Here is a 121,302-nt window from a genome sequence, read left to right on the forward strand (position 1 = left end):
AGTCGATTTTAAGAGCCCTTTAAGTCGACGGAATGGGGTTGAATGTGTAAACGCATTCATTATAAAATCAGCCTAACGCAGCTAAATTCGACCTAACCCCATAGGATAAACCAGGTGCGTTGGGAATTGGAGTTGCTTAATTTGAAGGCTTGTCTTTTCAATCCCGTTTCTATCCTGTTTCACTGAGATAGATGGCCTTGGTCACAACTGTTACAGTCTGACATACCAGCTTCTCCAAAAATGGAGATGATTTGATTCAGATGAGCAGAAATAACTGACCTCTGCTTCTGAATTTGCCCCTTTTTTTCCTGGATTCCACTTCCTGTCTTTCTAATATGCTCTGAGAACCAGAACAGCAGCAGATCCATGTTTGACACTTGACATAAGTAATCTGTCTAGGGGATATTCTGGTAAATGGTTTGTTTCCCTATTTACATCCTGTAAAATGAGGATAATTCCATCAAGTCACATTTCTCTACAACTCTCTAGATGTATTAGATCAGCACCTCTGGAAGGGATGCTGCCTGCTGACTTTTATTCAGGGTGCAGATTCAAAACTGAGGGGAGACATATAGCAATAATTGGCACAGAAAGTAGGATGTGAAAGAAGCTTTAGCTCTCTTTTTTCCTGAAGAACTATCACAGGGATTTAATAAGGTCTTATCCTAAGACAATAGGGCTGCATCAGTTTAAAACAAACCAGGTGGGAATGATCCTGAGGAAGGTGCAGCCTCCATGCAATGAGCCAGATCTGTTAGGATGCAGTACATAACTGCAACTGAAGTCTTAAGTCAGACTATGCCACAACTTACACAGGAACATAAGATTTCCTGCTTTTTAAAATAAAGGGAGATGACCTTAAGAACAAAAAAGTTACATTAGATGCTCAGTCTTAGGTGGGGTAGGTTAGCTATGAAGTGTCAAGGTATTGGAGTTATTGTGGATAGTTCTCTGAAAACATCCACTGAATGTGCAGGGGCAGTCAAAAAAGCTAACAGTGACAGAAACCATTAGGAAAGGGATAGACAAGGCAGAAAATACAACTCCTCTATATAAATGTATAGTATAGCCACATCTGGAATACTGCGTGAAGATCTGGTCACTGGTGCCACATCTCAAAAAAGATATTAGAATTGAAAAATGTACAGAGAAGGACAACAAAATATATTAAGTTTACATATGAGGAGATATTAAACAGACTGGGACATTTCAGCTTGGGAGAGAGACAACTAAGAGGAGATATAATAGAGGTCTATAAAATCATAATGGTGTGAAGAAAATGAATAAGGAATGTTATTTACTCCTTCACATAACACAAGAACCAAGGATCACCCAATGAAATTAATAGGCAGCAGGTTTAAAACAAACAAAAGGAAGCACTTCTTCATACAATGTACAACCAACCTGTGGAACTTATTGCCACAGGATGTTGTGAAGGCCAAAACTGTAACTGGGTTCACAAAAGAATTACATAAGTTCATGGAGGATAGTTCCATCAATGGCTATTAGCCAAGGTGGTCAGGGATGCAACCCATGCTTTGTGTCCATAGCCTCTGACTGCCAGAACTGGGGAGTAGATGACGGGAAGGATCACTCAATGATTGCCTGTTCTGTTCATTCCCTCTTGTTGTCGTCGATCCCTTGAGGATGATCTCTTTCACAGGTTTTATTTTTTATGGGTCTTTTGGTGACTGACAAGTCAGATCCTTGAGCCGCAGGCTTATTGGCAGACATTACAGGTGGTGTTAGAAGTCAGGGTTGGGCAATGATTGCTGCGTGACAGTCATCTGTCCTCTCTTTTATGGCGTTTTTTCTATGACCAATGCAAGGCAATTTTCCTCAAAAGTGGACATTCCTTTTCTGACAAGCCTTTGCCAATTATCCCTATCTTGGGTTACTATCTCCCAGTGTGTGGTGTTGATGCCACATCTCTTGATGTTTATCTTGAGAGTGTCTTTAAAGCGTTTTTTTATTTTTTTATTTTTTTTGCCTCCCCATTTCCTTTCTCCTTTGGCGAGTTGGGTGTACAACAATTGTTTTGGTAAGCATACATCAGGCATGCTTACCCAGTGCCCACTCCACTTCAGCTGGTGATGGATAATCAGGGCCTCAACACTGAAGATGTTGGCCTCTGTGAGGACACTGACGTTAGTGCTGCAATCCTCCCATTTTATGTTGAGGATCTTCTGAAGAAAGTGCTGGTTTCCAGATTTTTCAGGTGTTTTCTGTAGGTCACCCAAGTCTCAGAGTCATAGAGGAGAGCTTGGATTACCATTGCTTTATAAACTAAAAGTCTGGTGTGTGTTCTGATGTCGTGATTGTTTAACAGCCGGCAAGACAGTCTGCCAAAGGCAAGGCTGGCACAGCGGATTCTGTGCTGAATCTTGATGTCTATGTCTGCCCTCTGTGAGAAATGGCTGCCAAGATAGACAAAGTATTCTACATTTTCCAGTTCTTCTCTGTCAAGGTAGACCTTCCCTGTTAAGAACCTAGGGTTGGCCACTGTGGGTAGACAGGATACTGGGCTACATGGAGCGCTGGTCTAACCCAGTATGATTGTTCTTATTTTCTTCAAGTCATTACAATTAAGAGGCAAATATTCCAGGCTTTTTATAAAAAAACAGCATATTAACAGCCATGGAATTGCTTTCTCAAGGACACCTATCTGATACTTGTTAGTGTTTTGCAAGGATTTAAGTGTACCTGAATACTCAGTTGGGACTTCCTGGGCACTAGGCTGATGGAATATTCTCCTCCTCAGGGATGTTAGGATAGCACTAGGCTTTTTCTTTTCCTAAACATAATCTGGTTCCAAATAAAAGCAGGTACTGAAATAGTGTACCAACAAACTTTTTCTTCTTTGTTAACTCAGAGGGATTCATGAACTTCACTCCTGCCAAATCAATTAAACTGAGTAACTTTCCTACTCTCCTGCTGGGCAGTTTTCTCAGTAAGTTGAGTCACTCCAGAAGCCTGTGAAGTTTGATATATGTTCCGAGGTTGGACCCTCCTCTGCAGTGACTGCTAGATATATATTCTGCAGTGTATACTGCAGCTCCTAGCAATGGCCAGAGTGGTGATTTTTAGAAAACAAAGCTGCAACTCTTCTGGTATCGTGACATGTCCAATCACAACAGGGTTTTGGCATCTTTGAAATACAGTGGATAGTATTAAAGGGACATATTAAATGGAGGCTTAGTTAAAAACCTGCCAAATCTAAGGCTGAGAGAAATGTTTGTTAAAGATCTGTTTGACTCTTAAAAATAAACATTCCTTTGCAACATACGCATCCCCAAAACTGCAGCAATGTGATGAGACCCTGCCAATACTAGACAAATTACAAACGAAGAAAATTGACTAAAGGTTACTTGTCCAAAATGTTGGCTGGGGAGATAGGGGGGAGGAAGAAGAGGAGGGAATCAGAGGCATAACTAAAGTTTTTGGAATATTCCTAATAATTGAAGACCCCAATTCTGCAATTGGAACTGCATAGATGGACCAGACCTGGTCAGATCCAATGGCAAAATAGGGGTCTAAATGATCACTTTGAGAGTTTTACTAACTTGTATTAATCTGTACTAATTTGACAGTGTTCCTTAATGTAGGGGGCACAGCTCATCAAATGGGCTTTTTAGAGCCATTGTCTCCAGACGTGGATTAAGGGAAAAGTTGTCAATAACACAAAACTCTCCCATGCTTGTAGAAAACTTAACTCACATCTTTCCAAAGCAGAGAAACAGCAACTAAACTTCTGGCTTTCAGTAAACCAAAGAAGTATTTCCCCATCTTTACTCTCCTTGTTGTGAATTTGTAGCCCAAGGGTATTGTTCATTTAAGGGAGGAACAAACTTCAGGATTTCAGACTTGGTAAAAGTATGATTAATATAATGTGAAACTGAAAATTTAATTTTAATAAAATGAAATGAGCTGTCTGGGAACAATCGTTACATTTTAAAACCATTCATAGCCAGGCAAATCCTTTATTCCCACAATATTTCATAACTGAGAAAGGAGACTTATTTTTTCTGATGTTAACTGTGTTACGAATTGCACCTGGTAGGACACGCACACAACTGCTGCGAATTACACCTGGTAGGACACGCACACAACTGCTGCGAATTACACCTGGTAGGACACGCACAGTTCGAATCTAGGCTGAGGCACATAAACAAAGTCCACAACTGCCAAGTTCCCAAAAAACACCAAGTTTATTATGCTCGAGCATGGTGCCCCCCTGCTAGCCAGGAGGGAACCCCAAATACAGCTTATACAAAGGTTATATACTTTTTAGCAAAGCATGTTGCCCTCGTGCATCGGAAACCTTAGCCAATAAACAAACCCTTTTCTTATCTACCACCTATCCCTGCTTGGTGCATTCCTCGTGCTAAACTAGTATGTTTAATTATACAGCATAGTCCTAAAGCGATGCATCAGTAACTTTTATTATCAGGCTGGCAGGCCTCACATCAAAGGCCAGGAGATAGGGAGTTTAGGGATTGACAAAGAACAGATACCGGGAGTCAAGGCAGGCTGGAGACAAGGAGGAGGATTTTCACAGGAATGCAGTATCTAAGGAACACTCCTCCTGGTGCATGAGGTGCTTGTTTTTAGACAATGGTGGGCCCCAAACCAAAATGGAGTCACATGTGCTAACTTTTCCTTAACAACTGCAGATTCTAAAAAAATACCCATCTGGATGGATGACCTCTTAAGTTTTAAAATGCCTTAAAATATCAATGAAGAACATTCTGCAGTTTTGGTGTTGGGCTAATTACTACTTGTCATAGGGCCCAGCTTGCTAGCGTGATGACTGGAGTAGTCCAGGAACTGCTGACTGAAAAGTGACCCAGTGCATGGACCTGTTATACCTGATGGAACCATTCACATTGGAACTTGATTTTTGAAAACTTACTAAAACCAATACACCTTTCAATCTCTTGTAGCCCTCGCTCCCTTGGAGTGATCCTACTAGTTCCCATTAAAATCTCTCCTTCTGGGCTCCATTGCTCACTACTTTTTTTTTCTTTTTGTGTCCGGCATTAATGCTACATTGAGGCCTGAAATGGGATTTGAATTCAGGATATTTAATGAATCAGTGTTCTTTGGTAGGAAGATGTCAATGAATGGGACAGCAATGCAAGTTTAATTAATCACCTTCTATCTAGATATCTTATATGGCCCTCATCACCATTGTACCTGAGTGCCTCACAATCTTTAATACATTTACCAGCACAACATCCTTGTGAGGCAGACAGTGATATTCTCCTCATTTTACAGAAGGAGGACTGAGGCAGAGCAGCAAGTGACTTGTCCAAGGTCTCAGAAGAAGTTCATGATTAGGGCCCTACCAAATTCACAGTGCATTTTGGTGAATTTCATGGTCATAGGATTTTAAAAATCATAAATTTCATGATTTCATCTATTTAAATCTGAAATGTCATGGTGTTGTAATTGTAGGGATCCTGACCCAAAAAGGAGTTGGGGGTGGGGTTCATAAGGTTATTGTTGGGGAGGTTGTGGTACTGCTACCCTTACTTCTGTGTTGTTGCTGGCGGCGGGGCTGCCTTCAGAGCTGAGCAGCTGGAGAGCGGCAGCTGCTGGTCGGGAGCCCAGCTCTGAAGGCAGAGCCGCCGCCAGCAGCAGCGCAGAAGTAAGGGTGGCCTGGGATGATATTTCTGCACTGCTGCTGGTGGGGCACTGCCTTTAGAGCTGGGTGTTTGGACAACAGCCATTGCTCTCCGGCTGCCCAGCTCTGAAGTCAGCGCAGAAGTGAGGGTGGCAGTACTGTTACTCCCCTAAAATAACCTTGTGATCCCCCTGCAACTCCTTTTTGGGTCAGGACCCCCAATTTGAGAAACACCAGTCTCCCCCATGAAACCTGTATAGTATAAGGTAAAAGCCCACAAAAGACCAGATTTCACGGTGGGGAGACCAGATTTCACGGTCTGTGACATGTTTTTCATGGCTGTGAATTTGGTAGGGCCCTATCTATGGAGGAGCAAGGGAATTGAATTTGGGTCTCATGTTCCAGGCTAGCATCCCAACCACTGAACCATTCCTTCTCTCTCCCCACTTCAAACTTTTTTTTACCATGAAACCAGAGTTTAAGAAGCCATGACATTAAGCCTGGTTTAATAAATCACAGACCTCACAATCAGCAATGGGGTTTAACTTCTTTCATGCAAAATATTAAAATGGTGGTTAAGCGAAACATCCTGGATTTAACTATTTTACTTATATGGGCGTGTCCTCTTTTACAAGAATACTCAATAGTGGAAAGAAGAAGTTACTCACCTTGTGCAGTAACAATGGTTCTTTGAGATGTGTGTCCCTGTGGGTGCTCCACTTTAGGTGTCGGTGCGTCCCTGCGCCGGAGATGGGAGATTTTAAGTAGCAGCGCTTGGTCAGAGCATGTGTGCGCAGCAGCTGTCTCACGGTGTTGTTGGCCTCTTGTAGTGCGTGCACGACCCGACTCCTCAGTTCCTTCTCTGCTGTCCTCGGCTGCAGTCAAATGATGACTTCTCTAATTATGGCAAACTGCAGGAACTCTTAGGGGATCTTCCTGAAGACAAACATCCCCAGCTCAAGGCTGTCATGACCGGGGGACAAATAATAGCCTGCACAGCTCTACAGGCCTCAATGGATGTGGCAGACACAGCCGTACGAACAATGGCCACAGCATCTCTTAAAACTGGGTGAGCCTGGCATTGTGTCTGATGACGTTTCCCGCAACTGGGAAAGGAAATGTGAAGAAAAATATAGAAATTGGTTAAAAGAAAACTCTATTTCTACTGCTAAACTAAAACTGAAGGGAAAGAGATTTTTTTTAAATAACTGGCTAAGTAAAGTCTAATCAAACTACCTAAGAGCTAAGACTAAAATTACTATGTAAACGATTTTCTTTTCTAGAGATGTTCGAAGAGGCAGCACTGCCACTAAACTCTGTCTGCAGCCGAGGAGGGCAGAGAAGGAACTGAGGGGTCGGGTCGGGTCGTACGCGTGCTACACGGGACGCCACCAACACCGTGAGACAGCTGCTGCGCGCGCGAGCCCCGACCGAGCACTGCTACCTAAAATCTCTGGCGCACCGACACCTAGAATGGAGCACGCACAGGGGCACTACTCAAAGAAGCAGCAGCATTCAGCGTCAGATGCTGGTCTTATGGCTGGAGGTATGCTGACTTTACATCAGTGTAAAACATCAGAATGTGGCCCATGGTTTTGTTGCCACAGGCCATTTTTATCTTGCAAAATGAACTGTAAAGCTTAAGGACTGCCTAGAAGCATGAGTACACTGGCTGTGTGAAATACGTGATTCTCATTAGAATTTATTTGAGCACTGGTTGATTTTAGGTATAGTAATGAGAAGGGAGAAGCACCCGTCTTGACAATGCAGTCCTCATGCTTCCTCAAAGTATGTATTATTGTACAATGACTTCATGAGCTATGTAGTTTGAGCTGTTAGCCAGGATGGGCAGGCATGGTGTCCCTAGCCTCTGTTTGCCAGAAGCTGGGAATGGGCAACAAGGGATGGAGCACTGGATGATTACCTGTTCTGTTCATTCCCTCTGAAGCACCTGGCATTGGCCACTGTCAGAAGAATGGATACTGGGCTAGATGGACCTTTGGTCTGGCCCAGTATGGGCGTTCTTATGTTTCTTGTTTTTTATGTCTTTAAGTGTATTGGGTGCTGTGTAAATGACAGTGACAACTTAAAGGAAGGGATTGCTATAGAGAAAATTCCTTCTTTCTCAGCTTAATACATAAAACCTCACTCTCACTGCTTTATAGTGTAGCTTCTAGTGTGTGGTAGATTGGCTGTACATATACAAGTGTGATGGTGACACTTCGTTTGATGTTCACAGCAGAGGATATTCTCAGACACCAAGTCAACAAGCACACTTGGAATCATCACACGTTAGTCACAAGCCAAAAGGACACCACACTCAGTAATTAAGTTACTAGCGTGTTGAATGGAAACTCCTATGAATTCCATTGTTGAAGACCTGTTCTACAGTAGTGTTCTCTAAAAGGGGTACACTGGGGAATAAAAACTTGCATTTCTCCAGAGCCTTTCATCCAAAGTGCTCATATTACTTTACAAACAAAAATTATGCCTCATGACCTTCCCTTGAGATAGATATTGCTGTATCTACATAGTTGGTACTACTACTCTACCTAATTTTGTTACTATTAAAATGTATATGCCCAAGTGTTTACTGTAATACCAAAGGTATCAACTACTGACTAACTTTACAAAAATGAATCAAGGATCTTAAGGTTTTAAAACCATTTGCATTTAAGTTTACTCCACAGACTGTACAAAACAAAGAGCCCAGTTCCACTCTGATTAAAGTTAAAGGCTGAACAACTTCTGATGTAATTGGAAGCAGAATCATGCCCAGGCACCTGGGCAGAGGAACCGTGTCCTTCACTAGTACTATATGTATTTGAGGTTCGTAGTGCGGCTACTCTTTCTGTGACTTATTACCTCTAAATGGAAGTGCCGACTGTCATCTTGAATATAAAAACATTTTCTTCTGCAATTTAATTGACATGCAAGTGGAATTCCACTCGGGTAAACTGTGGAGCTCAAACTTTTAGTGCTTTCACATCTAATTGAGACAGGAGTTTTTAATAAGACTAAACAGCTGAGTCTTTAAATATAGTAGTTGATCCACTGACACAATTTAAGTGCATTTCTGGGGTTGATTAAAAAACAAGATCCTTTATATTTAAATAAATGCAACAATCTTCTTTCATACAGAAAATGAATGCAATGGGATAACTGACATCTTAACTACTGCAGCAGAGAAGTAGATGTGAGATAACCTTTCACAATGGTAGATATGTTCATAAAGCAATACCAAAGGACATAAGACTGCCCATAACACTGTCACATTTGAAAAAATAAAAAAACAAAGACATGAACAAATATTTGAAATATGATTTATTATACTACAATCTAACAGGAATAACAGTATTTTCTAGACTGTATTGTCCTATCTCTATTTAAATGTACTTAAACAGAACACTGTCTTCTTTTTCCACAAACTTTTGCAATTGCAAAATGAATGTTTGTCTTTTGCTTGTGTTGCTGACAAGAATCCATAACAATTATGCAAAGCAAGAGGTAAAGGATTGTTTATTTATCTGTCACTGTTTAAAATATTAGGACTTGCCATGAAAATCTTCCTATTTTAAATACTGGACACAATCTATATGTTGATAAAACACAATGTTTTCTGGATTAATTTTTTTTAAGAAGTGTGAACTTAGTGTACTGGGAAGCACTAAGGTGCCTCTTCTGAGAACTGAAGTTCTTTATTCCCACAAGAACTACAGCATGAGAAGCAGCAGAGCAAGTTTACTCTATGCTGCCCCAGCCATATGCTTCAACCCTAGGCAGGAGTGGCACTTCTAGGGATGAGGATAGTGGAGTCTCCATGGCCCATTCAATTCTCAGCCATTGAATGGTAACAGCCTGTCACTACTTATGTGGAGAGGCTTCAAACAGCAGCCTAAAGACGAAAGACTCTATATTGTGGTAACAACTAGGGTCCCATGGCACTGTACAAGGACAATCCCTACCCTGAAGAGCTTACAATCAAAATAGAAGAAGAAACAATAAATGGCTAAGGCAGACAGGGAAGTACAAGGAAGCAATGAGACTGAACTGGTCAATATGTAAAGCCATGGCCACAGCACACTGTCTGCCTCACAATGTATATCGCTGTATCCGTCTCCTGAGTCAGTGAGGCTCCTCTGTAAGGTGTATAAATCTGAAGCCTTCACTGGTCTTTTCATGAGACACCAACTTGTCATGAAAGGATTGGAGGAATCCTAAAACTCTTTAATCTATGGCAGCAAAATAGCAGCTGCTTTCTATACTTGTATCATGAAATTGTGTGCTGGATCAGTTTGTTGCTTTTTAAGACACTATTATGCTCAAGCATCCCAGAGAGACTCAGCCTCCATAATTCTTGCTGAGCTGCAGCTCTTTATCCACTGAATTTTCATAGCTTGATTGGCTTTCTAAATGATCTGTTCTATCAACTCCCATGTGAGTTCTAGGCTTCTGGAAAACAAACAAAAAAGCAAATTAGTGCTACAGAATGTTAGCATTTTTAAACAATGGGACAAGCGGGCAGGTATTTGCTAAACTACAACTCTGAATTTTAGTCTGTCACTGTTCTGGTTCAATAACAATATGGAAAAACCAATGAATGTTATCACTAATGCTTAAAACAGGAGTTTGTGTGGCAGGATATGAAAGCAGCAGTGGAAATCAAATTATATATCTATAATATAAGCAAATTAACTTTAGGATAATAGTGCCTGCTGCTAATTTACAAATTACTTGAGTGTGTGTGTGTGTGTATATGTGAGAGAGATCTTAAGTATTCATCCTATCAAAGGTCATATTTACAGTAATGGGAGTAAGAAAATGCTTTTTGATACTAAACTAATCTACCTCTAAGACACAAGTAATCACAATAATTAGTAATAGTATTCAGGAACTTTATTCTTTACCCCCCTCCCACTTCCCAGATAAACGATTACTGCCATGTTTAACTTCTGTCTCTGCTTCAAAGAGCCATATATTGAATGCACAAGGCTGTGCAGTGTCAAAAAAACCAACTGCCCCCCGCCCCCCCACAAAGCCCCAAACCTCCCTATTGATATGCTCATGCTTCTACAAAGAATTTTTTGTCATTCTCCCACTCTTCAAATGACTAAATTAAGAACATCAGAATGGCCATGTTGGCTCAGACTAATGGTCCACTTAGCCCAATATCCTCTCTTCCAACAATGGCTTGTGCCAGATGCTTCAGAGGGACTGAACAGAACAGGGCAATTATTGAGTGATCCATCCTGTTGTCCAGTTCCAGCTTCTGGCAGTCACAGCCTGGGGTTGCGTTCCTGACCATCTTGGCTAATAAGTCCATCAATGGCTGTCTTCCATGAACTTGTCTAATTCTTTCTTTGAACCCAGTTATAGCCTTCACAACATACCCTGGCAATGAGTTTCATAGGTGACTGTGCATTGTGTAAAGAAGTACTTTCTTATGTTTGTTTTAAACCTGCTGCCTATTAATTTCATGGGATGGTTCCTGGTAAATGACACTTCCTTATTCACTTTCTCCACGCCATTCATGATTTTACAGACCTCTATCGTATCCCCCCTCATTTGTCTCTTTCCTAGCTGAACAGTCCCAGTCTCTTCAATCTCTCTTCATATGGAAGCCATTCCAAACCCTAATAATTTTTGTTGCACCTTTTCTGTACTACTTCCAATTCTAAGAATCTTTTTTGACATGGGGTAACCAAAACCATGTGCATTTGTTCAAGGTGTGGTTGTTCCATGGATTTATATAGTGGCATTATATTTTGTGTCTTATTATCAATGCCTTTCCTTATGGTTTATAACATTCTACTAGCTTTTTTGACAGTCACTGCACAGTGGGTGGATATTTTTAGAGAGCTATCCACAGTAACTCCAAGATCTTTCTTGAGTGGTGACAGCTAATTTAGACCCCATCATTTTGTATTCACCGTTGGGATTATGTTTTCCAATGTGCATTACTTTGCATTTATCAACACTGAATTTCTTAAGCCATTTTCTTGCCTAGTGACCCAATTTTGTGACATCCCTTTGTAACTCTTTGCAGTCATCTTTGGACTTAACTATCTTGAGTAATTTTGTGTTGTATTGTATTTGTCTGCAAAGTTTACTACCTCCTTGTTGACCCCTTTTTCCAAATCATGTACGAATATGTTGAACAGCACTGGTCCCAATACAGATCTTTGTGGGACTCCGTTATTTACGTTTCTCCACTGTGAAAACTGACTATTTATTCCTACCCTTTGTTTCCTATTTTTTAACCAGTTATTGATCCATGAGAGGACCCTTTCCCCCCCATCCCATGACTGCTTACTTTGCTTCAGAGCCTTTGGTGAGGGACCTTGTCAAAGGCTTTCTGAAAGTCCAAGTACACTACATCACTGGATCAACCTTGTTCACATTTGTTGATGCTCTCAAAGTATTCTAATATATTAGTGAGGCATGATTTCCTTTTACAAAAGCCATGTTGAATCTTTCCCAACATATTGTGTTTATCTGTGTCTGATAATTTAGTTCTTTGCTATAGTTTCAACCAATTTGCCTGATACTGAAGTCAGGCTTACCAGCATGCAGCTGCCACAATCACCTATGGAGCCTTTTTAAAAAATCAGCATCACATTAGCTATCCTCCAGTTCTCTGGTACAGAGGCAGATTTAAATGATAGGTTGCATACCACAGTTGGTACTTATGCAATTTCATATTTGAGTTCCTTCTGCACTCTTGGATAAATTACCATCTGGTCGTAGTGACTTACAACGGTTTAATTTATCAATTTGTTCCAAAGACGCCTTCTACTGACACCTCAATCTGGGACTGTTATTCAGATTTGTCTCTTAAAAAGAATGGCTCAGGAATGGGAATTTCCCTCACATCCTCTTCAGTGAAGACCAATGCAAAGTATTAATTTAGCTCAGGGGCGGGCAAGCTTTTTGGCCTGAGGGCCACATCGGATTTCCAAAATTATATGGAGGCTGTGCCTCCCCAAACAGCCAGGCGTGGCCCAGCCCGCACCCCCATCTGACCCCCCCTGCTTCTCGCCCCCTGATGGCTCCTCCGGGTCTCCTGTCCCATCCAACCCCTCTGTTCCCCGACTCTTGCCCCATCCAACCCCTCCATCCCCTGACCGCTCCCGGACCCCCCGCCCCTGACCGCCCCCGGGACCCCTGCTCCCATTCAACTCCCCTGTTCCCTGCCCTCTGACTACCCCGCCCCCTGGTCACCACCCTAAACTCCCCTGCATTCTATCCAACCCCCCGTCCCCTTACCGCACCGCCCAGAGCACCAGGAGAGGCAGCCGTGCCACCCGGCTGGAGCCAGCCATGCCACTGTGCAGCACAGAGCACCGGGTCAGGCCTTTTTACTTTTTTTTTTTTTTCTGTTAGTTTTTGTGTCTTTTGCTGGTTGCTCTTCAAATTCTTTTTTTGGCCTGCCTAATTATACTTTTACACTTGACTTGCGAGAGATTATGTTCCTTTCTAAATTCCTCAGTATGATTTGACTTTCAATTTTTAAGGATGCCTTTTTGTCTCCAACTGCCTCTTTTACTTGTTTAGCCATGGTGGCATTTTTTTGATCCTCTTACTGTGTTTTTTTTTAATTTGGGGTATACATTTAGTTTGAGCCTCTCTGATGGTGGTTTTTAAAAAGTTTCCATGCAGGTTGCAGGTATTTCACTTTTGTGACTGTTCCTTTTAATTTCCATTTAATTACCTTCCTTATTTTTGTGTAGTTTCCATTTTTTAAGTTAAATGCTACTGTGGTGGATTCTTTGCTATTTCCCTCCTACCAGGCTGTTACAGTTAATTACATTACAGTCGCTCTCACTGAGCACTTCAGCTATATTCACCTCTTGGACCAGACATTATGCACTACTTAAAACTAAATCAAGAATTGTCTCTCCCCTTGTGGATTCCAGAATTAGCTTCTCCAAGAAACAGTCATTAAGGGTATCTAGAAATTTTCTCTTTGCATCACTTCCTGAGGGGACGTACCCAGTAAATATGGGGATAGTTGAAATCTCCCATTTATTATTGAGTTTTCTCAGAATAATGATTCTCAGAGTTTTGTAGGCTCTCTACTCTCCCTGACCATTTCATAATCACTGTTGCCGCCCTGATCAGGTGGTTGGCAATATATATCCACTGCTACACTTTGATTATTCAAACATGTAATTTCTATCCATAGAGATTCTATGGTACAGTTTGATTCATTTAAGATGTTCACTAATTTTGACTCTATGCTTTCTTTCACATGTAATGCCATTACCCCACCAGCATGACCTACTCTGTCATTCCTCTATATGTTGTATCCTGTATTACGGTGTCCCATTGATTATCGTCATTCCACCAACTTTCTGTGATGCTTATTATATCAATCCTCATTTAATACCAGTCACAAATGTACTATCCAATAATGTTTAAGTGAAAGGATCATGCTTACAGTAAGTTTAACAATCACACTTCAGGAAGTGGGACAAAGGATGTACAGAGCACACAGCGAAATGCTGAAGCCACTGGACAAGTGAGCACCTGGAAAGTACAAAGCATTATGTCTTAGTGTCATCTGGAATGTGTACAGTGCTGTCTTACTTTCCCAACTTCACCCACTAAAACAGAATGACAAACACTTAAACAAGCAGAAAAACCCCAACCCACACCCACAGTGAAGCAAACTGCAAGAATCTGAATATTCAGTTGCTCAGAAGGCTCCCCTTGCTATGGCAGCTAGAAGATTCAATTTAATATCCACACATCCAACAGAGAAGAGTCTCAAATGGGTAGCTCCTACTACATTTCTGTTATAGCAATAAATGAATGAAAAGCCTGAGTAAGTAGGTGAGCTTTATGCCATGTTGGGATCATCAGGAAACTCCTGCCTCTGGTAGAACCACAGAGGGAGCAGATTGCACAGGTGAGGCAGTGGTGCTGAGAATAATTTTATTGGGTCTAAGAAGTTCAATTCCTGAGACAACAAAAGCAACCTAGCAGCTCTTACCTCCCTGCAGCGCTCATGTGAACCCCCATGCCCTGATAACAGCTACTGTTCCTCACTGGGGAGGGTGAGTAGTGGCAATAAGAGCAGTACCTGCCCTCTCTTGGGGTGACTTCCCTCAGGAGTGCAGAGATCTGGGCTGGAGATGTAATTTACACTCCACTGCACCAGCTTGTGTAAATGCAACCTACGACAAACTGAAAGATGTTTGTGAGCATTGCTAAAACTTTGATCAATTAACTTTCAATACTGAGGATTAATAATCCAGTCACTGAAGCTCATATCCTGGATGGCTTTTTCCCTATGCAGGGGACAGAAACGGGAAATGCTACTGCAATGGCCCAAACTCTCCTTGAAGGAGGGACACTAAAGCAACAGGGATCATCCCTTCCTCACTTCCAGCTCTGCAGGACAACCTTACCCAGGTGATCTCTGCACACTGGGACTCAGTGTCTTTTTAGGGGAGGCTAAGAGAGAGCAACTGTCTACAGTGCCTGGAAGGCATGCTTTGAGTTTAAATCTTTCAGGGAGGGGGTATGAGAAGGAATCAGAGAGGGAAATGACGCTGTCTGTGGACTGTATTTTACACCAGCTAGTGGTTCCCATTTGTTAGCATGGTGTGACACAGCCAGCTGAGTTTGACTGCTAACACCACCCCGTGCTGTCCCTCTATTGGCTCCTGTTGCTGGTGAAATTCATGTGTTGCATCACCCTGATTGTGTCTACAGAATCCTAGCCCACACTATTGCTCTTCAGTGATGGAGACAGGGTAAGATTTACTCTTGCAATATGAGAGAAGATGGAAATACTGCTTTCCACTCTTGTTTGTGTGAGAGCAACTGGGGACTGTAAGGGGGTGAAATAAAAAACCTGGTAATGCACATGGACCAGTTTCCCAGAGTTTAAGCCAGTGGTCACCAACCAGTAGATCGTGATCAACTGGTCGATCGCGGTCTCTGGCTACTAAAAGTCTGGCGGCGCAGCAGGGCTAAGGCAGGCTCCCTGCCTGCCCAGGCCCCATGCTGCTCCCAGAAATGGCCAGCATGCCCCCACAGCCCCAGGGGAGGGGAGATGGGGTCTCCGCACGCTGCTCCTGCCTGCAGGTACTGCCCCTGCAGCTCCCATTGGCTGGGAACAGGGAACTACAGCCAATAGGAACTACGGGGGTGGTGCCTGCAGGGAGGGGCAGCACACAGAGCCACATGCTGCCCCACTCCCTCCTGGGGTCACAGGGACTTACTACTGGCTACTTCTGGGAGCGGTGTGGGGCCAGGGCAGGCAGCCTGCTTTAGCCTCACTGCACTGCCAATCGTGGTAAGTGCTGCCCGGCAGAAGCCTGCACCCCTCACCCACTCCTGGCACCCCAACCCCCAGCCCTGAGCCCCTTCCTGGAGCCTGCACCCCAACCCCCTGCCCCAGGCTCAGCCCAGAGCCCTCTCCCACACGCTGAACCCCCCAGCCCCAGCCCAGAGGCCACATCTCATCATGCACCCCAACCCGCTGCCCCAGCCCAGTGAAAGTAAGTGAAGATGGGGGAGAGCAAACAATGGGGGCTGGAGTGAGCGGGGCGGGGCCTCAGGGAAGGGGCAGGGTAGATCCTGGGTTGCAGTTAAATTCAGAAAGTGATCTTGTGCTTAAAAAGATTGGCAACCACTTCAATACTGACAATAACTGTCATGTCTGCTTGGCTTGGTTTCTGGTAACTAAATAGAAAAGGAGTACTTGTGGCACCTTAGAGACTAACCAATTTATTTGAGCATGAGCTTTCGTGAGCTACAGCTCACTTCATCGGATGCATACCGTGGAAACTGCAGCAGACTTTATATACACACAGAGATCATAAAACAATACCTCCTCCCACCCCACTGTCCTGCTGGTAATAGCTTATCTAAAGTGATCATCAAGTTGGGCCATTTCCAACACAAATCCAGGTTTTCTCACCCTCCACCCCCCCCCCCCCCACACACAAACTCACTCTCCTGCTGGTAATAGCCCATCCAAAGTGACCTCAGCAGGAGAGTGAGTTTGTGTGGGGGGGGGGGGTGGAGGGTGAGAAAACCTGGATTTGTGTTGGAAATGGCCCAACTTGATGATCACTTTAGATAAGCTATTACCAGCAGGACAGTGGGGTGGGAGGAGGTATTGTTTTATGATCTCTGTGTGTATATAAAGTCTGCTGCAGTTTCCACGGTATGCATCCGATGAAGTGAGCTGTAGCTCACGAAAGCTCATGCTCAAATAAATTGGTTAGTCTCTAAGGTGCCACAAGTACTCCTTTTCTTTTTGCGAATACGGCTGTTACTCTGAAACCTGGTAACTAAATGCTACTCTGCCTTTTATAACTATAAAAGTGGAGGCCAATATTTCCGAATATAAGTGCATAAAGTTAAGCATCTATATGTAAACTTATAAAACTGAAGAAATGGTCCATTTCCCCTTCCGCCCCGTCCCCCAACAGCTGATTACCCAAAGCTCCCCCTCCCCCAACAGCTGATTACCCAAAGCTCCCATTTTAGTTGGCTGGAGTAGTGTGTACTTGGAATCTCGGGGTGGGGGAGAGGGAGGGGCGGGAAATCAGGCTACTTATTTAGGTGTTTGATTTTAGGCACCCATGTTCAAACATGTTGCCCAGAATTTTCATTATAGTACAACTCCAAAACAAGGGCCTGTGCCTGATGGGTGTTGAGCCTCTGCAATCCCTACTGACCTCAGTGGGATATGTTGATGCTCATTATCTCTCAGGATCAGCTCCAAAGTGTTCTACTCACAATTTGAGGCTGGTGTATGTGTTGACTGAATGGTGCTTGCATTAGTTTGTGTATCTTGGACACCTGTCCTTGCGCCATCTAGTGCCAGCTGAAGACTCTGTAGCTGTAATGCATTCAGAAGGTTTCTCTGCGATTCAGTAACCATGGCTGCATTTTCAGGGCCAAGGTTTGCTATTTGTTCTGGGGACAGCACCTTGAGGAATAAGTTAAAAAAAACAAAAAAACAAAAACCCCTGCTTTAGGATGTCCGCTGCATTACACAAGTAATGAATCAGAGGTCCAGACTGCCTTGTACTTAGAGTGAGGAAAATAGCCACACTCTGTATTGCTGGAAAAATGCTCAGTATTGTTTTATTCTTTTTAAATATCTGCATATCTGTTTACCTGACTGGCCACTCATCTAGCTTTCAGCCTTCTCCTTTGGTTGCAACAGTACCTAGGTTCTGGAGACACTTTCTGTGCTACCAGTGCATTTGTCAACCCTCTGATATTGGAGTCTCAGCTTTAGTTGCTTTTGGGGGGGATTTATGCCCTACGACTGCCAAACTATTTTTTTCTTTCCTCTTGCATCATCTTCCAAACCTGCCCCATTCTTGCCTGCCTGTGATATAGACACAGGATTCCACTATCTATACAGCAGCAAGATGAAAAGATGCCGTCGTTCCACCCCTGGATCTTTCCTTCTAGATTGAAAATCTTCCAACTGTGGTCACATTGTCTTGTTTTAAAAATGGAACAAGATAATTACTGTATGGTTATGATTATCTTTCAGTACGTGGTGATTAAACCAATTTGTAAAACAGGCATCTACAATGCATCCTGTATTGCCTTGATTATAATAACATTCAATGTTTAGCTCCACCATGGAGCAAGCTCTTTTTGCTGCAGCAGCTATGCATCCAGGTTTAATTTTAATAAAGGGCCACATTTTAGTTTAAAAGTAGGCCAGGTGACAGATCAAAATTCCATTCCATATTAATTATAATTGTCTGTCTGAGACTTTGTCTACATAAGCCAGTTGCATTTGTTTAAATAAAGGTTAAGTAGGTTTGAACCTACTTAATTAAATTGGTGCAAACCTCTGCATAGAAGTGCCAGTAAATTTTAAAATAAACCCCTCAAACGAAACTAAGTTTCCACAAAGTGATAAATCTGCATATAATCAATACCTTTAGTTAAACTGGTATTACTTTTTCATGTAGAATGCCTTAAGATAAAACTGTAGCTACACAAAGCCACAGTAAAAATAAATGCCACTTCGAATTGCTAAAGAAAAGCATTAAGCTCTTCTGGGTAAGGATTCTGTATTTTTTGTGTAAAGAACTATGTCGATCTAGAAATTTCATCACATGTTGAAATTCTCTTCTTGTGTACATCTGCTGAATTTCTGTTGAGAATCTCTAAAGGATACCTTCAACCCTCTGCTTTGTGGATTTTCCCGAGCACTGAAAAGTGTGACACAGTGAGGCTGCAGACTTATTGGAGCTGTCAAAGGTGCAGTATAGAACACTTTTTTGTAGCTTGTGGTCAAGGAGTTTCTCCTTTTATGGAAGCTGACAGTTAAGTTGTCTGGCTCATCTGTCCATCACTACATTGAGTGACTGACCTCATGAGTGTCTGAACCAGAGGTGGTTGGGCAGAATTTTAATCTTCTCTCCACGTCAAACAACGTCTGGGTCAGAGACTTCAAAATCCATGTGCTAGTCTTTGGGCCATATTCAGAGCTGACATAAGCAGGATGAATTCCAATTAAATCAGAGTGTAGCTGCTTGTACCAATTCTGAATTCAGCCTTCCCCCGTCTGTCTGTCTGTGTCTTTCAGAAATGCTACATAGGAGAATGTTATCAGAATTTAGGGTTAACAAAAAAGCCCAAATACGACCAAGGGGGTTGCTTGTAGCTGTGATAGTATGGATGAATGCGTTCACTGTCCTTAATAAAAGAGAAGAAAAGGAAGACCTCAACAGAATATCACTAGAGACACAGACCTTACTCTAAGCCATCTGCCCCTATGTAGTCAGGCTGCAATTTTAGAACACTTTCTTAATGCTTTTTCCCTTGGGACACATTTTGCACTGAGCATAAATAAAATAAACGTTTGACATTTTATGTGCATCACAAATATAGATGAGATAGCTGCGAGTTAATGCTTCATACACTTAACTGCCTCTCACTTAATAATCAAGCCAGAAAGGGTCTTGCAGAAACCCAAATTGAAGCATAAATTAGTATTGCAGTTTGTTTATAATAGAGTAAAAGTGATGGAATATGACTTCTTCAGTAACCGAGCACTTACTTTGAAAACTTCATCAGGTATGTGTCTTATGGCTGCTGGCTGGAAATATGGCATCACATCTTTGTCAAGAGCTGTAAACTCTCTCTCATTTAAACCAGCTTTTAAGACAAAATAGGAATAGAGCTTAGTTCACACATCCTTTTCATTATGTTACGTTTTGACTAATTTACATTAATACATTATTTGGCCAATATTTGTCTCTGAACTCTGTTCCAGTAAAACATGAGGAAATCAACACTCTGAAATTAAACAGAAAAAGAGACCCTTTTGTGCACTTGAATGAATGCTCAAGTTTAACAGACATAAGAGGTAATTAAGTTATAAGTAAAGACAAATACACAATTCCTTTTCCTGCTTTCTTTCATAGTAACCACCACCACCAACCAGCTTACAGACAACTGTAGCACATAAGAAACAAATATACTATGACTGAAGTCCATTAGTAGTATTCTTTGCAATACAAAATTAGACTGTAACCTCCCTCTCCCTGAAATCCTAAATACAAAACACAATGTGGACTCTGTTCACCAATAAAGGGAAGCTTCTGCTTTTGCAGAAGGCTATCCCTGGAACACACATACATCATATTAGTGCCATACAACATGTCACTATTAAACTGACCACATTCTTGGAGTAAGCAGAAGAACTTTAATATTGACTTGGCATGCCTGCTCTCTAAAAATGGGTTCCATGAACATGCAGGGAGCAGATCAAGGGCCCAGTCCTCCAGATGCTGAACACCCTCAACTCCTGCTGACTTCAGATGAGACATTCAGTCCCTTGCAGGACTGAACCCTAAGGTAGGATTCTGGGACCCTGTAAATGGAGAGACAGAGCAGCTGTGGGCAGTGCAATGCTCTGCTGGATAACTGTATGCTGGAAAGCTGGTAGGCACCTCACTTAGAAGGAAGATCAAGAACTTAACGGTGAAAGGAAGAATAGTCCCTCCAGAGGGGTGGCCCTGAAATTTCAATTTGACTCAGCCCTGCTTAGCCAGGTTAGCTCTCTGAAGTATGTACAATGCCAAATTCACTCCAGTCTGCCCCAGCAGAAGCTGGTGCAGATTCTGGCAGAGGTCCCCCAGCAGTGGAAAGTCAGAGCACCCTGTGGAGACTAACAGTGTTTTTCTTTGGTGGGGGAAGGATGTTAATGGAAATGCTGCCTGTCTTTCCCCGGAGGGGTGACTCCTGTCCTGTCCCTGCCAGTGCGGAGAAGCACAATATGGGGTGAACCTGTCCTGTAATGCTTTTAAAGATGGTGTTTCAGAAATGTAACTGATAGAACTTGGTCTCATTACCTGCTATGGTACCAATCTCATGTATAATAGAACTGTTCCACCCTGCAGCAATTCCAAATACAGATTCTGCCACCTTCTTAAACTCTTCCAGAACAGGAGTGCTACATGGCAACAAGCCAACTCTTGCAATCACAGCACTGCAAAAGGGCAATGGGGTTAGCATGACATACTGTCATTACACCCTACATTTAAAATGTTTGAAATATGCTTAATCTATGTCAACAGAGTGGTAAACACAGTTTCAGGCCCAAATATAGATGAACACAGTGCAAAGAAGTTAGAACGGTCAGCCTTAAAAAAAAAAAAAATCTACAATGCTTTAAGCAACAAATTTGAGTTTCTCACTTCAATAGCTACAGTGGAATCTGTCTTAAACAGCCACTCTAGGCTCCACTGAAAATCAGTTGCTTGATCCAGGTGTTTTCTAGCCTAAGGGCTGAACAAATTTATAATTAAATATCTGGGAGTATTTTAAAGGGTCACTGAAGGTGGCAAAGTTGCCTATTCCAAATGACCCTTCAAGCAGATTTTTCTGGGTACATGGCTTTCGTTAATGGAGGTGGCCTCAGAGAAAACGTTAACAGAGCACAGTTCAGTGGCTATGGTTTGACAGCTTCCCAAAGATTACAGAATGCCCAAAAGCTTTTGAAGTGTTGGAAAAGAGCTCTTTAGACATAGTGCTTCTGGAAATGCTTGAGGGGAGACAAATTTCACCACTAATATCGTTAGCAGAGACTTAAAAATAAAACTGTATTTAATTTTGGTAATAAAGTATTTCTACCTGAATTCTGTAGCCTTTATGGTCTTGATGTCTGTGGTGTTCAGAGCACACAGATTAGCTCCTAATCCTGCTAAATCAAAGCTTTTCAGCCCATAGACTGTCTGACCAGAGTGTTCAAGAAACCCTTGTAAAATGGATTTAGCCTGCAGAGGCAATGAGATGAAGAACAGTTATAACTGTAAAATAGGGGTCTACAACTGGAAGCTGCTACTGATATCAGCTGTTACGAACTGATCTGTAATTTTACTAAACTGAGCCTGAGCCTACTCCCACTGAAGTCAATGGGAATTTTGCCATGGTCTTCAGTGGGAGCAACGTCAGTGCCACTTATGGGCACAGTGCCTCCTGAGAAGTGCTGAGCGCCACTGCCTACCAGTACAATCAATGTGACTTGAAGGCATATAGCACCTCTTACGAAAGACTTGGCACCTCCCATGACTGGGCCACAAATGAACACTTTACCAGAATAATCAGCTATTGAAGCATCTAACACAGGGGTGGGCAAACTTTTTGGCCTGAGGGTCACATCAGGGTTCCGAAACTGTGGAGGGCCGGGTAGGGATGGCTGTGCCTCCCCAAACAGCCTGGCTCCCACCCCCTGACTGCCTCCCTCAGAACCCCCAACCCATCCAACCTCCCCCCCCCACTCCTTGTCCCCTGACCGCCTCCTCCCAGGACCCCCCACCCCAACTGCCTCCTGGAACCCTACCCCCTATCCAACTCTCCTGCTCCCTGTCCCCTGACTGCCCTGATGCCTATCCACACCACTGCCCCTGACAGGCCCCCTGGGACTCCCATGCCTATCCAACCACCCCCTGCTCCTTGTCCACTGACTGCCCCCCAGGATCCCCTGCCCCTTATCCAACCTCCCTGCTCCCCGCCCCCTTACCATGCGGCTCAGAGCACCAGGACTGGCAGCCATAAGTAAGCAGCACATTCCTAAGGGGAGCAATTTAATATACTACACCGGTGGCTCCCGTAGCCGCGCTGCCTGGGCAGAAGCTTGCAGCCCCGCTGCCCAGAGCACTGGGGGCACGGCGAGCTGAGGCTGCGGGGGTGGGGGTTGGGGCGGCTAGCCTCCACAGCCAGGAACTCAAGGGCCAGGCAGGACGGTACCTTGGGCTGGATGTGGCCCGCAGGCTGTAGTTTGCCCACCTCTGATCTAACAAAACTTCCCAATTTCAACTTAACTGAAAAGAGCTAAATCATAGATAATTTTTTCTCTTCCATAAACGGTCAGTATGAAGCATTGCAAAATTAGAGCCTTCCTGTACTGTTTAAGTGTCTTATGTAGATGCTAACCTATGCTTAATCAGTATCATTTATTAAAATACAACAGGAAATATCAAAAGTGAAGTACTGTGTTAAAACACGCCAGTTCCTTCTGTTTCCTTATAGTGCCTCTTCAGCATAAACATCTGTTACATAGATTTCTGACACTGAGCCAGTGCTAGCTACCATCAACCTAATGTCATACGCTGAAGAGAAGTGATGGCAAGACCACATGGACAGAAATTTGCTGCTAGTTGCATATGCAAATAAAGGATTTTAATCTTCTTTTATTCACTATGTAAATCCTACTGGCATTAATGGGAGTTATTCAAGCATACTGAGAGAACAGAGTGAGTACTCGAGCATCTGAATGGAATAATTTGTAAATAACAGCTCATCTGTACAAGTGTCTGGATGTATTTAATACTCCTGGGGGCATTCTGTGCCAAAAAATTAAAAATTCTGCACATAATATTTTAAAATTCTGCAAATTTTATTTGTCAAAATAACTCTACATAATCACACCTGTTTCATTTATTTCAAAATACCTGTCAGCAAGTATGTCCGTAGCAATACGGATACACAAATTCCCCCAGGAGTAGAGAGTTAAAGAAACCCATATGACAACTCAGTTCCTGTTTCTCTGCCGCATTTCCTCCTCCCCTCCACCCTGATCCCAGCTGCAGGGCCCCTCCTTGCCCAGATACCCAAACCCCCTCCCCCTCCTCAGAGCACAGCCGTGGCTGCCCCCAGCCCAGCCATCCCCATCCCCTCCCCCGAGCCCAGGGATCCAGAGGGGGAAACAGCCTGATGCTTGGTCCCAGGCTTGTATGGAGTTTCCTGTGTGTTGTCCTCTCCTTCCCTTAGGGGCCAGGGCATGCTGGGAATTGCAGCTGCCATGAACCTTCTAGCTCCCTCCCCCTCTCCCCAGCAGCATCTTCTGTGTACAAGCTGGGTTCTGCCCGGTCCATCAACCCCTAGTGGTGGCTAGCAGCACTGCAGCCCATTTCTGTGGGGGAAAGGAAATTCTGCACACGCATTAATTTCTGCAAAATTCTGCATTGCGCATTGGCACCAAATTCCCCCAGGAATAATTTAGGGTGGTGGTAGTAGCAATACAGAATCCAGCCTTGGTCAATAAGGACTAATTGTTTTTACCAGTTTGTGTCTATTCAGAGACCTGGGTGAAATGAGTTGATGGTCTCATTCTAATCCCTAATGGGCAAGTGGTCAGAGCATAGTGAACATTATCATAATTGGTACATATTGCCACCCTCCTTGGTCCTCTCACCAGAGAGGCTTAGGACCAAGTAGGCATGAACATTTAACTACCTTCTCACCCTTAGAGGTGGCACTGGAGATCCTGGCTGAGAAAAATTGGAAGGGCAGCATGGGGAGCTGTATTTGTTCTGTAGGTGATTTCAGGTCTTGGAGGGTCATTCATCCCATGCCTTTTCACCAGCAGTAAATTTAATAAAATATTTACCTGGACAAGAGTCCATTCTGTTTGTTGACTAAGTGCAGCAACGGTGTCAACAGAACTTAAATCCAGTGCTTCTATTTCACGCTCACTCAGAGCTAGGGCAATACGTCCAAGGGAAACGATATGGTAACTCTTCCAGCCCGGCAATGCACCCCAAACCTTTAAAATAAATTAACATACAGCATCTATTAGTTGATAACGAACACTCACTTACATGCTCCATTGTCTCTACTTCTGATTTTAAAGTAATAATTAACAAAATAAAACTCTATGGGCTGGATTGTGTGGTCTGCTAATCCCATTCTTCACTGTGTAAGCAGAGGTTGGACAGTGCAGAGAATTGAGCCCTTCATATTTCTAGGGTGGTGACGCTCAGTTGATCTAAAAATACTTACATTGTCACACAAGATGACTTCTGGTTAATAAGTATAAATTGGTTGAATAAGCGGGTATGATTTTCCCTTTGTTTTTTTTTGTTTGTTTGTTTGTTTTTAAATCTTTTTTCCTCAAATTCCTGGGTTTTAAAAAAGCCATTATTCTGATTTTACTGATTTTCATCCGAATTTTGGAAGTGCTGGAACTCTCCAGATGTGGCTCCCTGCTCCAGAAGGAGAGATGGTGACCTGGTCTCCCTCTCACAGAGTCTTCTGACCTGCTTGAGGACAGTTTGTGGCTGCTGCTTCACAGTAAGAGGGACAGGGAGGGAGGGAGAGAGACAGCGAGCTGGGTCCTGGCAGCTGAGACTGCTTGACTGCTGCAGCAACAGGCTCGCAAGGAGGGAAGACTTGGTCACTGCTACATTGTGGTGAGTAGCAGGCACCCCTAACCCACTTCCCCCGCCACAGATACTGGGCACTCCCTCCCACACAGAGCACCCCGCACCACCTGCCCATCACTGCCCCGCATCAGTACCAAGCATTCCCATCCCCCCATGCTAACTAGGAGTTTTGGAATTTACAGTGAAGCCCCTAATATCAAGCATAAGTCACCAATAGTAAACTAAAAAGAAAAGTTTTATTTCTTTAGGATTAGAGATAATAATAGTTTTGTAAACATTTTTGTCTCTCTTTGTTGCTTTTTTTTTCTGTCCTCCCATCCCTCAGTATTAATGCCAATATTTATTTGGAAAACTGAAGAAGTTACTCACCTTGTGCTGTAATGATGGTTCTCAAGATGTGTGTCCCTGTGCGTGCTCCACTCTAGGTGTTGGTGCGTCCCTGCTCCGGAGATCGGAGATTTCTCACAGCAGTACTCGGTCGGGGAAAGGGCACGCACCGGAGTCGTCTGGTGCAGCCGTTGGCACCTCATGTAGCACGCGCTCCCCGACCGTCCCCTCTGTTCCTTCTCTACCGCAGAGCTTGGCTGTGTGAACTCCGAAGTAGAGGGGAGGAGGGTGGGTAGTAAAGCACCCACAGGAACACACATCTCGAAGAACCATCATTACTTCACAAGGTGAGTAACTTCTTCTTCTTCGAGTGGTGTCCCTGTGGGTGCTCCACTCTTGGTGCTTGTAGAACAGTACCCCACCAGAGGTGGTAGGGGTTCGGAGTTATGTATAAGTGTGTGATGAGAGCACTGTAAGGCCAACGACAGAGTCTGAGACAAGGCCTTGGGTGATAGCATAATGCTTTGTAAAAGTGTGCTCTGATGTCCAGGTTGCAGCTCTACAAATATCTATTAAGGGGACATTGTTCAAAAATGCAATCGATGTCGCCATGGATCGCTTCGAGTGGGATCTGATGCTCACAGGGGGTTCTTTGTGATGCAGGTGGTAGCAAGTCTGAATACAGGTAGAGACCCATTTGGAGAGTCTCTGGGTCGATATTGTAGAGCCCTTGGAGTGCTCTGATGTAGAGACAAATAGTCTTGGTGACTTGCGAAATGGTTTAGTTCTGTCCAAGTAAAAGGCTACAGCCAGTCTGACATCTAGCATGTGCAACGTTGCTTCTCGAGAGTCGTTATGTGGCTTGGGATAGAAGGCAGGTAAGTGTATGGTTTGATTAATACGAAAATTTGTAGCCACTTTGGGCAAGAATTTTGGGTGAGGACGTAACGTGATTTTGTCTTTGGTAAATACAGTGTATGGTGATTCAGCTATCAATGCTCCTATTTCACTGAAACGTCTGGCAGACGTGATTGCCACTAGGAACGCAACCTTCATTGACATATGAAGGAGCGAGCAGGTTGCTAGAGGTTCGAAGGGAGGTCTTGTGAGACATTTGAGCACAAGATTGAGATCCCAGGGTGATGCAGGTTGGTGTACTTCTGGGTACATGTTCTGTATACCTGCTAGAAAGTGCCGTGTAATCAGGTGAGTGAATATTGAAGCCCCTTCTATCTGTTCGTGGAGGGCTGTGATGGCAGCCAGGGGTACTTTAATAGAGCTTATGGCTAACCCCATTTCCTTCCGTTCTAGTAGGTAGTCTAGGATCATAGAGAGAGGCGCCTTGGTCGCATCCAGCTGTTTTTGGTGACACCAAAGGGAGAATCTTCTCCACTTGTGGCAGTAAGTATTTCTAGTGTGAGGGGACGGTTATTTAGTAATACCTGTTTTACTTTCCCCAAGTTGGAGCCAGAGAAGAACCACGCTTTGAGATGGAGTTTCGCTGGGTCTGGATGGAGCGTCAGGCCCTCGTTCTGGGACAGAAGGTCCATCCAGAAAGGCAGCGGTTGTGGAGCACAGACGTAAGAGGTACGGAAACCAAGTCTGTCTGGGCCATGTGGAGACAATGAGAATGATGTATGCTCTGTTGAGTCGTATCTTGTGGATGACCCATGGGATCAGTGGTATCGGCGGGAAGGCATACATGAGTGACACGTTCCACGGGATGAGGAAAGCATCCCCTAACGATCCCAGTGCCAGGCCTGCCCTGGAGCAAAATAGTGGACATTAGTGATTTGTTGCTGAGGTGAAAAGGTCGATTACTGGGTGACCCCATTTTTGGAATATTGTGTAGAAAACACGGTCATGGATTTCCCACTCGTGTTCCTGTGAGAAGTGCCTGCTGAGGTTGTTGGCTGTAGTGTTTTAGCACCCTGGTAGGTATGATGCTGCGATGTTTATATTGTTATGGACGCAGAAGTTCCATAAATTCATGGCTTCTACACACAGCGAATGAGACCTGGCTCCTCCTTGGCAATTGATGTAAAACATGCACACCACATCGTCGGTGAGAACAGAGATTGAGGTTTCTCGTCTGAGTGGGAGGAAATGTCGGCAAGCATTGTGTACCATGCGGAGTTTCAGGAGACGGATATGTAGCCGGGTTTCCGTAGCAGACCACTTGCCTTGAACATTGTGGTGACACAAGTGGGCGCCCCAACCTATCAGGGAGGCATCTGTTGCAATAGTCACTGATGGGGGGGGTCTTGTTGAAAGGGAACCCCGGAGCATGCATTCCCTGGCTGTGTCCAACCTTGGTGGTAGTGTCACACATCTGTTGAAAGAGTGTCCCTATCCTGCCCCGACCACCCCCCAAACTCCCCAGCCCTCTATCCAAACACCCCCCCATTCCCTGCCCCCTTACCGCGCGGCCTGGAACACCAGTGGCGGGCAGCACGGCTGCACCAGGGCAGGCAGCCACGCAGCATAGAGCACCGGGTCATGCCAGGGTCTGCAGCCCTTCCACCCAGAGCATTGCGCCGTGCGGTGGCGGGGGGACAGCCTCCTGGGCCAGGAGCTCAGAGGCCGGGCAGGACGGTCCCGTGGGCCGGATGTGGCCCACAGGCCGTAGTTTGCCCACCTCTGCTCTAAAACAATGGAGCATATTATTTTATGACTAATCTTAGATTATTTCCCCAATAAGCAATGGATATTACTGCAGCAATAGAGATTATTACAGCAATGGTGGCTTTAGAAATGCACATTTTAATAATAGTAAATTAAATTATGTATTTATGTTTCTTTCACAGACATAATAGCTACCTGCTTAGCTTTCTCCTTCAAGACAATAAGCTGGGATCTGTTGAAACTCATCACAGTCCCAAGGAATTCCACATTTTTGGTAAAAGTATCTGTATCCAGGCACTGCAGTTCCTGAACTGACCAAAAGGCATTTGCTTCTGCTAATTTAATAATCTCATCTGAAGAGGGAGCTGTGATTCCTGTGCAGTCTGGGAAGAAATCAAAACACAGACTGAAAGGATGACTTCTTTCCTTGAAGAAAACTAACAAAAATGCAAAGCAGCAAAGACTTTTGCTCTCTCGTTATGATGTTGATGTATTATGTATTAACTGGAGCCAGAACAATCTTGACGTTAACTTAAGCATAAAATATTTTTGCAATGAAATAAAAATGCATTTTTTAAAAGTACAAGTGCAATTAATGTTCTTGCTACAAAATTAGTGTTTACCTAAATTTAGGTAAACATTTGCTCTGACCCTGTAAGGCAGCACATGCTGGAAAGGAAAGGAGGAGCAAACACACTTTTTAAAACTGTTACCATATAAAGGTATCTTAATAAAATGTAATTTGCATGCAGCAGCTAGAAAGAGCATCTAACTGTCCTAAGCACTGCTCAAAAAAATGGCACCCTACATTATTAAGAGTCAAATACTGAGATAAAGTCTTCCATTGACCTCAGTGGGAGTCTTGCTTGAGTCAGAACTCAATTAAGTTCCTTAGTTTGGCCTCAGTTTAAGTTTCCACATAGCTGTATTGTACTTTTGTTCACACACAAATTTCAGCTGAATAAACCTGCCTATCTTTGTTCAAACAAGACTTGGTGAAGTCCAGCTCATTAGCTATTACATACAGTAGCAGGCCTCTTCAGTTTGAAAGGCACGGTCAGAGATGTATGACTGTAAGCGTTGCCTGACATTTAAACAAGGCAAGTAGATTGGTTTCCAGAACTTAAATGTGAGAGAAATGCAATACTCATGTCAAGCATGTTGTTAAAGTGCCAAGAATTAGGAAAATGCAGAAAGGGATGCTTATTTACAATAGAAATGTTTGGTCTGCCAAATTGTATTGGTTAAATATCTGATATAAGGGCAGATTCTGCTTCTTTTTTTATTGTGCATTTTGACAAACTCAGGTCTCTATAGCAGGGGTGGCCAACCTGTGGCTCCGGAGCCACATGTGGCTTTTCAGAAGTTAATATGCGGCTCCTTGTACAGGCGCCAACTTTCCAATGTGCCCGGGGGGGGGGTGCTCATTACTCAACCCCTGGCTCTGCCACACGCCCCGCCCCCTCCCCGAGCCTGCTATGCGCCCTTGCTCCTCTCCTGGGGCCCCCCGCCCCAGAACCTCCTGCATGCCACGAAACAGCTGATCGGGAGGTGCGGAGAGGAAGCGGGAGGCGCTGATCAGCAGGGCTGCCAGAGGGTGGGAGGCACTGGGAGCGGGAGGGGCAGGGCGGAGCTGATGGGGGGGCTGCTGAAGTATTACTGTGGCTCTTTGACAATGTACATTGGTAAATTCTGGGCCCTTCTCAGGCTCAGGTTGGCCACCCCTGCTCTATAGGCTTAATATCCCCGATACTGATGCAAGGGAGAGCCTAGCATCCTAACATGGTCTCTTATTAGCCACTCTCCTGTCCCTAATTTAGCAAACGATTGTTCAGTCATTATCTAAACCAAACAATCTCTGAATGTCTTCAGTTTTGGCCATCACCAGTAAAAAGCAGAACTCCACAGATGCTGCCTCTGAGCTGAGCTTCCAGAGCTAAACAAATTAAAGCAAGGACGTACAAAATAACTTTTTACTTTAAAAGGAAGCAGAGGACAGATTTATTTGAATCAAATAAAACTGCGGCAGTGGGTAGAACCCTGAGAAGGATGAATCTGTAGGCAAACGGAAAAGCTGTTTGACTTCTGTACCAGGAGACATTACTGCTTTCCCTTTGTCCATATAGAAACTGGCCTCTTGTGAAGCTAGATTGTTTCACTTTCCTCCACTGCAAAAGGTCAGTTTTTCTTATGTAAATGTTGCCCACGCAGAGACAATACAGTTCCATGCCCTTGTCATGAAAACCTAATGTTTTTGGTTCTTGGGAAAAAAAGCCTTAAGGAGTTCATTTCTTGTAACACACCAGCTCCGCTGGCAAGTTTGCAGATGGCAGTATTCATTACAATCCTGGCAGCATTTCCTGTGTTTGATGCTGATTCATTCTTGTTGTTGCTGTAATCAGATTTCACGCTGATCAAGCATGAATGGGGCAGATATGTGAAAATGCTTAGATCTGAACATACACAATAGTATTTCATGACGCTGAGCCAGGAGACCTAGCTTTTATTCCCAGCACTGCCGTTGCTTCACTGTGAAACCTGGGGTAAATCACTTAATCTCTTTGCCTCGGCTCTCCCCTCTGTAAAAAATGTCATAGGACACTCACTTTTATTTTAAATAATATTACTGAGAAATAGAGATTGAAAAAAAACTACAGTCCTAAGCATGACTATTGTTATGAAAAATCCGCAACTGGATATTTTGAAAGGCAAACACTGGGCCAATTAGCATGAAGTTTGAGGAGCAACATTAGACCACTATTAGAAACAGATTGATAGAGCCAGAAGAGTTCCCAGAAGTTACCTACTACAGGACAGGCCTAACAAAGAAAATAACAGAACGCCACTAGCCGTCACCTTCAGCCCCCAACTAAAACCCCTCCAACGCATTATTAAGGATCTACAACCTATCCTAAAGGATGACCCAACACTCTCACAAATCTTGGGAGACAGGCCAGTCCTTGCCTACAGACAGCCCCGCAACCTGAAGCAAATACTCACCAACAACCACATACCACACAACAGAACCACTAACCCAGGAACTTATCCTTGCAACAAAGCCCGTTGCCAATTGTGCCCACATATCTATTCAGGGGACACCATCACAGGGCCTAATAACATCAGCCACACTATCAGAGGCTCGTTCACCTGCACATCCACCAATGTGATTTATGCCATCATGTGCCAGCAATGCCCCTCTGCCATGTACATTGGTCAAACTGGACAGTCTCTACGTAAAAGAATAAATGGACACAAATCAGATGTCAAGAATTATAACATTCATAAACCAGTCGGAGAACACTTCAATCTCTCTGGTCACGCAATCACAGACATGAAGGTCGCTATCTTAAAACAAAAAAACTTCAAATCCAGACTCCAGCGAGAAACTGCTGAATTGGAATTCATTTGCAAATTGGATACTATTAATTTAGGCTTAAATAGAGACTGGGAGTGGCTAAGTCATTATGCAAGGTAGCCTATTTCCTCTTGTTTTTTCCTCCCCCCCCCCCCCCCCAGATGTTCTGGTTTAACTTGGATTTAAACTTGGAGAGTGGTCAGTTTGGACGAGCTATTACCAGCAGGAGAGTGAGTCTGTGTGTGTATGGGGGTGGGTTTCTGGAGGGGGGTGAGGGAGTGAGAGAACCTGGATTTGTGCAGGAAATGGCCTAACTTCATTATCATGCACATTGTGTAAAGAGTTGTCACCTTGGATGGGCTATCACCAGCAGGAGAGTGAATTTGTGTGGGGGGGTGGAGGGTGAGAAAACCTGGATTTGTGCTGGAAATGGCCTAACCTGACGATTACTTTAGATAAGCTATTACCAGCAGGACAGTGGGGTGGGAGGAGGTATTGTTTCATATTCTCTGTGTATATATAAAGTCTGCTGCAGTTTCCACGGTATGTATCTGATGAAGTGAGCTGTAGCTCACGAAAGCTCATGCTCAAATAAATTGGTTAGTCTCTAAGGTGCCACAAGAACTCCTTTTCTTTTTGCGAGTACAGACTAACACGGCTGTTACTCTGAAACCTGTCATTAGACCACTGCAATCCTGAAGGTGTTTTCATAATAATCCTGTTTTTCAGGGATTTAGAAGTCAGTCACTGTAACAGGGTGGCTTCCCCCGTTAATGGCTAGAGGCCTGGGGCCAACCAACCCTAGTTACAAAGTAGACACACCTGAGTCCTCTAAAGAGCAGTAGGAATCTGCAAGAGGAGGGATGCTCAGAGAAAAACAAGCAGAGTCAGTTGTAGCTGGGAGCAAGAAGACTCCAGCCAGGACCGGCTCTAGGCACCAGCAAAGCAAACACGTGCTTGGGGTGGCACCATTCTAGGGGCGGCATTCCGGCCATCCGGTTTTTTTGTTGCTTGGGCAGCATTCTGTCCACGCCCCCGCCCCCACTTTTTTTTTTTGCTTGGGCAGTTGTGCTTTCGGAGTTCGGGATGGCAAAAACCCTAGAGCCGGCCCTGGCTCCAGCAAGGCACCCAGCAGGAAGATTGGAGCAAAAGCTTGATGGGGATTGGAGAACTTTTATTTTGAAATGTTATGTTAATAAATGCAGCCGCAGGAAGGAGTGTGCTGAATTTAATAGGAGTTTGTGTGTGTTTAAGAATCCTCTTGAAGGGGGAAACAGAGGCAAGGTGCCTGCAGAACAACCTCAGACCACAAGGGTACACTAGTGAGGCAGCTGACCTGATGACAGCCATAAAACTTCACTTCTGGCTGAAACTTGCTACGTGAGCTCTCTATAAATTGTGTGTGATTATGTTGCAGAACTTCATTAAAATTAATTCAGTCTTTCTTTCTTGTGTGTGTCTGATGACAGCACAAACTCTACACTTCAAGGCTCTCCCCCAGCCAAATTATTCATATTTGTTGAAGAATGAAAGGCCTCCACGGCACTGGAGCACCATGATGGTCTTCGGTGGGGAGCGTGGCAGCACTGGGGGGTTCTGCATTGGCTGCTCGTTGCCCCTGAATGCAGAGGGGGCCACTGGGGTGAGCCAGAGTGGCTTCTAGATCCATGTTACTCATAGACTTTAAGGTCAGAAGGGGGGACCATCGTGATCATCTAGTCTGAACTCCTGAACCTCGCAGGCCACAGAACATTACCCATCCACTTCTGTAATAGACGCCTAACCTCTGGCTGAGTTACGGAAGTCCTCAAATCATAGTTTAAAGACTTCAAGTTACAGAGAATTCACCATTTATACTAGTTTAAACCTGCAAATGACCTGTGCCTCATGCTGCCGAGAAAGGCGAAAACCCCCCAGGGTCTCAGCCAATCTGACCCCGGGGAAAATTCCTTCCCAGCCCCAAATACAGTGATCAGTTAGACCCTGAGCATGTGGGCAAGACCCAGCAGCCAGACACCTGGGAAAGAATTCTCTGTAGTAACTCAGAGCTTTCCCCCATCTAGTGTCCTATCACCAGCAGCTGGGGATATTTGCTACTGGCAGTCGTAGCAGTCCCATCAGACCATCCACTCCATAAACTTATCAAGCTCAGTCTTTAAGCCAGCTAGGTTTTTTGTCCTCCATTGCTCCCTTTGGAAGGCTGTTCCAGAACTTCACTCCTCTGATGGTTAAAAACCTTCAACTAATTTTGAGCCTAAACTTGTTGATGGCCAGTTTATAGCCATTTGTTCTTATGTCCACACTGGCGCTTAACTCCTCTCCCTCCCTGGTATTTATCCCTCTGATGTATTTATAGACAGCAATCATATCTTCCCTCAATCTTCTAGTTTAGGTAATCCCAAAACACTACAGATACTTCAGTACAGGTGCTGCGACCCAGTAGCCTGAAAACTATGTTCTAAATGACATAAAGGCAGGCTGCACTGCAGACTTGTGGCCACTCGCTGGGTTACTTTAAGCTCGTTTTATGCCATAAATCACTACCTGTGCAGGGAGGGGTGAATTTCATCCACACTACACAGTAGTGTTTTGGTACCTGTAGTGTTTAGACTACCTAAACTAAAATAGATTTTGCTTTGTTACGCCAGTGTAAATCTGGAGTGACTCCACTGAAGTCAGTGGAGTGGATGGGGGGAGGCAGTGTACCCTAGAGCACTGGACTCAGTTCTGCATTAGGTTCTGTTTCTGACTCTGCTACTGGCCTGCTGGGTAACCTCAGGCGAGCCACTCAACCGCTTTGTGCCTCAGTTTCCCCATCTGTAAAATGGAGATAATGATATTGACCTCTTGTAAACTTTTTTTGAGCTCTACTGATGAAAAGTGCTAAATAAGAGCTAGGTATTATTATTGTTTTGCTGAACTGAGGCAAGAATACATCACTCCAAAACTACATTTATTGTTCCTCCTTTGTATATAAATATAGTATGATAAGGGCCAAATTCTGATCTCAGATACACCATCATAAATCTGGAATCACTCCACTGGATTTGAGTGGGGGTCCATGCAGATCTAAAGGTATCGAGCACACAGCTCCATGAAAGATAGGGGCCTATACTATATTAAACAAAGAACCCAGGGTGAAGCTTTCGAAGATGCAAAAGGCAGGTAGGCATCCAACTCACAATGAAAATATTGGGTGCCTAATCCACATGTATGCCTTTGAAAATCTACCCATAGCAGGAGCAGGTATGTCTTTCAGTCCATTAGACTACATAGTTTAAATATTCTCCCTAGGTCATTGCACGTGATCTTTTAAATTGCCAGAGGTTACAATGTAGTTATAGACTCACACATAATCAAAGTATGTGAAATAAATACATGGGATAGACTTCATTTGGCACAAGAGTTTCTGATAAGCAAACAATTGTGTTTTTCCTAAAATTTATTTTAACCTGTAGCAACCAATATAGTCTGTTTAGACAGACCACAGTACACTGATGTCACATTTAGAACAGCTGAGTTAATCCTTTATCAGACATCAGTGTATGTTAACTGGACAGTATCTTTTGGCTCAACATTTTGGCTCTCTGCTGTCTTTCTATTCATGAAACTTTCACTTATACTACAAGTCAAGCAAAATAATTCTAAAATGCAAAATCTGTATGCAACCAGACATGTTTCAGCACTTGTTTAGTAGTGTATTTTTAATGAAGTAAAGCATTTCATTAGTTGATCATTAAAAAAGATAAGCATGTTAATGGTGAAAGTCTTTGCTCTAATGTTTCTAAAAGACTGAACCTCTTTAAAATACTTGGCATTTTGCTTTTTGTCACACTGCCTCTCAAAACGCATTTGACAACAAAGCAAAACAAAGAGACCATTCAGGTTGCAGCAGCATAGTCAAAAATGTCACGACTGTCAATCCAACACATTGACATTGGACAGGTACCAGTGACATACTCACCAGTTGTGGGGTCAGATGCTCTAATGCTATTAATGGAGTTGCGAATAGGTTCAAATATAGCAGATAGAAACTCTTCAGGTGGAGACGCTGGCCAAGCCATCTTTGCTATTTGTAAAATTGTATTTGGGAACTTAAAGAGGGGAGATAAAAGCAATAAGACATTTTCAGAACTCCCTCCCATTTGAAACAAAGCAGTTAGGATGTGACAAGGGGCAGGAGCACTGCCCAGGCTCCAGCGAACAAGGGGTTAACCACAACTCAGCACCCTCGTCTTTTGTTACAGGTGTTCAGGGGAAAGGACTGTAAATTGGCTCCTCGCAGATAGAGGGAGCATGATTTGCGGGAGGCTCCTGTTACATGGTCCCATGACCGGCATGAACCACAAGCTAGAAGTTTTCAGTAACACTTCTTGCTGATTTCAAACTTGTCATCTGCCTATATAACTCACAAGGTGGGTGAGGTAATATCTTTTATAGGACAAATTTCTCTCACCAACAGAAGTTGGTTCAATAAACGATATTACCTCACCCACCATGTCTCTCTTCTATCCTGGGACCGACATGGTTAATACTACACTATATATAGTTCACAGTATGTGCCCACTGTTAATAATGAGTTAGGAAGAGTTTTAATCCAAGCAAGGTGACTCTTCACATTTGGATAGCATGATGGAACACTGCACTGTCTGAAGCTTTGAAAGCATGAATGTGTACAGGCTGTGTACAGATCCATAAACATATAATCTCTTCCTATATAACAGTGTGCACTTATCTATGTACAAGTACAGATAACTCTTTACATTATGTGCTAAATCCCAGGAGTTTTGACCGAGTAAGGAATGCAGGACTGGGCAAAAATATTTACAAGGTTCCTTGCAAGTAGAATTAAACACCCACTAAGTACTAGAATGCACGTATTTTAAATTGAATTACAACATTTACTATAGCAAAGCTTTAAAATGATCTTCTAGAAATTAAAATAAGATGATACCTTTTCAGCAAGGACAGTTAATTCATCTTTTGACAAAAGAGCTACGAATGGTCCAATATCCTGTGTTGTTTGAGCCGTCCAGTTCTTTGGGGTGCTGAGAAATTTTTTTGGAAAATTATACACAAAATACCAAATGACTGCAATACCATCCTGACTCATAATAGTACTAAATCTGCATGTGTATCTTATACTGTGTACAGTCGCAAAGATAGATGCCTATTTACCAAAGTGACTTTTTGGGTTTTAACATCCGATCACATTTTCCTGGAATTCCTTGATTTATGGTGAATCTACAAAGCTGTCTCTCCCTCCTTAATCAGAGAGTGCTTTCCCCCCTCTTCATACATCTCTCTTAGTATTTATTGCATGCCTATTACCATAATATCTGATGAAGGATGAGTCTCTCTCCTTTTAAAACCTCTGTTTTTTTTCATTATAACAGTCTATCATATTACACAGCACCAAAATTGAGTTAGGAACTTTATAAAACAAAAATAGACACAGTCCCTGTCCCACAGAAATTACACTAAGGATCCAATCCTCCAAATAATTAACTACTTGAGTAACTTTACTCACATGCTTAAATATTTGCAGGATTGGCCCCTAAAGGTACACAGGCCTGATTTTAAGAGATGATGAGCACCTGCCACTTCCTTTGACTTCAGTGGCAGTTGTGGGTGCTCATCTCCTCTGAGCATCAGGCCCATATACATTACAAAAGCTAAAAAAAACCCTAGTGTTCAGTAAAACTGACATTCAACTTACATTTGAAAAATAAAGTAATTTTTAATACTTTCTTTAATATATTCAAGTTCCAAGCACTTCATTACTAGAAAAATACTGACATCTTGGAGGAAATTCAAAGAGGAGCAACAAAAAATAATCAGCAGACTCAAGTGACTGAATGTAAGGGGAAAAGACTGCAAGCACAGCTTAGCTAAGTGATGACTAAGGAGCAATGACTTTGTTTTCAGGCTCTGCCTTCAAACATGAGATTCTTCTAAAGGGAACGAGAGACAACAAGAGAGAAATTGTGTATTCCTGTAAAGTGGGGATTTGGGATAGTTTTCTTTGTATAACTGATATATGAGTTAGGTTCAAATTAGTCTTCTAGTATGACAGCTATGAATTAACATTAGTGGGGCGCACACTTTGTGGCTTCTTTAAACTGTGCTGATTGCACAAACTTGGGGCTCCCCTTGCATCCCACTACTCTCCTGCCCCAAGCTTCCTGTGTGCTACCCTCTTGATCCCCTTTTTCCTTCTATTTGGCATAAGGGACTTGCTGCAGCCTCCCCACCCCTCACTCATACCAGGAGCTCTGCATGCCCCCCCATTCTCTCCTCCCCCTATTCCAAGGTTCCCCCTTCTCCCCCAATGCCAGAGGCTGACTCTGTGCACTCTGATTCCCTCCTTCCTCCCATACTAGGGTCTTCCATTCTTTCCCTGCCAAGGAATCTGTCTGTCCCCCACTCCCGCTCCACGTCAGGGGCTCTGTGTGAAACCCCATTCCATCCATGCCAGGAGCCCTGTGCTCCCCTCCCATTCCTGGGGCTCTGTTTGCCCCCATCCTTTTCCCACCCTTCTTATTTCTCTTCTTTATGTCCAGGAGGCAAGTCATTCAGTGTCAACATGTTCAACGCTATTGGGAGGATAAGCAGAGATGAGCAGGGATATTGTGCAAGAAGACATTAACTGGTGCCATCAACCAATTGTGATCCTCACAATTCCAGAGGTGCTTGAAGCTGGGGCTCTGATGAACAGAAGGCAGGGCCTCTCTTCCATTTTCCCCCTTCCAATTTTCCACTTCCCCCAAAAATGAGTAGGGTTCTGCCCATTGGTTTCTAGAACAATCTCTGAAATGTTGGAACTGATGCATCATTCAAAAGTTATCATGTTACAGCCAAACAGAGAAATGCCATCAATTGAGTGTAGGGCCTTGCAAGGTCAGACAAGTACATAGGGTTAGGATTTTTTAAATGCAGGTTGGTTTGGACAAAGCAAATGGCGAGTTTTTATATGGATTAACCCCAGCAAAAGCAAAACTGCATGTCTAATATCTTACCCATATAACTCAGTAAATCTGTATTTAATTTCAGTCTTCTGTTCATGGCTGAGCCGTTGGCAGAATCTGAATTGGTGAAGGGCTATTGCCATGGCCCGCAGGGATATTCCATCACGTATAATTGCCGGAGGTAAATGGCAGATTAGATTTCCAAGTATGTCCACATCGTATTCATCACTGATGGAACCGTTCTGAAACAAAGAGGCCACAGTTGATGTGTTTACCTTGCTGGTAGAGTTAATATCAGGTATTGTACTGCACAGCCCAACAGTACCACAGTATGTTCAGCCTGGGAGTTTCAGTAACTGCTTGCTCACAAAACAATGGCAGATGTGCAGGTGGGTTAATCCAGTGGCTCTCAACTTTTCCAGACTACTGTATGCCTTTCAGGAGTCTGATTTGTCTTGTGTTCCGCCCAAGTTTCACCTCACTTAAAAACTACTTGCTTACAAAATCAGACATAAAAACACAAAAGTTTCACAGCATACTATTACTGAAAATTTGCTTACTCTCTCATTTTTATCATATAATTAAAAAAAATAATCAAATTGAATATAATATTGTTCTTACATTTCAGTGTATAGTATATAGAACAGTATAACCAAGTCATTGTGTGAAATTTTAGTTTGTACTGACTTTGCTAGTGCTTTTTATGTAGCTTGTTGTAAAAATAGGCAAATATCTAGATCAGTGGTCTACACACAAGATCACTTTATGAATTTAAGTGCAACCCAGGATCTACCCTGCCCCTTCCCCAAAGCCCTGCCCCGCTCACTCCATCCCCCTGTCTCTGTCGCTCACTCTCCCCAACCCTCACTCACTTTCACCGGGCTGGGGCAGGGGGTTGGGGTGCGGGAGGGGGTGCAGGCTCTGGGCTGGGGCTGAGGGGTTTGGAGTGTGGGAGGGGGCTCCAGGCTGAGCCAGGGGCAGTGGGGTGGGGTGCAGGAAGGGGTGCAGGGTGCAAGCTCTGGGAGGGAGTTTGGGTGCAGGAGGGGGCTCTGGGCTGAGCCTGAGGCAGGAGGGGGTACGGGGTGCTGGCTCCGGGAGAGGGCTCAGGGTTGGGGTGCAGGGTCCCGCTGGGTGGCACTTACCTTGGGCGGCTCCTGGTTGGCAGTGCAGTGATGCAAAGGCAGGTTTCCCTTCCTGGCCTGGCCCAGCCACACGCCACTCCCAGAAGGAGCCTGCGGCCCCCTGGGGGAGCATGTGGCTCCGTGCGCTGCTCCTCTCTGCAGGCACCACCCCCACAGCTCCCATTGGCCACAGTTCCCCGTTCCCGGCCAATGGGAGCTGCAGGGGTAATGCTTGCAGGCAGGAGCAGCATACGGAGACCCCTGGCTCCCCTCCCCTGGGGCCGTGGTGGCATGCTGGCTGCTTCCGGGAGTGGCATGGGGCCAGGGCAGGCAGGGAGCCTGCCTTAGGGGCAGCCCGACTGCACCACTGGACTTCTAACAGCCAGAGATCACAATGGAGTGGGAGAGTCTCCAGGATCGACCAGTCGATTGCAATCGACCAGTTGGTGACCACTGATCTAGATGAGTCGATGTACCTCCTGGAAGACCTCTGTGTACCACCAGGGATACACGTGCCCCTGGTTGAGAACCACTGGGTTAATCTATGGCTTCTCTCAGGGTTGCTTTGCACTCTTTTCCATTACTAACAAATGACAACAGACATCTGGCAAAGTTTAAGATGTTTTGTTGTATCTTTATGTACAATGTTGTCCTTTAAATACTGAACCAAGCAAAACAACACACACAGATCTCAATTAGAGCAAAATCCTGCCCCCTCCTCCATATCCACTGAGCACCCTCGATGCAGCAAAACTGGTGAAGCTCTGCCATGTGGAGACCAGGTGGCAGGGTTTCCTGGAGTCTGTGCAGGAATGGGTAGGCACAAACCCTGGGTGCCAAAGAGCCTTCCTCTGCAGGGTCTTTCCCTGCATGCCATTGCATTGAGGTTTATGGTGCAGAGCAGTACTGTGTGAGGGGATGAGCATCTGCTGCTATATGGATCAACCAGCCGATTTCCCCCATTCAGCTCAGATGCAATAGCAGCAGGACTGTTACAGCCTCAAGGTTTACAGCAGCAGTCACAGAACAGTGCTGATGCAACTTTGCAGCCTGGGAGAAAAGACCATCCATTTCCCTCTCCTCGGGAATGCCCTGTGCCTGGTACAGCTGCTCAGGATCAGCAAAGGTTGGAGAAACAGGATGTGTTTCTTGGTGTAAAAACTTTCCAGGTCTATGCTGTCCTCACCAACTCAATGCATGAGGCAATGGCTTCTCATGAAATCACTTTGGTCACGCGGGGGATTGAATATAGCTTTTAAGAAATGTTTACATCTTGGACGGAGAAGAATAAACATCATTGGGAAGCAGAGAACATAAGAATTCATACAGTCTAGAAGAGAACACAGCTGAATAGATACTGATATGCTTATAAGAAATACAGTACTAGCTACAACAGAAAGGAACAAGCAGGAAATATAGGCTTTATTTTGCTTTAAATCAGAGTGAAGGAATTTTATTTGTTGAGCTAAACAGCTTTAACCCATAAAAAAGCATGAGCAATAATCCCCCTGAGCTGTACCGAAAACAACTCTGCAAAAATCAGGGAGTTGCAGGAATTTTTGGCCCTTCGCAGCCATCTGACCTTTGTTCTGAACAAACTGGCAGCCTGCTAAGCCAGTATCTACAGTCTGCTATGGGGCTTGATGGTCCAGATCATCACACATATTTTGCACTAGCTTGGTCCTAAGACTAAAGTGGAGCCCTAATGCTTGGCTCGACTGGAATTTCTAAATGGCAATTTCGCTTACTCCTTAAATATAAATGCCTTTTTTTCAGCATGTGTAGACACGGACCCAATTCTGCAGTCCTTACTCATGTGTGAATCAGAAAGATCCTGACTACACTACAAAGCTAAGCATGTGTAAATGTGGTTATGGAACAGTTGTGGCCTAGCCTTATTATAACATATATCCTGTTCCTACCCATGTGGATGAAAAAAAAATAATGTTATGTTATTATTACTATTCAAAATTATTTGTATTATGGTAGGGTCTAGGAAGCCCTAGGCATGGCCCAGGACCCCATTGTGCTAGGCACTGTACAAACACAGAAAAAAAGACAGTCCCTGCACCAAACAGCTTGCAATCTAAGTATAAGACAAGAGAAAACAGGTGGATACAAACCAATGGAAGAGCACAAGGAAATAATGAGACCTTGTTATAGATAACAATGTTTAAACCCTGGTAGAAAGCCTAGGATAAGATATGGTTCTCTAACATGGTTATAACACGTATTTTCTATCCACTTAGCATCTAATGCAGAGAATTTCCAAGAAGTCTCCCACCATATGGCTAACACCAATGCAGCTCCCTAAGTGCTAGCAACGATGGGAGCACTAGCCTAGACGAGCTGCTAGTGTCTATACCACTGTATTGTCTAACTCTGAGGTCTAGAGGACCATCCCTAAGCCACCACTCTAGCTCTACCACCACTGCTACCGCAGGTAAAGCTGCACCACTGAGCGATTTCCTGAAAGATGCCAGTACAGACAAGGCCATAGACAGGAACAAGCCATACTGTAATATGGTTTGGCCATACCATGTGTCCCAGCCATGTCTCAATATGGTTATTTCTGTAGAGTCCATGGATTGTAAGATCAAGCACAATATGAAATTGCAAGTACTGTGTTACAGTGAAAACACAAATCTGACAAAGCCACAAAGCAGAACTTCCTATGCAATGTTAAAGTAGCACTTATTTTACCTTGAGGCAGAAACCATCCCAATTTATGGTAATTGCAGAAGTGGCTTTTGTTTTGTTGCACTTTTTCCCCACCCAAAAGAAAAGTATCACGCTTACCAGACACTCCTTTACTTTCTGTAGGACTGTATTCTTTTTGTGCGAGTCTAGAATCATAAGATCCAGTTCAGTCTTCCCCAGACTTATCAGGAAAGGGACACACAAAGTGCCTGAAATGGATTCCAGATACTGAGCACTGGAGAAGGAGTTACAAAAAAACAACAACACTTAGTTTGTAAAGCTGGATTTCAGCTCAACCTAGTACTGCATGTGAAGTGAGAGGGCCACATTCAGAGATGGGTAAATTGGCATAACTTACATACTGAGGAGCTAGAAAAAAGTGTAAGTTAAAGTAGTCTCCACTTACATGGAGGGAGCTGGAACAATTTTTATAGTGGGGGTGCTCAGAACCATTGAACCAAACTGTAAACCCTGTATATAATGGAAACCACTTCAAGCCAGAGGGTGCGGCAGCAACCCCAGCACCCCTACTTCCAGTACCTATGCTTACACCTTCTTCCAGCTCTTCAGCATGTAAATCAACTTATCTTCCCTTAAACAATGCCAGAGTGGGCATAAGCAGCTCTGAGGCAATCTGAGCTTAAGGGAGTTGAACTCAGGGGTTCTCAACCTTCTTCTTTCTGAAGCACCCCCACAACATGCTATAAAAACTCTATGTCCCACCTGTGCCACAACTGTTTTTCTACATATAAAAGCTAGGACTTGTGCTAGAGGGTAGTAAGCAGGGCAACTGTCTGGGACCTCATGCCATAGGGGGTCCCCGCGAAGCTAAGTTGCTCAGGCTTCAGCCCCAAGTGGCGGGGCTCAGAGCCCTGGGCTTTGACTTTCAGCGCTGGGCCCCAGCAAGTCTAATGCCAGCCCTGCTTTGCAGACTCCCTAAAACCTGCTCTCCCGGGGGGCCCGGGATCCCTGGTTGAGAACCACTAGTCTAACTTACATGTGGCTTCTGAATTTGGCCCACAATTATAAACTTATTACCACATTCAAGCAGCACTGTTCATGTCCTTCTCTGTAAAGGGGTTCTATGAAGTGGTGTTGTAGGTTCTTTGAGATATTTTGATTATATCTAGAGAGGAATTTGAACTAGAACCCTGGATAGGAGCTCTCCAGAACATTGGGGAAGTTCAGACCGCATCTGTACTTGGTGGTTGGTCCAGTTCTCTAGAATGGGCCAAACCAAACTCCTGGATTTGAGCGCTCTTGAACTCTGGGGAAGTTTGGATCCCAATTTGAACATTGTAGCTTGGACCACTCTCTCATTATAAAACTTACATTTGAGGGGTTACATCAGTAACACAGGGAAGATCACAACCGAAACGTAGGTGTGTGCATGTTCCTATATGCCAGTATCTTATCCTGAGCTGAACTTTTGCAGGTCATTATTCCAAAATGTAAATTAATCCCTGTAGGTATTTTGGAAGCCTCTCCTCAAAGTCAGACACAGGTTAAGCAGTTACTGTCTGTGAACATTAACTTTCTTTAACAAAAATCCCTCCCCAAAACTCAAATATGCCTTCTTACCTACAAGAAATGAAGTGTGTGTGTGTGTGTGGGGGGGAATAATATACTGTTAACACAAGGTGCACATCAAAGTCACCATGTGAGCTTTTCCTGGTCAGCCTTGCCCTTCCCTCTCCCTCTCTTTTCATCGGGTCTGCTTGACCCTCACTTATTGTCATGTCAAATCTAGATTGTGTGCTTTCTGGGACAGGGATTATGTCCACACTCTCATCTCTACCCATCTCAGTTCTTTACATCTTCCCCAATCCCAGGACAGAAAGAGCACACCAGATCAGAAGACTTTCTTCATGAAAGGAAGGCCAGCAGGCCTTGTTCTTGTTTTAGGAACTTTGTTTCTCATCTGAGATTCCTGAACCCAGTCCTCAGCCCATCAGTGGAGATACTTAATTACCTGCACTGCAGGGGTGCATAAAATATCCTGTTCGGTTTCCCTTCCCTTTGTGTTACTTTCTGCTCCCTTATTTTCTCCTATTATATCTCTCACTCTCTTGGCTTTTCATTAGCTCTTGAAATCAACTGCAACAAATCAGCACAGTGAGATGAAATGACCACAACACTGCCCTGTCTAAGGAAAAAAGGCCCAACCAAATGACATCTCTGACTGGAGTGTGAGCCAGGATCCAAGCACCAGGTGTTGTGGTTGACTTGCCAGCCAAAGCATCCATTCGTAACCCTGGTGTAGATGTGCGGGCTCAGGTTGGAGCACAGGCTTTAGAACCCTGCAAGGTGGGAGGGTCCCAGAGCTTCGGTTGCAAACTGAGCCCTGGAACGTTTACACTGCAATGAAACAGCCTTGAGGCCAGAGCCATGCAAGCCTGAGTCAGCTGGCATGGGCCAGCGGCAGGTGTTGCAGTGTAGACATACTGTATTGCAAGAGGAACGAGCGCTGCTGTTATCAAAGGACTTGTCTCCTCATTTTTATTTTATTTAGAAATGGGTAAGACAAATGCATGAACATAAAGGTTATAGAAGGTTTCCGCACTGGCAGCTCTCTTTACTGGTTACTCATTATATAGTGTAAAAGAATGGGTGCAGGCTCTGAAAAGACTCCTGGGTTGGCAGAGGGATTGCTGGAGAGCAATGCAAGCCTACCACTATCATCCTGTCAGGAGTAGTGCGTGACACCTCTAGAGACTCAAATTGCTGACCACTGACAGGCCACAGAGACAAGTTTGAGAACCACTAATCTGCTGTGCTCCCAGTCTCTCCCTATGCTGGAGCAAAGGACCAAACATCATCCAGTTTTGATTTCCCATATGGCAATGTGCTGTGCTATCTAGACAACTGGGCTCACTAAGAAGCTTTACTACATAACGACCATTGTGATAAAGTCAGAATACATTCCAAAGTCACCCTTTGCAAGTGAACTCCTCAAAGGTAGTTTTTAATTTATTTTATAAAATAAAATGCAAGTATGTAGCAGAGCTTGACAGCACTACCAATGCAGGCATGGCCAACACAGCTAAGTGAACAGAATATTTTATGGGGGGGCGGAAATACTCCTGTAAACTGTTAACACAAAAACAATAAATCCTCCAGCTGGCACCTTTTAGAGGACTATAAAGTAAATATAGCTTCAAAAACGTACAATGGAGGCGAGCATTTCTCATCTCTCTAATGAGTCAAGATGCAGTGGGTGGATTACTGATAAGAATTTTTGGAACATGTCACTCTTTTACAATGGTCTAAGAAGGGCTGCCAAATGAAACCAAAGTTATGTGGTTTTCCATCTGAGTGGCAGACAGCCTTTTAGAATTGAATCCAATCCCAAAGCTATACCAGCCATGCTCTCCAAATGTTTCTGTTCTCTGAATGAGCAGTCCTTTGAAGCCAAGAGCATCAGAGTATACCAGCTGTTTCTGATGGAATAGAAGAAGATGCAGCATAAGGGGGTCTCTGTCAGACATTCCTGGTACCAGAGTTTATTCAAACATTTCCATCAAAAGTTTTTTTCCCCTGATAGAAAACCCTCTTTCAATCAAAAGGAATGACTTACATTTAAGTCAGAAATTTTAGTTCTTCGTTACAAATTTCATGGGTGGGAGGAAGGAAGGGAGAAATGAACCACTGATTTTTTCACCCTGCTCTTCCCCCGCCCCCCAGAGAGAGAGAGAGAGTTTTCCCAGCAGGACAAACAGAAATGTTTTGAAAAATTAAAAAATCTTTTTTTTTTAAATTTGTCACAAAATCCCATTTCACTGAAAATTTCAAATGAAATTAAAAAATTCGTTTTTCAAATTTTTCCATGAGGCATACGAAACTCCACCACCCCCCAACAGCTCTACTTGGTAAGTTAGGCATCACAAAATGTCTGTATCTTTAAACAAAAAATAAACAAACAAATGTAAGTGAATTTAGCAATTATGAAAGGTGATGAACTGAAAGGCCTAGAGAATTAAGTCCTCTGTTCATCCATAGAGCAGGTAGAGTGCAAGCTGTCCACACAATACCCTGTCAATGTGCCTCAGTCCTGCCTGGAGAGAGACCACTTCAAAAGGGTGAGAAGGCAATTTAGTCTTTATAACAGTCCTCCATGTACCAATAAATTCCAAGTGTTATGGTTCTCATGAAGTGAATGGAACCAGGGATTAAAATTGACTTGTTTCACACAAATCCCTTAACACACATCAAATGGTAACAACTTTTGGTTGATACTGATTTGGCTGGAATCAGGACTTATGTATAAAACTATCATTTGCTTGAGTCATACACTTTTCTGGCACTAAATGGTTAAATAAAAAAAGCTGTTGAGGATTAAATGGAACATACTGCCATGCATACTACAAGAAGAACTTACGGAAGCACTGTTAAGAGGAAGGGAGGGATAGATGTGTTGGAGGTTTTCCAAAATTTCCAAGCCAAACAGTTAACCTGAAAACAAAATATTTAGAATCTTAGGCACTTATGAATTCCGAGGAAGAATGCAGATATGGTGTTTATTACATTTTTAAAATGAGCATATGTAGGATTATGCTTATCTTCAGAGAGTTTTTTCATGTACACAATTTCTGCAAAGTTGTTTGTAGCTTCCTCTTCCTGTGTGCCAGAGATGAAAAGGCCCATGTTTGGGTGCATATCAGGGTTTGTATGAGTTTTAAATAGATTATTCATGAATTAGCTCCAAATCAAGAATGAACTGAAGAAATTATTCTGCAATTAATTCTTGAACAGCAAATGAAATAGTCAAATTTGAATCTGTTAATGGACAGTTCACACAGAAGATTTGAAATTCCCTGAAAAAAAATTATGAATTCACCCTGCCCTAATCACCCTACAGTTTGTGTATTAGATTATGTATATAGAAAAATATACACACACTATTATGATTCCAATTTTACCTGATATGGAGAAAGCAACTGGAGATTCTTTTCAAAGAATCTGAAATTATTTAGAAAAGAGTCGGTGTTCATACGCTCAATCTGCTGGCATGTTACTCCTTTCACCAACTGCCCTATACTGATAGAGAGAACATTGCATGATCTCATGAATTTGTTAGCATGCTTCAGGGCAGAGGATCTTCATCTCTTTCACTCTACAGACCAAATCCCAAGAAAGAACCTCTTCTGGACACCTCTTCATTCCTCCCCACCTCCTTGTGCCCTCCTCTTCATTTTACCTCCCACTCCCGCTCCCCCCCGCCTCTTTGTGTCCTCTTCATTTCATCTCCCCTCCCCACCCCCTGCCTATTCATGACCTTCTCTGATAACGAATCATTAAAGCCATCGGAAAGCAGAGCTGAGCCTAAACTAAAAAGTGTTGATCAAGATCTTTGGGGGTCTTTTCATATATGTTTTGAGCTTAAGGGCTCCTCTTTATGAGAAAGATGAAGGGGCTTGGGGTCCCATGAGATGAAAGGTGCTATATAAAGTAAAATATTTTGAGAGTTATAGAAGACTGTTTGCTTCATTGCCACTCTGATGATAAAATGAGTCTTCAAATGCATTTAACCTGGGTGTGAAACAGTGAGACTAGTATCCATACCTTAAGAGGTCAGCAGGAGCTGTTGTTTTCTTAGACAATAATTCATACAGAAACAAGGCCTGAAATTAAAAATACATGACAGTGCATCCTGGGTAATTTGTATGATAGCTCAATGAAATACTGTAGTATCTTTCTTATGAATTTTAAAGGCATTAAACATGATTGTGAGGCCCCAGCCCTGCAACCCCTATTCACAGGAATAGTCATTATCACTGACTTAAGTGATGGCATGTAGGTTAGACAGTGATCATGATACCTCTATGTATAGACCACAGGATTGATTTCAAATGCAAGTGGCAATTACACAACGTGCAGAAAGAAGAAATATGTGGCAGAATCTTGACAAGCTGTGTGCCTATTATATTAAAAAACAGTTTATCCTTATATAAAAATTCCTTATAATGCTGACCAGGTCAGTGAGACCTTTGGTTGTGAGTGTCCTCAAAGCATATTTGGATTGATTCTTTCCTTCTACCCATATTCTCCAATCTCATTCTGAATATATGCTTTTCCATCTCTACCCTCTTCCCATTCTCCAGTAAGCATCAGAACACACCTCTGAAAATGGAGTAGGAAGGGAAAACAACAGTAATGACAACTTTTTTGGTATTGGGGAAACGTGGCCTGGGATCCTAATCAAGAGAGGAGCCCCTTTAAAAATTAAAAAAATTGCCTTTGAAGTGTTTCACTGTGTTTTAGAGGAAATCTGTTTTTTGTATTTATAAAGGCATCAATCACAGCTGAAATGGAAATACGATAACTACTTAATACCTGGCTCTTTCGTAATTCTTTTTCTTTTACTATTGAAGAGTTAAAACCGGTTTCCTTCCATAAATCAGAAAGACATATTTCTTTAAAAAATGCTCCTTGTATATCTGTGACTGCTGAAGAAAGCTCTCTAGATGCAAGCATCTAATAAAGAGGGAAAAAGACATGGGACTTAGAGTTTATTTCCAGATTCATAGGATTTGACTAAATTCTTTCAATTCAATGTAATATTCCTTAAGAGACTGCAGGTAAAGAGTTACTTCATTACTCAAAATTAACATGTACTGAATGACAGAGAGTAAAGTACATAACTTTTTAAGTGTGTTTGGCATTTGAGAGGAAAACAGAATACAAATAGGAGGTAATTATTTCAGCCAACAATTAAGCCAAAATCCACATGTAACTGACAGTATTTAGAAAAAATCATGTTCTGCATACAAGGTCATTGTGCTTTGGTGTAGATGGAGAAGGGGATTAAGAATTTATTATTACCTTAGTGAGGATACCTTGTTGTTGTGCAGGTGATAAATCAGAAGCATACTGGGATAAGGTGCCTCTAATAACTTGAGAGAGCTCCTTTGGATTCATGTTGTAGAATGATGGAGTACTAATTCCAATCACCAAAGAACCCATTTGACTAATATTATAAAATGATAAAACCTATCCAGAGAGCAGAGGAAACAAAAGGGGGAGTTTACAAATCCACATATAGCAGAAATCTTTAAAGTAAAATTTCAGAACCATTAATACTAGATGTGCAATATACGTTTCTTGGCTAAAATTCATCTTTCAACATCCTACTCTTTGGAATGGAGAGCCTCCAGTAATAGTTTTAACATTTCTTAAAGTTCAGCTAATTGTGGCAGCAACTCAGAACTGAAAGTAAAATTGTGTACTAAAAATGCACATTCTTCCTATATCAAGTGATATCTTAGGCACTATATTTTCCTATTGTGTGTTAAAACACTGTTTAAACAGAATTTTCTCATCAGCTCCGTCAATGACAGAATTACAGAAATCTTGCACTGAAAATAAATTACAGAGTAAAACTCTGGATTCCAAACTTTTCAAAATCAACAGTTGCAGTTGAAAAAAAGGTTGCTGCACTTTATTTTTATCAAATGTGATAAAGTTATATCAGAAAAACCCAAATGTACCTTTTCGTAAGTGAGGTATTTGCTGGATAAAATCATAATTTGGCTTTTTGCCCATCCAGAGACTTGGTTTAATGTTGAAATAGCATTATGCACGGCTTCAGGTGACAAAGAGTCCAGCTGACTTGAAGTCAATCCAATCACCGCGTCTGACAGAGACCCAAGGGTATCATTCAAGGTCTGGTTTTGCATGGCAATGTCTAGGAGTTGAGCTTTGAGCTACACCAAGAAAAGGCAGATGCAGAGCATGACTTGTATTTAAGACCAGGGAAGCTTGCCAACAATTAATTTCCATTGTTACCTAAACATTATCAGGGGTTGTTTGACTAACCATCAGCACCAGAAGCAAGCATTTAGCAAGAACCCACTTCACAAAAATCCTGAAGTAGACCCACAGATGGCAAATAAATATGAAGAGTGAGGAAACAGGCTAAGAGGACTAAATGCTGTTAAAAGCGTCAGTGGGCTTTTATCTTTTGCATTACTTATTCAAGTACTTTTCTATGTATTTCTTGGAGGTCAGTGATTTGTCACTCTTTTCTTGTTGGATTCTAAAGATGAAATTTATCCTAGCTAGGGGAGGGTGGGAAACATATTAGCTGGGATAGTTCATGCAAGAGTGAACAAATACGCACCTTATAAACATCAGCCTGGAAGCCTCTCAGTTGATTGCATTTCATCATTTGATGAAGTAAAACCTGTGCCACAATGGCATCCATTTGTTCCATATTATCATAAAAACAAACCAACAAGCCTAACCTGTATGGGAGACCAGAAATGAGTTAGCTAACTGCAAATACATGAATGCAGCTCCTGTCTCAAAGTCTTTAACTAGCTTTCTGATCACTTCTAGTTGTCACCAACACCTTGAATTACAATCTTTATAGCTCTGAATGGTCTGAGACCTACACTCTCTTGTACTCTGTTAAAATCAGTTGGGAAACACTTGCTGTCAGAACTTAGGTTAATGACTCAATAAGTTGTAGCAGGATTCTCTCAGTTGAAGGACTCCAGTTTTGGAATCTGCTCCCTTTGGAAGGATTTTGGGTATAATCCCCACTTTAGAAAGGATGAAGGGGTGAATAGGAGTCTCTGTAGGTGTCTGATAGGCCGAGTTCCTGTTGGAATTATTAATTTAATGCTGCTGGGATTTCACTGTATTGTATAATTAATTAATGTGCTGGGCATCTAGAGTCTTGGATAGGTTTTATTTTATAATTTTAAATCTAAATAAATAAAAATCTACCATGTTTCACATCTAGCATAGCTCCCTATCCACCACACAGCCAGAGTTATGTGGCTGCCCCACTGGACGTAGATTTGTTCAACAGCAGTTGTAAGAAAATCCAATTGATACCCAACAGAATGACTGTAGCCATTTACAATGCTCTGTTGTACTATTTACCCTCACAAGACAACCATTTTCAGAGGCAGGGGAGGCGGAGGATATTTGACATGGTATGTCAAACGTGCCTTTGTTTCCTAGCACGGGCAGAGCACACAATTGTGTGTATGGCTGAGGATTACATGCCTAATATCCTTCTGTCTTAGTCGACCCGGTAACTGAAACTATGTTAAGAACACAATAAAGTTCAAACACAGTTACTACAAGCAGGGATGTGGTATGTTTTCTGTAACTGTGATAAAGAGGGATATTTTTCTTAACTGTTTTACAAAGCTTCCCTACAGACTATTTCACTCAGCATCCTTCTGATTAAGTTTATAGCAGAGTTTCATAATATAGAAGGAAAAAAGCTGTCCACACTGGTTAGGAAAAACATGCTATGAACAGCCTTTTCCAGTGGCATTTGTTGAATGCATGATTTCAGCTGTCAGGTTGACAGGACCGTTGTGCATCAGCCACATGAACACAGTTGACCTGATGGTCATATCATAGTAATGGTAAAATATCAGCTCTCTCTGATGAGCATTTTCTACTTCTACTGCACTTATAATCAATGATTAGACATCAAATGAACAAAAAAGGCTATAATACTGGCCTTGCCCCTATATTTAATCTTCCAACCTGTTAGCAAGCCCATTTACATAGGGCTGGAACCACAGGAGAGTTCAGTTACAGCTTGATATTCATGCTACAGCCCTGCTCACAGACAGGATCAATACGCAGAACATGAGCCCACCAGGATTGGTGTCTAAACTATGTGGTTTATGGACATGAACTGAACCAGCTGCTACCTATGCTGCACCCTAGTCACAAACTTGGTAAAAGTCTGTAGTGTAGATGGGTTCAGACGGTTTTTACTTCCTCTAGTCCCTCAACAGCAAATTGTTTAGCAATGTAACAACCCACTGTTTTAGTGGCCCAACAGAAGTCATGGGACATCATCATCAGATTAACAGGAAAATCGACAAAGTATCTATAACTGCATTTGTATAACAGTTACCATCTGATGCATTACTGCATAGCCACCAAAGGCTCCTAATCTCCCTTGGGATTAGCAGCAATAAATAATGCTACTTCTTAAAAGAGCATTTTAAATTATTAATAGAGTTAAAATGTGTAAAATAAAATAAGGGTGTTGTAAAAATGGAATATATTAAGGACTTTGGAGTGTGACATTCCTCCAGTTTGTAAGAAGTTGGCACCTTGTATGGGTAGTAAAACTATTTGTGAGGTTTCTTTTCCTCATTCTTGACACAGAAATATACATGGTGGGCCTGGTTCTCCTCTCACTTACCACCAGTGTAATTCAGGATAACTCCACTGAAGTGAATAGAGCCCCACTGGTGTAAGGAGAAAAGAATTGGAGCCATAAAGCCTATTCTTTATAAATTTGAAAAGTCCAAGGAAATGCCTCAGGGTGCTGCAAACAATGCCAGATAGTGGTGTTTTGGGACTAACTAGGATCATTTATGTGACAAAATGTAATATAAATGTAAAGGAACAAAATGTTCTTGCAGGTGGTTCACACTGAGTATTCAAGAGAAAGGTTCGTTTTTTTTCGTATTGCTATTATTGTTAAAGTGAGTTTAGTGCTGGTTTGACAGCCCTGAAGATGGAGGTCCTCTGTTTACCAACAAAACAGCCACAAGACGGTCAACAAGGCATGCAAATGTGACTCTCTGCTATACTGAGGGCACAGGCTGTCTTTATGAGTTGCTGTGGGGTGCTCAACCCCTGCTCCACCTCTCCACTACCCCCTCCCCCAAGTGCGCCCCACCCTCACTCCTCCCCTGCACCTCCTGTATGCCGCTAATCCAAGGCAGGCAGGAGGTGCTAGGGGGCGTGGGGGAGAAGCTGGTCTGCAGGGCTGCCGGTGGGTGCTGAGCACCCACTATTTTTTTGGAGCACCCACAGAGTCAGCACCTATGCCTCTGAGGGCTCACTAAAGTGGGGAGGCTAGAGCATTCTTTTAACCTATTTCCTCCTTGGCCTCTCTGCTGCAACTGGTAATGTGGGTATCAATTAATGACACTTGTGGTGGTGGTGTGGTGGTGGCTAGTGTCGTGTGATTCCCTCCTCAAAGTCTATTCTGCCATAATGCCTACAGATTGATATCATCAGGCAATGGTTAGGCAGGTGGCTAGCTGAGTCTTCTTTTCTGGTAAAAACTAATTTGTTTTATTGTAACTTCATCCTCGTAACCTACCCCCCCACACCACACACACACACTTTTTTAACCACCCTGTGAAATTATGCCTGACATATAGGTTGCAAACTCTCTCAGGCAGGGAATATCTTATGTTATTTGTCTATATGATGCCTAGCACAATGGAACCCCGATTCTTGGGTGCTACTAATAACATGGACACCTGTCCACAAGGAAGCTGGAGTAAGACCATCAGGTTATTTTAGAAGCACCTTCAAAAATTCATCAGAGGGCAACAACTCTTGGTTATTACTAACCAGTGGCAGTTTTCAACCAGCAACCTAGAAGCAAAAGACTATGATGTTCTAACAATCCCATGCGGCATCCAGTCTCTCCCTTCCCTTCGCTCCACTTTGCTCCAGAAAAGCATTTTCAAAGACAGCTAAAAATGAAAGTAAGTCTTGCTTGCCTGTAGATAGTTGAAGTGTTTCTCAGATCAAATCCCGATGAGTTTATTCTTTCTAGAAAAGCTTGCGCGAGTTCTGGTGTGATGTCATACACTGTATCCAGCTGCTTTGTTGCATTATCATAGCTTATGAATAGTCTCATCTAATTAGCACAAACAAAAGCATATTATCAGGAATCTATACAAACTAAAGACATTAATATACATGTTGGATACTATAAACAATCATCTGCCTCCATTCAGATTACACAGATGGCACAAAGAGCAATTTGGATAATACAAAGTTTAAGAAGGCAAAGACCAGTAGTTCTGTATCACACCTAAATAATTTGCAATCTAATATGGGCCTGATCCTGCCTCATCTGAAGAGCTCCCGGTGCAGCTCATGGAAGTTTTGATGCAGATAGATTGTGGGAAAGAGACAACGACAAGAATACGCATCTTATTAAGTACTTATGAATGTTGTACATTTTTCAGTTTTAAAAGAGGCAGTGGAGTGGTTCATTAACAAATGATCAACTGAACATTCGGATTTAGTTTGCAACTAAGTAATTTTAATACACATTAAGCTTTCATTTTTAAGTTTGTGCTTGTGATCATTCTAGCTGTGCATCACATCATTGGATAACTGATACATCCAAACACATTTTTCTACTTACCTCATTCAGACTAATTTTCATAATTTCTTCTAATGGAAGATGGACCATATATCTTCCCAAAATCCACAGATTTTCTGCACTGACCCAGGAGGATGAATCATTTAACTCTGTTTTATACAAAAATACTCATTCAAATGTAAAGAATGTCATTGTGATTACACAAACATTATACTCTATACATCTTCATTGCTGGATAATCAAAGGATCTCTAAAATCATAACACTACTAGGTCCTGCTTTTAAAAATGGACGATGTCAGATAGTTTAAATCCATAAATGGTGGAGAGGAGATGAGTTATAACCAACATTTTACAAACACTATAATAGAAGTATATTCATTAATATTTTAAATGTCAATAAATCAGCTTTGTTGCTTTTAAAACTTTCCACTGAGGTTTGTGCACCCATCTATTGCAGCTTCGTGCTAATAATGAGAATCAGAAAGTGAAAATGACTCATCTGTCTGTACTGCCTAAACTCAACAAAATGGAAAAGTAAAAAGCAGTCTGAAGTAGCAGTTTTTCTGAAATTCAGTTTCATAATCAGATGTGTTATTTGGTAACATAGGTAAAGCACTTTATAGCTGTATATTATTAACCTGACAAGGTCCCTTTAAATGACTGATTATACGCTATGACTATACAGAACACTCTCATTGTTAACTGAACTGATATTAACCTCAGAGAAAGTAAAAAATATTTAGTACAGCCATAAATTAGGATAAAGGCTGAAGAAATACAATACTGTATTATAAGAAGAACAATCATTTGCATTTATATAGCATAATCCAAGGACCTCAAAATGTTTTACAAATAAACAATCACCACAGCCCTGGGAAATAATTATCCCCATTTAACAACTGGAAAAACTGAGGCACAGAGTAGCTAAGGCTTAAATTTTCTAAAAGTGGCTATGAATTTTGGGTGTCTCAATATTTGCGTGCTCAGCTTGACACTTCTGGGGCCTGATCTGCAGAGATACTGATCACCCACAACCCTAGTTGATTTCTATTAATAGTAATGAATACACTTGAGGAAGTTTTCAACATCTCTGAAAAATCAGGCCACAGGTTTCTCAAACTGAGGCATCCAAAATTAGTGGGCATTTTTGAAAACACAGCTCTTAAGTGACTGCCTTATGATGGCTGACATGGTGAAAGAGTTCAGAATAGACTCCGAAAGTCCTTGTGTCCAGTCACTTGCTTTCATCATTAAACCATACTATCTCCCACGACCAAGCACATTAAGAGACAGGAAGGGAGAGAGAGAAGAGGAAAGAGAGGGGGAAGGAATTTTCACAATGTTAAGATCCTGACTGCACCGTTTAATAGAAGAGGAAATTTGCTTTTGGCAACACTGGAGTTTAGGGTCCCTGGAACCTTTTTTTGTTCTTTAAAAAGCAGGCAGAAAATATAAAACACATCAGCACCTGTTTTTGTAAAAGCCACCAGAGTTTTTCATCTTTTGAGAGGTTGGTATTTTTAATAGGAAAGAAATGAGAATTAGCTGAGTTACTTAGAAACAAATCTCTAGTCTAGAGAGACGTTTTTGAAACATTAAAACAATGCATCATCTCATGTTGATCCTATGACCTTGGCACAATTGGGCAGGAAGACATGCTGTTATGAAATAGCTCTCTGCCCTTCCACAGGCACAACAAATATACAAATGAGGAAATATCTGTAACAAAAACTAGCAAAAATGTTGGGAAGGCAGCCTACTACATAACATAGATATGTGGTATGTTTCAAGATTCTTGCATTGCTGAGTTGCAGTGGAAGGAGGGGACACTGCAGATGGGTGTGAAAGCTCCCTGCTTCCTGTTGTCTTCATACTGTTCCTAATCCATAATGGTCACGGGAGCAAGCAAGAGACCATGACAACCAAGACCATTTGCCAATGCTAGAACTCTTAGGTGGGGCACTGTAACTTTCAGTTACTTCTTGGCTGTATAGTCACTTGTTAATTAAGGGAGGATGTGTTTGTATTTAACGCACAAATCTGGAAGTCAGAAGATCTAGACTCTTTACAACTCTGGCTCAGACTTGCTGTGGGCAAGTAATATACCTCTGTTTCTCAATCTGTAAAATGGTGCTAATCAGAGGTGAAAGTAAGCCAGTACGGCGTGCCGGTAAGAAAGAGGCCGCCGGTACAGGCTGGTACACAGCTGACGTTAAAGCGCTGCCATGGCAGTGCTATTAGCACTGTACTGGCAGGGCCACCAACTGATGGGCGGGGGGGGGGCAGTTACCCCAGGGCCTGGCGGTTTAAAAGGGCCCAGGGCTCCTGGCAGCGGCCGGAGCCTTGGGCCCTTTAAATTTCTCCCAGCCACCACTGCCGCTACCATGGCAGCCGAAAGAGCCCTGAGCAGCGCAGGCTGGGCAGCGCTGAAGGGCTGGCTGGGTGAGTCTGGCCCCAGCCCCGCCCCTTCCGCCCGAGGCTCTGCTCCTTCCGAGGGCCCAGAGCCACCACCCCACCTTCCCCAGGAGCCCAGCCGCCTTGCATACCAGTAAGTCCTTTAAGGTACTTTCACCCCTGGTGTTAATACCTACCTATTTCTCATGGGTGTCTGAGGCTCATTCATTGTCAATATTTACAGATTACTCTGATATCTTTAGATGGAAGATTGCACAGGAGCTTGATCCTACTCCACTGAAGTCACTGGGCATTTTGCCATTGATTTCAATGGGAAGAGGATCAAACCCTGGAAGAGCAAATTGCTACTATTACTCGGGTGACCAGACAGCAAATGTGAAAAATTGAGACGGAGCTTGGGGGAAATAGGAGCCTATATAAGAAAAAGACCCAAAAATCAGGACTGTCCCTTTAAAATCGGGACATCTGGTCACCCCAACTATTACTACTAAAGGGCTGCTAATGTGGTTAATGAAGTGTAAGCGCCTTCCTGATGTCTTGTTGCTGTTGCTTTGGTGCCCCCTAGTGGAATGTGTGTTGTACTGTTGGGCCCTGGAATAAGCACCTCATCCACAGGAGATAAACAGCTGCGAAAGGCATATAAAATTGGGAAGGAGGTACATTTATTTCACTTTGCTTTCAATTTTGTAATTTCTCTGAATGAGCCAGTGCCCCAATGGTAGAACCCTCATAGCCTCCTGTTGTGTTTAAAAACATGGTAGCTAACATTTTCAAAGATCACCTATTTTCCTAGTCTAAACAGGGTACCACAGTGAACTTCACCTCTGTGCAGAGAGCCTGCACTAGGATAATACACCACTTAAATCCCATATAAGCCTTAGAAACAGGATCAAAGGGGCACACAGTCCTTGTGTATGGCCCTCTGCACAAGGGTGGAGTTCACCTTTAAGAATAAGCATATTTTATAATTTTATCTGCAGTGCAGTTCTAGCAAAGGACATATGTTTACTGTATGCTGGAGAGATGTACAGTATTTAAGAGGGCTACCCTTAACACAGCACTATTCATAATGAGGAAAAAAGTTCACTAGGAAAGATTAACCCTTTCCTGGCCATGTTTTTAGAGAGATAAGCAAGTCCTCCTTTTAATGTTCAACATACCATTGGTGATACAGGATTTTTGCAGAATCTGCTTCATCCAGTCATACACAGTACTTTGTGCATTTGCCGTTGTCTTGTCATAGAGGTCCTTGAATACTGCTGATCTAAATGATAAAATGGCACATGCAAATAAACTGATAAGTGGAATTTCTTTTAATGGTATAGATTAGCAAACATGCATTTATAGCATCAGAATGAATGAAAACTAAATAGAAAATTGTATCTTGATGCCAGTATAGAGCCCCTATATCAAACTCTTTTTTAAAAAAAGTATATTTAATCAGAAGACAATAGAAATGATTGTTTTCATTGGGAAATAAATGGCTTACAAGTTTCTGAAAGTGTCTTGTGGAAGATCTTTAGGGAGGCTTCTAATGACATCAGGTTGGAGATAGCTCACTGACGACACCCGCAGAACTTGGCTTAGTATATCCACACATTCCATAGAGCTCAAAGCTGGAAAGCATTTCTCCAATGTAACAAGGAACAAAGTCCTATTTCCTCCTGGGCTTTGGAAAATTCTCTCCCTAATCCTGTCCAGATCAATAACAATATTTCCCAATTCCTGCAGGTATCCAAGAGTTAAGAGAATATATTTACTTTCATCATTAATTTAATATATATTTTAATTTGAGGCCTGAGAAAAAGAAGCATTGACACAATATTCCACTATTTCGAAATAGAGCAGCAATAAAATACTGTGGCTGATTGCATAACTGGAGATTATTCTTTTCTCCTATGGGCCAAAAATCAGCTTGAATATCTCAAGCAAAGTGAAAAGCAGAAAAAGGCTACTAATGGCTGGAGATTACCGAGTATTTGCCTGGATATGAGGGAAAATGTGAAGATTTGTGGCAACCTGTGCATAAAGTATGTATGTATGCAGATAGATAATCACCTTACCCTTCCTGCCCCCCAGAATGGATCTTTTCCACATGCCATATTTCTTGCAATGCCTACCCAAACATACGTCCTTCAGAAGACTGGACAAACACTTAAAAATATATTGATAGAGGGATGGACTAGAGCTAATAGGTCATTTTCCAGCTTAAATGTCTGTGGTTCAAAGACAGCACTTTCAGGACTGATGTTTCAGTGCTAGTTCTAGGGAGGGTGATTTGGCATCAGGATCAGTCCTGGAGGTACCTGTGAATACCATGTGAGAAAATGCCATTTGCAGCTCTGATTAATATTACTTACATAGCTCCCAAAGTGTTCTAGGCACTTACCTGTGCGCTCTGACAATGCAATCTGAATCACAACTGTCTCTGTCTGAATAAAACAGACTCTACAATACACTGATGTCTTATAGATTCGTAGATATTTAGGTCAGAAGGGACCATTATGATCATCTAGTCTGACCTCCTGCAGAACGCAGGCCACAGAATTTCACCCACCACTCCTGCAAAAAACCTCACACCTATATCTGTGCTATTGAAGTCCTCAAATCATAGTTTAAAGACTTCAAGGAGCAGAGAATCCTCCAGCAAGTGACCCGTGCCACATGCTACAGAGGAAGGCGAAAAACCTTGAGGGCCTCTTCCAATCTGCCCTGGAGGAAAATTCCTTCCCGACCCCAAATATGGCGATCAGCTAAACCCTGAGCATATGGGCAAGGTTCATCAGCCAGATACTACAGAAAATTCTTTCCTGGATAACTGGGATCCCACCCCATCTAATATCCCATCACAGGCCATTGGGCCTATTTACCATGAATATTTAATTACCAAAATCATGTTATCCAATCATACCATCTCCTCCATAAACTTATCGAGTTTAATCTTAAAGCCAGATAGATCTTTTGCCCCCACTGCTTCCCTTGGAAGGCTATCCAAAACTTCACTCCTCTGATGGTTAAAAACCTTCATCTAATTTCTAGTCTAAATTTCCTGGTGGCCAGTTTATATCCATTTGTTCTTGTGTCCACATTGGTACTGAGCTTAAATAATTCCTCTCCCTCTCCTGTATTTATCCCTCTGATATATTTATAGAGAGCAATCATATCTCCCCTCACCCTTCTTTTAGTTAGACTAAACAAGCCAAGCTCCTTGAGTCTCCTTTCATAAGACAAGTTTTCCATTCCTCGGATCATCCTAGTAGCCCTTTTCTGTACTTGTTCCAGTTTGAATTCATCCTTCTTAAACATGGGACACCAGAACTGCACACAGTATTCCAGGTGAGGTCTCACCAGTGCCTTGTATAACGGTACTAAAACCTCCTTATCCCTACTGGAAATACCTCTCCTGATGCACCCCAAGACCGCATTAGCTTTTTTCACGGCCATATCACATTGGCAGCTCATAGTCATCCTATGATCAACCAATACTCCAAGGTCCTTTTCCTCCTCCGTTACTTCTAATTGATGTGTCCCTAGCTTATAACTAAAATTCTTGTTATTAATCCCTAAATGCATGACCTTACACTTCTCACTATTAAATTTCATCCTATTACTATTACTCTTGTATTATTCGGGCACTCATCACATGTCTCCAGGGGAGTATCCTCCATTTTTCCTGGTTTGCTCTCCCCCATGTCCATGTCCTCCTATGTTGCAGGCCTTTCCTCCCATCACGGAAGACCCTCTCTTCCCTATCCATAAACACCATGTAATGGCCCTAGTCCTGCAAAATGATACATGTGGGTGGACCCCAAATGCCCATGTAAAACCCCACTGATTTCAACAAGACTCTGTGTGGGCGTAAGGGTCTCTTGCATGGATCAAATTACAGTATCAGGTCCTATATTGGTAGAACAGAGTGCTCTGTCCCCTACACAATTGTTTAGTGCACTGTTCTCATATTCCCACACCCAATCAACAAGGGATGTCAAACACCACCCCTGGGAATCTAATCCATGTCTGCTGTGTTACAGCGTGAAACATTCACAAAAACCTCCACAGTCTGGCCTTCTTTCCATTTCTATTTAAACATCAAAAGGCAGCTCTTACTTTTCATACAGTGAGTGCAAAGTGACTTACAAAATGGTTCTTTTTGCTCCTGAAGAGATATTTCGCTGCAGTTTGAAACTGCTGATGATTAATCTGTTGAAAATCTGACAGCAGCTGTTTGGGCTGGTATAAAAGGTTCTCCAGGTAGTTTTTTATAGACATCTGCAGACAGGAGGGGAATAATAATATACATATACACACCCCCACACCCTCTCCCTTAATCTTTTACTCCCGGAAACTCTCTATTTAAACGCTCCAGGCTGAAAGGATAGGAACTCACAAATTCTAACCCTGGGTCCGATGATGACTCCCTCTGTGCCAGAGTGTAAGTCATTTTACATCTACGCCTCAGTTTCTCCATTTGTAAAAAAAGGGCAATAATAATACTTATCTACTTTACAGTGGGCTGAGATGATTAATCCCTTAAATCATTTTGAAGATTAAGAATACTGAGCACTATTAATAATAATAATGCAAAACCAAAAGAAACATGCAACTGGATGGGAGGGAAAGTACATGCCAGGTCCTCAGTCAATGAGGCACATCACACCCCACCATTAGTGTACAAAGTCCTATGTGTTTTGGAACTCAGAGGGAACAGATAACATTAAGAGAAACCATTATAAGTGTGATTAGCACTGGCATCTCACCTTTACTCTTCCCTGGACTGGAGTAAGAATTAATACTACACTGAATTCCAACAAGACTATTTCAAAACTAGTTTGAAGTTGTAATTTTTTTGTTGTTTTCTTTGCTTAGGGTGGAAAACGATCCACATTTCAAACAAAATACATTTTACCATGCTTAGACTTCCTGGAGCAGAAGGTATTTGCAATCTCTAAGGCTGACTACACTGCTTGGAAGTGTTAATGAAGCTAATCAGTATAAATTGATTTTAAAATAATTAGAAACAGATGGGAGAAGCCTTCCTTATAAACAGAGCAATATGAGTGACATGATTATCTTTTCAGTTGCTAATGATATATTATGACTGAATATTACTAAAGCCATTTTTCCTGTACCTGTTACTGGAATACAGCTGGCTCTGTGTGCAATATAAATCCTTAAAATACTGTATCCTTCATACCCAATATGTACAAACTGCTTCACAGTTAGCCAATTGATTTACTAATAATTCCTAGAACAGATTCCTAAATATTTAATATCAATATAATCAGCTGAAGGCCTAACTCCAGATACAACTTTAACCAGAACTTCATCTGATGTAGATCTACATAGCTCTATTGACATCAGCTCAGGATCTCTAAATGCTCCCTACACTGATGATTACCTTACGCATTAAATCTTTTTTGTAACTTTTATTTCTACTTTAATTCATATCCTTTTATTTCTACTTAAAATCAATAACCCTTATGCCTGTGACTTTTCACAGTCATCTAAGACTACTTCAAACTTATATCATAGCTCTCCATGAAAGCCTAAAAAAATAAAATTAAAAGCAAAACCTTAATGTAACTCTCTATAGTTTTGGAAGAGCTATGATGATGAAATGGAGTCATGGGACACTGATTCATGTGCTTCTGAATGGCCATGGGCTTTTTGAGAAGGTTAAGAATGCAAATTGGACATTAGATGTTTTTTTATTATACAGGGGGGCCAAATTCAGATCCGGTGTAAATGGTGCAGCTCCACTGATGCTGATGACATTGCTCCAAGTCTGAACTTGGCCACCATCATTTGTAATGACTGTGGATAACGAATGGTGTGAACTTCCTGCACTACTTATGCTGCCACAAGAAGTTTTTTTTTTTCTAAACAAAACAGAGTTCGGTGAAGTCTTGAAAGGAGAGAGAGTTTTGTAGGAAATCTAGCATCCCACATTCCGTAGAAGTAATGCAAAGCACAGCCAGGCCTGAAGTATGGGTAGGGAAATCTTCTGTTTTATGGAGAAACATGGTGTGGCTAAGTTACTTGGCTAGCAGTTACCATACCAAACAGCGCATGCAAGCCCACAGTGCAAACATTCAGGCCCTGCCTTGCCTCCAAAAGAGGAGCAAAAGGACCCTTTTCTTTATTATTCGTGTCTTAGTTCTTTGCAAACTTCTGAAGGCTATAAAGCAAAGTACTCTATCCTCAATTTAATACTGACCTGCAGTATTATGCAGACTTATTGGTCAACTCTATAATTTAAGGTTTCAACTTAGACAACAGACGCTAGTTTTCTTAATATTTTCTCCCTCTCTCTTTAGTAAGAAAGTTTGGGCTCTTAAAAGGGTACTAACCTGTAGGCTGCTAATAGTAAATATAACATTCTGAGCATGGAAATATGCCATGATTTTTTTAGGCATATCTGTTGTCCATACATTAGTGCTACAGCAGAAAAAAAAAAGTAAAATACAGGTAAAATAATAAACTACTTTTGCTTACAAGAGAAAATAAATACGACAAACAAGTACTATTACCAATAAGATAGTGATGCAAGGATTTAGTTAATCTTTTTGCCAAAACAGATTTACACTTAAACCCATGATTACAGTGGAAAAAAAAGAACAAAGATAACTACCAAAAAGGTTTTGAAATACAGTAATGTAGCATGTATTTATTCCCAGCCTCATTCCATGTATATTTCTGTTTTGGTATGAGAAATTGTTTTATACTTGTTAAGAGGAATTAACAATTTTAATTGTATTTCTGAATCATAACAACTAGATGCACCTATTCAATGATTTGGTGGTTTAGAATTCTGTACGCAGAGCCTGTAATAATGCAGGTCACAGAGCTAATAGTGTATTTTCTGTACATAATATGTTAATGTTCGTGAACACTAAATATATATCCTTTGATTACACTTTTTTTTCCATAATGTTCTATTCTAGTGCATACACATATACTATCTACAGTACAGGATGTCATACATTACCCCTGAAAATGGAGTATATCAAGGAAAGCTAAACAAGAAAATAAAGCAAAAACAATTAATATGTTGCATGATATTTGAAAATGTTTTCAACACATAGGTAGGGACAGTTCTATACATTACCATGCAGATATTTTCCTGCTATTACTTCCTCCTAAAGGGCATAAACAACAAATACATGTAATAACACAAACATTTTTAGATTATATTACAGAATTTTGGAAGATGGATAAAATAAAAATACTCACCGCAGCTTTTTGTAATAATGGAGGCAAATCTGTAAGAGATTATCCAATTACTAAAATTTGATTCAACAGCCTTTTAAAATAAGAAAGTATAAACATAAAATAAATGCATCATAAGTAAGCTAATTTAAAGAAAAGCTGCTTTGATCAAATGTACCTACAGCGGATGTATAGTGCTAATAAAAGTTGCTTAATGAAAGGTCTTTGCTTTTAAACAAAACTTTTATTTATTTATTTATTTGGCCAAATTCTCAGCTAGTATAACTCATGGAGTTATGCCAGCAGAGAAACAGACCCCATATTTCTCAATTGTACTTAATCTATTTTACTACATATAGCATTTTCAATACACAAAACACTCTTTCCTCTACACAAAATTTCTGATCTTACCTTTATCAGACTTCTGACCACTTGTAGTCCCTGCATGATTCATTAATATCAATAAGAAACATATCTTCAGATTTTTGGACATTTCTTCTACTGTTTATTAGAGTCAGAAGATATTTGGATTGCAAAAGAAAATAAAAAGACAATGTCAAAAGACAATATTTATCCTAAAGATTCAGCTATAAATTAAAGATGGCTCTGCGATGCAAAATTCAGATTGAGATCATAACTTCTGTGAGATTCAGGACTGTTTGGACCATGGATTTTAGTTTAGACTTCTCTACAGCATAATAATAAATAAAATAAAAATAATAATAATATCCCCCAAACTTGATGTGTGCACAGTCCGTCTTACTTCCCTTGTATTCGGCAGTTCTTTTAATTTTACTCTCTGTGGTATACATTATAAACAATATTCCAGCTAAAGGATTAACCCAGTTTAGTAAAAAGGAAATATGCATCTTTCTTTGAAATTATGTAATATTTTTATTTATTCTTTTTAAAGCTATGGAAAAGTAAAGAGAGGCATATTGATGTAATTAGGCTCCCAAATAAAAATGAGAATGTATCAGTCCTATAACACTTCCCTAGAACAAAATGAGCAATAAAAATGTGTAAAAAGAGCCTAAGCCTGTTGCTAGCATTAGAAAGTTGGACTGTCCTGATGGTTACTCCAATATCCCCACAGGATCTTTGTATTCACACAATCCCCCAGTATGGAAGCCCTTCACAGCACTTGCTGATCCCATTCCAGTGAGAGATGCTCCAGGCAGGGCAGGGCGCGGTTCATGGATCACAGGGAGACCGTTGCTGCAAGTATGAGGAGGCAGGTGCTTTCCTTTCCTCAGACATCCAATGTCATCAGTCTTCTAGCAGGAGGGTTAGCTTGCATCATAACTAGGGGAACATCTTAGCTACCACAGGGCTCTGCTTGACAGGTAAGTTAGGTAACAACTTCTGGAAATGGTGTCTATGCAAACGGAAACATGCAACTTCACTGTCACACACTGATTCTGAGTCTCTGGATAATGATGATGATTTGTATTATGCTAGTGCCTAGGAGCCCTAGGTACGGGCCAGGACCCCTTGTGGGGGAAGGGTGGGAACCCATTTATTCACCACCAGTTGGGATACACTGAGCAAAATGTACATACTTTGCTATGCGTACACTATCCCTAAGGCACAGGGCTCCATGACACAAAGATTATTTGAAAGACCAAGTGGCTCAGGGGCCAGGTAATGGAAAATAGACTTTCCCTGCTATAGCACTGGTTCCTAATGCAGCCAAGACTGATAGTGACCCAAAAATCATCCTATGTGAAATTGGTTTGCTGATCTTAGTCCAGTTCCCAAGGGACATTTATCCACATCACAACCATTAGCACCCTCATCAGCAATCTCAACACCAAGACCAAGGAGTGAAAGGGAACAGTGACTGAACTATCCTCTCGCCTACACACATAGTACCTCCAGATCAAAGTAGGAACATATTCATTGAGCAATGTGGGGAAGCCTGTTCTCTGGAGAATCAGAGGATTTTCTTCTCCAGGACTCTCAATCTGGCACCTAGCCCAAGCACTAACTTGACCTTCCCAATAGCTAAAAGAAAAGAATGAATGAAAAACATAACTCTGTTTGAGATGTTAAACGGTGCCCTCTCCTATAGACTGAATCTTAAAATAAAGATCCGTTTATTATTTTAAAAGTAATAATACAGATGATCATGCACACTGGACCATCTGGCACCTAACTTTGCGAGAGATCATTGTGTGGGTTTGCCTGCCTTGTTTCTGGTTAATGCTATAGGGTGACATTTTAGCTGCATGCACGTTCAATCACCCTGTCCATTTTTATTATAACAGAATTTGGACACATTGTCTTTTCTTCTGCGTTAAATTCACTGTTGCAAATGGTATTCGGATTCTGAAATTAGATGTTTATCTCTTTACTAAATTGCATGCTTCTACATTTTCATTTCTTTACATAGTGTGTATGTGCAAAGATTTATAATATTCTGTTACCATAACAAGTTTCCAGTTGCCTTCTACAAATGCCTCTATTAACTCTGTAACATGGATTATAAAATTAACAATGAACCAAACTTTTGGATGATGAAAGATTTTAAACATTTGGTTTTGAGAAGTTGCAGTCTCATGAGTCCTGTTCATTCTGGACAGACTAAAAAGCTCTGTGCACTTCCCTTTCAGCTATTCCATTCGGAGTTCTACAGGGCACCTGTCTCATTCAAACGTATCCAATTTCCCAGACAATGAACTTTCTTGTGTTAGTTTCTGCATTTGCCCTATTAATTTGGCAGTAAGGTTTAGAATTACACTGCACAGTTTAACAAATCATTCCACCACCTTTCTCAATCCTGATTTAGTCGTTCAAACTAACTTGATCTGATGTGTATGATTTTGTTTTAATTAAAGCATATTCAGTAAACCTATAACGTGATGAAGTGCTTAGGAGGCTGAACTGAACTGGACAACTAACAGTTGCATGAGAAAACACTGCCATTAAATGGCCTTATTTAATAACAGTTTGTAGTGTTCTGCTAAACACTGAAACTATCAAACAAAAATCAGTCAAAAAGAGTTCATCTTAAATTGTAAGCAGTTTTTTTATTTTATGGCTATGCCATTCCCGCCTTCCAAGTGATGACATGCAAGAAAGCTGCAGAATGTGTTTTGTCTTCAGATCTAGAATGCTTCCTTTTCATGATTTTGTTACAGGGACCTGCCATTGTCTTTATTTGCCCTTTTTATTCCAAATGGCAGTGTTGAGACATTCCTGACTTTTTATCACAGTATTATTTGACTCAGTGCCCTACTGAAGCCTAATTGCTTTGTGTTAGGTCAGTGTTACCTCAGATAGCTATTCTCAATACTCACAGGCATGATTACTGATACAGAAACACAATGATAACACCTTTCATCCAAATTCTCCAAACCAGCGGCTCTGAATCTTTTCAGACTAGTCCTTTAACACTTAAAAACTACTTGCTTCCAAAATCAAACATCAAAATACAAGTGTCACAGCACATTACTGAAAAATTGCTTACTTTCTCATTTTTACCATATAATTATAAACTAAATCAATTGGAATACAAATATTGCACTTACATTTCAGTGTACAGTATATAGAGCAGTGTAAACAAGTCATTGTCAGTATGAAATTTTAGTTTGTACTGACTTTGCTAGTGCTTTTTATGTAGCTTGTAAAACTAGGCAAACATCTAGATGTGCTGATGGACCCCCAGAAGACCTCCGCTGCAAGCCCGCAGTGGTACACCTACCCCTACTTGAGACTCACTCATCCAAACGGTTCAGCAATCTTTGCAAACTATTACCAGCGGCAGCTACTATATAGAGGGGTCACTACAGGACCCAGCCGGGAACACAGCGGCATCTAAACAGTGCATGGCCGCACCACCCAGCAGGGTGGGGATGAAACTGAAGAAACACCTTGCTTATCTGACTGATCTGAGAGGGGATGATTATTAATTATCATTAAGGACGGCCGAATACGGTTACCCAACTGGACTTTAGCCAGAATCCCAGCCTGAACACAACCGGAGACAGGTGCCCCAAACCTGGGCATGTTCCCGTATGTGAAGACGCTCCCTCACCCCTCAACGCGTCGCTACGAACTTTCCCCACCTCCCCCACCAGAGGATCCCAGTAGCACCGGGTCGCCGTCGCCAGCCGAGGAACTTCCAACGTCCTGGCTTCCCTCCCGCGCTGAGGGCCCCAGTGCCAGCCCCGGCTGACCGGCCCCTCTGGCGGGGGCGCCTCGGAAAGGAGCGTGGGGCGAGGGCGGGACGTGGGCTGGACGGCGGAGGAGGGTGGAGACGGGAGGCTGAGTGGGGAGGGGAACGGAGAGGCGAGGGGCGGGCGGAGGAGGGAGGGAGTTGGCGCCAATGGGTCTCTCCCAGGGGATCCCCTGGCAGCCTCCGCCGGCCCCTTGACCTGCTACTGCGGCGGGCGGCTCCGCCGCACTGGGCGCCCCCCGGGGAGGACACGGACGCGGGGCTCGCCCAGGAGGGCAGGGAGGCGGCGGCCTCCCGGAGATGGCGGGAGCCAGGGCGCTCTGCTGCAGCCTGGCGGGCCGGGGGCTGGCGCCGGCTCCCTCGCAGGGAGCCCTGCCCGGCTCGCCGTGTCCGTGACCTGCACCGGGGCCCTCCGCTGTTCCTCGGAGCGGGGGACCTCGGGCTACTCAGCGGCGGCTGGGCTGCTTTTTCCCGTTCACAGCTTTTTCTCTTGTTCTAACCCGTTTTAATTTGCTCCCCAAACCATTCCATAAAAACCCTTATTTGAACACGAACCAAAAATGAAGAGGTAGACAGAATGATAATCTATTATACAGTGCCTTTTGTCCCGAAGGATCCCAAAGCAATTTAGAAGCCGAGGGCCTCCCTGTTTGTTTATTACACGTTAAGGGCGACACTTTCACATCATTAATATATATAAAAGCAGCTTGCTAGTTTTAACTTTACCAATATTCGCACCCCAAAATGTACACAACCCCCTTTACTCTGCCAAAATTTAAACAGCAGATGCTTTGCTAAAAGCTAAATACTGTGTGGTGTAGCTATAGCCTTACAAAAGACTTCATTACTGTTACAAAACATTTGCTACTCCATAGAAAAAATTAATAGCCATTAAGGTTGTATAATGAAACCTTTCCAACACGGAAGGTACAAAAGGGAAGGTAATGAACAATTACATAAAGATTACAAAGGTGGCCTGAAATGTCTAGAAACTGCTTAAGATTCCCAATCGCTAATTGAGTTTGTTTAGACTTAAAAACCAACAACAAAAGACACTAGATAAGTCAGTACAGTAGAACCTCAGCGTAATGAGCACCAGAGTTAGGAACTGATCTAACCACCCATCTCATTTGGAACGAAAGTACAAATCAGACAGCAGCAGAGAAAAGAGGGGAAAAAAGGCAAATACTGTGTAGTACTGTGTTAAAGGTAAACTAACAAAAAAGGGAAAGTTTAAAAAAAGATTTGACAAGGTAAGGAAACTATTTCTGTGCCTTTTTCATTTAAATTAAGATGGTTAACAGCAGCATTTTTCTTCTGCATAATCAAGTTTCAAAGCTGTATTAAGTCAATGTTCATTTGTCCTCTTTTGAAAGAACAACCATAACGTTTAATTCAGAGTTACGAACAACCTCCATTCTCCAGGTGTTCCTAACTCTGAGGTTCTACTTGTTCTTTTACTTACTTGCTAATATCGGAGTTCTGAGCTCTGTGTTCTCTCACAAGAGTTAGACACACCATTTGCAGCAGAAGGCATGCAGCTGCTGTATCTGTATTTGGTGTTGGGGAAGCAGCTAATGGGGAAGCAGCTAATTGCTGCAATGAAATACAAAATCCTAAATGCCTGAACTTGGCTTAGTAGATGGCTAGCCTTTTTGTTCACCTTTTATTATAGTCAAGAATTGTGCCAAGTTAGTGAGAACTTTTAATTGTCTTATTTGAGAGGTCACATTTTTCACCAATGCTGCTCTCAAAATTAGATGTTCAAGAAGTAAGATCACTATAGTTCTAGAACCATTAAATAATGACCTAGGAGGTGAAAGGCTGCTGCCTCTCATTATCCAGCCTCTGAACTGTGCAATCCTCCACTAGCTCTTTTCCTAGCACACAATATACTTTAAACTGCAATTTTTCATATTTGAAAAAAAAACAACTCTACTTAACTAGCATTTCAAACAAAGCTCAGATAATCCTCCTCTGAGGCATTCTGATGTGGCAGTTCTGGTCTCAACCAGCAATGAAAACATGGCTCTGAAAAACAGACAAATCTGTTTTTACTATATTATACTATATATACTATATTACAGTGCAGCTACCAGTCAGAGCCAGAAGTCCCATGTACCTTAGAAACAAAAGTTTCCTTTTGATACAATTACATATTTTAGGGGTATTGTATCAGGTTTATTAAAATTAGTATTATACAACTCAAACTGGATACCATCAGATTAGGCCTGAATAAAGACTGGGAGTGGTTGGGTCATTACAAAGCCTAAACCTAATTTCCCCAATAGTAATTTCTCCCTACTATTTCTCACACCTTCAAATTACCTGTCTGTAATGGGCCACTCATTACCACTTCAAAAGTTATTTTTCCTCCCTTGGTATCCTGCTGTTAATTGATTTATCTCATTAGATGGACCTCAAACTTGGTAAGGCAACCCCCATCCTTTCATGTAATTTATGCCTGCTCCTATATTTTCTACTTCATGCATCTGATGAAGTGGGTTCTAGCCCACAAAAGCTTATGCCCAAATAAATTTGTTAGTCTTTAAGGTGCCACAAGGATGCCTTGTTGTTTTTACAACTCAATATATAGTCTTCCTATATGTCAATCAGATTCCAGATGATTAGGAATATTAATGAGTACAATCTATATAGTTCATTATCCAAACTATTCTTTCCCACATAAATGATATTAGGGCAACATAATCCAGTTTCAGCAAATGGGGGCTTTCAAATCAGACGTTTGGATAAATGAGTTTCTACTGTAGGTGAGATTTTGCCTTGTGCAGTTAAGATGATCTGTGGCCACCAGGAACCAGTTTCTAGGGCCAGATTTTAAAAGGTGTTTAGGTACCTCAAGGTGCAGATAGGTGCCTAACGATGCAGAATTTTGACATGTAACTCCTACAGGTACCTAACTTCCTTAAAAAATCTGGTCCTAAATCAAATAAAACAGCTTAGTTTTTATTTCAGCTTTCTCCAGGCAGGGTGTGAAACCTGAGATGGCAGATGTTCGGTGAGTCAGTTTTAATGGCTTGAAACTTCAAAATCCTTTTATTGCTAAAGTAACTAACTTTATTTATAAATAAGTTTAATGTAAAATCAACCTGAACTGTAGAAATCCAAAACACACAATGCTTGAGAACAAAGAGGAAGCTGGCAGAATAGGCATCTTCAAACTGTGGCCTGCATTAGATCCAATAGTGACATAGGACAAGACTGTACCCAGACCCTGCCTGGCTGCAAGGAGCCACTTCTATCGTCTGCAGTGTCAGTGATGTCGGTGTCAGTCCTTGTATCCTTAGACTGAGATTTTGTGAGTTACCTGAAAAATTTAGACACCCAATTTCTGTTAATGAAAATCCCTAGGTGGTGTTGAACATCTCAGCTTTGAAGTGGAAAGACTTTATAGAGCTGGTGTCACTATCTTCTCCAGCGGGGATAGGGAGAAGAGCCATGGTCCCACCCTGGTCAGCACAAGCGGCCAGGGACTACACCTTCTTCAGGGGTGCCACACCAGCTATGCCCCTCCAGTGCTCCTTAGACTCAGGGAAGCATTATTGCTACTGCAGGTACAGTGCTTTCCAGAGCTCTTGCCAGGGTGGCTGGATATCTACACCTCCCTATCAAGAAGCTATGTCTACATGCCACGATCTAGTTCAGAGACTCTTCCAATTTATACAGCCAGCATGTCAAAGACAGCAACTGGGAAGAGCTTCTATGTAAAAAAAAAAAAAAGCTGGAGCTGATCCCTTCTTGGGCAGATTAAATTAAAATTTCAGTGAAACTCCCTGGAAGGGGAAGATTAAACTGTTTAATTTAAACTAAATGTTCAATCAAGCATGTGGAAGACTCCAAACAGACACCATAACAATGTTGCAGGGAAGGTAATTATCCTAGCATAAGTGTGTGTATATGGAAGTGGTGATGGAGGATCTCAGGTGAAAATTCCTACCTTAGTTCTTGAGTTGGAATTCTTTGGAGAAAATTTGCTCAACCTGTGGAAGTCTGTCATATCCATCAGTTTAAGGAACAGCTTTCATAAGTCCTGACTAACCCTCCTTTGCTGAAAATTGGTGTGTGCAAAAGCAAGGAGGATTTATGAGAGAGGAACATGGAAGAACCCCTCCAAAAATGATTTTTTAATATTTGATTATATTAGTCTTCTACACAATAGTTAAATGCTTTTAAAGGAATTCAGTTGTACTGCTACAAGGTTCTTTTCTCTATATACGTAACAGTTTGTGCAAACAAGCATGGCTATGTTTACATAAATGAACACAAAAATTAATGCAAAGGTCATCTCAAAAAAAGTTTATTAGCATGATTAAAAAGATGTGTTGAAGAATGACAGTCAGAGATAAAATAACTTCTTAACATGGAAGAATATCCATTCCAACTCTATATTCAACAATGTTCTGAACTGAATGGACAGCTGTATTGCCAATTTTCACTTGATATCTTAAAGAACAATCCATACTGTGTATCGGTTCATGTATCATCATAACTACTGCTTTTGTCTGGTTATGATCCCTACTGCAGTTAAGTATAAAAAATATCTTCCATTAATGTTGGAATGCAGACTGCATTGTTGGGCTAACAGTTGGTAAAAATTCTCAACTGAAGAGTCTGTTTTAAAAAAACTGTCCTTTTTAAAGATACTACAAAGAAATACATTAGTATTTTGGCCTTTAAAATTCTTACATGATATTTATTTAGAATGGCAATCCCAAAATTCCCTCCCATTAAGTAATCATAAATCAGACACCTCTATCAGAGGCTGCTTCTTGGGTTTGACTCTGGAGACTTCTACTTCGTATACGCTTACATGGGCTTGAGGACGAAGACAGCATCATCTAATACATAGTAGTCATTATACATATCACCTTCACATAAGTATGGCAGTCTGGTGAAAGCCTCTATGGCAAAACCAGCTTTTCTGAAAACTTCTGGCAGGCTATTCACCTGTTCTTCCCAAGTCTGCCCCTTGATTTCCAAAACTTCTGAGGGTTTTTCCCACTTGCCACCTACTGAGAAAACAAAACAATTGTATTTAAATTTTAAAAGGATCCTTTTCAATGTATGGCAGTCTCTTAAAGAAAGCATGCTATGCTGCTTACATTCCATTTCGGACTTTATGATCCATATTACCCAACACATGGTGGGTAGAGCATTTTCCAGGTCTACCTGAAGACCACAATATTCAGGGGTCTTGTTTGAGTATAGAGAGGGTTGCCACCCCCAAAGCTCAGATTTTTTTAAATCCTCTACTAATAGTTCTATGTGCAGGCCCACTTGACCAAATAACTATTTGACTAACAATAGTAAGATCATCTAGTGAAACTCAAATTTGGCAGATGTAGTCTGAGAAACTCTAAAATCTTGGCTAACATTAAAATGCCTTCTCATATTTATCTGTCATACTTCCGTGCTGGAACTGGCTTCAATTAGTTATAATAAATAAAGCCAGACGCTAACAACCATAATTTGTTATGAATTCTTCAGGAATACTGTGGTCATACTACTAGCTAAAAAACAAAATCAATCCCTTAGCCCCTCCCCAAAAAAATCCACCTCAAGAGACTCCACACCAAACTAGGAAAGAAATCCTAAGTGGGTCCTGTGGAACAGCATCTACAGAACTTCTGTTCATTCAACGGCCATTTTGATAAGTGAGAAGAGAAGGATTATTTGTTTAGGGTCCTCTCAGAGAGGAAATGGAGTTCTGGATAATTTTATATAATGAAAAATAAAGTTGTCATTTGTTATAGCCAATGAAATCATCAGAAGCAATCGAGCAATGTAGTAGTTTTAAAATTTAAAAAAAAACAACTCGCTGTCAAAAGAATAGATTTTTACCAATCCCATCTAACTGAAAAATGTAATTGATTATGTTTTAAATACATACTGTATCTTTAAGAAATTTACTGAACACAATGTTTAATTCCTGTAAATATATGCAAGTAGGAAGTGTCTGAGCATGAAATTTAGAGCATTATGTAACTCCTAAAGTTTCCTAATTAACTTCCTCTTTTTTTGAGCAGAAACATTTCTGGACAAACACACGAAGAAATGGCAACTTTCAATAAATGCAAAGTCGTGCTACTGTTGGAATTCAACTGGATTCTATACTATGTTGGTAAGACTTTTTTTCCCCCCCAATTTACTGTCTTCTTCACCTGTTTTAAAAGATTCATATGTATTTTCTTACAAATAAGATTGAAAATGCAGTGCTCTCATTTGGAACAAGTCTGTAAGATAAGAGGGGCAGGAAAAAATTCTGCTTTGGAGTTAGCTAATTTCTGCTGTCTTCATAAAGTTTCCTAATCAAATGAAAATTAATGAAAGATTGTTCTTCCAAAGGATTATACAAAATACCCTCATAACTTATGACCATCAGTCCAAATCCTCTCCCTCTTGTATAGCAGACCCCAGATGCAGCAAAATGGCTGCAGGTATGCTCTACGGAGTTGGTAAGAGGAAGTTTCTGGGAATCCAGCACATGGTGTCTGCATCAGCTGCAAGTCACAGAGTTCTGCTCCATAGGGGCATCCTCCAACCCAGTGAACAGTGGTCTTAGGGCAGGGACAGAGAGATTAGCCACTTGGTGGATATACTGTACCAGCCAATCAGTATCTTTCACAGAGTGGGAGTGCAGTAGCTGCTAGGGCTACTGCAGCCTCAAGGAAACAGTTGTGACCATGGGGTGGCTCTGCTGCTGCTTTGTGGCACAGAAAAAAAAGAGAATGCCCTCTCTCTGTTCCTGTGGAACCCCTATGAACTCAACCTGCCTGCATTTGGTCCACCAGGAGCTCGGACAGTACAAAGATGAAGAGTCACATAAGTATCCAGACTAGGGTGACCAGATAGCAAGTGTGAAAAAATCAGGACCAGGGGTGGGGAGTAATAGGCCCCTATATAAGAAAAAGCCCCAAATATTGTGACTGTCCCTATAAAATCAGGACATCTGGTTATCGTAATCCAGACAATATTAAGTAGTAACATTCTATGCTACCCTAACTTTACATTTTTATTGTACTGATTACATACAATACATAATTTGTAATAATCCAAATTTGATCAAAGATGAGTCCACTTCAACTTATTTTTTGTTTTGTAATTTGTTTGCTAAATACTTTCTTGAAAGTAAAACAAAATAAAAAATGTTGGTTTAGCAATCTCTCATTTCTAGAGTCTCCATTCCAATTATCTAAATTTTAGGTATTTAACCATTACTTTGATATAATTATTTTGTCATATTTAAATTTATTAAAGTTATTTATTTCTATAAGGTCTTGGTAAAAAAAATGCATTTGTCATAACAGTTATAGTAAACAAAACTTGTAATTTGCTGGTGATTCAGTTCCTTAATTGAAGTTCTTTCGTGTTTAACCTTCCCTTGCCTTCTTTTTTCTGTATATTGCTTAATTTTAAAATGTCAGTATCAGCAAGTGGCACTACTGACCTGTGAAACCCATGATCAGTTAGCAATCACATTCATATTTTCCTATGTATATGAAAAATAGTGAATAAAGTTCAAAATAGTATTTAGCCCACGAGGCAATCTTCTAAGAAGAAACTTAATGAAAACAACCGAAAGAGGTCCCACGGTGGAAATATCACCGCTTTCTCTCTCTTCCCCCCTTTCTAAATTCAAGGTCACATATTTAATTTGCAACATCCCTTACTCTTAAATCCTCTCTCAATCAAGTATGTGTTTATTCTCAACAGGTCATGTTGTAGATACCTGCAAAGTTACCGTAAAACAACACCAATTTAAGGAAGTAGACGACAGTGTCAGCACTGTGAATGTAACATGCAGTTTCTCTGCTTCCGGATGTCATGGCTCCCCTCAAATGCTATGGTTTCGCTATAATGATTTTACACATGAGGCTTTGTGTACACCTCAATGCACAGAGAAGTTCCAAGTGATTGAATCACTGTCCGACCATAATGTTTTACTTCAGATCAACAAACTGACTGTAAACGACAGTGCCATTTATATCTGTGGAATAGCATTTTCAGATTCAGATACACACACATCCAAGCAAACTGGGGGAGGAACGATATTGGTGAAAAGAGGTCAGTCACTACTTCCTATGAACAATCGTAAAAAAATACATTATGTTGTTTTCTAAATATTTCTAATTATTTACACTTGCAAAATATGGTACATTAATAGTTTACTGGGAACCTTGTTGATTTTACTATCAATCTGAACAGCAAATAAGACCCAATGTCATACTCTGGGTATGTGTGTTAAAGTCAAACTGACATGAACTGGAGTTCCAGGTGCAGAATTAAGATCAACTAGGGAGATACTTTGTTAACAAAGCTAAAAATCAGCAACTTTGTATGGTTTACTAACCAGATGCTGTACTATCATGTAATGCAAGTGACCCGTCAGAGATGTTCTATAGTAATCCAGGAGATTGGATGCTGTATTTTCAAAACTGAACATACAAATACTCCATGTCAAGCTTCATGGAGGGTTTTGGGACTGGCACACAATAAATCATACACCAACAGTAATAGTCACAAACAAGTAAATGGCTTCTGTTGAGAAACTGCCATATTCAGGAGGGACTGTGTCTAGCAGACAGAGCAGGATTCTGGGACTCTGGGCTGATTCTCTGCCACTGATTCATTGTGTGAACTTGAGCAAATCATTTTACTTTGGTGTCTTTAGTATCTCCACCTATGTAACAGGGATAAAGATATTCACAGGGATGAGGAGCTTAATTAACTAAATTTCTGGTTACATGTGCTTCAATAACAAGCTCTAGAAATATGTACAAAAGTTAAAAAAAAACAAAACCCTAACTAATGGACTCTCTCTCCCCTAACCGAGTTCCATACTCTCCCTACATTCACCCCACCACTCATACTGCTAACGTCTGAACAAACACATGAGCCTTCTTCATACTTGTTACTTAAAAGTTAGATTTTAGACCAGAAGAGGGCTATGGTGGGAAGAAAACAAAATCCCAAATCAAGGGCTCTCCAGTCCCCAGCTGTTTGAGTCTAGTGACCCTTATCAAGTGAGTTCCTCAGATGAAAGTGGTTATAATACAAATATTATTCTTACTAAGAATATGATCAAAATAGAACAGGTTCCCATTATTCTAACAATTTTTTATTATGACTAAAGGGTCTGAGAAGTACAGCACTGAAGAATACATCCCCATGATAGTCCTCTCATCTTTGCTGTTTCTATACAGCACTGCCATACTTGCAATCTTTATATTCTATAAGGTGGGTTTAATTTTGACTTTTCTTATTTGGTTGTTTTCATTCTGACTTCTCAATAGCTTTAATGTTTTCCTCAGGATCCAAGGGTCATCATGGATTTTAATTACTTTTGCATCACAGACAGCAAACGAGTTTTACAAAGGTTGTGGTTGATGATTACATCTCATATGCATCTGCAGACTCTCACACATAGATTCAGATTAGATACTCATTACATCTCACACATATCACTTACCGATTTTTTTTTTTTTTTAGAGAGAGTTTCAAGAGAAAAGCAGCAGAAACCAAACTATCCTTGGAACAATTTACAGCAAGTTTGGTATATATTGCCAGAAGTCACTTTGTAAATGAGACAGACTATCAAAAATACAAAAATATGATAAGATTCAAATATTTTGAAAGAAAAATAGTTATCAAATAAAGAGCATTACTACCAAATACACAGGTTGCAAGCTCCATGGATTAATGTCTATTGATAAACAAATAATGAAATTTATATAACACTAAATGCCAAGTGCAATGAAATTATTTCAGGCAATACTCTTACTTACATAATGAAGTCCTATTCAAAATATTGTAGGATGCATGGAAAAGGGAGTTGGAGGAGGGTTACAGGGCATCCTAAACTTGGAAAAGCTCCCCCAGAACCAGGGAGAGGAGGTGTGCATGTTTAAAATGCACCCAGTTATTGGGGACACTGACATTGGTCTTTATTAAGTAAGTGTGGTGGTTTTTTGTGTGTTTTTGTTTTTAGAACAATCATCAATATTTGGAACCCTTAAATGAACTCGATAAATAATGAGATATCCCTAAATGTTATGAGCAGGCAATACATTTTGCTACAGTACCTCTTTAGTTATTATTTGGCATGGACTATGTAAATAAAGTTGATTTTTGTTTTGCAGTCAAAATCCAAACTGGTAAAGAAAACCAGGAAAGGAGATGTGAAAGGAGAGCACCATGTATGTTAATATTCACTTAACTTGTCTTGGGTGTCTTTGATTCATAGATTTTTTTGTTTTTTAAATATAACCTTGAACACTTCCGGGGACATTAAATTGGCTAACTGAAGGCTCAGACAAAGGGGTTACCTGGGCTGGAAGTATATAGAGCTCAAACTGTAGATGTAAGTGATTAAGGGCTCCAGTGCTGAAGATTTATAGAAAACTATTTGCTGAATTTAGAGTCGGAGTTTAAAGATGAGACGGTCACCAACACCACCTAGCCACTCCCACACCAACCCCAACAACTAGAATTATATCAAAGTATTACATCCTTCAGGAGACTAGGCTGTTATGTGCCACAGGCAGAAAACAGGAGAGACCAAGGTGCACCAATGCCCAAGTCCCCTATAATGGCAGGGAACTGATTAAGTAAGATATGCCCAGATGATCTAGCAAGTGACCTCTGCCCCAAGCTTTAAAGTTTCTGTTCATTGGTCCTTTTTGGCTAATTGGACAGTGAGAACTATGCTAAGGGCCACCTCCAACAGGCAACTTCCTGTCTTAAGTGATGGCTTTTCAGTAACATCGAGATTACAAGTAAACCATGTTTGAACTATAGTTAAAAAGCCAACCTCTGCCATGCAACTGATTTTTCCTGGTCCCTTGGATGGTGGCTTTGGCTTTAGATGGGTTCCACCATACTTAAATCCTGTTTAGAATATATACTGCAACACCCTCTTGGAAAAAAAAAAAATCCACAAGTTAAAGAAGGAATTTAACTCGACAGTGAGAAATCATTACTGTTCTACAGCCAGGGCTCCCTTTGGCCACGAAACTTACAGTTTTGAAGCTGTGGTGACATCTTGATTAAATTTTAAAAAGTTAAAAAAAAAAAAAAGAAATTAGCAAAGATATATCATAGAGGCAAGTGCATTTTTCCAAATCTGTCTCTAATGTAAAATTGTAGTTAACCACATTTTAACCACTGCAGAAAAATACGAGTGGGCGAACAGTTTGTCGAGCAATTGTACAAGAACTGTACAAGAAGAGATATGCTGAAGACCATCATCAGCCTGTGAGTAATGAGTAACATGAAAAGGGGGTTTCCAAAATCTTGTGGCTATTTACTGTAGTTCATTGTATGTGGAAAAAATGGAGAAGCAAATTTCAGAACTATATTACATTTTCTACAGAACTAGACTTCTTCGCTGTCTGAGTGTCAGGATTGGCAAGATTTAGTCCTGAACCAGCAATAGCTTTTCTATACTTACAATGCTAAAAGTTTCAGAAGTCCAATACTGTGCATCCCAGCAGGGTTAAATTGGGATCTACATACTGTTGCGGAGTGGAGATACCCCTCTTTCCAAAGGGATTTTGAACTCATTTTATGTCTGAGAAGGCCTGAGGTGCCAGTCTTTAAAGCCATGACATATTTTAGGTATAGAAAAACATTGCAGTTCACTTTTGGAGGCATTTTAATTTCATTTTAATTTCTCTCCCCCTCTGAGCGCTGAATAGTTGGACCCATGGTAATGAAGGCACATGGCTTTACAAGTGGAGAGTTACAAAAAGTTACAATAAAAAGTTTTTTAAAAACCTCAAACATTCCTAAAACACTTATTGTAATATACGCAACATATACAGAATACTTCATGGTATTGTATCACAGAATGAAAGTTATTTCATCCTCCCAAATTTATAACATTTTTTAACCAAATCATAGTGTATTTTGCATATGCCATGTAAGTTACAGGAGAACTATTGTAGAAAAACTCACCACTTTCAAGTTAAGAAAACTACTCTTGAATCTACACTGCACAAGCAATACAGCTCCTTTCTTATTCTAATCAGGGAGCAGAACATACACTTCCCAGATGAAGTACAAAAATGAAACAGGCATTCAGCACTGACAGGTCAAACACTTGCCCTCCCATAAAGCCTGTATTTTAATATTCTTACCCCTGACAGTTTTCCTCTATAACTGCCCTCCATAAAGCCATCAAACCCCTACTGATGTAATCCAGGACCTGGCAGATGTGGACATACACATAATGTAAACATGACTGTCCTGCTGACTCTTTGTGCTCCCCTGGGAGCTGTATTCAGGGTAGTCAACAGTGAACGAAAAAGGTTAAGAATCCTGCAGATGCCACAGGTATGAAGGCATCTGGATAACGGACAGAAGGAAGGGGGAAGTATTCTTCAGCAGTAGCAAAGGAAAGGAAGTTTGCCCCACTGAGGAAATCTTTTTAGAAAGCCAACTATTACACAAACATTGTAACCTTTTACAATATATACTTTTTTTTTTTTTTTGCAGGAGTGTTTGGAACCAGATGACACCATCTATCAAAACAGATGATAAAATTCAAAGTACACACATACTCAAGATCCTTTATGTGAAATACAACTGAACATGTCTGAGACTTCAAAAATTAATTTTCTGAAAGTCGTACCTTGCTAAAAAAAATATGAATCCTCACTGAGCAGTGCTTTTTTTTTTCAAAAGTGTTTTGCAAATAGATCATCAGATACAAATGACAGTATTCCAGCTAAAGTGTGAATATTAATTATTACAGTCCTATGTTTAACATTACCAAGCCCTCTCCCTCTGAAAAATAAAAATATTGTAAAAGGACTTTATTTTCCATTGAAGAACTACTAATACTTTATGGAAATTTTCATATTTAGGGTTAGTTCTACACATAATTTTCTTTTTAATTTCTTTTGTGAATTTAATGCTTCTGAAAGGTTTGTGATAGGCACAAAAAGAAAATGATGCCTTGAGGTCAAATTCTGCTCTCACATTGGTGTAAATCAGCTATAACTACCACTGATGTCAATAGTAACTCAGGATTTAGACCAGAGTAAGAGGAGAATCTGGCTGGCTGTACGCAGAACAGGTACAAAAAATAGGCAATATAAAAGCATACACACTAATGTAATGTCAAAACTGATCCAGAGGGACCGTATGGCAGGTTAGGAAGGTAGCTTAGTCTACATGTCAATCCAAAGACTGCTCTTCTTTCAATGTTTATATGTATATGTGTTATGCAGACAGTATCCCCAAGTGCTAGCCAGAAGCAGTGCCTCATTCCCCATTAGAATGACACCCAGTCTCTACAAGGACATGAAGGGCATTCTATGAACCCTCTCCTCCTTCCCTTTGTGCATCTGCACAGAACTGGATATAACTTAGACTGTTGGACTACAGTCACGCTTCACCAGTTCTCACTTAGCTAATCTGCACACCTCAAGAATCTTACAAGATACCTGCTGGTCTCACCCATCCTTTCAGCAAAGAGTTAATTGTGTCCCGTAGTGAGGCCTCATCTAACATTTTGCAACTTAAGAACACTGGAACTGCCAGACTGGAGCAAAGCAGAGATCTGTCTAGTCCAGTGTCGCCTACATAGGCAAGTACCAAATATTTCACAGGAAGGTTTTAAAATGCACAAAAATCCACATTACATAATGGACAAATATAGAGCAACATGTCTAATAAACTTTCTTCCTAATCCCGAGCAATTAATGGCTAGCTGCTTCTCTCTTCAAGCATGGTATCTTATACATTTTTATTCTAGTAACTAAAGTTATTCTTATTTGTATAAATATCAAATCCTTTTTTAAACCCTAAGCTTTTTGCCTCAATGATACACATAGAAGTGAGTTTCACAGATTAATTAGATAAGAAAGCAAGATAGATAACACTCATTACAAAATACCTACTAATGAAGTATAAATATTAAAGTACAAATGAACAGAGTACGTTTTGTAATGCAGTATGATTAACTTATTAGTAAGATTTCTGCTTGTCAATTCATAAAATTTTGAACTCCACAATAACTTTGTGTTAGGGTGAATTAGTGAGGTTTTATGTACTTTGGAAAATAAAAACAAAGGTGTATTTCTCTCAAACTCTTTGGTAATAACTTGTGAATAAGCTACTTTGGACTAGATGTCATTGTAATTCCAGAAACATTTGAAAGAACAAAGTAATATTTCTTTTGTTTCTTATAGTTTTATAAGAACATTTGTTTCGGTCATTTAAAAAAGTTAAGAACAAGGAAACAGAGGCTGTGTCAAGCATAGCAGAGTATAATTCTCATTAACAGTATAGTTAAATTATTCCATTTTCAGGCTCCAATCGTGCCATTGGATCCACACATAGGCTGACCCATTTGCTTACACATATGAGGTCTGAATCAGAGCTCATATCTGTAAAATAATAAAAGACTTTTCTAAAAGGGGTTTAAAACTCTTTAGTACAGTAATTGAAATACACGCTTTCTAGGATCTTCCACATGTTCCGAGTGTTTGTTCTTGTTTACAATGTACGATAGTGAATTCATTCTTTGCTTCTTTTAACATATCTTGTAAAATAATAAAAAGCTTTGATTTCTTAACTACAACATTTAGAACACTACTTGGTCTGACACAGAGCTTTTTGCATGACATACAATGTCATCCCAGTCTTGCACTGGAGAGTAGGTTAGACGGTTCAATGGGGAGAGTTTTAGTGGAGTATCTTCTGCTGATATTGATTTAAAATTTTCTATAAAAAGTTGTGTATGGGTCCAGAGTTCTGGACAGCCAGATTTACAAAATGGAATGAAAAAATCTTTGGAATGTGGGGAACCACCACTACATATAGTGGTGACCCCAGTCTATCATAATGGCATCTCTCTTTAAACAGAATCATAGACATCTGAGTGAATCAAATGTTACAATAATGTCATTTGAAATGAAGTTAATCACATCAATTAAGGAAGTCAGATTCTTATTTTGTGTTTGACATTTTAACTCAACTAAACATGTACAATGACATGATTCAAAATATTGACCTGGCCAGGATGGGACAGGGGATCGGATTGACATTTAAGTGATTATATAGTTTATGGTTAGTTTGCCTCTTAAAATAGAGGGTTAAAATTGAAATTTAAGTCTAATTCTATTTTAAGGACCAGCTTTACATTAAAGCCATTGTTCTTTGTCTACTCTGCAAAAGTCCTAAGAATCTAGTGGTCCTGTCTGGTGCTTGCCTGATTTGATTATCTGAAACCACATATATAAGAGATTCTTCTTTCATCTGGATTTAGTAAGAGGTTTGTGGTTATTTAATTGCTGAAAAGAAGGAAGGCATTTCTTGTTAGAAGTTTGTAACAACTTGGAACAGGTTTTGTCCTAGCAGTTTGCATAATCTGAAGGTACCAAATTCAACTTTTAGAACATAAAGGTCAAAATTAATCAAATGCAATGGCTGCTTCACTATTACCATCTCCAGGCAGGTACAGCCCCAAGCAAAAAAAGTGCTCTTTACTTATTTGCTATTGGTCAATGTCTCATCAGAAATTGCTTTTAATACAATTAAAATATATTGAGAACCAGGCATGTTCAAAACTTAGAGACAGATAATTACTTCTTTAAAAATATCCAGATGTACATATACACCAATGGAGATATCCACTTTCAGATAGACAAAACTGGAATATCAAAGTTCTGCTGATAGCCAGTCTATAGCAGTGGGTAACAAACATGCTGGATGTGTTTCAAGATAAACAAAGGGTTCCCAAACTTGGATCGCGGCTTGTCCAGGGTAAACCCCTGGCGGGCCACAAGACACTTTGTTTACCTGAGCATCTGCAGGTACGGCCGCTCGCGGCTCCCAGTGGCCATGGTTTGCTGTTCCCGGCCAATGGGAGCTACAGGAAGTGGTGCGGGCCGGCCCACCGCTTCCTGCGGCTCCCATTGGCTGGGAACGGCGAACCACGGCCACTGGGAGCTGCGAGCGGCCGTACCTACAGATGCTCAGGTAAACAAAGTGTCTCGCGGCCCGCCAGGGGCTTACCTTGAACAAGCTGTGAATCAAGTTTGGGAACTTGAGATAGACACTGCATAACTGGAGCAGCCTTCACTGATAAGGGCTTACCAAAGCTATCATGACACACCACCCTGCAGGTCACACAAGACCATCAGGGAAAGCATTGTGATCTGATCTGAGATTAGAGAAAAGCAGCAACAACAAAGCAAGGGAAATGGAGCTGTCTGAAACAAAATGTCTCGTTTGCCACTGGTCACCAGCACAAGCAAAGCTTCTTTCTGGTTTACAAGATGCCATACAGAAGATTCTAACAAGAAATGTCTTGAAGTTCCATATGCAGAGAACATGTTTTCAAGTCCTAGTGGCTTATTAGTCCAATAGCCAATTCTCCTTCCACTAGATACTAGGGGATTGAACCATGAGAAAGTAAAAGTGGATTCCTCAGATTTCTCTCTCTGTTTCTCCACCATCTGTTATGCTAGAAAGTTGCATTAATTTGTTTTCAATATTGTTGTTACCTAACATGATGCAGGACTCGGAAAGAAAAAGACAGGAAAGCAGGTCCTGGATGGATCAGTGATTGCAAAACAGAGAAATTAAACTTAAGTGTATAATTATAAGGTACACAAGAAACAAGATAATATACAATCACTGCATATCACAGACTTTGCTTATATTGTTTCAATGTAGAATATAAAAGACACTGTTACACAGGCAGAACTGTATTTTACTATTACCTTGAATCTTATAGAAAATTTAGGACAGAAAGAAAATCTTTTCCATATTAAACAGAATAAGAAATTGTATCCAGATATGTTTGAAACATTGTATAGGTTCATTAAAAAAAATCCAGATTGGGACTCCTAACAGGGGCTGGATTTTTAGAAGTGCTGAACACCCATCCTCTGAAAAATCAGCCCCAGAACTAAGGCACATAAAACCACTAGTAACTTTTAAAGATTTAGGCCATGATGCTCATGATATTCATTGAGGGAAAAATCAGATATATTTGAAAAGTGCTCTCAGATTCTTCTCCAAAACTTAGACAAAGGGATAAAAGTTAATGATCAAACGTGAACTCCAAAAGAGATATGCTGGATCATTTAATACAGAGTAAAACAAACATGATCAGGTATTATATATATATCAGTAATACTGTTTTAATTACTACTCACTCCGATTAATTTCTTGATGCAACTGAAGTCACCGACACTGAAGTATAGCGCTGTAAATAGTTTGATCCTAGCTACCCAAGAGACATCTCACCCTATGCACTACTGCACAGCAAAGATCAGTTAAGGTACTCTTGTTCACAGTATCTAGATCTGGATATCTGGGATTGCTTGTACCATGAATTCAGTGGAGGTCCCTTGTCTGAAATTTGCTTCCCGCATTGCTCCAACAGAGCTCAAGTATGAGAGCCTTCAGGATATGGTATAGGACCCATACATTTGCTCAGTCTTTCACTGATGGTAGCGAAAGGGGGGGGGGGGCAGTGAACAGTTTCAGTCCAAGGGCGGCCATCTACTTACAGTATATGTTTTATGTACAATTCTAGGAATTTTGAACATGCAATTAAGAGATACTGATCAGCACATTTTAAGTCTGATAAATATAAAGTTATTTTAGACAGTATTAATTCACAACACTATAACCTAAAACACCTTTCCCCTATGATCCCAAGTATCTTTTAATCTGTATCTACTTACCATTTTCCACATATGGATGAAAAGGCAAAACTAGTGCAAGAATGACTCTGCCTCTAGTTGGCTCCAATACACTTCTAATATCTTTTAATACAGTCAGTGGCTGATCACAGCGATCAAGCAAATTCAAGCAGCTGATAACGTCATACTGGAATCCTGTGTTCTGCCATTCATTTATACCGAGCACTCTAAAGAGAGAGAAAGAGATGGAAAGTGTTACAGTTAAACAACTGCAGGCTGAGTGCAGAGTTCTCAGTACACAGCCTGCCTATAGCAATTAGGAGAAGGAGATAATTCCCTACAACTGAGGCTGACCTTACCTTTATCAGACACTCTCTTTATACTGACAGGTTTCAGAGTAGCAGCTGTGTTAGTCTGTATCCGCAAAAAGAAAAGGAGTATACTGAGAGCACATAGGGCTTGTCTGCATGGGGGACTTAGTTCGCACTGAGGGGATACACTGGTTGGTGTGCAATATGTAAGCCACACTAAGAGCATGCAGATGGGGTTGCTTTGCCCTCTTTTAATTTGCATCATTGTGTGTACACAGCAGGAGCTGGATGTGCATTAAGCATGCAGTATACTGTGTGCATTCTGGGATTTTTCTTGCTGAGCATTGTGAGATCCACAGCAGAAACCAGGGGAATTCTGGGACTTGGGGGGGGGGGTCAAACTCCAAAAATCCCATGCTTTTACTTCTTCCATTCCATACTTCCCCTCTTTCTGGATGGGCTAGCACCATTTTTGAATCACTGTCAGCCAGCATGGATTCAAGAATGCAGTGCATTACTTTGCTAGTACCTGCAATTTGCAAAACACACAGAAACTGTTTGTGCTCTATCTGAACTCTCAGAGCCAGGTAGCTTCAGTTTTGGAAGCCAACAGCAGCACCTGCAGTAACACCAGCAGGTGGAGAAGGATGATGACGATAATGACGACACTGAGGAAGAAGAGGTTACTTACCTGGTACAGTAAATGAGTTCTTCGAGATGTGTCCCACTATGGATGCTCCACTTGAGGTACTCATGTGCCTTTGATCAGTTTTTTTCAGCAGCAATGCTTGTTTGGTCCACACATGTGCCCTAGCCATCCTCATGCCCATACTGAGGATATAGGTCGGCATGGCACATTAGCAGCTGCACAGCAGAAGAGGATGCAGCCAGAAACCCAATTTAGAAAGTCTAGGTGGACACTGGTGTTACTTTAGCTCTCTGTGATAGAGAATAATAGTCTTGGAGAAATTCTAATAGGCTAGGTCCTCTCCAAATAGTAAACTAGCACCCTCTAATGTCTAAAGTATGAAGGGCAGCATCCTCCCTAGTCTGATGGGATTTAGAGTGGAAAACAGTGGATGAAAAGTCTGATATGTAAATTGGAGACTATTTTGGGTAGGAACCATGGGTGGTTGGAGGCATACGTTATCCTTGAAGACCATATAAGGCAGATCAGCCATCAAAGCCCCTAATTCACCAACTCTTTGAGTGGAGGTAATTGCCACTAGAAGGGCTGTTTTCATGGAAAGGTTTAGAAATGTACATGTAGCTAGCAGCTAAAAGGGAGTTTTCATCAGAGAATTAAGAACTAAGTTCAAATCTCAGGCTGGGATGGGCTCTCTGACATTTAGGAAGAGGTTTGATAATTCTTCGATGAATCTCAAAGTTGCAGAATGAGCAAATACCAAAAAACCTTCCACAGGAGAATGAAAAGTTGTGAAGGCCTCTAGGTGAACCTTAATGGAGCTTTAACAAAAGACCTCCTTTCTTCAGAGTGAACAGGAATTCCAGGACCTCCAAGATGGGTGAGTCGACAAGAGATAGGGCAAAGGTAGGTGTAACAGTGGTAAAATCTCTTCCATTTCTGAAGGTAAATTTTCCTGGTGGGTTCCTTTCTGCTGTTCAAAAAGACTTCTTGAATCTCTCTGAAGCAAGGGAGTTCTAATCCCGAGACCTATCTAGGTATCAAGGCTTGAGCTGGAGAGCATCCAAGTTGGGATAATGAACGTTTCCCGAATCCTGAGGGAGAAGGCTGAATGTCAGCAGGAGATTGATGGCTGGCTGGGATGAGAAGTGAATGAGGTAAGGAAACCATACTAGTTTTGGCCAGGTTGGTGCAATCAAAATTACTGTGGCTTTGTTCTGTTCTGTTTTGTTTAGAACTCTGAGGATCAGAGTTGGAGGGAAGGCATATAAGGAGACTCTTTGACCAAGAGAGGAGAAAGGCATCCCCCATTTAATGGCAACCAAGATCTCCCCTTGGCAGAATTCACACATTTCCTGTTGGCAGCAGTGGCTGAAAGATTTATGTTCAGAAGACCCATACTCTGACAGATTTTTCTTACTTGGGCTCTATTGAGTTACCACTCATGATCTTGGGTGAAGTGTCTACTGACGTAGTTGGCAATAGTGTTTTGGAGTCCAGGCAAATAAACTGCCAAGATAAGGATACATTGAGCTATGCATTAGTTCCATAACTTGATTGCCTTTGAGCAGTGGGGGGGGGGGAGGGGCGGAATCTAGCACCCCTTTGTCAATTTATGTGGTGCATACTCAACTTGTTGTCTATCATTATATGGACATTATGATTATTATGATTGACCTATCATGGAGAAGAAGTGCTAGCAAGTATATCATATTGTTCTGAGCTTCAGAATGTTGATATGTAGGGTAGACTCCTGGGCAGACCATCTTCCCTGGATAGTGTGGCCCCATAGAAGAGCTCCCCATCCCAGGAGGGATGCGTCCAAAACCATTGTGAAAATGGGAAGAGGAAGACTGAAGCGAACCCCTGAGCACATGTAGTCCAGATTCTTCAATTAGTTGAGAGAGACTAGCACACAGCTAGGAATAGAGAACAACTTGTTTAGACTGTCTCTGTTGGGAATATGAGCTGTCCTGAGCCAGGCTTGGAAGCAGCATAGATATCAGTCTGTGTGCAATGTGACAAAGGTACATGCTGCCATGTGCGAGAGGGGCTGCAGGCACAATCTGTCAGTGACCTGTGGGCTCATTTGGACTCGTGCTATTTAGTGTGTCAGAGTGAGAAACCTGTCCTCTTGGTGGTAGGCTCCGGGAGTCATGGCATTGAGAGTGGCCCCTATGAACTCTATCAACTTTAGAGGTAAGAGGGAAGACTGTGCAGTGTTGAGTTGAAGGATGAGCATGCAGAAGAGAGACATAGCTTTCTCTGCAGTGGTTCGAACTTTGATGTAGGAATGCCACTTGAGATGTTTGTTGAAATGAGGAAGATAATTACCTCCCATTGGTTAAGCTGTGTGGTGACTAATACCATAATTTTTGTAAATATTTTGGTAGTAGTAGGGAGTCTGAAAGACAAGACTCAGTACTGATAGTGGTCCTGACACTAATGGTAGGCATCTCTTCTGAGAGAGATGTATTGTGACACGAAAGTATGTGTCCTGAAGGTAAAGGGTTGCAAAATAGTCCCCCAGATTCATGGACGGAGTGATAGCTGCAAGTGTTACCATCTTTAACCTCTGTATCTTGACAAAGGATTCAGTATTGTGCGATCTAGAAATGCCTTCCCTTCTTTTTGGGAATCAGAAAGTACTTTGAATAGAATCCCCTTCCTGTGTACTGAGTGGGTACTGGTCCCATGGCCCCTATGCAGGAAGGAGAGAACCTCTTGTCTCAGGAGAGGTTTGTGAGATGTGTCCCTGAAAAAAAAAAGAGATGGAGAAGTGGGGTTCAAGGGGGCTATGGAGTGGAAGTGGATGGAGTAGCCCGATGTTATAACCTCCAAAACTCATCTGTTGGAGGTAATCTGCTCCCATGAGATGTGAAAAAGGGAGAGATGATCCCCAAAAGGTGGGAGGAAGGAAAGGGCAAGATAATTCAGCATCAAATCCAGATCATGGAGGTGTTTGAGGCTCTTGACTGAGACATCAAAACAAGCACTATGTAGATGGTGGCTGTTGCATCGATTCAAGTTCAACTGTTGAGAATTGTTCCCTCTGCCTTCTGGGTTTCTTTTTAGGCAGCTACTAGGCCTTATAGTAGATGGAAAACTGAGCTGGGTGGGATCTCAACTGTCTGAGACTAACTATCTCCTCTTGTTTGCAGGATGCAATATGCCCAGTGAATGAAGGGTCACCCTGGAATCCTTCAGAGAATGCACAGACTCACCTGTGGATTCATTAAATAATTGAAGACCATCAAAGGGGAGATCCTCTACAGTGTTTTGGATTTCACGCAGAAATCCTGATGACCGCAGCCATGAGGCTTGACACATAACTACAGCTGTGGAGATGCAGCAGTGTCAGTGTCGACAGAGACCCATAAAGCTGTTCTGGCTAGGAGCCGTCATTCCACAATAATGGCCTGAAATTGCTCTTGTGAAAGGTGTTCAATACAGGAAATAAATTTCATATAATTAAGATAGTTGTATTTTTCCAAGATCACCTGATAATTACCAATTCTGCACTGCAGGACGGCAGAGGAATAGCTCTAATGATCTAAGCACTTGTGATCCTTATGTGAAGCCTCTGAATGGCGCTGCCTCCACAACCAAGGAGTTGGGGTAGGGTAGGAAAATAACAATTCTGAACCCCTCGTCTGAACATACTACTTTCTGTCTGCCCTCTTGTTGGGGCGGGGGGAAGTGGGGTAGAGTACAGTCTGCTAAATTGTCTTGGCAGATTCGAACAATGCCTCATTTATGTGGAGAACCACATGGCCAAAGATGGTATAGAAAGAATGTTCAACAACTTAAGCTGTGTCTCTTTGAATTCTTCCAGCAATATTTGAATACTGTCTGCCACTTTCTTCATCAAGTCTTGAGACTGTTTGAAGTTGTCCACAGTAGATAGAGGGGGCATAACAGCTTCATCCAGGGAGGATGAGGAAACATTTTTCTGAGCAGTAGCAACCTCACCAGCCCTCATCTCTTGCTCTTCAAACTTCTCCTGAAGTGGGGAGAGGATATTGGGGAGTACTGACCCTGCCATTCCCCATAAGCACTGGGTATCTCGGAGAATTACTGGCAGTATAAGAAATAAGAACAGCCATACTGGGGTAGACCAAAGGTCCATCCAGCCCAGTATGCTGTCTTCCGACAGTGGCCAATGCCAGGTGCCCCAGAGCGAATGAACAGAACAGGTAAACACCAAGTGATCCATCCACCGTTGCCCATTCCCAGCTTGTGGTAAACAGAAACTAGAGACATCATATCTGCCCATCCTGGCTAATAGCCATTGACGGACCTATCCTCCATGAACTTATCTAGTTCTTTTTTTGAACCCTTTTATAGTCTTGGCCTTCACAGCATCCTCTGGCAAGGAATTCCACAGACTGACTGTGCATTGTGTGAAAAAATACTTCATTTTCATAGAATCCTAGAATCATAGAACTAGAAGGGACCTCAAGAGGTCATCTAGTCCAGTCCCCTGCATTCAAGGCAGGACTAAGTATTATCTATACCATCCTTGACAGATTTGTCCAACCTGCTCTTAAAAATCCCCAATGATGGAAATTCCACAACCTCCAAAAGGCAATTTATCCCAGTGCTTAATCACTCTGACAGTTACAAAGTTTTTCCTAATGTCCAACCTAAACCGCCCTTGCTGCAATTTAAGCCCATTGCTTCTTGTCCAATCCTCAGAGGTTAAGAAGAACAATTTTTCTCCCTCCTCCTTGTAACAACCTTTTATGTGCTTGAAAACTGTTATGTCCCCTCTCAGTCTTCTTCTCCAGATTAAACAAATCCAATTTTTTCAATCTTCCCTCATAGGTCATGTTTTCTAGACCTTTAATTATTTTTGTTGCTCTTCTCTGGACTTTCTCCAATTTGTTCACATCTTTCCTGAAATGTGGAGCCCAGAACTGGACACAATATTCCAGTTGAGGCCTAATCAGCGTGGAGTAGAGTGGAAGAATTACTTCTCAGGTCTTGCTTACAATACTCCTGCTAATACATCCCAGAATGATGTTTGCTTTTTTTTTTTTTTTTTTTTGCAACAGTATTACACTGTTAACTCATATTTAGCTTGTGATCTACTATGACCCCCAGATCCCTTTCTGCAGTACTCCTTCCTAGGCAATCATTTCCCATTTTGTATCTGTGCAACTGATTGTTCCTTCCCAAATGGAGTACTTTGCATTTGTCCTTATTGAATTTCATCCTATTTGCTTCAGACCATTTCTCCAGTTTGTCCATCATTTTGAATTTTAATCCTATCCTCCAAAGCACTCGCAACCCCTCCCAGCTTGGTATCGTCCGCAAACTTTACAAGTGTACTCTCTATGCCATTATCCAAATCATTGAAGAAGATATTGAACAGAACTGGACCCAGAACCAATCCCTGCAGGACCCCACTCGTTATGCCCTTCCAGCATGACTGTGAACCACTGATAACTACTCTCTGGGAATGGTTTTCCAACCAATTATGCACCCACCTTATAGTAGCCCCATCTACGTTGCATTTCCCTAGTTTGTTGATGAGGTCACGGAAGACAGTATCAAAACTTTACGAAAGTCTAGATATACCACATCTACCACTTCCCCCCCAGCCACAAGGCTTGTTACCCTGTCAAAGAAAGCTATGAGGCTGGTTTGACATGATTTGTTCTTGACAAATCCATGCTGACTATTATTTATCACGTTACTATCTTCTAGATGTTTGCAAATTGCTTAATTATTTGCGCCGTTATTTTTCCAGGTACAGAAATTAATCTGACTAGTATGTAATTCCTCAGGTTGTTCTTATTTCCCTTTTAATAGATTGGCACTCCTTCCTTACTTTCTCCACAACCAGTCATGATTTTATAGACCTCTATCACATCCCCCTTAGTAATCTCTTTTCAAAGCTGAAAAGTCAGTCTTATTAATCGCTCCTCATATGGAAGCCATTCCATACCCCTAATAATTTTTGTTGCCCTTTTCCAATTCCAATATATCTCTTTTCAGATGGGGCGACCACATCTGCACTCAGTATACAAGATGTGGCTGTACCATGGATTTATATAGAGGCAATATGATATTTTCGGTCTTATTATCTATCCCTTTCTTAATGATTCTCAACATTGTTTGCTTTTTTGCCTGCTGCTGCACATTGAGTGGATGTTTTCACAGAACTATCCACAATGACTCCAAGATCTCTTTCTTGAGTGATAACAGCTAATTTAGACCCCATTGTTTTATATGTATAGTTGGGATCATGTTTTCCAATGTGCATTACTTAGCATTTATCAACATGGAATTTCATCTGCCATTTTGTTGCCCAGTCACCCAAATTTATGAGATCCTTTTGTAGCTCTTCGCAGTCTGCTTGGGACTTAACTATCTTGAGTAGTTTTGTATCATCACTGTTTACCCCCTTTTTCCAGATCATTTATGAATATGTTAAATAGGACTGATTCCAGTACAGACCCCTGGGGGACACCACTATTTACCTCTCTCCATTCTGAAAACTGACCATTTATTCCTACCCTTTGTTTACTATCTTTTAACCAGTTACCAGTCCCTGAGAGGACTTTCCCCTCTTATCCCATGACAGCTTACTTTGCTTAAGAGCCTTTGGTGAGGGATCTTGTCAAAGGCTCTCTGAAAATCTACGTACACTATATCCCCCTTGTGCACATGCTTGCTGACCCCCTCAAAGAAATCTAGTAGATTGATGAGGCATAATTTCCCTTTACAAAAACCATGTTGGACTCTTCCCGAACAAATTATGTTCATCTAGGTGTCTGGCAATTTTGTTCTTTACTATAGTATGCAGCCCAGGATCCCAATGTGGTCATTTGAGAGGCCATATGGGAACAGGGGAGGGATCCAGGATTCATCATACCAAGGAGGATGCCGAGGAAGTTGGGGCCTCGTGAGCCTTGAAGTATCCCTTGATGGAGTAAGCTCAGGAGAGTCTAGTCTAGACAGATAATCATAAGAGCCCTGAACAGACATTTGAGAGTCTGAAGAGCTCTCATCTACAAAGTCTAATGGAGGAGGAGATGAAGGAGGAGTGATGGTTTGTCTCTCTGTACACATGAGTAAAACGGAATTAGGCAGTACTGGTGATAGGCAAGGTACCAAAGATTGCAGAAGTCTAACTGAGTTCAATAAAAGGACATTCAGATTTACAGGAGATTAACAAATCCCTGGAAAATCTGAACTCCTGCAGCATCAGGTGAGGTTGCACAGGAACCTGGTGAACTGTGAATGTAGAGGCCTGCAGCACCAAGGGCAGCGCATATGGTGCTAATATTTGCTGCTCTGTTGGTCAAGATATTAAACATGCTGCAGGCAGTACTGACTTCTTTGGTGCAGAGCCCATAGAACCTCGGTCATGCTTCTTTGGTACTGATCAATGGGTACCTTGTGATTTAGATGAGTTCGAGGACTTCAATTTAGTGCTCTTGGCTTGGGATCTCCAATACTGCAGATCTCTTAGAGCTGTGTTTTTTCTGAGGAGATTTAGTACTCCTCTAGATAGAAGTCTTTCCTGCATCACTTGCAGGTCTGCCAGAGGCTGACAGAGCTCTGTAGTCGCTTAGAGGCTGCTATACCGGGGGCAGGCATTGGGCTCCGTAGTGGCATGACAACTAAAAATCTTGTCCGGCTCCTCAAGAAATAGGAAGATTGAAGAGACAGCTCTGGATTTTTTGTTCTATCTTTGTAACATTTGCTTTAGCTGTTTGGTTTTTATATGGCACTGAAAGGCGTTCCAGCCGTGACCCTTTTTGGCCATCTGTTTGGAGATCTCCTTGAAGAGTTTCTTATTGCTGTGGCTTGTCACAAGAGCTACTTGCACTGTTGATTGTCCTCAAATGGTGAGGAGATCAAGGACTAGATCATGGTTACAAGCAGCTGCTTGAGGAATGTTGTACAGCTTCTGGATAATATCACATTAATACTGATACATTTGAATCCAGCAGCAAATGAGCAAATTCTGGCCCTGGTCAAGTTTCTTAAACAGGAGAGGGGACATCTGGTCAATTTGACCCCAGAGCTGCGAAGGGTACACAGGTAAACAGGCAGGTGGATCACAGATGCCCACAAAGCAGTGGGATAGCAGGTGGAGGACTGCCAAAGTACTCCACAGCAGCATGGCGTCCACACAAACAGTCCACACTAACTCAATTTGCAACAAACTTTGTACACTTTGCAAGAGGACTGCAAAATTCACACCATACAGGGGGTTAGTGCGCTTTAAGCATTTGCATCATGTGTATGCAAGCTTTTTCAATCCATACTAACTCGAGTTCATATGAACTAAAACCCAAGTGTAGCCATGCCTAGAGATATGGTCTTTCCACTCCTCTAGGCAAGAGGGAATTAACATTCTCCCAGCCAACCACTGGACAGCTTTATATACCCCACCACAGAAACATCTGAGTTTGGACCTTCTTTGGAATTACTACATAAAAATATTTACAGAAATGTGCTACCCTGGTATTAAATTTGATACAATTTGGAGAAATAGCAAAGCTCAAGTGTCACAGTAGCTACATCTTGGTCTCCTCTCAGTCTCTGAGAGTGCGACCCTTCAGGTGTTAGGCCTCTTGCATTCACCTATTCTGGGGTGGAACCTCACACTTCCCCCATTCTTTAGACTGGCTCCTGAGATATAGTCCCTTGTGCACTAACTGATTACTCAGCAGGCCTGACTGGATTCGGCTACCTGCAAGACTTCCTTTCAAGAGCTGTGATTACAGTGCCACAAACCAACACTTTCAAAACAAAACAGTGTTTAATCTCAACACTACAAACAAAGCACAACAACAAAAGCAAACACAGCACAACAGTCTTTAAAACAACAAAAAGTCTACACGCATAAACTGTCTCACCTAAAGCTTAGATGTGCCTCACTTATCCAGACACTTCCACTTCTCAGAATTGGGGTTCAGTCTGTTTCCCCGAAATCCCTGTCTCTCTCAGAACTGTCCATTTATCAGTTCCAAAGCTCTTTGCCAGTCTATATCTCTTGAACCTGTTTGTCACCCTGCATCTCTTATGTACCCCATCGTGGGGGTCAGGATAGACTTTAAAGCCGTTGTTCTCTGCACTGCATTGATAAATGGCGTTTGTCTGCATTCCTGTCTATGTGCAGGTCAGCTCATGCCTCAACTATCATCCCCTGAAATCATATAGCAAGCAAGACAATAATAAAATAGATGGAACACATAATAGTCATAAAATATTACAGGCAGTTGCTACGTCCTTCACATCAAGTATTACATCAAGTCAACCTATGTAGTACAATACCTGTATTTCTTTTTCTGAAGCTGCCATATCATAGTTTCAGACAACTCAGTGGCATAGATTTCTTCAAAGTGAGGACTCATGACTTTAGTGACCTCTCCATCTCCAGCCCCTAAATCGAGAAGTCTGTGGGATTTCCACTCTGGGTTTATTTTGAGTAGTCTCTGAAATTGTTCTGGTGAAAATACAAACATTGAGCCTCTTCCCAGCAACCTGAAATGTAAAGATGGCAGTGTCTGATTTTGTGCAAACTTAAACAGGGAAGACTTTAAATTCTTGATGCTCCTATTGCACTCTGTAAATTATTTCAAACAAGTAACAGATAAGGTCCCTGCTCAAAGGAATTTGCAATCTAATTTAGACAAATGCAATACGCAGGCTGAAAGATCAAACAACAAATGCATGCAGATAGCATTGGTGTGGGCTTTACGAAGAAATCTGATGGGCAGAGGGAAGTCATTTGGTTCCTGGAAAGAGGGACGCAGTTCTAAGAGAAGGGAGTCATACAAAAAAGGGACAAAGCCAAGAGTGGGAAGAAGAGACAAAGCCCAAATCCTGCTCTTTGTACTTGCATGAGAGGACTCTCTGGCTTCAACAGGCAACTGACCTCATGTGAGCACAGCAAGTGGGATTTGGCCCTAAAGGACCCGATAAGAGGAAATAGGAGGTGAAAGCAGAGATGTAGGTAGGCACAAAGCATGAAGAATTATGTGGAAATGGAAAGGAAGCCCGTGAAGAAATGTGAAGAGCAGGCAGGGTAACATGTTTGGAATAGTGGGAGAGAAAAAGGATTATTTTTAGAACTGTATGATGTAGTGACTCAACTTCAGTGGTTGAGGCTGCTATATGAAGCTCCTATATGTGACAGAAAAGGATGTGGAATAGAAAATGAGCAATTCATTAAGGAATTGGCTGCAGGTGACAATTGGATTCTCTACAGATCACGTCAATGACATCTCCACCTGTGACTGTTTGAAGAGTATATATTGTAAGATTACAGCTGTTGTGACAGAAGTTCAGAGGATGAAAGAGTTAGGACAGCAGATGGGGAAGAAAGAATTGGTCAGTAACAGATGCAAGGGGGAATAAAGAATATTATTTCTGTCTACCTTGAGGTATGAAGTCAAACTTAGGAAAGACAATGACTAGTACAAATAGGCCATAGCAGTATAGAGATTTATGATCAAGAGCAAGGGCAGGGAAACTAAAGAGAATAAGCAGCAAAGATGATGTAACAGGATGATGGGTGAGAAAGAAGTCACCCAGGAAAGGTAGAATTTATTAGTAATGGATACACACTGAATTAAGTGAAATAGAAGAAACCATCAGTTAAATTTCTAGCACAGAGGCTAAGGGGGGGGGGGTGTTAAATATAGAGTACAGCCCATATAAGCAGAGCCCTCTTGCAATACATTTATATCAGTCTACACTGTATAATTGGCTCATGGCTATTGTTCCTAAAGTCACTGTGAGGTGTCATTCAAAGCACTAGAAAGCGTTCGAGAAAAAGAAAGATGGGGGAGAAAGGAAAAAGGGGAGACCAAAGGGACCTATATATAAAGCTACAAGTAACTAAGAACTCCACAGGAAAGCTCACATGAACATCTGGTTGGAAAATAAGGTGAAAGATAATTTTTCTAGCCGTAGTAACCAGACACTATTCTCAGATCATACTGTGTAGCCAAACAAGGGAAGTTTAAAAAAAAAGGTCAAGCATGTAGCTATAATAAAATGCATTCTCCACAAAGCATCAGACCTGAGGTGAACTTGGACATATGCCTGATTGTGGTGGAGTGGGGTGGGGAAGGGAAGAGATTGTAATAGTAAGGGAATTTTTGTATGGTCTGCAGAAATGAGGATACCAAATGAACAGCCTTCAGAATCTAGAATTTGGGTTCACTGTGTAATTTTATGTCCATCTGAAGCCAATCAAGGAAGAGACCAACAGAATAATATTGGCCAAGCTTGCCTGTTTAATAAGCTTCTCTTCACTCACTCTCTCTCTCTCCCCCCAGTCCTAGCCAAGATACCCACCAGTCAAGCTTGACATCTTGTTTGGGATGGGTTCCTTGACTGCCCAGAAACAAAATGATACACAAATAGATTTTATATTTTAAAGCACGTGTTCCCAAACTGGGGGTTGGGATCTCTGAGGGGGGTCATGAGGTTATTACATGGGGGGTTGCGAGCTGCCAGCCCCCGCCCCAAACCCTGCTTTGCCAACAGAATTTATAATGGTGTTAAATATATTAAAAAGTGTTTAATTTATAAAGGGGGGGGGTCGCATTCAGAGGGTTGCTATGTGAAAGGGGTCACAAGTACAAAAGTTTGAAAACCACTGTTTTAAGGGTTAGAAGATAGCATTGAATATTGTGCTGACCAATTTTACAAGCTTAAGTGTACCACAAAAGCTTTAATATAGCTTTAGGCCTCCAAGCATCCCATGTGGTGTATAAAATTAAATTATCAAAACATCACTTTTTCGGTTTGAATTTGTTTCATCATCAAGTTAGTTAATAAATGTTAAATAATAAAGTTGAAATCAAAATGAATTTAAACAAAATGTTTCAATTGACTAGATCTGAAGGTTTTTGCGTGGTGGTGTTTTTTTACACTATCAATTCATAAAAGTTTGAGATTTTTACTTTTGTCCCGATTCAGGAGAGGAAAATTATTTTAAATCTCAAAAATTCTCACGGGACAAAATTTTTTTCCCCACTGAGCCCTAGTGGACACCCAAAAAAACTGATTTCCAGAGTGGGGTTTGAGTCTAAGCCCATGGCCCTGTGGTAACTGTTCCACATTGTATTATGCACGAAATCTAGGCTAGGTTTCTGTATCTTGTCTCTTGCTCCATTCCCAGGAGAACTACAAAGGCAATGCACGCAGCCTTGAAAGGAAAGTGGAAGAAGAATTTTCAAATGCTCTGCAGCAATCTCACCAATAAATGCAGGAGCTATCCTCATGGGTTGTGCTGCAGAGATGGTTTCATACAACCATCTTCAATTAGAATAGTCACCACCACATATGCTCTCTAGAGATGGGAAGGTAAGTAAAAATAGTGGGGGGAAATAACTGTTGAAGCACGAGGAGGGCACCCCCACTCCATGGTAAATTTGCGAGGAAACGGAGAAAAAGTAGCCCTTACGTTCTAATTTAGAGTCCCATGATCTTCTTTTGCCAATTTTTTTTTTAAATAGGAGGTAGGATTCTTTATAATTTAAAAAGGTACAGGCTTTTCTGATCTGCTAGATATTTACATTTTTCTTTTATCACAGCCTAACTGAAATTAGTAAAATATCACTGAATACATAGATCAAATAATTTACATAAAGGTAGTTTAGATGCATTTGACAGAATGAAGAAAATGAAGCTAAGTGTATCTTGGAAAAGACCTGATTACTCTCTGCATGGCGGGGCATCAAGTGGCAGGACGGAGCACCTGGAAATCCAAATCCAGAGTTTTCTTATCCTATCTTCGTTTACAAAAAAACTGAACTAGTACCACCTTTTCACTTACCCATTGATAGATGTCCTAGACATAAACAGGCTAAAAACTGAGGACACGAAAGAGTGATAGAGCTGGATAAAGAGCCAGCCTGATTTCTCAATGCTGTTGTTTAAGAAGATCTGTGTTCCCTGGTCAAGGTAACTCTGGACAAAGATAGGTTGAAGAGATTCACACAACTGCTCTGTGTTGCACATGTACCACTACAGAGAAAGAAAGGAACAACATTTTAAAACTTAAGCAATAAAAAACAGTAGTTCAAAAAATAATGAAAATCATATATGACCAAAATCAAGCTGTTCTATAAATAACAGGAACTCTATAGACTAATAAATTCAAGATGAATTTAGGTTTGGATTGTAATCAAATGCAGGCAGACTAATCTTGAAGAAATAATACTTTAAAACTGCATTTTACATAGTACTCTGGACAGTTATTTCACAAAGTATCTTCTATAAAAACAGCTGAATGATTAGACTCCACTGGGTAACTTCCATTTTCTAACTCAATCACTCAGCCCTTCATGGGGCCTCCTACCAAACGGAATTCAGGAATACACCTGCAATGCCTTCCCTGGAAGGAAAATAAAGTATCTAATCTATATTGCAAGCCAATACCCTTCCTCTCTCCACTGACTCTATATGTTACCTTTGAACACTCCTTGCAAAATTGACAGTTTCCTGCTATTCTGGTACCAACAAGTTGGTCCACAAATCTTGCTAAATGACTATTGCTATGCTATACAGCTTCTTCCTGACATCACTATTAAAAACACTAAATAGATAGGTAAGTTTTGCCATGCAAAGCAAACATTAGCATCAGGTAAATGGCAGCACTATCCTTTCAGCCTGGTGGACAAATGAAATCTGGATAGGAGAGCTCCTCTCATCATGTGCTATTTAACAACAATCATTTCCACACAAACTGTATAAGACATTTCTAGTTGCAACCAGGGCATTGCTTCTCTGCTTCAGTGACATCTCTGACTGTATTCTCGATTTTTGCCTTCCACTATTAAATTAACAATCACTGATTTATTTCCCCACTACTTTTGCTCATTCTTCCATGCCATTAAATATTTATCACCTACACATCCACTGACTCTTTACACCTCACCATGCAATTCCATCCTTGCTAATCACTAGCTATTTTGTATTATTCTTCTTGTCCTCCATTCCTACTTGAGTCCTCCAATGCTGTCTTTGCTCTAAACCTTATTTCTCATACTTCCCTGTTAATAATTAAGATGAATGTAGCCAAAAAAATAAAGGCCTGCTAAACAGGTCATTTGCACAGTCTAGCCAGGACCTACTATGAGCAAAGTAGAACCATTAATAAAAGACCTCAAGACAGCAGTTGTTTAGAGGTAGTGCACCACCAAACCCAGGGAACCCTGGGTTTGAATGCTGAACTAAATCCAGCTTCTTGTGCCAGCAGGAACAGGCAGCGCTACAAGACAGTGCTCTCAGATGTGAAAGTGAACCTCATTTACTGATCACCACCACCACCACCACCTTCCAGCCAATTAGGATCAGCATTATGTCTAGAGAGAGCACAGTTCAGCCTGATCATGATTCCAGTTGCACAAGCCTAGGGAAAATGGGGAGATGGGAGTGACAGAGGAAGGGAGCAGCATCAGGGAGAGATTAAATAAAGGAGGCGTGCTTTTCAGTCTCTCCTGCTCAGCTTTATCCCAGCTCTTTCTTGGGCCCCAATTTCATGGCTCAACCCTGACTGCACAGAAGAACTCCATTCTACAAGAAAGAGGATTCAGTGGGCTGGAAGGGTAGTTATACCACTGGGAAGGACAAGATGGCACACATTTACAGTTTGCACAATCTACTAATGGAATGGCCAGATGTAGAGACTCAACCCCACAACCAAAATTTCCCAAGACTGGGAGAGCTATATAGAAATCCTGAAATTTATGAGAAACAAAATGAACATTTGGTGCAACTACAGCAGAAGTCTCTAAATCCATTTTCCCCTGGCAAACATAAAACTCTACTCTTCTATGGATACAGATCCAAGCTTGAAACTCTTGTCCTGGAGGTGACAACAATCAGGAATGCATTCTAAAAGCTCAAAAGGTTGCTCCTCCATAGCTTGCAGCACCACACTTAAATCCCACACCCCTTAATATGCAGATGTTGCAAACAATTTGCCAAACTCAGAACCTTTACAATACACGGCCACTAGGACAGATTGCTCTACGTATTTTGGTCTTGTTTACTTTGATCAGGGTGACCATCTTTACCTTCCTACTGTATTAAAATCAAGGCCTGGTGATAGCCCTTAATCTAGGAACTCTAAAACCTGTGGAATCGGTGACTTTAAGTATTATTCCCTGTGACCAAACCGCTCTTCTGCTAAACTTTCCATTCAGGATGTGCCTACAAATAGATCCAAGAATGAGCAGTTTTCAGATGGAATTTTGCTTTGGTCTCTCTTTTAAAGAAGTTAAAGTCTCTGGGGGTAAAGAGCCATTTTCCTGTTAAAAATTACTGCAAACCCTCAGCAAAGCCAATTACTGGTACGAAAATCTTTGTTAAGACCCTCAGAACTGCTGATACACCAAACTGTGATGAGGGAAATTTTAAGAACCTCCTGAGGCATCAACCAATCAGAATTTGTAGGCACATATTTGCCAGATCCAAAGAAGATATCAAAGAGTTTCCATCACAAAGCTAGCAAATTTAATCGTTCAGCCTTTTCATGATCAGGGTTTGCTTTAATACTCTATTTGGGATGGGGGACAAAAAAAAAAAAGAGCACAGTATAACCCCAAGAATGTCCAGAATTAGTTCTGCTGTTCTTATCCATTATGAGCTAAATTTGAGAATGATGCAAGTCTTTCTTGCACCTACATCTACCAATTTACCAACATGTCTAAACTGATGTAATTTGCAAACTGAGGAGCTGGAATAAAGTGTAATTCACACCCTCTTACTAGTGATTTTCTTACTTCATTGTTCTCTTTTGGCCTTTCAGCACGGACGCTGCAGCCTTTTTACACATGAAAATTAATCTGGAATAAGAAAGGGTGTGAATTAAAAGTGGATTAATTATTCATTCCTCATTAACTAATGTGTGGATGCTCTTATACCAGAGTAAGAGTCTTTTTCCAAATTAGTTCAACTCACGTCCAAAGTGGATTAAACTAATTTGGAATAGGGCACTAATTCTGGAATAAGAGAATCCACACATCTCATTAATCAGGAGTACCTAATCAGAAACAGCAAACCCTGAAAACCTCCAAATGTAGATAAGCTTTTAGATTCAACTGCCCAAGTCCAAAAGTAATGTGAAAGGGGAATGCAAGTTTCATGGTAAGGTGATACAACGATAAGGTCCAAATCCTGAAATAACAATCGACAAGAGTGCAGATTTGTGCCAATGTGGTCCCCTGCAGAAGTCAACATGGCTCTGTGCAGATCTGGCTACAGGAGTGAGGCCTAAGCAAGCAAGCCAGAATTTTACGTTAGTATAAGAGACATGGGAGTAAATTACGCAAACTGAGATTCCCTGTTATCGCTCTGAATTTGCTCTGATGTTATATTGTTGATTGGCTTCTTTATTAAATTCCTTAGTGGGGGAGATTGATGGAAATATGACATGACAGAGACGATGTCTCTCAATAACATGGGTCATGAAGGTAAAATGAAGGAAACTTACTAGCAGCAGATGGCCTGTAATTAGTCCTACCAGTTTTTATTCAAAGTACAGGTCTACGTCTTTCAAAAGGGACAGTGACAATGACTCAGATATTTTGTGTGCGTGTGGAATAATTTCTGCTGATTTAATTTAATCATCAAAGTTGAGGATACTTTTCCCATCTTGTGCATCATCAAGATTGTTTACTAAGGGCACATCTACACTTGCAAAGTTACAGTGCCAGCAGTTACAGCGCCGAAGGAAAACCGCTGTTGTGTGTTCACACTGACAGCTGCCTGCGCAATGGCGTGTTCACACTTGTGGCGCTATTCTGAGTGGTGCACTCTGGGCAGCTATCCCACAGAGCACCTCCTTCTCTTTTGCCGCTAAGACTTGTGGGAAGGCGGAAGAGGCCACAGGGCATCCTGGGTACTGTCCCAATGCCCCGTGATGCATTGCTTCGCATCCCAGCAATCCCTGTGCTTCCTTCCACATTTGGCGCCATCTTTCAACGGTTTGTGTACTGTGCGCTCTGCCCTGCCTCTTTCGGGCTGCAGGAATGGATCCCGAGCTGTTGACCAATATGCTGCTCGCACTGACCAACACATCACAAGTGGCAGTGGAGTTATTCCTTAAACTACAAAGGCAAGAGGAGTGTGACATTGATCTCGCCACGCATACTAGCTACAACATGAGATTGCTTGTGGCATTCACAGAGGTGCTGACCACAGTGGAATGCTGCTCTTGGGCTCGGAAAACAAGCACTGAGTGGTGGGATCACATTGTGATGCATGTCTGGGATGACGAGCAGCGGCTGCAGAACTTTCGCATGAGGAAAGCCACATTCATGGGACAGTGCGATGAGCTCGCCTCAGCCCTGTGGCGCAAGGACATGAGAACGATAGGTGCCCTGTCGCTGGAGAAGTGTGTGACAATTGCACTGTGGAAGCTGGCTACTCCAGACTGCTACCAATCAGTCGCTAACCAGTTCGGAGTGGGAAAGTCGACTGTTGGAGTCGTGTTGACGGCAGCGTGCAGGGCCATTAATCGCATCCTGCTCTGAAAGACCGTGACTCTGGGCAACGTACATGACATTGTGGATGGTTTTGCACAAATGGGCTTCCCTAACTGCGGATGAGTGATTGATGGCATGCACATTCCAATTCTGGCACCAGACCACCTAGCCACCAAGTATATTAATCACAAGGGGTATTTCTCAATGGTTCTCCAGGAGCTTGTGGATCACCGTGGGTGTTTCACAGACATTAACACAGGCTGGTCTGGAAAGGTGCATGATGCAAGCATCTTTCAGAACACTGGCCTGTTCAAGAAGCTGCAAGCAGGAACTTTCTTCCCTGACCAGAAGATCATGGTAGGGGAAGTCAAAATGCCCACTGCGATCCTAGCAGATCCTGCCTACCCCTTAATGCCATGTCTCATGAAGTCATACACAGGGCGACTTGACAGCAGCAAGGAGCAGCTCAACAACAGGCTGAGCAAGTGCTGAATGACTATGGAGTGTGCATTTGGCCGTTTAAAAGCCCGCTGGTGATGCCTGTATGAGAAGCTGGACATGGCACATGACAATATTCCTATGCTTATGCTCCATAATATTTGTGAAGAGAAGGGTGAAAGCTTCACTCAGGGCTGGACTGCAGATGCTCAGTGCCTGGAGGCTGAGTTTGAACAGCCAGAGACCAGCCTTATTAGAGGGGCACAGTGCGGGGCCATAAGGATGAGGGATGCTTTGAGGCTGCAATTTGAAGCTGAAAGCCACTAATGTTTGTTGCTGTGCTCTGGATTGCAGTGCTTGTAATGCTAGGAGGCGATTGGTGCACTTGATGCAAGAAGGGGCCTTAACATAATTGTATGTTGCTTTGCAATGCTTTTTGCTTTCACTTAATAGAATACAGATTGCTTTCAAACAAACACAATTCCTTCATTGAACAACAATAACCAGAGGAGAGAGTCAAATGAAAAAAAATCATCAGCAGGGAGGAGGATGGGGGAAGGGAAGGTCTCTAGAGGAGGAGGGGTCCCGGGACGGCTACAGATCTGTGTATGTCCAGGGATCATACCCAACCTTCTCCTTTGGAGTACGATGCAGCAGGTGCTGTACTTCAGCATGGCCAAACTGCAGAGGGATGGGTGTTGAGTGCCGTGGGAGTCCACACTGCTGGATTATGAGGAGGGAGGAGTGGAATGCTGCGGGTAGAGAGTAGAGCCGGGAGGTTGATAAGAGTGTGTTGGCCATGGGGGTGGGGTGGGGGGGGAAGAGGAGAGAGAGGAAGAGGAGTTTTGCGACAGTAGCTGCAGGGGAGGGCGGGTGAAGAGCTGCTTGGTTTGAAGAGCTAGTATGGCCTGGAGCATGTCTGCTTGGCGCTTCATAACTGTTAAGAGTTGCTGCGTGGCTTCTTTCTGGTGTGCCACGTTCTCCTTTCGGTCTCTCTTCTCGCTGTCCTGCCACTCTGTCAATTCCTTTTTCTTGGTGGCAGAGTGCATCATAACCTCACGCATAAAGTACTCCTTAGTTCTTCTTGGACACTTTCTAATTCTGTGCAGCTGTTCTGCCACCGATAACAAAGAGGGAGGCTGTGCTCCCAATGTCATCTCTGTGAAGTTTAAATGCAACATTTTACAGAAACAGTATTGTTTGCAACACAGACAAAGATGGTTTCAGTGCTTTAAAACACAGCCAGTACTCACACACCTGTCACTAACTGGCTGACCCCAGGCAAGCATACATGAGCCACAAGACCCCCAAATAGTGAGTAGCTGCAGGGGCAGGGTAAATCACTGTTCCCGGACCCTGCTGTACACTGGGCACATGGCTCTTGAGCACTTGGGGAGAGCCAGCACCGTAGGGGGGACTTGATAGTCATTCCTGTCCCCACACTTTCCACAGGAGGTGATCATTATGGAAGATATCTCGCTGCTGAGGTAGAGCAGGGAATCAAGGGAGGGTCTTCTCCAAGCCTGTGGCTTCTGCCCTGGCGCCTATGTGGCTAGCTGTGTGCAGCAATGGTTCCCCCACCCATCACGGCAAAGTAGCGCAGGAAAGTTATCGTTAATGGAGCAAGAAACAAAGCAGCTCTGCTGAGGAACCTGTGGCAACGGATTGCCTAGTATTTCCACAAGAATTTCCTGGAGATCTCTGAGGGAGATTCCTGTGATGTGAGAGAGTGTATCAACAGCTTGTTCCACCGCTCAGACTAGACATGAGGTGGGAGACAAGCCTGCTTCCTGCAACTCTCCTGCTCCGAACAATCTGCTTCAACAGTTCCCGAAATCAGATCCACTTACCAGAGGCATCCTCTCCTGTTTGCACTTCACCAAGATCTGACTGCTGTGACCGGCTAGGCTCCTCCGGGGTAGAAAAGAGCTCCTGACTGCATGCATCTCTGGCCTCCGAGTCATCCTCTGCTTCTGGGTCCCCCTCCCCCTCTTCGTCCAAAATTGCCTCCTCCTGGCTCGGTCCACTCTTGACTGGCACGCAAGCCAACGAAGTATCCAGAGGGTCCTTTGCAGTGGAGGTGAAGTCACCACTGAGTATTGCGTCCAGCTTTTGTAGAACCAGCAGCTCGTGGGCACAGCATTGGAATGGCTGTTTGCCTCCCGCACCTTGTGGTAGGCGTTCCGCAGCTCCTTCGCTTTGACCCTGCACTGCAGTGTGTCCTGGTCATGGCCCCTTTCTATAATGCATCTAGAAATCTGTCCATAGGTATCATAATTCCAATGGCTGGAGTGCAGCTGGGACCGCACTGCCTCCTCTCTCCAAATACCAATGAGGCCCAGCAGGTTGGCATTGCTCCAAGCAGGAGATCGCCTGGTCCATGAAGCAGACGTGGTCACCTGGAAAGATGTGCTGAGACCACTGCACGCATCACTGAGCAAACAGGAAGGGGACTTTCAAATTTGCAAAGGAATGGGGAGCTGATGGTTGGTCACCTGAGGACAGGGCAGTAGAGTTCAAACCGATGGCCAGAGAGGTGAGAACAGGCATTGTGGGACACCTCCCAGAGGCTAATCGCAGTGCTGTAATCACCAGTGTCTACATTGGCACCGCAGCACTGTAGCCCCAGTGCAGAAAGTTCTACGCCTCTCATCGGGGTGGTTTTTTTTAAGAGCACTGCATCTGTGCAGTTTCTGCGCACTAAGTGGCTTGGCAGTGTGTACACTTTGGGAGTTACAGCGCTCAAAGCTGCATTACTGTGCACAAACTTGCCAGTGTAGACAGGGCCTAAGTTCCAATCATTTACATCAGTGCCGCACCACTGAAAAAAAAGGGATTGCTCTGGTGTCACTGAAGGCCTCATTTGAAGACAGTGTAGTTGCAGAGATGTAGAAAGGTAATTTGGCATGCAGAATCTTTACTACTGTTGCTAATGCATCAGAAGGAAAGAACCTAGCTTGATTTTCAGAGTTCAGACTGAATCTGCAGGAACCAGCAATTAGAAAAGGCATCTTTTTATTTGTTAACTGAGCAAATTTGATATGGAAACCACTGAGAAACAAACACTATACCATTTTTATAAGCAAAAACACACTGTAATATCACTGCACATATTTATGTTTTGCTTACTAGCTCTGCTGTGGTGAAATTATAGGATACTGATATGCACTGTCTATACTAAAAATATAACCATGTTGGGAGATATAACAACACAATTAAAGGGGGATTGCAAATTACAGTGTAGAAGGGACTTTTTATGTTATCATGGTGCCTAAGAGCTCTAGTCATGGACCAGGACCCCACTGTATTAGGCGCTGTACAAACAGAACCAAGAGACAGTTCCTGCCACAAAGATCTTACAAACCATGCCCCAAAGTCTGCTAAAGCCTTGAATTATCCAAATTGCAACTGAACTGTGTCAGGGCTGCCATGTTGCAACAGAATTCCATAATGTGATTCTATTTGTAGTGTAGATGGGGCCTTGCAAGGCTCTCATTTAAAAGCTGAAATGGGTAGTGTAAATAGGGTCTTACAAAAAACCTGCACAGCAGCACAAATTGATGATGATTAGGCAAGTGGCCAGCTGGGAGAGCCGACACTGATACGTTTATTTTAAAACAAAACAAAAAACAAACACAAACTGTCCTAACACCTAAAATTGTGCAGGTAGCAATGCTATGCAAAAACACATACATATCCTGTCCCACCTCACCATTTGTTCGTTACATTAACTTGCTGAGAGAGGAACTGTCTCTTAATGTATATTTGCACAGTGTTTAACACAATGAGACTTCTAGGTACTACTGTAATACAAATAATGATACAGGATTTATGTTTCAATATCCTGCTGGCTCACAATAACAGTGCCAGCAAGCAGAGGGGAGCAGACAGCTGCAACAAGGCAAATAGTCCAGCTTCTCAAGTAGTGACTCCATCAAAACAAAGACCCAGAGAAAAGAGGTGTTTTAGGGTCTTTCCACACAGAAGCGAATTCTACACTAGCTTCAGAACGTTTCATAAGCTAGGTACAGTTCTAGTAAAATCATGTTTCAAATAGCTCTTTCAAATATGTTTGCAGGTAGCATGGTTTGAAGCTTCAATTCTTATCTACACTAAGCTTTTTTTCTTAAAGTTTTCTGCTGTTGATACCACCATTGTAGCTCCAGCAGTGGTAGAAACAGTGAGAGCTCGATTGTGGAGAAATTGTTGGAAGCCAAGAGCTTTTTAACTCCTACCCTGAACAAATTAGAGGACAGTGATTAAAACAATCAGCGGCTGATCTACTCTAGCACTTTGGTGGTAACAACATGGAAAATTGTAACCAACTGTAAAGAAGGAAAGCCTCATTCTACAGGTTTTTTTTTGCAAAATTATCTGCTTGTATTATTTTTGCCTTTCTCCTATCTATAGAAATGTTAGTTTGGGCCATCAAGTTAGACGATGGAGAGATCTAGTATATCACAGACATATTACTGCACATCATAGAATACAACATGGTAGGTCCTTCTTGTAAGCTTAAAGCCTTGTAGCATTATTCTAAAGAAAAAGGATAGAAGAAGAGACCATGCGAAGTATGGTGCAATAAAATCCATAACTCTCCATTTCAACCAGCTCCTTAAAGGGATCAATCATGGACAGCTTCACAGGATATGAATGCAGCTGACAGTAAACTTTAATATCTATTAATGTAAAGGTCTTAGCAGAGCTGCTACCTTGAAAAATTATCTAACATTTGAACCCAAAAATTCAGAGGTAAAACCAAAGCATATCATCATCAGCTTACAATACAGAACCACTGCAGTTCAAATTACCTTTGATCTGTAGGGGAGCAATAAAACATCAGAAACCAACAATTTGGCTATTTTGTATGGAAAAAAAAGTCCAAGTTCCTTATTCCATCCAACTAAGAAGATATTTCAATACTAGAAGACAACACTGTACACCATTATGCAAGTTTCTAACAAAGCTCTGAAAAAAACAACTGAAAGTTGTTGTTTTTAACTGCTTGCACATGAGCAGAAATGTTAGCTGAGTTCCAGCCTGGATCAAGTTTTTCCAAATGATTTATAAACAACTGAAAAATAAGGGTTTGTAATGGAACAATAAAAAACCAGTAACTATAATTACCAAAAGAAACTTTCAAAACTCTCTATTACTATTATTGCCAGAACTTGTTAACAACAAAAACAAAACCTGACTGGTGAGTTAACTACTTTACATAAGAATGAAAAGCCAAACAGTATAATTTAAATGTAAGGCCATGTCTACACTAGCACTTATGTCAGCTAAACTTTTGTCATTCAGAGGTACACCGCTGAGCAATGTAAGTTTTGCCAACATAAGCACTCATGCGCACAGTGCTATGTCGGCAGGAGACACTCTCCCACCGACATAGCGATCGCTGCTCATTGAGATGGTTTTATTGTGTCAATGGGAGAGCGCTCTCTTGTCAGCATCACACAGCTACACTACTGCTTGTACAGCAGCACAGCTGTATCAGTACAGCTGTAAGCTTGTAAGTGTAGACATGGCCTTAGATAGTTCTTAGGACCCCATCATACTGATTCACGCAAAAAGCCCCATGGAAATCAGTCAGCTTTTATTCATCATAATTTCTTTAGGAGGCTTACTAAACATTCAATAAATCCATGCTAAATCCTAAAACCCAGACCAAAAGTTAGAGATGGAAAAGACCCATTAGTTCATTCAATTCATCTATCTGCAAATGACAAATTGTTCCCTATCGCACATGTTCTTGATCTATTGTTGTTTCCAGATTAGTTTTAAACATCTCAAATTACAGAGCTTCCAAAGTCTCCTTTGTTCCACCGTGAGGAAGTTTCCTTTGACACTTAGCCTATATTTTATCCCTCAGTCTCATCCAATCACTCAGACTAGTTATACACTCATGAGTCACACGAAGACCCTGATCCTGCAAAATCTTTGTGTCCACCTCAGTGCAAAGGCATTGATCCTTCAAGTCCAAAGTAATTAATCTCCCTCCTCTGTGTTTGTACCCTTCAAGTATTTATAGACTATATTTCCCCCAATAAAACAAGATATGTATATTATACTCAGTTTTTCCTCTGTAAGTCAATTCCTTCAGTATCATGATAATTTATATTTCTCTTTCTTGAACTCCCTCCAGGTTTTCAGTATATTCCAGGTGCAGTCATATCACATTAGAGCTGGACTGAAAAGGTATAGTCCCTTCTTCCTCCATGAAATGACCAATACACATGCCTATGCAGCCCAAAAACTGAATTAAGTTTTCATTGTAGTCATATCATATTGCAAACTCATATCTAGCTTGTTGTCCACCATCAATCCAAGTGTCTCTAAACTTTGTTGCTGCCCAGTTTCTCACTCATTATATTTCAGATTATTTCCCCCCAGTTATATTAGTTTTCATTTCTTGGTCTTCCTATTTGTAACCCCACCAAATTTAACACCATCTTCAACTGTCATTAAGGTTCTGTTTACTCCCTTATCTAGATCATCAAGAATTGAAATAAAGATCCTAACATGAATCACAACCATGAATCACAAAAGTGCAGGACTGGAAGGGACCTCGAGAAGTTATCAAGTCCAGCCTCTAGCATGGAGGTAGGACCTCAGGAATCCTTTTTAGACACCTTTCTGCAACTTGAAACTTTATTTATTGTTACTATTTATTTTCAACCTTTGAGCTAATCTTCAATCCATATGTTGCTATCCTAGATTATTTTAATTAACATTTACAACTGTATTGAAGTGCGCTGTACAATTTAGTAAAATCCACATATATTGCACTAACATTTTTCCTCTCTATGCTGCTTTTCTCAACTTATATACAGTACTAAAATTTCCTAAATATCTTTTACACAGAGAACAAACACAAACTTTCTAATCAATAAGAATCAGCTATCCACTCCCTTTGTTTCACGCAAGCAGACATTTGCCTGGACTCTCTGCTCTGGGTCCTTCTCACTACACTCCACAAGCGTCTTACTCCTTGTACTCTGTGCCCCACAGATCCTACCCTCGTGCACTTCCCTGTGCTCAGTGCCCCCATCCCCGTTATACTCTGTGCCCTCCCATATGCACCCACCGCTCCCTCCTCCACTAGTGCTCTCACACCCATCTAGCCCTGTTCCCTGGGGGTGGGCAGCTTCTAAGGGGCTGGATGGGGGCAAGAGTCCCCGTGCATGGTGCTCTCAGCAGAGTCCCCCCCGACCCCGTTCCTTGGGGGAGGGGTGCTGCCTCTCGGGGGCCGGATGGGGGCGGGGAACCCCTGCCCCTGAGGGGGAGAGGTTCTGCCTCTCGGGGGTCGGATGGGGGCGGGGAGTCCCCTGCCCCGGTGGGTGGCGGCGGGGGGGGGGGGAAGCTGCTGCCTCTCGGGGCTGTACCTGGTGGTTCTCCTTGGTGCCCAGGGCTGGCTGGCTGTGGCTGCCCATCATATTCATGTAGAGGGACCTGGATAAAGGGCTCCTCAGGTACCTGGCAGGGCCAGACCACATCCTCCTCCTCAGCACCCACAGGGACAGGGTGTAGCAGCCCAGCCAGGCCAGGCACAGTCTCATCGGGGGAAGGTGCGCGGAGTCACCCCCTCCCGCAGCCACCGCCTCCTCTCTCCATAGTGGCGGCGGTAGCGGCGGCAGCACAGATCTCGCCCAGCCCAGCCAGCTCCCGTTCAGGGCCCGCACACACTGAGAGTGGAACTCAGAAAGCGGGGACAGCGGAACCGGCCGGACCGCATTACCGGGACACGCCGGGGCCTGGCACGAACCAGCCCCCTCCCTGCCTCTGGACCAATCACAGCGCGGCGTGGGCGCACGGCGGGGCGCGGCTTTCAAACCAGAGCGGAGCACAATGGGGCGGTGACTCCCCCCCCCTTCTTTCCGGTGGGAAGGGCTGCGAACTCCCCCCTTCAGAGACCCACCCCTCCCCCAGAGGGCACATGGCACTCCCCTACCGCCCCTCCCTCGGGGCATGTGCCACGCCAGGCAGACAGACCGACTGCCCCTCCCAGCAGACAGAGGGCATGTGTCTCCACCCCACTCGGAAAGGGGGCATGGGTCACTCGCCCGCAGACAGATCCGCTTCGCTGTCCACTCCCTTTCCCCGCTCAAAGGCCATCTCCCCCGAACAGGTGGGAGCATGTGCCACTCACATCCAGGCAGACCCACTGCTAAAGGGCATAAGTCACTCACCGACAGGCTCAGACAGATCAACTACCCTTCCTTTCTCCTCCTTCCCCCCCCCCCCCCCCGAAACATAATAACAGCCACACTGGGTCAGACCAAAGGTCCATCCAGCCCAGTATCCTGTCTGCCGACAGTGGCCAATGCCAGGTGCTCCAGAGGGAATGCACCTAACAGGTAATGATCAAGTGCTCTCTCTCTTGACATCCATCTCCACCCTCTGACAAATAGAGGCTAGGGCCACCATTCTTTACCCATTCTGGCTAATAGCCATTAATGGACTTAACCTCCATGAATTTATCCAGTTCTCTTTTAAGCCCTTTTATAGTCCTAGCCTTCACAACCTTCTCAGGCAAGGAGTTCCACAGGTTGACTGTGCACTGAGTGAAGAAGAACTTCCTTTTATTTGTTTTAAACCTGCTACCCATTAATTTCATTTGGTGGCTCCTAGGTCTTAAATTATGGGAACAAGTAAATAAAGTGACATCTCTCTCCCCCACACAGACAGATGGGGGCATATCCCCCATGATCACTTGTTATGGAGCGTGGTGGCAGCTGCTGTGTGTATGTGTTTTTGTACACTTAAACCTACTCCCTCTACTTCCTTCACAGAGACCCATCCGTCCCTCCTACCCCACAGGCACAGGGGTGCTTCCCGAACCCAAGCAACACATTGCCCATTTCGCCCAAATGAGATGAGAATCATAGAAGATTAGGGTTGCAAGGGACCTCAGGAGGTACCTAGTACAACCTCCTGCTCAAAGCTGGACCAACCCCAACTAAACGTCTAAGGATGGAGATTCCACTACCTCCCTAGGTAACCCATGAGTGTGTTGTATAGAGCTTTCCACATACACAGTTACGGCCCTGCCCCCTCCTTTGAGCAGGAAAGCAAGACATCATCCCCTTCCATCTTTTCATACATATCCCTGTTGCCATCAACATCTTTAATGCCTACACAGAGCAGACTCAATTCTTAAAGTAGCATTGAAAAGCAGATAATAAAAAGAACGAGGAGTACTTGTGGCACCTTAGTCTCTAAGGTGCCACAAGTACTCCTCGTTCTTTTTGCTGAGACAGACTAATGTAGCTACCACTCTGAAACCTGTCACAGATAATAATATGGACCTGAACTTTATCTCAGAATTACAAAACTGTTAAGTCAGCCCTGCCAAGTTTTTGAACCTATGATGCCAGTGAGTTCAAGACTTAATCCGTAGACCTTCCAGCTTTATGGTTCTAAACTTATTTTTAACAAAATATGTTTACAACTGTACAACAGCTCTCTTGGTTTCCCTAACTTGTCCACTGTTGGTGACAGCGCTTTCTCTGCATCTCCAACCATCTAGAACAGCCTTCCTGTTCTGCTCTGCCTCATCAGCTATTTTACAATCTGATCTTAAGGTATCTTTAATCTTTTGTCTATGCTTCTTATTTCTCTCAGTTATTAGTTTTGTAACTGAACACTGTAATTTAACCATATCATACCTTTACAACAATTTTTCTATAGTTTAACATATACAATCTGTGGAGTTGTGAATTTTATTTCTGAAAATACTTATGGGGCAATGTGTATATGAAATGTGCTACACTTGGTGGAAAGTTGTACTGTATAATGTCTTACCGACAGATCCCAAAGAGCTTTATAAACGAACCACACACAGAATCACTTTACCTAGTAGGACCACTAGGGGGGAATGCAGCAGATATTTAACAGCATGCAGCAATGCTGCATAACTGACTGTTGTAACCAGTTGGTCTTTGGCTTTCTTGATACCACCTTGCTCCAATCTATTCCGATTTTGCTATCAAACTCATTTTCCTCACTAATCACACTGATCACATGGCTCCCTTCACTGGCTCTGCATTCCCTTCCACATCACCCCTCTCCTATTTATCCATGCCAGCTCTGCCAGTTTTATCTCCCTTCAAACCGCCTTTGTTCCTTTCTCCCATGCCTGTAACCTAGCTTGTTCCTTCTTGGCTCTTTCTGGTCATAGTTGTGGCTGCTGTTCAGTATACCCTGCTTCTACTTGATAGCATGGGTTTATTTAATCACCATCCCACAGCTAACACTAGTGTTGTTTCAGGGGTATCCAAGGAAATGGCACCAGACCACATTGCCAAAAACCTACGCATTTTAACTTCGCCAGAGTCCTTACACAGCAGTGCCTGCCTCACCTAGAGCCTGCAACCATCAAGTCCATCCTGCCAAAAGAATGCTTTGTTCAGTTTCCATTCTCCTGCCTCTCTTAAACTAACCCCACCTACTGAGGGATGGAAAGGCCATCATGAAGTCATAGTAGGTTCCTCAGGAGGTTCTTCAGGTTATAACAATTTCAATACATTTATTGGCTTGACAACGTACTCACTACAAGTGTTGCCAACAGGTATCTGTCTATAAAGAGATAAGGAGTACTTGTGGCACCTTAGAGACGAACAAATTTATCTGAGCATAAGCTTTCGTGAGCTCCAGCTCACTTCATCGGATACATGCAGTGGAAAATACTGCATGCATCCGATGAAATGAGCTGTAGCTCATGAAAGCTTATGCTCAAATAAATTTGTTCGTCTCTAAGGTGTCACAAGTAATCCTTTTCTTTTTGCAAATACAGACTAACACGGCTGCTACTCTGGAACCTGTCTATAAAGAGGTTCACATTAATGATGATGTCTTATTTAGTCGACCTTGAATTGTTGTCCATTTCTGATTTGGTAGAAAGCCATCACTTGTTGGGATGTTACTTCAGGCTATTAGAAAATAATACTTTTTTTGTATTCCCCATAGAAGTTTGTCCAATAAAATATATTACCTCATCCACCGTGTGCTTCAATATTCTACCCAGGCAATCAGAGCATCAGGGGATAGCTCAGGACTATACCAAGAGTGACAATATATAAGTAATGACAGGTTTTAGAGTAACAGCCGTGTTAGTCTGTATTCGCAAAAAGAAAAGGAGTACTTGTGGCATCTTAGAGACTAACCAATTTATTTGAGCATAAGCTTTCGTGAGCTACAGCTCACTTCATCGGATGCATACTGTGGAAAGTGTAGAAGATCTTTTATAAGCACAAAGCATGAAAAAATACCTCCCCCCACCCCACTCTCCTGCTGGCAATAGCTTATCTAAAGTGACCACTCTCCTTATAATGTGTATGATAATCAAGGTGGGCCATTTCCAGCACAAATCCAGGGTTTAACAAGAATGTCTGAGGAGGGGGGGCGTTAGGAAAAAACAAGGGGAAATAGGTTACCTTGCATAATGACTTAGCCACTCCCAGTCTCTATTCAAGCCTAAGTTAATTGTATCCCCAACACCGCTTTCTACAAGCCATTACCCTCTGATCCCACTGAGAATTACCAAAAGAAACTACAGCATTTGCTCAAGAAACTCCCTGAAAAAGCACAAGATCAAATCCGCACAGACACACCCCTGGAACCCCAACCTGGGATATTCTATCTACTACCCAAGATCTATAAACCTGGAAATCCTGGGCGCCCCATCATCTCAGGCATTGGCACCCTGACAGCAGGATTGTCTGGCTATGTAGACTCCCTCCTCAGGCCCTATGCTACCAGCACTCCCAGCTACCTTCGAGACACCACTGACTTCCTGAGGAAACTACAATCCATCGGTGATCTTCCTGATAACACCATCCTGGCCACTATGGATGTAGAAGCCCTCTACACCAACATTCCACACAAAGATGGACTACAAGCCATCAAGAACACTATCCCCGATAATGTCACGGCTAACCTGGTGGCTGAACTTTGTGACTTTGTCCTTACCCATAACTATTTTACATTTGGGGACAATGTATACCTTCAGATCAGCGGCACTGCTATGGTACCCGCATGGCCCCACAGTATGCCAACATTTTTTGGCTGACTTAGAACAATGCTTCCTCAGCTCTCGTCCTCTAATGCCCCTACTCTATTTGCGCTATATTGATGACATCTTCATCATCTGGACCCATGGAAAAGAAGCCCTTGAGGAATTCCACCATGATTTCAACAATTTCCATCCCACCATCAACCTCAGCCTGGTCCAGTCCACACAAGAGATCCACTTCCTGGACATTACAGTGCTAATAAACGATGGTCACATAAACACCACCCTATACCGGAAACCTACTGACCGCTATTCCTACCTACATGCCTCCAGCTTTCACCCCGACCACACCACACGATCTATTGTCTACAGCCAAGCTCTGCGATACAACCGCATTTGCTCCAACCCCTCAGACAGAGACAAACACCTACAAGATCTCCATCAACTACAATACCCACCTGCGGAAGTGAAGAAATAGACTGATAGAGCCAGAAGAGTTCCCAGAAGTCACCTACTACAGGACAGGCCTAACAAAGAAAATAACAGAACGCCACTAGCCGTCACCTTCAGCCCCCAACTAAAACCCCTCCAACGCATTATTAAGGATCTACAACCTATCCTGAAGGATGACCCAACACTCTCACAAATCCTGGGAGACAGGCCAGTCCTTGCCTACAGACAGCCCCCCAACCTGAAGCAAATGCTCACCAGCAACCACATACCACACAACAGAACCACTAACCCAGGAACCTATCCTTGCAACAAAGCCCATTGCCAACTGTGCCCACATATCTATTCAGGGGACACCATCACAGGGCCTAATAACATCAGCCACACTATCAGAGGCTCGTTCACCTGCACATTCACTAATGTGATATATGCCATCATGTGCCAGCAATGCCCCTCTGCCATGTACATTGGTCAAACTGGACAGTCTCTACGTAAAAGAATAAATGGACACAAATCAGATGTCAAGAATTATAACATTCATAAACCAGTCAGAGAACACTTCAATCTCTCTGGTCACGCGATTACAAACATGAAAGTTGCAATTCTTCAACAAAAAAACTTCAAATCCAGACTCCAGCGAGAAACTGTTGAATTGGAATTCATTTGCAAATTGGATACAATTAACTTAGGCTTGAATAGAGACTGGGAGTGGCTAAGTCATTATGCAAGGTAACCTATTTCCCCTTGTTTCTTCCTAACGCCCCCCCTCCTCAGACATTCTTGTTAAACCCTGGATTTGTGCTGAAAATGGCCCACCTTGATTATCATACACATTGTAAGGAGAGTGGTCACTTTAGATAAGCTATTACCAGCAGGAGAGTGGGTTTGTGTTTGGGGGGGGGGGGGGCGGCGTGAGAAAACCTGGATTTGGGCTGGAAATTGCCCAACTTGATTATCATACACATTGTAAGGAGAGTGATCACTTTAGATAAGCTATTGCCAGCAGGAGAGTGGGGTGGGGGGAGGTATTTTTTCACGCTTTGTGTGTATAAAAGATCTTCTACACTTTCCACAGTATGCATCCGATGAAGTGAGCTGTAGCTCACAAAAGCTTATGCTCAAATACCTTGGTTAGTCTCTAAGGTGCCACAAGTACTCCTTTTCTTTTTGCAAATATATAAGTAATGTAATTAGACAGCTTTCAATCATGCAAGTAACCCTTATTTTGTCTAGATGTGGGGGCATGGGCCTTCTGAAGTGTGAGCCACTGCAGCTAAAACTGAAGGAAGGGGCAATACCTTATAGCATTAACACAGCTCACAGAATTCCAGTCACATTATTTCCTATAGTGAAAGAGGAACTAGGCAGAATGATAAACCTGCAAATAATTGCAGCCATAACAGAACCTAGAGAATGAAGCACACCTACAGTTCCTGTCATAAAAAAGAGCAGAGTGTGAGAATGTGTGTTGATTTGATTTGTATTTAATCAGCTAAAAGAAAAAGATATGTTCTTCCCACACTAGGGGATATAATCCCCAAATTAGCATATGCACATATTTTCCTCACTGCTTAATTCTGCAAGTGGATTTTGGCAGATCCTGCTGCATCCAGACAGTGCTAAACTCACAGAACCTGATTTTGCTCTCAGTTGCACCAGTTTAAATCTGAAGTAACTCCACTGAAATCAGTGTAGTGAAACTTAGGTAAAACCTGTGTAAGTAAATTCAGAATCTAGTCTGCTATATTAATTAATTCAGATGTTACTGTTTCCAGCATTTATCTTTCAGCATTAGCAGTTCTCCTGAAATCTTCCAATGCAAAGATGGAAGGATTGCAGGAGGTGGTTGTACATGTGGAAAGTATTTTGATTTAGGCCAGTACAAAGCCAGGAGCACAAGAAAAGGTTTTTAAGTGTCCTGAGTAATATATAGTCTACAGGACTAATGCTGAACAAGGAAAATTGTGTCCTTGGGAAGAAGCAGCTACATTATTTAGGGCACCACATAGATTAGCACAGTTTGAGCCCAGATTCTGAGGAAGACCCCACCCCAATAGCCCTTCCCATCACTTTACCTTAAAAGCATCCCCACCTTCTTTATCTCCCCATCTACAAATCTCCCTCACCTACACTGGGTGAATCACATCCCAGAGGGGCTCAGACAGGGAAAAACCCTTTGTTGTTACTTCACACAATAGGGTCCACAAGGGCCTATCACAGAGGCTCTTGAGAGCTTTGGGCAAGGGGGTCCAGGCCTCTGTGTCCTGAAAAGATGACATTCCTGCACCAAACAAGCTGTGTATGGCTTGTGGAAACATAGGGAAAATTTCTAAAAGAGGAGAAATTCCTCTATGCTTTACCCTACCATTTAATAGCCAACATGCCCTCATAACAGCCATCCACCACTGCAGCTCATCCACACCAAAATACACTGAGTTCCACCTCAGCTTCTAGGCCTGTAGCTACTAAACAGCTTTACTTGCAGCCTCACCACCAGTTTAGGGCAAGGGAAGCAAACTCGCTATGTTTCTCTTGAAGCTACTGAGGCTCCATTTTACTTTAAGTACAAGGCATCTCATGGAAGAACATACAAATACGATACCAGTAACACAATCACCGTGATTTGTGTGAGGTTACACTAAAACCCAGCCTCCCTTCCCCACCCACAAAACACATTCACGTATTTTAATTCATTAGGAACCTCATCTAGGAGTCCTGACCTCTCAGGATTTAGCAAATTGCTTATGGAACAGAGAATGTTAGCCTCAGTTGTGCAGTTATGACCAAGGTTCTTCTGACTAGTTCCCACAGGGCAACTCAACTGACACGTTGTTTGCTTTTTGAGGAGGCATCTGCTTGGTGTTGACTATGGCACAGAGACGTCACTCAAGACTTACCCAAGACTGCGCAGTGAATCACTGGTTCAGAAAAGATTAACATCAATCCAGAGAGACTCCTTGTACTTACTGCCTCTTGTGGCTCCAGTTAAGGTCCAGAATTTTGGGGCTTGATCCTCATCTGCAGCAATTCCTAGCTGCTGTTGCAATGGTAAAAATTAAAGGAGGAAGTGGTACTTTTTTATATTTTTGGAGGAGATTTGGAGTTATATTTTGCTTCCAATCCCTATTGGAATGCAAGTTCTTCCTGCATACAGAAATCTAAAGTAAACAAGTGCAGCGAACATTCCCATGAAAAAGGCACATTTAAAATGGATTGGTCATCACAGGCCTCTTCAAAAAGGGCCTTCAGATTAAAGATTCCACCTCTGCTAAATATGAGATCAGGCTTAAGGCCCTCAAATTTGCATTGTTATCATCTCCTCCCTTTGGTAATGTCTCAAAATATACTTTTATAGTGGGTTGTTACTGTGGAATCCTGTAGGATTTTGTTTTAATAAGGACTCTTGGGATGGGAGTATGATCTTGTGATTAGAGTGGGGAGGCTGTGGAGGGAGGGCTCCTGGGTTCTACTTGCAACTATGGGATGCATCTTGTGTGTTAAAAGCACAGGAATCTGGGAGTCAGGACTCCCGAGTTCTATTCCTGGGTCTGGGAATACAGTGGGACCCTATTAGGATAGAGCACGGAGGACTGGGAGCTGGAATTCCTAGTTTCTGTTCCCAGCTTATACTCTGTCTTGCTATGTCACCTTTGGCAAGTCCTTTCCTCATTGGTCCTTGTTTCCTCATCTGTAAAATAGAACTAACGATACTCATCAGGGACTGAATTAAGGCATAAGCATTATAGATGTGTACCTGGGGCCCTGGCTCCTGGAGTCATATGGTGACAGAGTCTAAGCTTCAATGCAAAAATAGTTTCTAGCCTTCATAACTGTGACAAAACCCATGGAAATGAGGCCTGTGCCTAACCAATGCAGTGATGTATGACTAGGTTTGCAGATAGCCTGAAATAAGAGCTCTACAAGGCAAGAGCTGCCCCTTTCATCTTACTAAGGTCAGCAAGTTGTTATTATCC

The 121,302-nt window shown here is 42.1% G+C and overlaps 4 protein-coding genes across 6 annotated transcripts; 2 read left to right on the forward strand and 2 right to left on the reverse strand.

Annotated features, from left to right (window-relative positions):
* Nucleotides 1-6,659: 6,659 nt before the first annotated feature.
* On the forward strand, nt 6,660-8,844 carry LOC144271159 (uncharacterized). Its single transcript, XM_077828307.1, has 3 exons — nt 6,660-6,695; nt 6,910-7,172; nt 8,768-8,844. Exons 1-3 carry the CDS (start codon nt 6,670-6,672, stop codon nt 8,818-8,820), a joined length of 342 nt encoding a protein of 113 aa, XP_077684433.1. The 5' UTR covers nt 6,660-6,669; the 3' UTR covers nt 8,821-8,844.
* A 408-nt stretch (nt 8,845-9,252) lies between these two features.
* Nucleotides 9,253-64,625, reverse strand: OTOA (otoancorin). Its single transcript, XM_077828306.1, has 29 exons — nt 64,544-64,625; nt 64,157-64,185; nt 64,032-64,062; nt 63,912-63,939; nt 63,274-63,361; nt 61,061-61,192; nt 58,413-58,648; nt 58,084-58,187; nt 54,550-54,656; nt 53,894-54,033; nt 50,509-50,632; nt 49,877-50,092; nt 49,212-49,379; nt 48,723-48,863; nt 47,952-48,010; nt 47,309-47,426; nt 46,768-46,841; nt 42,489-42,624; nt 38,620-38,810; nt 36,555-36,648; nt 35,565-35,694; nt 28,441-28,628; nt 24,519-24,674; nt 21,761-21,903; nt 20,980-21,116; nt 19,683-19,780; nt 17,387-17,579; nt 14,067-14,155; nt 9,253-10,078 (listed from the first exon to the last, which is right to left on the reverse strand). The coding sequence occupies exons 1-28, from the start codon at nt 64,623-64,625 to the stop codon at nt 14,088-14,090; spliced, it is 3,411 nt and encodes a 1,136-aa protein (XP_077684432.1). The 3' UTR covers nt 9,253-10,078; nt 14,067-14,087.
* Nucleotides 64,626-72,614: 7,989 nt separating this feature from the next.
* Nucleotides 72,615-112,567, reverse strand: METTL9 (methyltransferase 9, His-X-His N1(pi)-histidine). Of its 3 annotated transcripts, none has more exons than XM_077828483.1 (5): nt 112,251-112,567; nt 99,768-99,958; nt 96,251-96,460; nt 86,039-86,223; nt 72,615-73,342 (listed from the first exon to the last, which is right to left on the reverse strand). In XM_077828483.1, the coding sequence occupies exons 1-5, from the start codon at nt 112,422-112,424 to the stop codon at nt 73,140-73,142; spliced, it is 963 nt and encodes a 320-aa protein (XP_077684609.1). In that variant the 5' UTR covers nt 112,425-112,567; the 3' UTR covers nt 72,615-73,139. The 3 variants fall into 3 exon arrangements, with proteins under 3 accessions (XP_077684609.1, XP_077684608.1, XP_077684611.1); XM_077828482.1 differs by having other exon boundaries at nt 72,615-73,345; XM_077828485.1 differs by having other exon boundaries at nt 72,615-73,345; nt 112,342-112,566.
* Nucleotides 74,365-82,914, forward strand: IGSF6 (immunoglobulin superfamily member 6). The gene is made up of 6 exons (XM_077828486.1): nt 74,365-74,454; nt 76,047-76,397; nt 77,467-77,570; nt 78,473-78,529; nt 79,503-79,586; nt 80,829-82,914. The coding sequence occupies exons 1-6, from the start codon at nt 74,388-74,390 to the stop codon at nt 80,868-80,870; spliced, it is 705 nt and encodes a 234-aa protein (XP_077684612.1). The 5' UTR covers nt 74,365-74,387; the 3' UTR covers nt 80,871-82,914.
* Nucleotides 112,568-121,302: the final 8,735 nt, after the last annotated feature.

The sequence above is a fragment of the Eretmochelys imbricata genome, chromosome 10, assembly GCF_965152235.1.
Source record: "Eretmochelys imbricata isolate rEreImb1 chromosome 10, rEreImb1.hap1, whole genome shotgun sequence".
In the NCBI taxonomy this organism is placed as follows: Eukaryota; Metazoa; Chordata; order Testudines; family Cheloniidae; genus Eretmochelys; species Eretmochelys imbricata.

Coding starts and splice junctions, on each gene's coding strand:
- LOC144271159 (XM_077828307.1), top strand. CDS start 6,670: ATGGCCACAGCATCTCTTAAAACTGG. Junction 6,696..6,909: donor ACAGCATCTCTTAAAACTGG/GTGAGCCTGGCA, acceptor TTTCTTTTCTAG/AGATGTTCGAAGAGGCAGCA. Junction 7,173..8,767: donor TGCTGGTCTTATGGCTGGAG/GTATGCTGACTT, acceptor TCTTTCATACAG/AAAATGAATGCAATGGGATA.
- OTOA (XM_077828306.1), bottom strand. CDS start 64,625: ATGTCCAAAAATCTGAAGATATGTTTCTTATTGATATTAATGAATCAT. Junction 64,063..64,156: donor CATTATTACAAAAAGCTGCG/GTGAGTATTTTT, acceptor TATGCCCTTTAG/GAGGAAGTAATAGCAGGAAA. Junction 28,629..35,564: donor AGCATCTGACCCCACAACTG/GTGAGTATGTCA, acceptor ATTTCTTCCCAG/ACTGCACAGGAATCACAGCT.
- IGSF6 (XM_077828486.1), top strand. CDS start 74,388: ATGGCAACTTTCAATAAATGCAAAGTCGTGCTACTGTTGGAATTCAAC. Junction 74,455..76,046: donor CTGGATTCTATACTATGTTG/GTAAGACTTTTT, acceptor TATTCTCAACAG/GTCATGTTGTAGATACCTGC. Junction 79,587..80,828: donor CTGAAGACCATCATCAGCCT/GTGAGTAATGAG, acceptor TTTTTTTTGCAG/GAGTGTTTGGAACCAGATGA.
- METTL9 (XM_077828482.1), bottom strand. CDS start 112,424: ATGAGACTGTGCCTGGCCTGGCTGGGCTGCTACACCCTGTCCCTGTGG. Junction 99,959..112,250: donor GCACCAAGGAGAACCACCAG/GTACAGCCCCGA, acceptor CTTTCTCTGTAG/TGGTACATGTGCAACACAGA. Junction 86,224..96,250: donor CTTCAGAAAAAGAAATACAG/GTATTGTACTAC, acceptor CTCTCTCTTTAG/AGTGCTCGGTATAAATGAAT.